The sequence below is a fragment of the Hyalella azteca genome, unplaced genomic scaffold (assembly GCF_000764305.2).
Source record: "Hyalella azteca isolate HAZT.00-mixed unplaced genomic scaffold, Hazt_2.0.2 contig2461, whole genome shotgun sequence".
NCBI lineage: Eukaryota > Metazoa > Arthropoda > Malacostraca > Amphipoda > Hyalellidae > Hyalella > Hyalella azteca.
Window position 1 is genome coordinate 37,889 of NW_025932734.1, and position 118,282 is coordinate 156,170.

Genomic DNA, 118,282 nt, shown 5'->3' on the forward strand with positions numbered 1-118,282 from the left:
TGGTTTTTGTCAGTTTTAGATGCAAATAATAGGTTCATGGAGTAAAAGAAATAGGGGATGGTAAAGGGGAGGGAAAATACTTTCAATTTAAATATGTATGTTGTTGTGTAGGTTATTTCTAGGTCCAACTTATTGCATGGTAGTTTTGGACATTTGTCATACAAGTCTTATTACTTATTAGCTCCCAAAACATTAGCTAATACTTTGTTTCTCTCTACATTTTTTGTTATTTTATTATTATTACCATTCTTTTACTTTTTGTTGCCCTCATTTTCCATGCACCCTCTGGGCTCTGGCCTATAAAAAATGCTAAACCACTATCTATCATGCCGTCATGGCAGTGGTTACCCCTGGGCCTGGTGACAGGCCCACCATCAGCCTGACTTCAGTGACTTGGCGTCACGGCCATCGCCGTCGTTGGCAATGCAGCTTGCAAACTCTGCAGGCCAGGATTGGAATTTTTCTATTTGTTTCTGAAATCTCGCGGCTTCAACATGACGAATTTTCAATACATTTGGAATCTCGCGGCTCGATATCGCACTTTTGTTAACATTTGGATAGGAGGTAATTCATCTGACGGAAATCTCGCGGTTTCAGAAATGGCGGGAAACCTCTAGTTGCGGCCCTAAAGGCAGATGTTTTCAATGCTTGTCTGCAGCTGCACCCTGGCTGAGGCTGGCTCTGTAAGTCTGTTCAACTCTGTTGCAGTCGCACATGAAAGTGAAACAGATATTGATCTTCTTTCATTCCACCTGTATGTTCGTGCATTCACATCCACGAAGCAAAGTGGCAAATGGCAATTGCAAACCACAGATTTTTTAGAATCAGTTCATTTTTAATTTCCTCATTTACCCAAGATTTGAATCAATTTCTTATGTATGATACTGCTGGTATCCAGGATACTTAACTGGTCTACTTATAAGACTCACAAATGAACTTGAGGGAGAGTCTAAAAAACTCTGTGCTAATGTGCTTTGCCACTGTGCCACAAAGTACAAACTGGTAAACAGAAATCCATCAATCCATAGCCTACTTTATCATATGCTCTCTTCACTCAGTCTTCAGGTCTTTATAAACAAGTGATTCTTCAGTGATTTCCTTTGAAAGGTCATCTATAAAACTTAATAATAGTTGTCAGAAGTTTTTTATACATATAATATGCGAAGTAAAACAACCAAACCTAGGTACCACTTACCAGCGTACCACGAATTCTACTTGCGTTGTGCGCAGAACGTACATCACTCTCCAGTCTAATGAAAATTGGAAACCTCTTAGACTTAACTTCACTTAAGTGCCCACTGCCCTGTTTCGTTCATGTTGTCCTCGTCGTCGTAACTCGTAATCCACACTGACTTGACTCTTGACAGGACTCGCAGACGCAGTTACAGTCACAGCCTCACAGGACTGACAGGAGTTACACTTACATGCGATCTAAAGTATACTCCTGAGAGTCCAGACGAGCAGCTACTAGCCGTTCCAGCAGCTTTCCTAGACATGGAAGCAGCGTTGTTGGCCGAGGGCCGGTAAGATGAAGGACAGCGGTACCAGAAAAAAAAACACGACCAACGGCAACTGTGATCGTTTGGTGACAGATCTCGGACCGTCGATGCGGATCCGTGCGTTATCTAATGGTGTTGGGTCTGGAAGCGTTGCCGGGAACAGCAAATTTTGAACATAAATCAGCCTTGGATGCAACACTCATCATCTATCCGAAACGCCACCTTGTTATTTTCGGGGTGTCCTTGCTGGGTTGATTTGAAGCCAGAGGTCAACTTTAGGCATGGCCGTTAGGCCTGGCGTCCGATAGCTTGTGCAGTGTAAAGCCACCAATCAGCCGTACAGTAAACCGGTCCTCGGTAACCGAGCGCGGTAACATATTATGCCTAATATTTCCTATTCATTCTTAATAAGAAAGGCCAAAAAAGCTAATAGTACTAGAGCATTTAGTCTTGGAAGAATAATCAATTCTCATTTTGCACACATCATGATTTAGTCCAAAACAGGTGTCTCTCATATCAGGTTTCCAATTCCAAGCAAAATACAAATAAAATATTATTTCTTCGCTCACAAACCTGCTATCCTTCCTTCTGGTTTTACGGCTTCAGCGTCGTAACCTTTGCAATAATAATGCGATCACTATCAATTTAATAATTAGCAGCACCACCAACACCAAACACAGTCACTAATATCACTATCAATATTCCCACCAATATTACCGGCAACATCCCTAGCAGTATCTATACATTCTCTCCAGCAAAAAAATTAAAAGCTACACCGTCTATTTCACTTAAAATAATTTAAATAAGTATTCAGCATGAAAACTAGTACAAATTCATGTACTTATTAATATTAATTTCTTATTAGGTTAGAGCATTAGACTAACATTGATGCTAAACCGTCAATACTGATAACAATCAATATTTTTGGACTAACTAATAAAATTTCAATTGATGTTGTTTCTTCAAAATTGAATATCTGAATTATGACTAAGTGCAGTTTGAGAACAATATTTTCTTAGAAAGAAACTGTATGAAAATTGTAATTTATAAACATGCATTTTCGGGGCAGTTTTGTTCCCTGAACTACCAGTCGTAATATGCGCAGGCGCGTCAGAGAAATTCTTAGATGATCCAAAATGGAATACAGCCAATCAAAACGTTCTCATTCAATTCATCAAATTCCTGAACCTTTAATCGCAATATTAGCACTCGATTGTTGAACTTTCACCTAGTGAACGAACCAGTTCAAAGTCGGCAACAAAATCTAATGCACTCATCAGCGGCCTCTCAAGTTGCTACTACATATGTACAGGGTGACACAAAAAAAACAGAGCTCATAAAAAGTTGAATAATTTCCACAATACTCAAGTAATCCTGTTATTTGTTTCAGATTCATTAAGAAGACGGATTGATCTAAGAGTCTACCACGTGTGAGCTTCGAGATGCCTTGGACTACAGAGCAAAAGACATTTGCAGTTGAGACATATTTTCACTGTAGAACAAAGAGTTTTTGTGGTATAGAATTGAGATTTTGCAGATGTTGGCTACATAGGTTGTACATAATTCCATAGAATTTTTGTTTCAAACTGAATAAAATTTCAGGAGTTATAAGACTTTTAGTGAGCTCTGTTTTTTTTGTGTCACCCTGTAGATAGGTTGTTCACACTGAACGCTCCAATTACGGAGTATCCCTCGAACATTAAAGTGATTCTCACCAGCAGAGGATAGTTCAATAACATTTGCAAGAAGGCTAGCTAACCCCTGTTCGGCGTGGCGTGGCAAGATATTACACCCACCGCAGTGCTAATATGGTATTTAATAGCCAACTTTGCCTCGTGCAACCCACTCGAAAATATTATCTCGCCTCCTGAGCGCAAATTGCGTCAGTATTATATTCGAAACAATATTATTCATAAGAGAAGAATAAATATCTCTGTTTGAGATTTACTGAGCGTGGTTTATGCATTAAACGAAAGACACATGTCATGTTCGTGATGATTGCTTTACGCATGGGATTTTAATTTATTTTTACTCAGAGCGTTTGTCAAAGGCTGCCCTTTTCCACGATATTAAATTATCCGTTACGGTTTGACCAGTCCGCACAAATTACAATAGGTAGTTTAGGGAACAAGAATGCACAAAAAAATTCATATTTAAATACTATAATCTTCATGCAGTGTTTCTCTGAGAAAATATTGCTTCGAACCACGTACACTTAGTCATAGAGTTTTAGGGATGCAACATCTGTGTGAATCTCCATCAGTTAGCCATAAAAAAATTGGATAACATCAGTCTCTATGAACTGGAGTCAAGTTGTTCCTTGGTTGAGTATGATATAAAAATTCGTATATAAAAAGCAGAAATATTACCACTGGAAGGCTTGTAGGGCGAATTAATACCTTAATTATTGATTTGGAAAACCTGATAGTTAATGGGTTTGTATGCAGTCGAGAAACGGTCGCACAAAGCGTAACGGAAGCCGGTGGCACTGAAATTATTATACTCGAACTTCTTACAAATACATATGGACAATTCGTATGCCTATAATACTTTTATAATTATAAGTTATAATAACTATAAAATGATAGACTTATTTAATATTATGATTTCAGAAATTTGTCGCTGCCGTCCCACAACTACTGAACACAGTGTGTAAGATTGCTGCTTCAGAAAATTATTGTATCCCCAAATAAACTATTCTCGAATTAAGTGATCAAAGTTCATAATTGTTAACTGGATTTCGTATCTTGATACCACAAAATAGATCAGTATAATTGACTATTTCAGATTTGAGGCATCAAGCAAAAAAGAAGCATATTGAAGCCCTGCCTTTGTGTAAAAAATTGGCTGATTACTCCTAGGTCATGATGTTGAATAAGTGAGTGAATTATCTTTTAAGCAGAATTGCCGACATAAAGTATATGAATTCAGCCGGTACAGTTTGATTGTCTCTGTGCTATGCAGGTAGTGAAGGTTTCAGAGGTTGTTCATTTTTACGTGCAGTTACCTCTAGAAATGTACCTCATTGCCTATTTCTCTGTTTATGGTTATAGAATAGAAGTGTCGGCGTTGAAGACATAGGCCCATGGCCTGTTGCCGATTCTTGAACTTTTCGTGACTTGATTCACAAGGGATCCGGCCTTTGGAACCCGATCTTTCCATAACTGACGATTGATTGAGATAGCTGCTGGACTTATTGCCTGCTCCACAAGTCCTCTTCAGTAAATACGCTACTGAAAAAATGATTAAGTACGTTGGCTTTGCCCTCATCAGAGGATATCTTTCGCTGATCTACTTTCAAATCAGAAATACCGTCCTTCATCTTGCACTTCGAGCTAGCGTATAAAAAGAAGGCTTTCGGGTTCTTTTTTGAGTGTGTTGATTTGTGCTGCAGTTTCCGAAAGTTCTCTCTTAAAAACATGTAAATTATTCTTCTTATATATCCTAACACTTAAGATAACAATTTTTCATGGCAATTAATATTCTTGTTTTTGCTGAAGCCCAAAATCACCAAACGTCTTTACACACAAGTTATGCATTTCCCGCTCTTAATTTCATCTCCTCAATTATCGAAAAAATTATGACTTGAACTCTAATTGCTCGTTTGAAAATTTATAGAAAAATTACGCGGATACAATTCAAACAAATTTATTGACTCAAATTTAATGACTAAAATTATACATTTACTAGAAAAACTGCGAAACAAAGTCAAACTGCAGCGGCTAAGTTCATATGCCGGCAATTTTGTTGACACAATGATTTTCTACTGCGGCGATTTAACACGTAGTGTTCAGTAGTATAAAGTCGGCAATGGATACATACCAGGGAAAACGACTTCATAAATGCCGGAATAATTTTTTAAACATTAACCTAGGAGTCAGCACCTTATACATTGATATGGTCTAGCGTCAATATGCTCATGTACTACCTCAGCATTCGCATTTATTCATTCCTTCTGCTGTTGCTGCTAGCCCACCATTATTCTGAATACAAAACTGCACGTCAGTTACCTCACAAGTTTGCGCATATGTTGAAAACATCTGTCGAGAGTTGTTGCCCAACGTCAGCCACTCCCGTGAATAATATTCAGCTCGGTAGAACGAGGTGACTATCCTGACCCTCGTCCCGCGTAAAGAAATTTGGTGCATGATCATAAACTGCTCATCACGCACGATATTTTTAAGCTGTCGAGATCATTTGTGTAGTAATTTAAGTTGGTATTAGATGGCAGGATTTACTTGTTTACACACGTGCGATCGATGATCAGAGAATTCGTTGATTTATATTATCAGTGAGTGGAACTTTTCTTCAGATGACGGTAGATTAAAATTAAAAGGAAAGTTTCAGGAAGTTATTCGTATTTGGTCCCCTGTTACGATGTGACACGTAGTAAAGCAAAAATAAGCACAGTCTCGGCCTCATGATATTGTTGTATGTGCTCTTCTCACATGTCTCGAGGAGATCATTGAAGACGAACAGAGTGAGGGAGTCGCCGCGCCCGCAGTACGTTTCACTCATGCACGCGGATGCAACAGAGGTCGGTGACACTTTGAGCAGGCGAGGCAAGTCTCAGGCTATTCTTCTCTAATTATTTCCTTTGCATTAATGAGAAATTTCGCTCTTCCTGATTTGAGTCGAAACCGTGTCACCCCAACCCAGTAACACTGAGCACACACAACTTCTTCGCGTGGGGTAACTCAGCCAAACGAGCTTATCTCAACATCCCGTTTACAATGTACAAAACAGACCGTAAACACTTTCTAAGTGCAAAAAAATAGATAATATAATACAATGCAATAGAATCATCATATTTTTAATCATTTGGCAAACTAATCACAGTTAAGTCTAGTGTGGAAAAAGATCTCGGAGTTTATGTCGACAAGGAGCTGAAATTTTCTAAGCATGTTGAAACGCAAGCTAACACATTCAATAAACTTCTTGGACTAATCAGACGCTCATACGAGTTCCTAGATGCAGAAGCGATGAAGCAGTTGTTTGTTACTGTCGTTCGCCCGAATCTAGAGTTTGGAAACGTTGTGTGGTCACCGAGATTTGAAAAGGACAGAAATTTAATGGAGAATGTTCAAAGACGTGCAACAAGGATAATTCCAGGCTTGAAGGGCAAGTCCTATGATGAAAGATTGAAGATTATGAAGCTTCCAAGCCTCAGTTATCGACGTCTGCGTGGGGACCTCATTGAAGTATACAAGTATACTCATGGTCTATACAAGGTCCCCGAAGGATTACAAGAATTTTAAATAAGAACCAACACCAGGGGCCACGGCTATAAACTATAAAAATGCGCTGCAACTTCTCCACGCGACAACATTTCTTCTCACTTCGAATCACCGACATGTGGAACAGCCTCCCCGAAGACATCGTTGGCGCTCCAGGTATGAACGTGTTCAAGAACAGACTAGATAAAGCTATGGAAAAATATATGTTCAGACTTGAACTGCCTAGCACCATATCGAACCCGGTGGAAGTCTAGTAGCTATTTCAAACTATCGGCAGTTTTGCAAAGATCCGGTCAAATGACGCGATTTTAGATCTTCTGTGAACAAGGCACGAAAAGTTTAAGAATCGGCGACAGGCCACATCAGGCCTGCGCTTCAGCGCCGACATCACTCTGTTATGTTATGAACTTATGATATGTTATTATTAGCACCCGCGGCCGCGAACCATGATGCCGACATGATCCTCAAAAACGCTACGGGGGGCGTGAGATGGAATTTGACAAGCCCGGCTTACATCATGGAACTTAATCACTACCTACCACCACAAGAACCGATTCACCCAATTCTTAGTTCCATAAAGTCACTACGCATCGCTATTAGTGCGTGATGAATTGAGTGTTCCTCATGTGTCATCATTGTCAGCACAAAAATAAGCTCAACGTGTGACGTCAGCTCTTCGTTGTTTCATCACAATACGTCACTGCCATGGGTGCTGATGCACCAGCTCTTGAGTACATATACATTACCAAATTTGGTACACTATATATGTAGGTATAGCGACGAAAGTAGTTTACGCCTGCAGCTCGCCCAGCTATAAATTTTGAATTATTCAGATGCATTGCCAATTCACGTCGTGTAAAATCACGACATTCCACTGGTAGGTAGTGGAAATATGACGTACGACAACACTCGTTTAATTTAGCATATATATCGGAAAATCCCTCGTCGATATCATTATTATTCTAAGAAGCATTTAACGCGGCGTCTTGCTGGTTCAAACGAACTTCGAGGGCACGTCACACATGAGTCTAACAGCAAGCGAAAAATAAAAGACACGAGAAAGAGTGGGAACGGATGAAATGACTAAGCACTAGATTCATAGGCTCTACGAAATAGCTCCGTCATTAGGCGTAGTAGCTAGAGGTTAGATAGGAGTTTGAGGTTTGTTTCAGCATCCTGCTCAGCAGGAAGCAGAAATTAGGCTTAACAAAGCTGGAGCGAAAGTGATTCGCGCAAACGTTTCTGTCTCCAGCCTAGATAAAACGCGAGGAGACAATGAACACTGAGGTATAAATTGAAGCATGGGATAGAGTAATGTATCCTGCGAGGGGGGAATTAAAATCTCTTATTAGATCAAGCCTTTTTATAATCGATCTATTTAGAATCGAATTTATTAATACAAATTGAATATATATATATAAGGTTACAATAAAGTTTCTGTTTATTCAATTGAATTTCTTAAGGGAGAGCCTGGTTTTGGCTGCCGACGCTTGCAGAATTTGAAACAAAAAATGTATAAATATCAAACTTTATTATTTAAATAACATCGCATCATTTGATAAGTTCGTACCCTGACGAATTATTATTATTATTCGAATTCGCCATATCAAGTTGTTGAGAGAGTAATTTGAATGTTTTTAATTAAAATCCTATTCATTGTCGCATGGTAACATGCCTCCCTTTAACGCGTTTTCCAAGTAGGCTGCTAGTACTGTACATGTACGATGCTCTATTGAACGCTGATACTCTAATTAGGCCTGGTTTTGCCACGCAGCTCCGCTCTTTTATTAGAGATGTGTTATCCGCTAATTGCTACATCCTATTAACTATCACAGCATATAACAACATTAATAAGTCAAACCTTTAATTTATTTTATTTCATCTTTTCCACGCATTCAGAATCGTTTATGACTGATATAAATTTTTACTGAACATAGGACAATGAAATATGGCTAACTCATGTAATTCTTAACAGGCGGCCTGGCCTCCAATTCTTGCTTCTTGCAGCACGTATAATTCCCTCTAAAAAAGCTCATCGTTGCTGCAATATTGGGCACCATACGCAGCATTATATATATTTAATAAGTGCATTCAACGTTCACATAACGCCAATAATTGCATTCAACCACTAGGCAATTGAATTAGTCTGCTATAATGGCCTTCTTCCCGGTTAATTAAAATTATAAAAAATACAGCTTCCATATATATATTTATTCTGCACATAACATATTTCCATGAACTAACGACGGATCCGTCACTTGTTTACATATTTTCCTTGTAGAATTTGTTTGAATAGATTTTTGTTGTGTCTAATATAGCTTTATAAAAATAAAGAGTAGTCATGAAGATGACAGTGACGGTATTGTGACTTCCTTGCTGTGTCTCATTCTCCTGTTTTGACGAGAATGAGGACGACAGCGTGAAAGAAACAAGATATCAACGTTCGATAGGAACTGACGATATCAGTGCTGGGAGGGTGTATAACAGAAGAATTTTTTTATATTTTTCCGCCCTCCAATAACAGTTTCGGTTTGCTCTAGCGTCTAGCGCCTTGTTAAAGGGACGGCAAATTGGATCATTCTCGGAAATTTTTACCTCTAGTTATTGTTTTTCAAGTGTATTGAAGTTCAGTTTTCGTTTGTTTGGGCAATTCACAGTTGAAACTAATTATGCCATTTCCAAATAAATATAAATAAAATGCCATTTCGATGATGAAGTTTCTTGAGTTATCATTAAATCGTTTTCTACTCGTAAATAATGATCTAATGTGGACCTAAAAGTCTACATGTACCGACCAATTAAGATATACAAGAAAAAATTAAATAGATCAGACAGACGCAAGTATAAGCGTATAACTAAAATCCGTAATTTATCAACTTCGGCTTTACCAATATAGCTAGATTGTACAAATTTTCCTCATTTGGTATTGTTTCGTTTTCATTGCTGCAATTATGACCTGTCAGGTTATCAGTTTGATGTCTTTTGTTTCATAAAACCTTGCAGGTCGCAACGATGGCTAAGCGGTATAGAAATTTTCTTTTATCTCCAATAGTTAACATATGAGAACAATGATATTTACTAATTTATCACTCCTCTATCAACTACTCCATCAGGAATATGAAGTTGATCTCAGCCTGAATGGATGGCCAGTAACTACATCGCGAATGAGACAACTGATTCACCAAGTTAACTGCAATTCATTGTCTGTTGCTAAAGGAAATAGCTACAGCACTTTTTCCTTCTGGAATCATATATATTTACCTGGATGAATTAAAAGGCACTACCCCGGATGATATTAGACGATAATAAGCTTTAATAATAAGAAATATCCTGCATATGAGGAAATTGGAAAACAAAACAGCTGACTATCGAAAAAATTGAGAAAGCCTCCTGAAAAATGGATGCCATTTCAGAATAGGAAAGAAATAAATAGGAAAAAGCTATCAAATTTTCCTATTTGGAAATATTATTAAATTTTTTATTAATATTATTAATAAATATCATATTAATAATATTATTAAATTATTAATATTATTATTAAAATATTATTAAAATTTATCAAATATTAATAATTATTTTCCTATTTTCCTATTATTGAAAAGCTATCAAATATTCCTCCAAAGCGAACCAAATTTTCATCTTGTATAAGAAAAACGCATTTTCAGAATTAACATACGTCATAATACATAATTTCCTCCTTCTAATGAATGCTGTTACGTTTGCTGTATTCTAACGTCAAAATAGGTTTAGATCAAATTTTTCATGTTGGCATTCAAAAATTATAAAAATTACTCAGTGGCATCCGTGAGAATGCTTAGGACTATTACAAATTTACCATCTCTGTTTATTTTTTCGTTTTTTTTTTGTCAAGTTTAACCTTATTGTACGCAAAATATTTTAACAATAAACTATTGAGAATACGTTTTCTAAAAGCACCTCCTCAAGGTGACCACATGCCGTGTGGTCACCTTGAAAACCAAAAATTGTGGTCACCAAAATTGAAAAGGACAAAAATGTAGCCGAGAATGTCCAAAGACGTGCAAAAAGGTGAAGCACTAGGTAGCTCGCTCATTTCTTCTCTCTTCGAGTCACCGACATTTGGAACAGTCTCCCTGATGACATCGTTGACGCTCCTAGTTTGAACTCGTTCAAGGTCAAACTAGCCAAGATTATGAAGTCGTTTATGTTCAGTCTGGGAATGCGTAGCTATTTACGCACCATATAATGGTTCAACAGATGTTTCGAACCAGTTTTGAAAAGATCTGGTCAAAAGGCCTGTTGTTAGATCTCCTGTAAACAAGTCACGAAAAGTACACGAATCGGCAGCAAGCCATCGACCTATATCTTAAGCGCCGAAACTAAAGTACTGTAGGTATTATAATAAATTTTACAGAAACTTCTTTTTTTCAAATCAGTGGCTAGCATAGATATTTCACAACGGTGACTTGAAGATGTTGATTTTTCGCCAAACGATTGGCAAAATTTTCAACATTTTTTGAGGGTCGCAAATTTAAAAAGTTTTTCACATTTTGAGCGGAAATTTTGGCAAAGTTGGTTTAAAATATAAATCAAACTGTTGATGAAATCCATCAACAATTTTGATGAATTTCATCAAAATTGGTGATAGTCAGGTGGGGATGATTGTCAAAATTCAGACACTTGACATGAACAGACCGATGAAAAGTCCCACCACCAACATTGCTCGTAACGCCACTGCCATCAACCTAACCATCAATAATTCCACCAAGATCTTCTAATATTACCGCCTACATCCCTACCAGAATTGCCTGAGCATGACCAGCATAACATTAACGTCTCCACCATGTCAATCAGAAACTCCACATGAATCAACAGTGTACATTGGAAACAACCACTCTATAGCCAGCCTTCACCACAGAGTACGTTTGTCTCCTTCTTTGCTGGTTTCGAGGAGTTACCGCTCTCGCCTTAGGCACTCGACGGCTCTGCTGATGTGAGATTTTGCAGTTTGAGGCGCGCAATTTATCAGCAGTGCCTTCATTCGGTGCGCGCTTGGAACGAAATGTTCATCGCTGGCTATAAACACGTTGATTCCGAAGTGATCCATATGCGTACCACGACATGTATTTCTCCAGGACGTAGTGGTACATAATTCAGGGTTGTCAGATGACCTAAAAACTGCCAAGTCCGCGAACAAAAAAGGCCTCCTATAACTCAATATATACTAGTATATTGTAAGTTTCGATGTAAAAATTCCATTTATTTTCAATTAAATTAGGAGGTACCCCTATCAAAATTTCAGCCGGCCAACGCAATTGAAAAAAAAAAAACTAAGTCGCGAAATTTGTCCGGCAGAAGAAGACCGCCTGGCAACCCTGTTTCATAATAGTACTAGAATTGTGAAATATATTGCAATTTTAGCCAACGTATTAACCTATTCCAGTAATTTATGTCGCTTCGCAACGTCAAACATATCGTAAGTATTATAAATATCTGCCATATCAACCACGCGGTTTACCCCATACTAAAGCAAGTATACTGAAAAGTCAAGTATCTTTTTATCTTTAGGGCTGACTTGTGGAGATTCAATCAGATGATACACCATAAAAATTTTCCGACTAAGTGCAGTTCGAGAGCAATGTTTTCTTAGCAAAACACTGTCTGAAGATTATGGTATTTGAGTATGCAATTTATTTTCCCAAAAAACATGTCGTAATTTCTGTGGGCGTGTCAAAAAGAGAAGAACTAGCACCATAGGGAAGGGCAGCCGTTGACGTTTTGACGAACGCTCTGAGTAAGAATAAATAAGAATACTCGGCACAAAGCAAACATCATGAACAATGACATGTCACATGTGTGTTGCGTTTAACGCATAAACCACGCTCAGTAAATATCATACAGAGATTTTCATTCTTCTCTAATGAAAAATATTATTTCGGAAATAATACTGACGCTATTTTAACTCCGGAGGCGAGATAATAAATTTCAAGTTGACTGCATCACTCAATTCTAGCTAGAAGGTATCATATCACCATCTCGGTTGGTGTTATAACTTGCCACTTGCTTGCGAACTTTATTGAACTTTCTTCTGCTGGTGAGAACCGTTCCAGGGATTTTTTGTTATTTACGCGTTCACTGTGAGCCACGTGTCTAGTAATGGACTATCTTCGAGAGGCCGATGATGGGTGAATTAGTTTTTGTTGTTGACTTCAACAATAGAATGTTTATATTGTGATTATATGTTCTGGAGTTTATATTTTGAGTTTAATTTTGAAAAAGGCGCTATTGTGCTCGTGATGTCCGTCCGTCCGTCTGTCCGTCCGTGACTTCACGTTTTCGTCACTCACTCTCTGTCACTCACTGCAGTAAGTACTGAGTTATATTTTGTTGTTGTTGTCAAGCCAAACCGAGAAATGTTCTGAACGCTGCAGCTCTGCTACATTTATAGGAAGTTCAGCTAGAGGCTAAGGGATTAATATTTATTCCTTTCAGACTTCACGACTTTTCATTGACTCTTCACGTGACGAGTTTATTTTTTTTTGGATTTCATTATTCCTATTTTTTCGATGAAAATAATACAAACTTCAGTAAGATGACGTGTCTGTAAAATCTCAATATAATTCGGTTGATTCTCTTTAGGAACAATAAAAGGCAACACAGTTCATTGTCCTCTGCTACTGACTGTTTCCTTTATTATCTCCTTAAACGTTTTTTACAAAGTGTTCGTGATAGGCAGGGGGGTCTATCATGTTTTCAAGCTGTCCTCTGAATTATTTTCTTTCTCCCAATTGTCTAGTTACGACAGTGAGAAGAAGAATTTGGATTTAAACCCCCCTTTCTATATTGATATAATTTAGTCAAAGAAACGTACCTTGTGAGGAAAATAGAGTATTCATGTTCACAACAAATCGTTTGAATACGTTAACCACAGGAGCTTAGCCAAGCAGACGGAACATAATTATTAGAACATAACATAATAGCGGTTTCAGCGTTTATTAGGCCGTAGGCGTGTCGCCGATTCTTATCATCGCAGAACATTCACAGCATTTGCGGTCTCGAACTCGCAACTCACTGCTACAATTCTGCTCTGCTTAAGGGGACCTGCTACCCTAAATTGGAGGTAGCCTATAACTCCTACAGTTATTATCCGATCATCATGAAACTTCACATACATACGTAAAATGTAAAAATAATAACATTTTACTTCTATGAATTTTTCAAAAAAATTGATAGAAAACGTGATATTCATAGAAAACGGACAAATAACGGGTACTATAGAAAATCTATCTCCCCCCACAAATATCGTCCGACAATATCTAGACACATGTCATTAGATTCGTAAAGACCATGCCTATCAACTCTACCATCACTTTTTTCATTTTCCCCATAGCTTTTTTTTATGTGCGTTTTTCTCATTTTTTTCACTTTTTTTACCCCCTCCCCCCCTTCTCCCCCATATATAAGACAAATCATGCACAAATTCAAATAAAGCGATGGCTAGGTCGATAGATATGGTCTTTACGAATCAAATGATATAACTCTCATTGCTGTAGCTTGAAAACTGTAGGAGGAGATAGGTTTTCCGTGACAATAAGTTGAACTTTTCAATGGTACCATTGGAAAGAGCAGAATTCCAGCTTTCAGATGAGCACAAAAACCGAAAAACGCCAAAATTGAAAATTTTAGGGTAGCAGGTCCCCTTAACCGCCCGGCCTCCTTGCCGATTCTGCTGACCAGAAACTGGCGCACAGAGCTGGGATGGAACCCGCACCTCTCTGCGTCAATCTTGGCACTGAACTGTAATAACCACTGGCCACCCTGCCCAGTGATACTTATTGTGCAAGATATTACGTCGGATATAAACTGTCAACTTAATTGGTAAAAATTTGGGCGTTCCGTGTTAAATAGGGTGCATACTGCCATGTTTCGACAATATTATCCGAGAAAATCAGAGTTAACAATAAAAAAGGATGTTGTATTCAGAGGTTTTTCACTGTAATTGGCAGCTTCATTTAAAGTTCAAGCCAGGACGACTACAATTAAATTCGATCACTTAGCCCAATACTGCACCGTTACTCAAGAAAGGAGAATTGGATGAACAAACATATGTTGAATAAACAGCACAAATTTAATACGAACAAGCAAATCCCTAAAGAATTACTAGTAAATAATGTTAAATGAGAGCCCGATAGGACAAGGGACATGGGAAAACAGACATATCGCTTTGTCATGTTGACGTAAACGTGAGACTTTTGATACTGAATGTACGTAATAATTTCCATGCTTTTATTAAAAAGGATCTTTTACTATTTCACTAGCTAGTAAAACCAATCAAAATAGTAAAAAGAAACCACACGCTTTCATAAAAAAAAACCTCTGTCTTACAACGAAAAAAATAATTCCTAACTTTTTCGTTTACTGAATTGCATGTTTAAAAAGGTTCTAATATTTTTTTTTATCTAAACGGTTTGAATATATAAACGGTTCGAATATTTTTTAAGCGCCAGCAATTGTTATGTATGTTGAGAGAGTCTATATTGAGTTCTTAGTATATTTCTGGAGCCAAAATGTCTACGGCTAAAGTTCATGGACTTTAATCCCTTTATTTTACTGCCCTTTTTAGCGCTTTTTCTCATTTATGGAAAAATGCACTATTGTGCTCGTCATGTCCGTCTGTCTGTCTGTCCGTCCGTCTGTCCGTCTGTCCGTGACCTCAAGTTTTCGTCGACGAGAAAATGCGCTCTCTGTCACTCACTGCAGTGAGTACTGAGTTACATTTTTTCTTCATTTCATAGAGTTCACAGTGGGCTTTTCGTAACGACAAATAATTCCAAACATGTTTATTTGACTTTAGAGTAGGTTTGAATAAAATATCAAAAATGAAGCTATAATCTCAAAAAGCATAGTGCATGCGAATATCATTGAAAATTTTAGGCACAATTTGCTTTCCTCTATATTTTTCTTTGACAAACTATGCTTTAGAAAATTAAATTAACATCAAAATAAGAAATGGTAAACTTGAAGTTTAGGTAACCACAACATGAAATAATGAAAAAAATCTTCAATGGAGTTTAGCTCTCCAGTAATGAAGGGGAAGAAAAATGGAAAAGAAACAAAATGGAAAAGAAACATAATTTAAAAGAAGTTGAAAACATGAGAAAATGGTCTTTGGTCAGAAGAAGATAACTGGTCGTTGTTTCTTTTATCTGATGTCTACGTAATATTTCCTGAATGATTATAGAGCAAGTCAGAGGACTTGGTAATATAATGAAACTATATAATGGGTATTCTTTTCAATCTAAATTGACGTGATTATTCATTAAGAGGCTTCTCCTGAAATTGCCTAATTTAGAAATTATTGAAATCACAAACCTGAAATTATCACAGGCACTGCGTAGGTGTGAAATTGTTCACATTTCTCGAGTTTGGTGCTAATCCAAGTTCGTTAGCAGCGGGTATTGAATAATTGCTTTATATAAAAACCACTAAATTAGCATACCTGAAATGTTTACAGCCAAACGCAGCTGTAAAATTAGCGTATTTCTTGAATTTGATAGTTCATTTGTCATAGTTGTCTGTGATGTTCGAAAACTCTATGAAAACATTTTCTAGTTATTTCTTCATAACTTTTGAAGAAATAGACTATATTATTTTGAAATTTTTACGGAAACGCGCGCATTTTGCTGCTGCTCATACACAATAATTTACTAGCTTGTATTGATAAATGTTTATTGCCGGGAAACATAAATCAATAAAATAGAAATAAGCCACACGTATTTTTTCGAAAACAACCTCTGGCTTCCGAAAAAATTGCTCCTTGTGAATTACATTTTTAAAAAGTGCATGACAAAAGGATTCGGCTAGTTTTTTGAACACCGGCTGTTGTTATGCGTGTTGATGGAGTATACATTAGATTCTTAGTCTATTTCTGGAGCCAAAATATCAAGAGGCTACACGACAAATGTCTATAGGCTTTGATTCCATCTTAATTGCTCACTTCTAATCATTTCATAAACTTGACTGTGGGATAGACTGTGATTCCAGCGTAATGTCATACTCCGTCACGGCAGGATGAGATTTCGTGTATAGGAGGCACCATATGTCGTGTATAGAGGCACCATATGCCGTGTATAGGAGGCACCATATCCCTATCGAAATTCGAAGACCTGTCAGCCGCTGGCACACGGACGCCCCAGGTTCTTATGGCCGGGTAAATTAGAAGCTCTATGTCCGCATTAGGTTCCGGTTGCCGTAGCGAAATAAGCGCCGAAATGGAATCTTGTGAAATTACTCGTCGAGCTTGGGGCGATCGTGGGGCTGTCTCTTATACACATCTCGACGTTCGGGACAGACACGGCCGAATATGAAAAATGCTTAAAANGGATTTACATGGTCCATTTAGCCGGAGCTTTTCTTCCAAAATTAGGCAGCCAAGATTTGCGGGAAATTCAAAGGTTGGCGAGTGTTGATGGTCGATGGGTCGAGAGGAGCTGACACGATAAGTCTTCTTATGTCGTAAAAAGGGTCAATTTATCTCGCATTGTGACAATAACTATATAGAATAATGAATACGTCCATTTTGTTAAATGATTTAATTGTATATTTCGAAGGGTAGTGGTTTTATGCAGAGTGTTAGTTCAGATAAATAGGGTTGAGTAGGATCTCTTCGTTGTGGAGCATGTCACGACCAGGACCTTAAATTCATATGATCATCTAATAGAATATTGCCAAGCTCACGGCTAATTATAATTAGATTCAGAAAAATTATTCGAAGCCTCTGTGAGCACAAAATTCAAGAAAAAGAATATGAATGTATAAGATATACTTTTTTGATTTAAAAACTAAAATTAATGATAAAGAGTTCAATATATAACAAAATAAAAAGTTTACTTTCAGTGAGAAAACTGCATATTTTAAGAGCGCAAAGCGAAGTTCGGTCATTATTGGAGTAAATGTGAATCAATGGAATTTAGTCAATCTTGGAGTGACTTTGGCCATTGTTTTGGTGTATTTGATCATTTTTGGAGTGACATTATAGACAATATTAAAGTAAATTCGGTTGATAGTGGAGGAGTAGAGGCTGTCTCTTATACACATCTAGATGTGTATAAGAGACATGTATAGGAGGCACCATATGCCGTGTATAGGAGGCACCATATGCCTTGTATATGAGGCACCATATGCCGTGTATAGGAGGCACCATATGCCGTGTATAGGAGGCACCATATGCCGTGTATAGGAGGCACCATATGCCGTGTATAGGTAGTATCAATTATAATAAGGAAAACATAGGAAAAAAAGCTCATAGAAGTTGTGAGAAGTAGAGTTTTAATGAGTGATGAATAACAGCGAGCTGGTGATGAATGCAAAATGAGATGCGGCTGTTAGTTCAAAAATGGTATGAGATAACTGAAAAATTGGGATTGCATAGTTGAAGGGCAAATATGCCGAATTAGACGAAAATTAAGATTACCGATATAAAATTCTGAAACAAAGCTGTCGAGATACAGTAAAATGACCGTGCAGATATGGTTGACATAATGAGGTATGGCAAGGAATGTATGACAATGGAAAAGTGAAAATAATAACATAATTTATAAATATGAATTGATGACGAGATAGTGAAACGGAGATAAATTGCAATAAAGGTGATGAAAGTGAATGAAACAGTGAGTAAGGGAAGATTAAATCCAAGGAAGATAAAAAAGATGGATAGAGAGACAAAGTGACAAAGACAAATGACAGCTAAACGAAAGAGGAGTGTCGTCTAAAAGAAGATGGGAGGGGAGCGTTGAATTATTACAGGTGAAGGAGGGGGAGGTGGACCATTAAGATGAAGGGCAGATAGCGCACGCCGGGCTTTGGAAGAACGACGCTGAGCGTCACAACCAGACCGCCGAGTGACGGCCCGACAGACAACCGTCTTGCTTCTCCGGGGAGAAGCTCTACATGAGAGCCGCCGGACAACCGTCTTGCTTCTCCGGGGAGAAGCTCTACATGAGAGCCGCCGGACAACCGTCTTGCTTCTCCGGGGCGAAGCTCTACATGAGAGCCGCTGGACAACCGTCTTGCTTCTCCTGGGAGAAGCTGTACATGAGAGTCGCCGGGCAACCGTCTTGCTTCTCCGGGGAGAAGCTCTACATGAGATCCGCCGGACAACCGTCTTGCTTCTCCGGGGAGAAGCTCTACATGAGAGCTGCCGGATAAACAGTTTGCTTCTCATGGGAGAATCTATACGAGAGCCGTCCAATTACCGTCCTGACTTTTCCCACATTAATTATGAAGAGGTGCGCACTGTGCACTCCGGTAGTCAGGCAATCGGTTGCGGTGCATGCCTCGACTCTCAGGTAACGTCTAATCGAGGTGCAGGCCCGACTGTCAGCTGCCGCGATCGCGTTCGCGGGAGTTGTTTGTTGAGAAATGAATTATCGAGCGACAATTTTATGCCAAAAATCACATAAAGAAATTGTTGCCTATGAACTACCATTGTGAAAGGTTTGATGTCAGGCATTTAATTTTGCACATCACTTTCAGGATACATTAACGTTTTTATACTCTTTTAAGAAAGATTGTTGTAATCAACCTTTAAATACTAATTACTGAAGTTTCTTTGGAGGTGTTTTCATTTGAGTTTTTTTACGTTCGACAACCTGAGCCTTGACCCACACAGACTATTCATCAGCTGTTTGATTCGGTCAGGCAAAGCAGTCCTATAGAGCATCAAGGCCTCAGTTACTCGCTCTTATAATAGAGGTTTCAGCGTTAATTAGGCCGAAGGCCTGTCGCTGATTCTTAACATTGCAGAAAGTTGACAGCTTGATGTGGTCTCGAACACACAACTCACTGCTCCAATTCTGCTTTGCTTTAACCGCCCGGCCTCCTTGCCGATTCTGACCAGAAACTGGCGCACAGAGCTGGGATCGAACCCGTCCTCTCTGCTCCAATCTTGGTAGTCTGAACTGTAACCACTGGGCCACCTTGCCACTGAATTCAACTACGCTGAATTCATTAAAGTCCATTTTCTCAAATTAACGGTGCAATAGTTAAACCTATTAGGATTAACTACCTGAACACAACCTTGACCGAATTAGTTCCATTTACCTGACAGATAATTTTAGATCTGAAAAATTATTTGCGAACAAACAAAATATTTAATTAGAAAAAACATGCATCTGCTTAAAAACATGAAAGTGACTGTAGCGTAATCTATTTCACTCTAAAAAGTTAGAGCAATGTAAATTTGTAAACACTGCAATTTTGTGATGGAGTCTAAAGGTAGCTGTAAACATTAGGGACATTTATATCATTATAGTTGGACGAATTAGATGCATGACCAACAAAAAGAAGTTGGTGTCTTGCCGTGAAGGAAAAAGGCCATTAAGGCAGACATTAAAATTTCTGTCGCAGAAAGAGCAGATCATTAAAATAATCCATTATGTTACTTACCCCGGGAACAAAGAAGCGATGACGGGGATTATTGCTTAGTTAAAGTGATTTTTTTTCGATTGTTAAATCAGGGCCGCGGATGAGGAACATAAATAGTTGTCTAAAAGTAATCGATTTAGTTTCACCAGAATCATCAGAAAATCGTTTACTTACAGATAAATTCATGTTCAGGAATTATATCATCTTCGGTCTTTGGTCTAAGTTTCTTACCCAGCGTAGATAATGATAATGATGAAGTAAGTGCGTTAAATATACTGAAATGCGGATAATTACTCTGAACTGCGCAATGCGAAAAACATATATGATTGGTAACGTAGTAATCAACTATATAGTCTGTATGATAAGGAAATTCAAAAAGACATAATACTGTACTCAAAAAATAAACCGCGGTAAGCACTCCATAACTTATGAGAAATGGACAAGTTCATCGTGACTAAACATGAATTCCTTATTCATCATAGTGAGCTACTTCATACCAGCGGCGTCCAGTACAAGACATAAGGTATTTAAAGCCGAAAAATGTTTTTAAGATCCATCATCACAAATGACTTGTTCATGTCATAAATACATGCATTTAGATTTCGAATCGTTAGATATTAACATTTTACTGGTGGGATCAGTAAAGATAGAATACTGCAAGTTTGACCTCAAGTTGAGCTGCTGCAAGGTTATTATCAGCGCTACCAGATAATTAAGGCTACATCATCTGCAAACTCTGCACGGCTGAGCCCAGGAATATAATTAAATAACATAATTATGTTTTCTGGACACATTTCTTCACTTTTCTCAAACATTTTCACTATTGACGTTTAGAAATTGAGATGAGTTTTACACTCATCCCAGTTCGACCCCATGGACACAGAAACAAAATCACGGAACAAAATCGCGGATAAAATTGAAATAAAAGTTTTAATATAAGAGAATGAACTACAGGAAATTTCTGTTAATTAAATTCCTCTTTAATTAAACCTTTGAGAAAAAATGCTTTGATCTAATATTTTTTATACAACGCAGGTAAACAGAATTATTCATAAGCAGCCTTCTTTATATCGCAGTTCCTCGATCAAGGCTTCGGATTATAAGGCTCTGCCGCCAAATTTCCTCATGCATTTTAAGAAAAGATTATTTTTTGAGTTGGAGAAGCCGAGACACGGGTGCTGGAGCGTGTCTCCGCATGGATGGCGTCCGCCGCTGATTACCGCGATTAGGTTTTTTGACGGCGCCTCTGGCGGCCATAACGAGAAGCTGGCCGCGCGGCAGAACCTGGCACGTTGTTTCCTGCATCTTGATTCTCTATAGTATTTATTTTAGTAACGTATGGAAATGATGAATGAAAATATATTGAGGCTTTTAACAATTATCCGACAAGCTGTTCATGCTTGAGTAATATCTCTTATATAGTAAGTTACATAAACTTGAAAGGGCCGCCAAAAAATGTCTTGGTTTGCAAATATCGATCCAAATGACAAGAAAGCTGTCATACCTTCACGTCTGTAATTAATATTAATTACATAATCTATGTATAAATCAATAAATTATGTAATAATTCATGTTAATGGCGTTAATTATTTACAATAGACCTTAATTTATGTTAGAATCAATAAGGTCTAATCTAGATGTCGAGTCGGCACTTCCTGCCTGTAGATATTTGTAGGACGAATAAAATTCTCCCAGTGCGCCTGAGGAATTGTGGAAACTTTTGATATGAGAGAAAGTTTTGCTTGAGAGATGGGAGTGAGTGAAGTGTGACAGTCATATGAATGGTTTAATTACTGCTTACCCCAAATAATATAATTTAATTTTGTAATTAGATTTTCGTTCAATGCACATCTCACACCCCATTGGTGTTTTTTGATTCATTGCCTTGGTTTGTTGGTATATATACCATGCATTCCATTCTTTTATCTCCGTCCGATGTAGCATGTCTTATAGTGGTCGTTAGTTGCTCATTCTCAAATGTGTGCGCATAGAATTCGGTATGCACTTGCTCCGTATTATCATATAAACATAGGAAGCCTTAGGTGTTTCAGCAGGAGGGGTGGAATAGAATTTGACCGCTCAATTCAGGCTTCGCTGTGGTCTTAACATGTATTTCGGTTCATTGAACTCTATTTTCTATTCGAATAAACTCAATTTTTCCAACTTGTGAAATCTCCTTTAGCGGCGTTTGTCATGAAAATGTTTTATATTCTTCCGCAAATGAGGTCGTAAACAAAAATTCGTCTAATCTCAGTCCGATGAGGCATACTGAATGGTTGTTATGGTGGCTCGTTCGAACAGGTGTATCCGCCCGGTGTGGCACGCCTAATGTAGAACTCTGTAAAGCCGTTTACAATTATTGTCTCGTGGCTTTGAACGGTCGGTTGAAATTGAATTCCTTAACGCTTTCAGATATCATTGGAAGATTATAAAAAATATGCGGAACCTCTGAAGTGTAACTACCAGTCAAAAACCTGAACTCATTGCTTTACCTGCCCAAAAGCATTAAACCTGTAGCAGTAAAACTCAAATTCTGACAATGACCTGAAAATAGTTCTTCGGTTTATTAAACTGTATGATAAAAATACGCATTTCATTCACAAATTGATGCCTTATAATTTTCTAATGAATAGCCAGATATAATGTTGGCTTAAATTCTCGGCTTAAATTAAGTCTTCCGAAGCATGTTCCTTGAACATTTTAAAATTTTGTGGGTTAACATTTTGCATTTTAATGGGCGCAAGTCACGCTGCGCTAACGTCAGTGAATATTGCACTCTCCAGCGCCGCGTCAAGCATGTCGGGCAGAACTTCTCCGCTTTGTAACACCGATACCATTGAGGCGTGACGCCGTTTTTCCTCGCGCCGTATACAGAACATTTGACCTGCCCCCTCAAGCGACGAACAATTTTTCCAACCGCGCCATAAAACTAAGACACAAGTTTGGCCAACAAGTCCTATTGTCTGCTGCCCCAGCGGCGTCAGCTGAACACCTTCAAGATAACATCACAGATCAGCAATATCTTGAGGAATCTGAAGCCAGGATCATGATCTTAGACTTTGACGACACATCACTCGAATTTTACATATTGATCGTAATCTTTTGCTTCAGAAATGACACAACTTGGCGAACGCTGTGTGGTATCAAGATAAATACTTGCACTGGTCGCTTCTAAATCTGTCCCAGGGATTACAATTGTGGATGCAATTAGCGCTATGAATTTTTGATGTGTTCTTAGTTCGGCGGTTTTGGATGTACATGGTTGCCTGATTTATAATCTGAATCAGCTCTGCACTGTTGTAGTTTTCTATCGAGTGCGACGAAGTACCGCGTAAAACAAGACTTGGTCGTGTGTACCCTCAAAATGATTCAGAAAAATTCATGCCCGCGACGATTCACCATTTTGTCTTTATTTATATTAAAAAAATTCAAATTGGATATTTTAAATATAACTAAATTAGATCGGATTAACATTTCAAGATTTGAGCCCCACACGTTGTGGGGTTCATTTTATTTTAATTGTCGGAACTTATTATCTCACTACAAATTACTATATTGCGTCATTGAATCTTGAGCTTTAGTACGTGTCAATGAAACTCCAGCCTTATTATTCACTCTAATGATTTCATACATCATTTGCAGGAACATGTTGTTCGAATCCTCCAGAATGTATGCTGCTCAGTATTCATAAAGAGAAATTTTCAACACCTGCGAATGAGCATAGATTATTTTGCTGTGAATTTCCTCAACAACTTAATAGGTAAAATCATTATAAATTCCGGCATTATTTATAACGCCGGAATAATAATAATTTATATTATTAAAAAATATTGACAGATTAAAAAAATATTATACATATAAAGCCATCACATCAAAGATTCTCGTGTCACAAGGGACACTCTGGCATGACAATAATATTTACTTTGGTCGTAGTTGTCGCTTTTGTGAGGCAGGCCCTCGAGCGCCAGAGAGGCCGAGTCAAGAATGAGGTTTGTTGGACATTTCGGTAATCCGCTTAGCAGAGGATCTTCAGCTGGATTTACATGGTCCATTTAGCCGGAGCTTTTCTTCCAAAATTAGGCAGCCAAGATTTGCGGGAAATTCAAAGGTTGGCGAGTGTTGATGGTCGATGGGTCGAGAGGAGCTGACACGATAAGTCTTCTTATGTCGTAAAAAGGGTCAATTTATCTCGCATTGTGACAATAACTATATAGAATAATGAATACGTCCATTTTGTTAAATGATTTAATTGTATATTTCGAAGGGTAGTGGTTTTATGCAGAGTGTTAGTTCAGATAAATAGGGTTGAGTAGGATCTCTTCGTTGTGGAGCATGTCACGACCAGGACCTTAAATTCATATGATCATCTAATAGAATATTGCCAAGCTCACGGCTAATTATAATTAGATTCAGAAAAATTATTCGAAGCCTCTGTGAGCACAAAATTCAAGAAAAAGAATATGAATGTATAAGATATACTTTTTTGATTTAAAAACTAAAATTAATGATAAAGAGTTCAATATATAACAAAATAAAAAGTTTACTTTCAGTGAGAAAACTGCATATTTTAAGAGCGCAAAGCGAAGTTCGGTCATTATTGGAGTAAATGTGAATCAATGGAATTTAGTCAATCTTGGAGTGACTTTGGCCATTGTTTTGGTGTATTTGATCATTTTTGGAGTGACATTATAGACAATATTAAAGTAAATTCGGTTGATAGTGGAGGAGTAGAGGAAAATGAATTAAAAAATTGTATGGGATATAATCACCCCTGTGGCTAAATCAACCCGATTTTCGATACGGGCTCAGCGTGTGTGGCGCTGCATGTTGCTCAGCGCGTGTGGCACTGCATGTTGCTCAGCGTGTGTGGCACTGCATGTTGCTCAGCGTGTGAGGCACTGCATGTTGCTCAGTGTGTGAGGCGCTGCATGTTGCTCAGCGTGTGTGGCACTGCATGTTGCTCAGTGTGTGAGGCGCTGCATGTTGCTCAGTGTGTGAGGCGCTGCATGTTGCTCAGCGTGTGAGACGCTGCATGTTGCCCAGCGTGTGAGGCGCTGCATGTTGCTCAGCGTGTGTGGCGCTGCATGTTGCTCAGCGTGTGTGGCGTTGCATGTTGCTCAGCGTGTGATGCGCTGCATGTTGCTCAGCGTGTGTGGCGCTGCATGTTGCTCAGCGTGTTAGACGCTGCATGTTGCGCACCACGCACAGCAACATGCGTGGCCCTGCGTTGTCTCGCGCGGTGTCGATAGCCGCGCAGTTCCTCAGCATTCTTGTCGCTCTAACAAATGATCTCGCGCTCTTCCCTGAGCCGTGAAATCAATAGCGGTATATTACCGATCCCCTGGAACCTCAACAACGCAGTTTTCTTTAAGGTATCCAGCTGAGATTCTTTCCAATCCCACCGTCGAGGGCTGAGAGACATGCGAAAGAGAAACAAAATAAAATCGGCATTAATATCTCGAAACTGATCGGATAATAAGGATTTAGTTTTCTCTGAGTTTGCTTTTGCTTCTCAGAATTATTGCGATCGACGTAAATTGGTTCCGGTGACTAGCTAAGCACGTAATTATTTTTTTATTTTTGAATGCAGGTTTTTCATGTGTGTGTTTTCAATTTATGTCGAAATTTTTTTATGTCGAAATCAAGTTCATCAATCCGGAAATTTTTTCTTATAATGTGAGATTTTGAATATCGAAAATGTTATATAATTGAAATGGGTGAAAAATTCTTCAAAGTAACGGCTTAGAAAAACATGACGCAAAAGAACATACGCATGAGTTTGAGCATCGCTACGTTGCACTCGCCTCTGCTAATTAGGAAGATTTTGTCCGGCAGAATTTACACCGCAATATCGTTTGCAATTTAATACAGAGGGTAATTTTCGATAAATAACCAACCTTGTTCTTTGAAACGCACACCAATTTTATTTCATGCATATTTTTTTAAATATATATCTAGTAAAATCCGACACAAAATAAGAAAACCGTTGGTGAATTCACGCTTCATTATTTGCCCGCGCTCTGCAGCGCGTTTCGACCCCCCAGAGAAAGTACATGGAGCGCCTCTTTTAATTACCTCAGGGACGAAGAGTAGCTGTGAGTCCTCTTCCCGGGCAAGAATATTGCAGTGTGATTTGTCCTCGGTGCCGTCCGTATGTTGCCTTCTTAAAGCAAAGTGGCTTGCAGAATTTATGGCGCTTTTCTAATTGCTTTCTAGCAAACGTGGCGCGAAACACACAAGCTTAACGGAACGCTTCGGAACTCAATATACCAACGGATATTTATGCTTTCCAATTATACAGTCAAGACGGGGATTTTTTTAAGAAGAACTAACGAAATTGATGTTTTATTTTTGTTGAGCAAGCATCATCACACGATTTAGAGATGTGATCGGAGCCTGAGCCGAACTTATCTGGCCTTCAGATTTGACTATCATAAAATTAACGTTTCTTGCTGTATCATGTGTGTGCATATGCTTGTGTAGTGGGAAATATCGATGCGATGAAAATTATATGCGCTTGTGTGTTACTGTGCATCGAAGATGTTACTGTGCGAAATTTGTTATTAAGGACACGTTTAAAATGCCACACAGCTTCTAACCAGATAATAAAGAAATACCAAAATGTTCACTTTGGATAAAAATTATAATCTTTTCCCTTATTGCACACCAAAGTTTCCAATGTTAGCTAATCTATAGTCTCATCTGCCGGCTTATGAAACGTTTGTCGAACAGGTTGATATTAATAGCACATTCCAAACCAGCAATGAATGATTCCAAGCCAAATGAAATTTAAAACCTTATTCTTTAGAAAATATTTTTAGCAATCACTATTCTCAAGGGCCATGTAGCGTTATTATAAAACGCAAACATTTGAAATTTTCAACCGAATACAAAACCAATAATGCAAAACATATTTTTGGTACCGAAAAAATCGCAGAGAGACACAGAAATTCTCAGAGATAACTCATGAGATTTATTTCCCAGAGTAGCTGCTGCGGTGCGCGCATCCGACACATTCGGTCTCGAGCCGTTAGCGCGAGGCAGAGCGGTGCTTGAGCTCGAGTTCCCATTGACTCCGTTGACCGTATTTTGGGTGTAAATTAGGCATGAGTTATGAGCCAGCGATTTTGATTTTTGTTTATTAACATGTCTTGACTTAAAATTAGCAAATTATATTCATTTTGCTTTTAATTGCTCTTACTGATTTTCCTCGAAGTTCCAATCAAACAGAGCTATGGTCGTGTTGAAATTCCAATCATGTACTCATTAAATTTCTTGCGGAATCTAAGAATTAGTTCTCTTAAGTCTTTTCATAGAATTTCTAGGCACATTTTGGGACACGGCTGTGCGGTGAAGTAGAGGTTTATACTGTTGGACAGCTAACCGTGCACGAGGTTCCTGCCAAAACGCCAAAAGTCGCCCACTAATCCACTACGTAAAATGGCTTCAGCTTTTGTCGGTGACTGATTTGGGATTCGCAGTGCAGACTTGAAGTCAGTCATTTAGTTTTATACAGAAAATTCTGCGTTCTATGTTCAGCATTCAAATTTAAACTACAATTATTCAAGAGAGCCGATAAATTTTCTCGAGTTTTTGTTCACTTTCCTTTGAATTTTAATAGGCAATTAATTAATCGTTTAGGGTGTGCGTGGCTATAGTTACGCTCAGATGTTGAGAACTCATCCCACGAATCCCCCTCAGGTCGCATCTTGTGGCTGGTTCATTCCACTGCTTCGAAAGTTCATGGCGGACTTTTTACAAGACTTCTCTTTAACTTCACTTCTTGCTGTTTAATTGTTTGTCTGTCTGCTACAAATCTCGTAATCGATATTTAACATACTTCTACCTCTCCAATCGATGTGAAATTTTGCACTATTGCGTAAAGTCGAAGGCAATGCATGAATCAATTGACAGAACAAATAATTTTTAAATGTAATATTTTTAAATATTAAAAAATAAAAAATCACATTTTTTAATATTTGAAAATAAAATTAGAATTTCATTCTACATGTGTAACATCAAAGGCACTGGATTCTTTAGGAGTGTTGTCTTTAAAAAGTAATTTTTAAACGCATATTTTATATATACTATTTATTCCCACATATAAGTATTATTATTGAGTCACTTATGATGTCTAGGTCTTCTCCAGTTCTTATCATCGTGGATTGATTTTCCAATTTAGCTAACAGAGTTGAATTAAAATATGAGAGGTTTAAATTGATGTTTTTTAATTTCTCTGTTTATGTCATCCTAATCAATATATTATACATTTTTATTTGTAATCTTACAGTCAGAAAATAACGGTTCATACTGTAAAAACCGGCCAACTTTTCCACCCAAAGCATCAGTAAAGAGCAAAAGTAGCACTGTTTATGTTTGGAAAACTGCGTCAAGATGACATACATTAAGATATAATATGCATCAATTTTTGGACACAATGTTTCGCCCATCATCCTGAGTGTCATTTATAAATACCCATTAGATCGTTATTAGTGACTAAATATAATAGCATTAAACAGTGCAAATTTCCCAACAAGTATCAACACGAACGAAGCAAGTGAAACGCATTTTTTTAACTTCATGTAAATGAAGGTTCAGGAAAAATGTCAAAAATTTTAAACATTTATTAAATAAGAGGACAGGGAGAGAAGAGACGCTATGCCAGCTATGATAGAAGGTATTTTATTTCAATCATAATTCAAACTGCCACCGAACATCCAACTATTGCATGAGGCGGTAGCTGATTAATTATCTACTCGTAACTTTTTATGTGAATTAAAAACGCTTAGCTTGATGGGATCTTTTTGATTACAAGGCAATGTTCGCGTACATAAGGTAATTATGGGTTTAGCAATAAATAAAATGGCATCAATAATCGTATAATCAGTTGCTCTAAGCAATGTACATTATGTCACATAATCGCGCAATCACCGCGTAATTTTTGCAGTCACGATTTCCTAGGGACAACAAAATCTAAAATACTTTAAATTTATTCGTCTTCCGCTCAATTCGCGTTTATTATTTAAATTATTGATCAATTTATTTTTAATGGTTCGTATTTATATTTCTCTCCACGATACTATTGTACGCCAGGGAAGGTTGTTGAAATTAATTTTTTCATCATATCAGCTGGGGAACATGTAATACTATAAAATGTAAGTAAACATTCAACTTTTAATCAATTTAAATAGACAAATGTTCGTCAGAAAGGTATATATAAGTAACGAGCATCCTTCTGATAAATAATGTAAACATTCTCATTGAAGCAATGAGTTAAATTAATCAGATCAAAAAATCACAAAAACAAAATTTTAAATCAAACATTCTTTTTAGTGACTCATCTTAAGATAGCAACTATTCTACTTTATTTGGGACTTCTTTAGAGAAATTCACACAGCAACGTCGACTCGGTGCCTCAAACTCAAAAATTCTTACGTCAATCGTATAGAAGCTACGAAGATACGCGCGTGTAGTTGCAAAGTTTCATTAACATTCTGAATGACGATAGCTTTACACCCCTTATTTATTCAATACTTGCTCCAGATTTTAATTGCGTAATTGAAGTAACTATTTGGAAGAAAACATTTCATGAAAAACGAGGACCGAACTCAATAAAAACTTACGTTCATTGCAGCCTTCATGGTGATGCCAGTTGCAAGTTTCATGTCAGCTACTCTGAAAATTGTATTGTCTAACAGGAAGTATTTGTAATTATTCAACAATTTACGGAAACGAATTGATTTGTTCGAATCAGAACGCTGAAGTAGGGAGAAGTTACAACTTTGAACATCGCCGGTCAAGTCGAGGGCAGAACTTGAGCAATTGTGCTAACTGAAATCCTTCGTCAGATCCTTTCAATTAAATTGAAAAGTTCAGCTTACATCACGAATTGTATATTTAACATAATGAATTTGTAAACGAACTTTAATAATTACGTTTCCTGGAAACTTTTTTATAGAAACAAGCAGAAATACGTCACTTTCAAATACAATGAATTTATGGGAGGAGTAAAATTGCGGCTTTACATGAACAACGCAACAACATCGCGCCGCGTGAAGTTATCGGAATTACTACAACGAATGATAAGAACAATTAACGACCTTGCATTTTATCCTCGGTAAATATGTATTATAGGAGCAAAACGTTCTTCCTATGGGAGAACATTGATGACCAGAGAATGTCGCAACCAACGGAGTCATTCAGTAGCATTTTGAACGAACTATCCGGAATGAACTTATTTCAGACCTGGCGCTGAAATTATTCGTTCAAAGTTTAAACAATGAGTGAGACGACAAATGGCTGAGTTTTTGAATTAATAATGATTTTGTACCAATTATGCAGAATAGATTATCAGGAGACTTAATTCTAGCATCATTGGAAGCACCACAATTAACTCTACCAGCACCAATGCCATCCCTCCATTACAAATATAAAAAGGCGCTTATATAGTTAGTGGAGTACGAGTGTTTTCAAACTAATATATTGTTTGCTCCTCCAGCAAGACGTTAATCAACCATAATTTTTGCCATAGACTGGCTGTCCGATGCAACCCTTTGTATACAATTTTGTATTCGTAGTTTCCAGCTCAATAAAGCTAAAAGTATCACAAATGTAGATATTCTTCAATAACGAAATCATGGATAGACAATTTCATCAATTTCATTGACGGCCGCAAACAAACCAATTAATACCCGATATAATTAACTGGACATTTACAATAAGCATCATTAAACCCTCTTCCAAATTCATTCATCCATTCAGGACCATTCTATACATTCCTACTATACCTATTATTGTTAGCAGTAGGCCTAATGAGGATCCACCAGATCCATCCCAGTCCACTTGACACATTTATTGCTGAGGAGAACTGCGCTGTAGCAAGACATAAAGCAAAGAGTGCAGATATCAAGATCTTTAGAAGCGTCGGGCTAATATAGCCTTATTAATATTATTGAGCTTCAGATGGCGCACACTTATTTACACTCGGGGCCTTAAGTTCTGATGTACACAGCAGGTACGGCAGCAAATATACTGTTGTACACTGTAATTACAGCAGCGAGTATTGTTGCACGCTGTAGGTACAACAGCAAGTGCTGCTGCACACTGTAGGTACAACTGCAAGTGCTGCTGCACACTGTAGGTACAAGAGCAAGCACTGCTGTACAATGGTACAGTACACTGTACACTATAGGTATAGCTGCAAGTAATGCTGCACACTGTCGGTACAACGGCACAGTGTACAAGTACTGTTGTACGTATACACTGTGGCTACGTAACACAAGTAAAACTAGTTCACTTCCTGTACCTATAGATGGGGATTACCTTTGATGGAAGCCATAATCTAAAAAAAAAACTACGTCGCTATTTGTATAAACAATAACAATTTCTTTATAAAATCAATATTGTTAACAGGAGACCATTAATTGTTAAATTAAAATTACTTTGATTTTCATGAAAATTATTTGTTGTGAGATTCTAATCAAACATTTGTGCATACTGAGCTCCGTCGCTGCGTGACCTCGGACCAAATTTTACATTTTTACGTATGAAATTGCTAGATAAAGTTACAACCAACTATTTTTAGATGAAATTTCAATTTATTTGCAAATGATATCGTTTTTAACGTAAGAAAAACGGTTGCCCATGGTGCGACTGAGGCCGAAGAAGACTAGTACAATCTAAGTTGCTAACCCTGTACGCTGCTTGTCCAATATACATTTGGTGTGGACGATTCTATGGATATTCTTCTGCATTTTCCCCCGAGTACTGATAAAGATGTTTTAGTAGTGATCGACGTACGCCTTGATGGAACCATATTTGTTAGTTGAAATTTTTACCGTAACTTTGAAATGCATTTCAAACTTCCACCCGCACTTTATAGTGCTTACTGCAAAATCTAGAAAAATTCTGTTTTGAACGCAACTCTGAAGCAACAACGAAAAACGTTGGAAAGGTATGAAGTAAAACTAATCACAAACACAGAGGAATAATTGAAATCTTTTGTAATACCTTGTAAGGAATAAGCTAGAAGCAGATTATTCAACTAGCCTTTGGCGAGGTGGAGACCGAGTTTGTGATGTTTGTTCTGAAGTTGCGGTCGCGGGAGTTTGTTCAACGCTGGCCAGCAAACAACACTTGTTTCGAGGTCAGGTCTGTGTTTGAACCAACCCTAAAACTTTCATGCATGTCCGGGCGGAATTTGGCTAGTTGTTTCCCAACATTGATACACGCGTGCAATGTTACACCTTGCAACTTTGGACACTTCCGACGATCGAGGTACATTTTCTCCTCTCACACACTTCTTTCAGTGGGGTGCGAGACCAGTTTAAACGAGCGAGTTAATTCTCTCTAAAAGTCCTCTGAACGATATGTCATTAACTCTATTTTCCAATTAAAATCATAGAGTAAGAAAAAGCTTTAGTAGCAAAAAAACAAGCTCAAATAGTTTCTTGTAGAGCCGTTATTGAAGAGTTTACTTAAATATTTCATTTCATTCAAGCACTAAAGTAACTGTTCGATATTTCAGAAGTAACCGGGTATTATTTAACCATATGTTTAAGCCTAATGAGAACACGATAAAAATATTAGTAGATTATTCATACTGAAAGAATGAGCAGAAATAAATCAGAATCATTCAATGCAGGAAACAGTAAAATAATATACGATGCGTGCGAGACATGTTACCTGTTTTACTTCCAAACTGCACTTAAAAAACAATATATTATAACATAACATAGTGATCTCGGCGCTGAGGTGTAGGCCTGATGTGGCCTGTCGCCGATTCTTTTTCTTTTCGTGCCTTGTTCACAGAAGATCTAAAATCGTGTCATTTGACCGGATCTTTTCGTGGGGACCTCATTGAAGTATACAAGTATACTCCAGGTCTATACAAGGTCCCTGAAGGGTTACTAGAATTTGAAACAAGAACCAACACCAGGGGCCACGGCTATAAGCTAAAAAAACTGCGCTGCAACTTCTCCACGCGGCAAAATTTCTTCTCGCTTCGAATCACCGACATGTGGAACAGCCTTCCCGATGACATCGTTGGCGCTCCAAGTATGAACGCGTTCAAGAACAGACTAGATAAAGCTATGGAAAAATATATGTTCAGATTTGAAATGCCTAGCTCCTTATCGAACCCGGTGGAAGTCTAGCAGCTACTTCAAACTATCGCCAGTCATGAAAAGATCCGGTCAAATGACACGAGTTTAGATCTTCTGTGAACAAGGCACGAAAAGGAAATGAATCGGCGACAGGCCACATCAGGCCTACACCTCAGCGCCGACATCACTATGTTATGTTATGTTAAATAGTCAGATAGTTAGATAGAACTCGGAAGGCGTCAGTACTCGCCGGACAACAATAACTACCATCGATGCTAATGATGTAACTGAAATTTCAAGCAGGGAATATCTTGTCAAGAAAAGGGGTCTCGGGAAAATCCCAATTATTCCTCTTTAATCTAGATGCTAAATTACCGGAACTTAAATTACGACGGACCGTAGAGCGCAACTTCGACGGGAAAGTTCATGAACGCAGCTTAGTTTTCATGTGTGATGAAGTGCATTATCTCTGGGTGATGAGGATGAGGACGAGAGTGGTGAATTCGTTCCCCCACCACCGTAGTGGTGGGTGTAGACTCGTCGTGCTGCTGCCACTGCTCCCTGCAATCAAAACATCAAACGTGTTTTAGCTCAGATTAAATTTAACCGACTTAAATACACTATTTCGTCGATTAATAATTATAACCAAAAATCAAATGAATATTTCTATTTTAAAATTTCGAATACTTTCCCTTTCTGAGAAGTTTCCATTAGCAAAAATATTAAATTTTCAGTAATATAATATGAACATAGGCCTCGATGAGTATATGGCATGACCTACAAATTATTAAACCCAGAGGTATGTGATATCAACCATAATTATATGCTATTGCTACTGAAAACTTTATATTGTTTCAACGAGAAACGCGAGAATTTCCATTCAACCTTCATGATTAACAGGCAACAATATCTGCGACCTTATTAAGGGAACGAGTAGTTTCTCCCTGTAATAGGATAACTTTCAGGAATATGATGCAACCTTTGCTATAATTATGGCTGGAGATAAAGTTCTCGGAATTTTTTTATATTGAGTATTCGCATAGCAGGTCTCCTTGTGAAGATCGCTGCTCAATACTTATAATTAATATTAACATATTTTAATAGCAATTAATTTGATGCTGGAAATTCTTGGCCTCTCTAAGCGTATGGACAGGAAAAATTGGAAAATCTGAAAAAATGGCACAGAAAAAATCTCGCGAAATTGCGAAAAAGTGGAAAACCCGCACGTAGTCATGATAGGCGTTAAAATTGCGTACGTTGCGTTTACGCAAAGTGTACGATCGTTGAGTACGCATTTGTGTACCAACTTTTTATATGCATAACACGACACTATACAGTGCACGAATGACGAGTACACGAAGGAACGAATTCAGTCAACTCCACACCAAGCGAGGACGATGCGTGGCTATGCGAACCAATATCATTGTTTACCGGTATAAACTATGATTTTTTTGAAAGATATCTCATCTTAATGCAAACGAGCTCATTTTTACTTGTATAATTGAGGAAAAGAATGAAATTTATTAAAAAAATTTCTGAAAATTACATTTAGAAGTGAGTTCAAATTTAATCGGTAAGATTTCCAGCATGTACATACTTTAATGTATACTGTGACTTAAAGTTTACCTATCTTCCTTGTCAATATTCATGTCCACCGTCTTATTGTAAAGGTACTCAATGCAATCCAGCATAGAGCCCCTCTCTTTCATTTCAGTCCGTTATTGCACTATGTATCTAATTGCCAACCCTTCTTACTTGTCAGTCTGTAATTTAATATATGATCGCGAGTAAATTTTCAGATGGAAGTCTTCGTGACCTGCATAGTCTTGTAAGAATAAGACAACGTATTTGGTTTCTCAGTTTTCTGTTGAATGTTTGCGGAGTAATTTCAGAGACTTCTCTACAGTGGTTAAATTTGATTAGTTGTATTGTAGCCTGACAGTTTATATCACTGTGAAATCGTGTAAGATGTTATGCAAAATTTATAATACTTTTTTAATTTGCTTTCAGAAATTCACTGTTTTGAGTAAACTTACTCAAGGAATGCAATTTCGTAAATGCCGAGATGCCTTTCTAACTCGGACAACGCCTTTTCTGATTTCCGTGTAACGATGCAGGTGTGTTGGGAATGGGAAGGCCTGAAATCAATCTAATAATATTTTAAGCCTTTTTATGAAAGGATTCTAGCAATTCTTTCTGTTTTTGTGATTGACATAGGATGTGTTTCTGTTATTAATACCCTTCCAAGTTGAATGATATTTAACAGGATTTATTCCATGAGGCAAATATCCTTCCGAGATTAACATTTTTTTCTGGTCTTGGGAAGATTTATTTATTTGAGCGCGGGTCCAGCTCTAAATTGAGAGCAGTACTCTCAACCACTATACATTTTTTACTACTATACATTTCCGAAACTCTAAGACACATTGTAAATAAACAAATGATATAAATTGTTTGTCTTTTTAGAGTGTTTAGTCTTCTCAGTTCTCACCTAGTAACTATATAATTTATAATCTTACCAGATGTAAAATGGAGGTTTTTATGGCATCTTCGGTTGGTTTTTGCTCAAGTTCCAGCAACGTTCTTATTGGATCGCGCAGTTCTTGTAGTCCGATTATAATTGTATTTTTACACGTTTGTTGAGTTTTTCAGTCTAACGTTTAATGCAACGAATAAATTTTCTGTTGGAATCACACTTATTAAAAAATTCTCCACGAATGCTGACTTTTTGAAGGGACGCAGAAGGACAGCACCAAATATGGCAGAGTCGCCATCAAACGTGCACATCAAAAGCGCGTTGGGTCGCGCAATACTGCAGGTATTTTGATCCCAGATCGACCCATGCCAAAACGGTCATTTGCTCGGTTCAACGGATCCTTTTTGTGCGTGATTCCAATGTCTGAATATTGACATCGTTTCTTTCGGCCACAAACTCCAAATGCCGTCTAACTCATCACTAAACATTGCACAACTTTCTTTCACCGAAAAAAAAGTTCAAAATACGCTATTTGCTGAAAGAAAAAAGGATTTTTTTATTTGATGACTCAGAATAATGAGGCTAGTGATAGAAAATTTGACCTGATATCAGCTAACAACTTGATGTATAAATGTATGCATATTAACTCGAATTACCTTTTTGTTTCCGAAATTGAAACTGAGATTTATTGATGGATAAATATACCTAGCTGCTGAATCTGTGAGGTGATTCATCGTTTGCTGATGAGTTTAAGATAACATATATGAAACATGATACGTATATGTAATGTAATAAACTTTAATGTGCGTTCATTTACGAGCCCATATATTGTAGCTACAGATTCATAACCACCTCTCTGATATTTTTTGCGGGATTTAATGAAAGAAGATCAAGTTTTTGCGGCCATAGCCAATATGATGAAAAGTGACCAAAAATTGGCAATAAATCAAGAATACTTTGATGTTGTTGCTTTGAAGTCTGGCGCTGGCACTCACTGACAGATTTTTTGCTAGACAGGTTGCTGTAAAAAAAGGTTTTTTAATATGAGGTTTTGAAAAATTCTAAGCAATTTCGTTGCTTACATATCCCGCTAATTTCAATATACGACGTGTGGATTATCTAAAAAATATTCCGTGGTAATCGGGAAAATGTTTATAAATAATTCGTTAATAAAAGGTAGGCTAATACTCGGATTAGCAAATGTTGAGCGAACAGAACGACAATATTGTGAGTCAAGTTTAGGGCTTCTATAGCTGTGTTCCGTTTTCGCTGCTACGAATTCGGATTTTATTCCTTTTAGCGTCTTTAAAAATAAATTATAATTAATTCTAAATAGCGAATAAATAATGAACACATTATTATTTAAACGCCCCAAAAAACTTCTGGCGTTATGCATTTTGAGTTATTGCTAGAAAGAAAATTTTTACTTCTTCCTAAATGAGAATCAAAGGCACTATTATTAGTGTATTATTTTAGATGATCGTAATTTATGTCGCTAAAGAACCTATTTTCCTCCAGGTCCTGCAACATACAAATAAACTTAGAGATCTTGTGTGTGAGAACACAAAATAGAACTGAGTGGCAATGCTGACGATTTCATATGTAATGCGGGAAGGTTTCATGTTGTCATTGCCAGCAGATTAAGTGATCTTGTCAGTCTCTCAAAAATGATACGGAATATTCCTAATAATCACTCCAAATATTTATGTAGCGTTACAAATATCCAGGAACTGACCCGTGAGCTTCTCCCTGCCGTTGAGGGAGCTTGGGTTGGGACTGAGCAGCGCCCTGACATCCACTCTTGTCTCGTTGTAGTAGACGGAGGCGATGGTGGCGGTGCACCTGAAGGACAGCACGCCGTGCTGCATGTGCTCAGGCAGCACCTCGAACTGCAGCCCCAGCGTCGACGTCTCGAGGCCGTGTGGCCCGCGCACAGGCGCGTAGTCCACGAGGAACGCCTGCTCGGCCTGCGTGCCCAAATATGGTCGGGTCATCGGCGGAAAAATTGGTGTTGAAAAATATTGATTTTTTATAATCATACTGGTTTAAAAACCCGAATATGGTCGGGTCAGCGGCGGAAAGATTGGTTTTGAAAAATATTAAATATGCTGGTTTATGTTGGTTTTAAAACCACCTGGTTTAAATATGCAATATGTTGGTTTTAAAACCCAAATATGGTCGGGTCAGCGGCAGAAAGATTGGTGTTGGAAATATTAATTTTAATACTCATGTTGGTTTTAAACTCCAAATATGGTCGTGTCAGCGGCAGAAAGATTGGTGTTGAAAATATTAATTTGAATACTCATGTTGGTTTTAAAACCCAAATATGGTCAAATCATCGGCAGAAAAATTGGTTTTGAAGATAATAATTTTAATTCTCATGTTGGTTTTTAGAAAAATCAGGATCAAAATGGGTGCTTGGATTAAGGAATATTAATGGTCTTTCCACCACTATGCTGCTGGATTTTTCTTAGTAATCATAAAGTATTTTCATTTTTTAATCTCTATATCTCTTGTGTCTGCAAAAGCGACTTAAAACAGAATCGACAAATTTGTGTAGAAGTAAATCTACACAAAAGCTCTAGCTCTCACCTTGTCGTTGATGTACCAGCTGAGGGCGGCAGCTCTCACCTTGACGTTGATGTACCAGCTGAGGGCGGCAGCTCTCACCTTGATGTCGTTGATGTACCAGCTGAGGGCGGCCGCTGGCTTGGACCGCGAGGAGCAGTTGAGGGCGGCCGCGTCGCCCGCGTGGTAGAGACGACGCACGCCCGTCACGCGGGGCGGGGAGGACGGCAGGTCTAAGGACGGAGGGACTGCGTTATTGGAGTAGAATTGATAACTTCGATAAGAGATACAAGGAAAATCTGTAAATATTGTAGTTAAGGCGGTACGTATTCATCAGGGGATTTCCATATTCGTGATGGTATATATTTGATTGCCAATCTGCTTGATCTAAATTGTACATTCAGAAAGCAAACATATTTGGAACAAATTCCGTTCAACTTTATATACGACAATAATCATATATGTTAACTTTAATTAACCTAATATTTTCAGATTCAGTGATAGTCTTCGAATTATTTAAAGCCAGAACTTGAGTGCTACTCTGATTTTAAAATATTGAAAGACCGCCGCAAGTTTTAAAAGTTGATCAAATTGCTTAGTTATCCATAGTTTAATCATTACATTACGATTTATGGTTTAGTTATCGCATCGTTCAATTATCATATCGTTTAGTTATCAAATAATTCTCATCAGATTGTTTATAGTTATTAAAAAATTTTTCATCCAGATCGTCTAGTTATCAAATCATATCTTATAACATTCTTTAGTTATCAAATCATTTCCTATCAGATCGTTTAGTTATCATCGTTAAGGTATCACATCGTTTAAGGGAATATAAGAACGGCACCTCAAGCATTCGAACTCCCGTTCCTCCATGTGCAGTGAATTTTCTTGCATCAGCTTTGGCAGACTCAGGACATTTGTTCATAAACTAGGTGAACAAATATTCATGATTGTTGGAAGCTCAATAAACGTGAACCATAACATATGAAGATATTTACCATGTATATAGTGATTCAGAAATAATAAATCGGACTTTATTTTTATATAGAGTTTCAACACTTTTTCAAGTTTTCTAAAAACTTCCTTTTCTATTACACTTAGGCGTCGAATAATGATTCTGGATAAAAAAGACACGATCGCAGCTCTAAAATAAAAATCCATATATTCTAACGTTTCGGCTATCTACACTTTAGCCATCATCAGAGAAAATAAGATGTTAATTAAGATGTTAAAAATAAGATGGTAAGTTAATAAGATGTTAATAAGATGTTAAATAAGATGTTAATTCCGTCCTAAATTTGTAAACTTCAAATTATACGATGTTGCTGCAGTGAACGAGAAAGCTACTGTGAAGTTCAAAGAAACCTTACTGCAGCGCGAAATTGATAAGAAGAGCTCAGAACTTCACCAGACATCTAAGAACAGCGTGCGTCATACTCTGTTTCTGAAGCAGAGGGTATCTGTTCTGTATTTCTACTCCTGCATCAAGTTGTTGCAAAGGATCTTAGCCCAACATGAGGCAGACATTTTGTTCCATCACAACCGCAAATTACGCCAGTTGTATGGCAATGAAGTTTTCCTCACTGCCAGCCAAAGCTCCATACATAATATTTCCAAGTATGCATTGAGCAAGAGCGAAGAAACATTACTTAATAGAGGACTCAACTTTTGCTTAAGGAAGAAAAGTAATACCATCACTCGCCAGATATCAATGGAAAAACTTTTTATGCGAATTCTGGAATCCAAGCAACAAAATAAAATCACCATAAACAATGTTGATCACCTAAAAACAAAATTGAAGCATTTTGGCATACGCCGCAATCCGGACAGAACCAAAGACCCACTATCTGATGATGAGAAAAAAGCATTACAAGATCTCAAGACCAACGACCAGATTACCATCCAGAGGCCCGACAAGGGTGGAGGTGTAGTAATATTAGACAGAGCAGTCTATATGCAAAAATTATCAGAGCTTCTGAGCGACCCTACCAAATTTTGTTCATGTAGTACTAACCAAACGCAAAAAGTTAAAGATGAGATTAACAACATTGCCAATAACCTGAAGCAAAATCACGCATCGTGGTACTGGAAAATCAAGCGGACTGGAGATTTCAACAACGGACATCTCTACGGGTTGCCAAAAATTCATAAAAATGTAGAAGATCCACCATTACGTCCAATAATAAGCATGTCCGGCACAGTCACGCATGAAATATCTCAGATAATAAATAAGCTCATTCGGCCTTTCATCAATGATTCATTCATCCTAAAAAATGCTGATCAATTACTTCTAGAAACTGGCTCTCTAGTCCTACGTCCAGGCAATCAGTTGGTTTCCCTGGATGTGGAGAGCCTGTTCACGAATGTTCCCGTTGGACCAACTATCGATATTATCATGGAACGATGTTACCACCATCCTGAACTGCCATGTCCGGATCTACCGGCTGCTACCTTGCGTGAATTGCTGCACATCTGCACGACCAAAACTCCTTTTGAATTCAATAATCAAACCTACACGCAACTTGATGGAGTAAGCATGGGATCCCCACTCGGCCCAACCTTTGCAGACTTTTATATGTCCAATTTGGAAACTAAATTACTAAATGAAAATAAAGCCTCCAACCCGCTATTTTACAGACGTTATGTGGATGATATAATAGCCATCTTTGAAAACAAGTCTCATCTGAATTGGTTCAAAATACGCCTGCACCGCAACTCTGTTCTCAAATTTACCCATGAAGCACCGTCCAACAACCAATTTCATTTCTTGGATATCAACTTCAGTATTCAAGACAATGGAAACCTATCCACAGCAGTCTACATCAAACCTACTGACAAGGGTATCTACTCCAGTTTCCAATCCTGTTCACCTCTAAACTATAAAAAGTCAGTCGTGAAAACACTTGTCAATAGAGCATTGAAATATTCATCCGACTGGCCATCGTTTCATTCGGAAATTCAGAGAATTAAACAAGTTTTTGCTAACTGCAACTATCCCCAAGCCATAGTGGAACGAACCGTTAATAATACCCTCGCAAAGTATCAATCAACTAGTAGCAACGACATGGATAAATCAGAAATAAATTATTTTGTAGAATTAACCAACCTTTCGACTTTCAAGCAAGACCAGAAATTACTGCGTAATATTGTAAAAGATCATGTCAAGTCCACAGATGATCACAAATCAGTCTCCGTAACTGGATTCTACAGACCAATTAAACTTTCATCTGCATTCTCTACAAGACCCCGAAAACCAGTTCCACAAGGGCTCGTGTTGTGTATCGTTTCGTGTGCCCCATTGATGGCTGTAATGCCTCATATCTCGGATACACCACTTGTACTTTGGAACGAAGAAGTAAACAGCACCGTTACAGTAGCAGCAGTATCCACAAGCACTTCGTTGAAGACCATAACAGCCCTGTTCCCAACAACATATCCGACTGCTTCTCTATAATTCATTCTTTTTCTGAAGTATTAGACCTTAGAATAGCGGAGGCAATAGCTATTAGACAAAATAATCCGTTCATCAATGTAAAATACCAAGAGATGTCAAATTTCCTCAATTTGTATAGATAAAATCTGATCTGATATTTACTGTATTCTTATCTGAATTTCTATTCTTTCCAGATTAACATCTTATTTTCTCTGATGATGGCTAAAGTGTAGATAGCCGAAACGTTAGAATATATGGATTTTTATTTTAGAACTGCGATCGTGTCTTTTTTATCCAGAATCATTATTCGACGCCTAAGTGTAATAGAAAAGGAAGTTTTTAGAAAACTTGAAAAAGTGTTGAAACTCTATATACATGTATATAGTGAATGAATAGGTACCGTACTTTTCTTTCATAAGAAATCATTCGCTAATGAATAATTAATTAAAATATCTACTTAGATAGTTATTAAATAATCAATTCGGCAGGCCCTAAAGCAGTTGCATGCACCGCAGCTAAGCGAGGGTACAAAAGAGCCTCGAAATTATGTCGAGTCGTTCGAGAAATACTTTCATTTTAATCAAAAATAATTTATTTCACACGAAATACATGACCGTTAAAAATTTAGTACGAGTGATTTTGAACTAAATAAACAGGATTTCATATCATCTTCATTACATTAACTTAAAATTAAAATGGTATAAATGATAAAACTCACCTGACTTTTGATAAATTGGTAAATATCACGCTTTAGAGGTATTTTGGAATTATTTTCCTTCACGTCAGGAAAAAGATAAATTTTACATAATTATCTCGAAAATTACTCACTCTCTCACCACCTCTGCAGGAGCTAATACAGAATGCGATTTCATAATCCATATGGACTTTTTCTCCTTGCCGTTATCAATTGAAGCACGAGTAACTACTTTAATTATTGGTGTTTCGAAGCATCAGGCGCTGTTGCTTCAACTGTTGGTGTTTCGAAACATCAGGCGCCGCAGCTTCAACTGTTGGTGTTTCGAAGCATCAGGCGCATCTGCTTCAACTGTTGGTGTTTCGAAGCATCAGGCGCCGCAGCTTCAACTGTTGTTGTTCTGAAGCATCATGCGCCTCAGCTTCAACTGTTGGTGTTCTGAAGCATCAGGCGCCTCTGCTTCAACTGTTGGTGTTTGAAGCATCAGGCGCCGCAGCTTCAACTGTTGGTGTTCTGAAGCATCAGGCGTGGCAGCTTCAACTGTTGGTGTTCTGAAGCATCAGGCGCAGCTGCTTCAACTGTTTGTGTTTGAAGCATCAGGCGCAGCTGCTTCAACTGTTTCCGTTTGAAGCATCAAGCGCCTCTGCTTCAACTGTTGGTGTTTGAAGCATCAGGCGCATCTGCTTCAACTGTTGGTGTTTGAAGCATCAGGCGCCTCTGCTTCAACTGCTGGTGTTTGAAGCATCAGGCGCCGCAGCTTCAACTGTTGGTGTTTTGAAGCATCAGGCGCCGCAGCTTCAACTGTTGGTGTTTGAAGCATCAGGCGCCGCAGCTTCAACTGTTGGTGTTCTGAAGCATCAGGCGCGGCAGCTTCAACTGTTGGTGTTTTGAAGCATCAGGCGCCGCAGCTTCAACTGTTGGTGTTTGAAGCATCAGGCGCGGCAGCTTCAACTGTTTACCAGTGAGTCGCTCGGCCACATTTTAGCTCGTGCTGCTCGCCCAATTTGTGCAGGGAAATATTCCATAAGTCTCTTTGACGGTGCGGTCGTTGTTTCGAAACAGCGCGTCTTGCTCTTATTTTTAGAGCCTTTTTTCCCTGAAATATTCCCCTCTTTTGCCTTGAAATTTCATCGAGGGGTAATACCAACCACGGCTCCTCTCCCTCTCAACTCGTTCCTCTCTTTTGTTCCCAATGGAAACGATACATTTTTTGTAGGCGTGTATTCCTACCGCACAGAAAAACACCGAAAAATCCGTCCTAGAAGAAGCTTAAAAAATGCAGCGCTTTAAGAATCTCTGTGAAATTACGTTTTCTGTGAGAACTTTTTTGTCTTTGATTTATGAGTGATTATGAGTGAGAACATAAAACAAAATTCCGTATGAATCGAGCACGGAAACTATTAATAGCAGGCAACATTTATTTCATAAATCTATATTTTTTGTGGCTTGTTAAATTAATAAGACAAACAATGTTCACCTTTTGTATACATTACAAGTCAGTCGTGATATTATCCCACAAAAGTGGTGAACAATTCGTTCAAAACAAAGCGTGGATGCAAAAATACGCTAAGTTTTGTTCACGAGTGAAACGTAAGCCGTTCACAAAGTTAAACATTTGCTAAAGCCGTAATGCGTCGTGCGAGAGAGTGCGCATATTGTGAATGAGTGAACTCATTACACGAGAGAGCAGTCACTCATTACACGAGAGAGCAGTCACTCATTACACGAGAGAGCAGTCACTCATTACACGAGAGAGCAGTCACTCATTACACGAGAGAGCAGTCACTCATTACACGAGAGAGCAGTCACTCATTACACGAGAGAGCAGTCACTCATTACACGAGAGAGCAGTCACTCATTACACGAGAGAGCAGACACTCATTACACGAGAGAGCAGTCACTCATTACACGAGAGAGCAGTCACTCATTACACGAGAGAGCAGTCATGCACGTTTCACTGATATTCAATATTTTTCCGTACAAATAAAGGGCTTCACTTCGATATCAAAGAATATTTTGTTCTGTTCATTTGTATTTTCGCAAAAAGGATGCAATAATTCTAATTATTTGATATTATCCTTTTCGATTAGATTTCGCAAATGAAAATTTCTATATTTTACAGTAGACAGAAAGTAATCCAGCAATTTTGGAATGTTTTTTGTGCGACACTACCACACAAATACAACGATTGATAAGAAATATGCTTAATGTTATCTTCCTTCAATTTTTAATAGAGAGGTTTTTCCCTTACTTCGTCTTAATCGTTCACATTTAAATCCCTACTGTTTATATTTTTCCTTCCTTCAATTGAGTATGATGGTAATATCGAATTTTAACCTAATGATTTAGCTTCGCTTTACTCTTAGGATTTCCTCATTGATATTATATGAAGTATTTAATTGCAATGTAAGAAATAATTTTATTTTAATCAAAGTAAAACTTCGCAGCCATGTGTTTTATTGAACAGCATGCATTTTCTTAAAGGGTTGATGACAAGTTCATCACCCTTTAAAAAAAATAAAACATTATTGGTCGGAGCCAAGATATGAGGGCTGGTGATGAGGGGAGTGAAGAGGGTAACGTCCAGTGATGACAGTGACAGCTTCTAATCTCTTTCTCTGTCTCTTATTTTCCAAAACCTTACACCATAAAGCCGAGCCGAAAGTCGGATTCGTGTTTGTGCTTCCACAAGTGACAACACGCCCGAGAAAATCTGGCAATTCGATTGAATGTTCAGAAATTTTGCGAGGATCAACCAAGAAAGCAAGCTTGCTATTGAGCAGGTGTGCTTTACCTTTAGATATCATTGTTTCGCTGCAATACTTATTTAAATAGAATTAGACGAAATTGTATCTTATTTTTGAGCATCTGACAGTGCAGAGCCCCAAACGTCCCCTCAAGGGTGTATATATATAACATGCGATGTTGGACTAATTTTTCGAGCAGATTGATAATATCTTTGGTAACCCGTGGGCGAGCCACACTACATTCAGGTCGCGTATCTTCAGATTAGGAATAGCACTAGCGAGAGGATTTCTCCGTGTCATATTAAAAGTTTTTCATTCTGATTCCATAATATTTCCGTTTTTTGCTTTGCATCAGCTCTTCATTTCTAGTCATAGCAGGGGATCAAGAATTAAAATTACTTCTTTTGGTGATAACATCAGAAAAACGTGTGCTTTTTCTCTGTTATAAAAAATTCATTCAAGTTCCATAATTCATTAATAAATCGCTTACTACTGCAGAGACTGAAAGTTAAGTGTTTTGTCCTGATTTCAAGTTTCTCTCCAGTTATGTTTCTTGAGATTCAAAGAAATTCTGCGTAAATATTCTGTCTGTATGATAAATGAGAAATCATATTCAGTTCAAAACGCTTTTCAAAATGCTAAATTTGACTCATCAGGTTCACGAAACATCCTTTACTTGGATGAAGAACATTTGTCTGCGGTGATTACATCTGACATTTAAGTTTCTCCGGTGAATAGCATACCATAAGACTGTGCACGTTTATATATTCCATAATTAATTTAGATGTCGAATCGATTATGCAGTGCTTTAAACATTGACTTTCCACTGGTTCAATATTAGACTATATAAGGTGTGCACTTTACGTGTTGCTGTATAATTTAGCATACGTTATCATTAAAAAGTCTTCCTAATGCGAAAAAAAATCAGTAAAATTGCAGCATGAATCCAATGACACTTTTTATATCAAACTTGTGCTAGAAGTGGCAAATTGTGAGCTTGCACACATGTAAGTACAAGCAGGCTACAAAACCTGCACACTGTGTCTTCTGCCAGTGCAGGTCTGGAGTCTTGAGTAAAATGGCACTGGTGGCTGGTATTGTGCTAAAATTCATTGCACACTTTATAGGTAGATTAAAAACTAATCCGCGAAAATTTTCATATAGGAAATAATAATTGACTACAGTCTTAAATCTTACGACCACCTCCAGAAATTCCTGCAGTACAGGGCTGGCTCACGGCTGCCGTAAGTTGGGGCGCTAAGCCCCCCAGTCGACCTCGCGACGCGCCGGATTCCCAGGAGATTATGCGCCCCCTCGTCCGGTGACTTCCCCCGCCACTGTCTCTCGCTGGGACATCCGAGTCGCTTTTTTATAAAGGCCCTCCACTGTCTCTGACTAGAAATTTGGATTCCGAGCCCCTCACTGTCTTTAACTCTGGGAGGATGACTTCACTGTCCTCGGGGCCTTGCTCTCAGAGATTCTGACGTCTGAGTCGCTTACCGCTCGTTCGAATAGGCCATATAGAATTGGACCTTTGAGTTTGGTCCTTCATGAGTCTCCCAAAAAGTCAGATGTCAGATTCAAGGATCTAGGTCGATGAGTTATGCTTTATACGCATAGCTCACAGTCCTGAAGACTTCTACTCTGTCCATTAACGCTTCTCCAAGGGACAGAATAAGTGGTAACAGTTGCTTCATGTAAGGATGCATATCGACAACGGAAATATTGGATCTTCAGCTAACTTTGAGTGAGTTCTAGCGTACTGTGTTCGAAATTTTGTTTAAGAAATAAATTACAATACTGATAATAAATGATCTAATACCAGATACTAAATTATAGTCTCATGTATTTAAATCTATTTGAAATACCAGGGCGCGGGGTTATACATCATATACAAGCGTATAGGCATGGGCCACGTGCCTATGGGTCTGCATCACAGAATTCGATTAATTGCCTTGGTAAGAATCACATACCAGATAACTGGGCAAAACAGCATCACGGAACACGAAAAATTTATATGCTAATAAAGATGATTACATTTACTGCATAGCCTCAATTGATGATATTTTCTTACCGACTACAAGGAGCTTGCCGGAGCCGGAGTCGGTATGGAAGCTGGGAGCCTCGGCCGACACCTCGCACTTGTAGAGGCCCGAGCTGAGGGGCGTGACGCTGCTCAGTACCACCTTGTCCATGCTGCTCCTGTCACGCTGTAAATATTGCCAACATAACCAACGTGATGATATGTTGTAATGGCCAACATATTCCAGTATAGCCAACATAAGAATATCTTATAAAAGCCAACATATTAAAACATAGATAATATAATAATTTCATATAGGAGCTGAGTCACTGCAGTCATCACCACAGCACTTCAGTCATCACAACAGCACTGCAGTCATCACCACAGCACTTCAGTCATCACAACAGCACTGCAGTCATCACAACAGCACTGCAGTCATCACAACAGCACCTCATAAGTCACGTAGCCAAGACACGTGCAGGGGTCTCTGCGCTAATAATTGTGGCATTCCATCATCCCCTGACAGCTTCATCTCGCCCCTGCACTCAACATTTAAACATCGCCCCTTAAGAATAAGTACGATAACATTTAACTGGGATCCTCATTGATCAATCAACGACTGTACCAAGATTCTTTTGATTCGATAACAACAATTTTCGCAATAATATTATAGATAATAATATGTATATGTTAAAGGGAAAATAGTAAGTTGGTTTAATTATCTTTTAACTTTAACTCAACAACTTTAAACTTTAACTTAACAACATTAAAATGTTTTCGTCCTGCAATGGATTTGAGTGGCGCGTAAACATGTCACGGGGTAAAACGTTTTTTCTTTTGCCAGACGCGAATTAATACAATATTGAAATCATGATCGCCATTCGTTAATTTCAAAAAAATTCTCTTCTGTCCTCGAATTAAATTTTGACTAAAACGCAACTTTAACAGCCTAGCTAAGTGAACGTTAATTTTTTAATCATTTTGCAAAATGATGAGGCTTAGTCCTTGCGATTGTGGCTAGGAGCTTTAAAGTACTGTAAAAGCTGTGGTGAATAGTGGAGGGGCTGGGAGCTGCATGTGAAGTATAAAAACGAGTAAAAATGTGATCACCTGCAAAAAGTAATTTTTCAAACAAGTAGAAATATGATCAGCTTGCGAAAATTCAGGCATATGTGTTCAGTAGTATCTAACGAGCACGAATATGATGAGCTATGCTTATATAAAATAATTAATTTATTATTATTCGATACCCACACACACGATTCATTCTAAATCTGAGTAGATTATCGAATTATCGACCCAACTGTTTCACATCCACTAGTTCAAAACATTCCCTCGAACTAAAGAGCTACATATTATCTCGAGTTCGGAGCGACAAACTTCCTCAAGCTCGAGAGTTACGTATTCATTCGATCTCTAGCTAGGGCGCACTATTTCTCGAGCTCTAGAGTGCACTATTTATGTTATGAATGCAGCATAGAACGCACAATTTTACGAGCTCTGGTACGCCCATTTTCTCAAGCTCTAGAGCGCACTTTTCCGCGAGCTCTGGAGCGCACTATTCCTCGCGCTCTATAGCCTAATATTTTGAGTTATAGAACGCACTATTCTTCGAATTCTAGAGCCATTACTCACATCGACAACTACTCCTGGCAAGTCAAAGACTTGTTTGGGTGGGGAGTCGGCGGCCACGTATCTGAAGAACTCCTTGACGCCTTTGTACCACTTGACGTTGTAGAGCTGGTCGCCCTCCAGGTCAAAGTCGCAGTGCAGGGAGACGGTGTCACCTGTGCGGCTGTAGCCCGGCACCGACACCTGGCGCAGCTTTAGCGCATGCGCGCCGCTCCAACCTGTCGAGAGACCGACCGTTCAATCTAAAGTAATAAATGTGATAATTATATGAGAGGATGCAGGAGTTTTGTTAATGTTGTGCAGTTTGGAGGAATCTTAACTGTTCAGTTGAACAGGGGACTAATAAAACTATATTGGTTTGAGGAATAATTGCCGCAATGAATGGTGCAAAGATGTACAATTTAAAAATAGGATATTATAGAGCACTATAATTCTGAAGATCGTAGAACATTCACAGCTTGTTGTGGGTCTTAAACACGCAGTTCACGGCGGCCATCTTGCTGATTTGATTGTGTCGCTGGTGGCTGGGATGGAACCCATAGCTCACTGGTCCAATCCTAGGACTCTGAACTGTATCTGAATCAGAGTGTCCTAGTCTCTGAATCACTAGGCAACCCTGCCCAACGCATACAATTGAATTTTTTATATCAGAGTTCACAGGTATTGTGAACTTTGTTCAAGAGCACCAGATATTTTTGTTATTTAAGGCATAAAGAGGAATTCAAAGCAAGTCCTAGGAATGCAATACATCGACACTTACTATGGTGTCGATGATGCTTCATCTAATCCTTATCTTGCTTCGGCAATTCATTTCGAGGTGAATGAACAAAATTATCTCTCTATTATCAAGCATTCTACTCTATTTTCCAGCACTCAACTGCGTGGAGGGAACATTTAATTACTGATAATATCCATGAGTCTGATTAATAACCGCCCTAATTACTGATAATGATCATGAAACTTATTAATAACAGCCTTATAATTATTGATAATAACCATGAGTATAATTAATAACAGCCTTAACCAACTTATTGAAGTTCAACAGTCGCACTTTTAGCGGGCTACTCCCACTCAATTAACTCATCACTTTTTCTCTTTCATCAAGACGCAGAAATATAGCCAAGACACTGGAAAATAATTTCGCTCGGATATTGCCGTAATCAAGATAACTTAATCAATATTGTCGGATATTGTCGTAATCAACATAAATATCGATATTTGTGCAAGAAATTGCCAGATATGGCGATTTGTTAAGGTTGATTAAAATCACGGAGGTGATGAATATGGTTACTTCTATTATCAGTCTGCTTATATCGCAAGTTCAAAAGAAATTCAAAAGCAAAGAAAACGCCAAGAAAATTCACCGTATCGATATCGAAAACGTCTTCTCAGCATATTTAATTTATTCAATATAAGTTTGGTAATAAAACTTATAGAACAAAAGGTTGATTCCCACAACATCGAGAAATAATTAATTTGATATTTTATAGATGGTTCTCGAACCGCTGAGAGACTTTAGAAAATTGCGTATTCGGTAGTACTCCGAAGTGGAAGTTATTCGATAGTGTCATTTGTAGGCAGAATCTATTATTTACTAATATTTAACTTGCAGACATTATTGAAAGTAAGAAATACTCCCAAAAGATCTCGCTTACATTTCAAGCTCACATGACTGAAATTCCGGTGGCCCGGCCTCCCCACCTTCGACTTCTGCTACAGCCTCGTTACAAAGAAACATATTTCGAGCAAAGTTGGAGGAGTGCAAGCAGCAACACACAAACTCTTGCAGAGGTGAAGCCCTTTGGAAGTTTATGCGATTCTTTAGAGGGCGAGCGAGCTAGAACCCCTAGCGGCAGAGGCTGTCGACAATACACTCGACAAATTATGTTCCGGCCAGGAAGTTCATTATGACTTCATCTTGCGCTGGGGCCCTGGAGAGAAACAAGGAGAGGAGACGCAAAAGCTCAAAAATGACCAAAATCTATTAAGTGTGAGAGAAAAGTCGCGCATTTTGCAGCAGATGTTGTTGGTTCCTTGACGCGCTGCTAGGCCGTCAAGGCTCTGAGACAAGAAGCGTGGCGGCATCTCAGACTAAAAATTCTATTTTGAAAAACAAAGTCCTGTCTACTAGTATGGCCTCGTTAAAAATTAATCGGAAAACGTTTTGTAGAAAACGTATTGCAAATTGCATGGAAGAAGTTGGTCAAAACTTCATTTGCGGATTCATAATTATTTCATTGCCGATGTTGCCGAAAGTTTTTCATTAAAACGTTTTGGTTGCCACTTAATATAATGATAGTTACATTAATTAAATTTTGTTCTCTTTAAACACTTTCATTAACCTGACGCAAACAAAAGTTTACCATGAAAACGCAACCTCGCGCGCTCGGAACATTGCAATCATGTATGGATGTTTGACTTAAATATATTATATATATTTACTAAATGTTAAAAATTGCATTATAATTTGTAATTTTTCAACATGATAGGTATAATAATATCACTTAACAACATACTTGACCTGCAATGTATTGAGATTAGTCGTTCAAATTTAATTTAAAGTTTTCGAATTCGGGGATTAGAATGAGAAGTCTTCTAAGAATAATAAAAATATTTAACATACAATTAATAAGATGATATGTTCTTGCGAGGACTATTTTGAATGGTCAATGTAATCCATAAAATACCATAAAAGTACGATAGCAAATGACAAGAAGGAGTGAAGAGAACAATAATTGAGGAAATCGCTGTAGTAGATCAAAAACAGACAGCCGATTAATTTAATAACAAAATAATCAAGTCGTGTAAGTTTCTAGATGAAAGAATCTGCTCAATTGCTGTCGTCTGTAGGCCTTGCTATGGTCTGATTATATGAACAATACTGGCTTCTGGCGACACTTAGGATACCTCAAATAGGTTGCTGCTGAGAGGCCGCCTCATCAATATCACTATATGAGCTCTGATCACAAGGCTACATGCAGAAACTCATAACGAATTTCATACGCTATTTTTAGTTGAAGAAAACTTGGGATTATTTCGAACAATTTCTAATAACTTGAGATTATTACATTAAACATTATTAGTTACTTTTTCGGCCCTCGGCACCCTACAGGAAGTCACACCATTTACCATGTTACAGAGGGTAATATCGATTACTGTCAAAGTTGCTATGCAACAACGAATATCTATAACTCTGAGAGCTGTGATGCATCAACGAATATCTATAACTCTGAGAGCTGTGATGCAGCAACGAATATCTATAACTCTGAGCGTTGTGATGCATCGAATAATATCTATAACTCTGAGAGTTGTGATGCATCGAATAATATCTATAACTCTGAGAGCTGTTCGACATCAACGAAGGGTCGCGGCGCGGTAAGGCGGCACAGAAGATCGTAAATCATTGCAGTCTCCCCTCGCAGCGCCACTTTTGCACTCGCTCTTTTAAAGCCTGCCAAAGCCTTGTATTTATGTTCGAACTTTGTTGCATAAACGCTCCAGTTGACGGGGCTCGTTGTGAACCAGGCAATGGACTGCCAAGCTCCTTGCTAGTGCCGCGGCACTACAGTGACGGGGCTCGTTGTGAACCAGGCAATGGACTGCCAAGCTCCATGCTAGTGCCACGGTACTACAGTGACGGGGCTCGTTGTGAACCAGGCAATGGACTGCCAAGCTCCATGCTAGTACCACGGCACTACAGTGACGGGCTCGTTGTGAACCAGGCAATGGACTGCCAAACTCCACGCTAGTGCCGCGGCACTCGAGTGACGGGGCTCGTTGTGAACCAGGCAATGGACTGCCAAGCTCCATGCTAGTACCACGGCATCAACTACTTCTCAAGCTTCACTTGCAATTCCAAGTCTATCATGAGAACCACAAAATATTTTTTATTCGAAATTGCACTCGTTACTCGACACTCTTTTCTATTTTCAGCTATTATAGAAGTTCGTATTAAAATATATTGTGCTTCTCAACCTTCCGGTTCCTCCACCCTGTTGTCATCGCTCGTTTTATCCAATGAATTTTTCGATTCTAGATTTCAATTGATTGTCGAAATATAGTTCTATATATTTCATTACAAATTCTGGACGCAACCATTATTTGTGAGCAAATTTTGAACATTCGCTTTTATGTCATTTTATCGTACATCTATTTTAACTATCAAACAATCGCAAAGTTCGAAAACTGCTAGGAAGCGTTCAGGACAGGTGTTCGTTACATAGACCTTCAAGAAAATTCAATTCTAATTAATCTAATCAAATTCAATTTTAGGCCTTCAAGAAAATTCATTAGAAATATTCCAGAGAATGGAACCACCAGGCCTGCCAACGCTAATTTCTTGCGGTAATTTAGAAGAAGTCTTTTTTTCTTGAAGTAATACTAAGAAGTCCTGCGTATTTGAGCATCAACTTCTTTCCTGGTCGAATGAATTACTCGGCTCAGTAAGTTTTGCAAATATACACTGGGGCAAAGTTCTACCTAAGGGCGAAAACGCATCCTAAATTTTGAGAGCACTTCATCATGCATTTAACCTGCGCGCTCAACGAGGATTCAGTTTATCTTGGAAGTGTTTTATTCGTTCAATAAGAAGCTCCAAAACAAACACGTTGATGTCATTGCAGTTGATAAGCCAAAGCCGATGTCGCTGAGGCTCAAGTCGCGCTATGAATTTTACTCTCGAACACTAACACCTCGTCAGCGCAGTAGCGCCCCTGCCAGTCGATGTGGCACAATACGAAGGGCATTAAAAATACTATTCAAGCGACAAGTAATATGAATTGGATATTTGCATGTCCATTTCACCCATATTATTTAAAATTCAAATATTTAAAATTCTCTTGCATATATACTGATACCTCAATATTTCAAAAAAATGTGTTTAATAAACTCGGTGCCCCACTGGAAATATTTGAATGAATGGGTGAGCTGGGGCCATCAATATACTCGTACCTTGACATAGAATAAGTTTGAAGTTGATAACAATTATCATAATTTGTTGGCCTCTTTCGTTCAGTCGGTAAGCGATCATCCTGACATTTAGCATCACAAATAAGTTGCTTCCTCACTTGTAGAATTTAATTCTGGAACTCTCAGCTATGCCGCTTACAGGACACCACACCATTCGCTGCATGCCTATACGTAGCATGAATATCTCACACGTTCATAGTGTGCATATCCATCATTATCCCTCATCTAAGCGTGAAGGAATCACACGATTCCTTCACGCTGAGCAACGCCAGATGTGCTATGATTTCACCATATCTCAAAAGTTCTTTCGGTGACCGATATAGCTGTGCATTGCACAACAACACGTAACTCTTCACTCACGTCGTTCATCACACATGTCATAACAAGTCCAAGGGCTGGACCATACCACACCCACACATGCAAGTTTAACACTCCCTCACAGGTTTCACACTTCCACGCAGGTTTTCCTCCTCCATGCAGGTTTTACCCTTCCACACAAGTTTTACACTTCCACACAGGTCTTACACTTCCACACAGGTTTTACACTTCCACACAGGTTTTACACGTCCACACAATCACACACCGCCCACACACAAGCTTCACACATGAGTGCAGCATGAGACCGGCATAGACAAGACACTTCCACACAGGTCTTACATTTCCACACAGGTTTTACACTTCCACACAGGTCTTACACTTCCACACAGGTTTTACACTTCCACACAGGTTTTACACTTCCACACAATCACACACCGCCCACACACACGCTTCACACATGAGTGCGGCATGAGACCGGCATAGCGGGCGCTGGCATTACCATGTATATTGATGCATTTGACGAGCTCGCCTGCGATATGCGTGCCCTCCTCGCCTGCCCCGACCCCACAGTTCATCCCATAACTGAAACTGATGCGTTACGCTGCATAACATTCCAGGGCATATACTTTCAAAAAAGTTGAGAGATCGTAAGTTCATCAGCCAATCATTGATGGCCTTTCAAGCAAAATCCACCAATCACAGACAAGAAAATAGAGCGTAAGTACTTACGTTCACTTAGCGAGTTTGGAAAGTATGGCCCCTGGGTCATCAGGACAACCTGTTACACTTCTCATGTTTCTTATGAGTGAAATGCATTTCAGTGAAAAAATTTATTGCGAGTGAAAATGTATTTCATTGCAATCCGAGTGTAGCGATAACAAATGTAAAAGTTAAAAGCTCAGAGATTGACATATGGACCATATATAGGTCCAAGGTCGGTGAATGGAAAAGGTATGACCAATCAATTAAATGTGGGACCAAATGAGGAAAAATATTTCAGTTTAACCGTGAAAATAATTATACATTAAAAAAAATACTCTTCAATAATTTAGCAAGGTGATCTGAAGCTCATATTACAAATTCACCTACATGAAGGGTTTTACAGTTATGAAAATTATTTACCCTCGAAACAAAATTTCCACAGATTGCCTCGTAACACCGATTTCCTCACTCCAGCAATGTTGTTCAGGAACAGCAACGTTGCAGTCATTGTTTGCTTCTTCTGCACGCTGACCTGAAGGAAGCAATCTTTCCCTGCCTTTTTAAAAGCGCCGCCACCTGCATTTGCCGGCATTCATATCTCGGCAGCAGAGTTTTTGTCTCGGTGATCCAATTTGCGAGAATATTGCTCATATTCTGGCAACTCACTAAGACAATTTTCAGCTGAGGGCTTCGTTGATCCTCACATGCGCAATAAAACTTTTTGGAGCGCAATCCGAGCTTCGCCAAGACCAAACAACTAAAAGCAGCGGCTACTCGCCCAAGAAACTGGCCTAAGAATTGTCTTGAGTTTTAAGTTGCGGCAAGCCACGCTAGAGCCCACGGCAAGTTCAGAGCCGGTGATGCCGCTGGCCGAGGCCTCCATCATATACAGTTCTTGTCAGCTAAAATGATGAGGGGAACAATGGTAGAGTGAGTATGGTGAGGGGAACAATGGTAGAGTGAGTATGGTGAGTGAAACAATGTTAGAGTGAGTATGGTGAGAGGAACAACGTTAGAGTGAGTAAGGTGAGGGGAACAATGTTAGAGCGAGTATGGTGAGGGGAACAACGTTAGAGTGAGTATGGTGAGGGGAACAATGTTAGAGTGAGTATGCATGGTGAGGAGAACAACGTTAGAGTGAGTATGGTGAGGGAATGACGTTATTGTGAGTATTGTGAGGGGAACAATGCTAGAGTGAGTATGGTGAAGGTAACAATGTTAGAGTGAGTATGGCGAGGGGAGCAACGTTAGAGTGAGTATGGTGAGGGTAACAATGTTAGAGTGAATATGGTGAGGGAACAATGTTAGAGTGAATATGGTGAGGGTAATAATGTAAGAGTGAGTATGGTGAGGGGAACAGTGTTAGAGTGAGTATGGTGAGGGGAACAGTGTTAGAGTGAGTATGGTGAGGGGAACAGTGTTAGAGTGAGTATGGTGAGGGGAACAACGTTAGAGTGAGTATGGTGAGGGTAACAATGTAAGAGTGAGTATGGTGAGGGGAACAACGTTAAAGTGAGTATGGTGAGGGGAACAACGTTAAAGTGAGTATGATGAGGGGAACAGTGTTAGAGTGAGTATGATGAGGTGAACAATGTTAGAGTGAGTTTGATGAGGGGAACAATGTTAGAGCGAGTATGGTGAGGGGAACAACGTTAGAGTGAGTATGGTGAGGGGAATGACGTTATTGTGAGTATTGTGAGGGGAACAACGTTAGAGTGAGTATGGTGAGGGGAACAACGTTAAAGAGAGTATGACGAGGGGAACAGTGTTAGAGTGAGTATGGTGAGGAGAACAATGCTAGAGTGAGTATGGTGAGGGGAATAATGCAAGAATGAAGACAATGAGGGTAACATGTTATAGGGAGTATACTTTGAGAAATTTTGCATGGATTAATTTTAATACGTACAAAATAATTCAAAAGTTATGAGTTTCAGTAATTTACTTAATGAATGGCAACAGAACCATGAATCTGTAGTACTTTACCTTCTGGTTTACCTGAAGATCTCGAAATCTTCGTTGTTGCATTCGCTCTCGACGATGTAAACATTTCAGTGTACTAATAACTTGCTTCCAAATATGTTTAAAATAAGTCATGCATTAACCTTACTTCCCGTCGAACATTACGGTATCCAAGTTACAATTCTCCTCGAATACAAAACCGGATGGCTGAATTGAAGGCTTTATATGTAATAGGAATGTAGTTCAATACAAAGTTGAAGCTTTCACTAAATTTTTTGTCCCCGTTCAAATATGCTCTGAATCCTTCAAAGCCCCTGTGCTCCAAATAGCCATCTGAAGTAGTAGGCGAACTTTCATACGATCTCTTATCTCAAAAACCTTATTCGGAAGAATAAATATTTTACTCGGATATCCCAGCGTACGTACTGCAACTATCACACTTGCTATTATAATAGATGGCAATCTGGGAAGTTTGGGCGGTGTGTGGCAGTTGGAGCAGCAGCTTCAGTCCTCGAGAGTTTCAACGGCGGGAAAGTACACTCTCACTCTAATCTAATCAGGACTAAAGACCCTATCAAATTAAGCAGGTATTGCAGACACTCATACGATGCTCCGGCATTTTGCAACCGGTGTTGCGGAGCTTGTCGGTTACAGCGACAAAAATTGAGGATAAATAGACAATAATTGTGGTTTTTGAAAGCCCATTTGGCTGTTCCTGTGCCGCAAACCTGTGAGGTTTACTTAATTCTGATTGAATTATTTCATTAGAAGTAGCATTTAAATCAACGCAAGCATAACAAATGTATTATTTTGAATAACCAAGAAACGATTTTCCTCAAATTATACATTACACTGCAATGGGCATTCTTTTTCATTGGCATTCGAAATCTAATCTCAGACTACTATATTTTCATAGCAGAAACTTTGAATGTTTGTAATCAGGACATACAGTTCAAAAGTAATAGTATCTTATCACGACACTCCGTTTGTTCACAATTGATAAAGAATTAGAAAAGTTTGATGTCTCTTCAATCTAGGCTGAAATTATCACAAGTTTTAGCTCCTGCATTGCAACTAACCTCGTCGGCTGCTCGCTGGCTTGATTCTTAATTGAAACTTCATTTTGTTTTATTTATTGGATCAAAATTGAATACAATCTACAACAATACGGCATTTTACCGCTGTGTTAAAGTTACTGTTTTCTGACTGTGGAGTACAACAAAAACAGCAGCGGGATAGACTCTCGCAGGGAAAGGTGGTTCGCTTCCCCCGTAGACTTGATGCAGCGCAACTAAGTGACAAAGAAACACAGGGACCGGCCACAGCTGCAGTGCAGCTTAATAGTCGTCCATTTTAGGGAACGGCTTCTATCTTGTTTTTGAGTCCATAGTAGTGAGCACAGAGGGAATACCTCTGTCCGCAACTTGAGTGTCGATTGATGGGACTTTCCCGCTAAAAACAATGGCTCTGACAACTCTCCAGCGCATGCATTCTGTGAATAGGATTTTATTGGAAGTTTTTTTTCTATGGCTTCGCATGAATGAGTGTCAAAGAAAAGAATAGATCCAAAAGAAATTGGGAGATTTTATGTGCATCATATTACTTTAATTCCGACGTCTGCTGAATTTCAAATGTCATGAATAATTTTTATGTAAATTTTATTACTGTGAACTTTTAATTTTTTTGCATAAAATGTAACGAACGTTGAAAAGGCAATTACAATGGAAAAATGTCACACAATAGACGTATTATTACAAGGGAACGATGAGGTGCAGGACGGGAGCCAACTCTTTACTATTGTAGTTACGTTGATACGCATTAGGTGCGCAGACGAGTTGTTTTTTCATTTCAGAGATTTAAAAAAAATTCAATTAAACCGCAATAATCATCACAAGGAACTACTCAACAGTTTCACAACCATGGTGTTTCATGATTTAGGTCTTCAAATTATAGTGCCTAAAATTAAAAAAAACATGGCTGCTCAAAACTGAAAGCGTTTAAATTGACAATTGACGATTGCGAATTATTTAACACAACAGATCATAATAATTTGGTGGTATTTAAATTCTGAAATATATTATATTTCCCCAATCCCCATTTTATCCAAGCTGTTGAATATATAAATTTTAGGTTAGCTTTAATTTGAATATATACATATTTCTGCAATACCATTCAGTAACATTTTCAAACTTATATTAATTTAATGTCATCAACTTCCTTCATACTTAGATGCACTATCTCTTCGTCGTTTTCTCCATTTCAGGCTGCGTCCATCCTAAAATTGCTATCTAATCTAGAGAAATCGAGCATTCTACGCTGCAGCTGACAACTGCAGTAAAGTTCGTGGGGTTTCCGTCATGAAAATTAGCGCCAGTCTTCACACTCCCACCATTAGTAACGGTCAACTTTCTATTTACTCTATTCTCACGAAATTTACAGCTTTTAATCATCGTTTCCTATTTATTCAGCATAATACGACGAGCCTCATGCTTATCCGTAAATATATTCATACCGCAAGACACGCAAAAAACCTGGTCCAACGTCCATTTAATTGTGGTGATCCTTCGACCGAGGTGGCCTTTACCTTTATACCAGACGCCCTGAAGGTGCTTAGTCACAGCTAAGCCCTTCCTCCCGTCATCCTTCGACCTGATCAGACGTGGACCGCTGCACTGTTCCGATCACCCGGACAACACGTGTATTTCGGACAGAGTGCACTGGTTGGTGGAATGGCGACATAGGCACAGTTTTTTACGTATTTACAAACTCTGGTAAATTTTGCCTGTAAAACTATCCTCTCAAGCTGTTCCAAAGTAAATTAACAAGATAACAGCTTTGAGTACAAAAAATTTGCAGATTCAATTACTCAATTAGGGTGCTTTTGCAGAAGATTTCTGTAGTGAAGATCCACCAGAATATGCTAATATATAATTCAGTCATAAGCAACTTCACTTTAGCAAATAATAAGCCAATTTTTGCACGCCAAAATAAATATTTGTTTGTATTTCGCTTACTTCCATCTATCGCGATAATCAGGTTCTACAAGTGAACGCTTATAATTCTTTGCTGGGAACATTGTGGGAATCGAACCTATCCTTTCCTTCAGTGGCATGGGCTTCTACCGTGGTGTGAGATTCGTTGGAGAAGCCTGGGTCATAATTATCTTTATTGCGATGCACTATTGCATTCATTGTTTAATAAACCGACCATCGACTTGCCCAATTTGCTCTTAACTATTACAGAGCTAGTCCGCGCGCTCTTAACAGTACGGTTATGACAACCAACAAATCCACGAAACTGTGGCGGAGGAAATGATTCAGTAATGACCATCAGATGCATAAGATATGTAAAACTTCAATGAAATAAAAGTTCTAATTCCAACTAACTTGTCTTTTATTCGAGTTCCAGAACGTAGTAAGTCAACTACCGCTGTCAATTGAGGCATCGCAACCAAATCAGGCACCGCAGTTACGCGAGATACAGCGATTATCCAAGTACCGTAATTAGTTGACGTGACATTTATATGATTATCTGCGGCTAAGAAAGGAACCCCCAGTCATTTGCAGTTCGTCAGCGACGTGAAGCGCAATGGTCATTTGAAATACTCAAATTATAGGAGGTCCCTCAGCTGTTTAAATTACTACGTACAATCACGTAGAGGATCACATTCATTTCAAATGTGACAGTGAAATGAGGTCAAGACGAGGTTATCTGAGGTCACTGGTCACGTGATCTGTTCAGTGATTGGTTGGCACAGCTAGCCAATCTAAGCGATTGCCCTGACGAAGTTCGTTCGTCTCTTGCGTCTTCCCTTTTCTCATTTGTGTCAAAATTGTCGATTTCGTGTCAATTTTTCGAGGTCGGTCCATAAGCTGCAATATTCGGCTGGAAAACGATTTCCCAAGATGAGATGTAATAAAAGACAAAATTCTGACCGGGATCCATGTCGATGGTGCGGATCATGTCGACGATTGCTGCTCCTAGAGATCCCAGAGCTTGATGGCAGCTCCAAATATGAAGTATTTTCTAGGTTACATGGGTCACATTTTTTCTGAAGTCAACTTATGAATTTTTAAAACATTAAAATTTTAGTATGGATTACGTTAAACATTTTTCAGTCGACTTGATTGATGGGAGATAAGAATTGTTCATTATAAGGACAAAAAATCTTGTTTATAATTTTGGGGTAATAATTAAATCTGAAACATAGTACATTTTGTCGTGATATTGCGAGCATTTCATCGAAGGAAAAAACTTACTTTCACTCACTTTTCTGAGGGAATTAAAACCTGGACCGCACGAAAAGAAAACATGCAGCAGGGTCAGTGTCTCACTCCATAACCTTGCCCTGTATTCACCAAGAAATGAACCTAAGCCATGAACCCGCTGCACGGGCCCCAATCTGAAAACAATTGTTATATTTTATTCATCAGATTGCGTTAGCTTCATAAGAATCCTATGCGTAGTACATGAAGATTTGCATCCAAGTTGTACATTCAGAGCACACGTTAAACTTGTGCCGCAAGCTACGCGTCACCATCGTCTGGTGTTGCGAGGCGTCAATCATTTTTCGCTCGCCGAAGTTCGAGAAAAAGAAGGTAAAAGTTCGAGCATTTCTCGCCCTATTTCGACGCGCTGCGCTCGCATCTTTAGCATCCATCTCCCCGATGGTGGAAGCTGCCAAGCATTCAACTCTCTTATGAAGTTCACTTCTGCTTAAACTTATTCAAGATCAGGGATATATTCAATCAGGTAATCTCCATTCCTCTTTGCTTGTTTAGTTGTTTTGCAGCAATCGATTAGTTAAAAAATAATATTGGTCGATTAAGCGTGTAATAAATAGTTGTTTTATAATTAGCCGTAAACGCTAAGTGCGTGGAGAAATTCATTCTGTTCCAAACATTTTATACGATTTGAAATTTAAATTTATAATGAAAATCTTCTAAATGAGCTTCTGCATTCAATGCGGAACTTTTCTATACGTATTTCTTGTGCGTCATGTCTTTCTATTAAGGTGACCTAGACGGAAAAATATTGCGTATTTTTCGCTCTAAAAATGCATAGAAAATGTATTTTACCACTTCAATTCATTGCTACTACTTGTTCTCACGAATTAACAGTCTATACATGAAAATACATTGCTGGCATTGGGACTTTAAATTTTTCGTGTTTTCTTTCCATTTGTGTGATGTTGATTGTATTGTTCTTTTCTAAATGGTTTTACTTAATTATTTCGAGGCTTTCATTTTCATTTTTGCTTCTGTTCCGAGCTAGCCGTTCATGTCGTACGCTCTTTCAGGCAGCAAACTCGTATGGAGTAAAGAAGATGGACGGGGGTCTTCACTTTACTCGTAAACGTTTAAGCTGAAAACAAATTACCTATGAGACAATAATACAAAACAACTATGGAAATTACCTATGAAACACTAATACAAAACATCTATACACAAGAACCAGAAACAACATTAACACGCTTTTACAATGAACACAATTATGGAGAAAACAATAAGTGGAAAGATTTTTAGTTACTATAGGTTACTTAGACTTACATAGTTCGTATAGGAGTACCGGGTAGTAAGTACCAGGTCACAAGTATACTTACTTGGTTAAGAAACGGCGCAGCACCGACGAAGGTATTAGCGCCCGGTCACAAGGATGAATAACGTACGGCCTAACAGGTTCAACAACAGATTGCGTTGGTACTTATTCTTTGTATGGACAGAGACAGAGAGACGGGCGTATGAATGACGCCACAGCTTCGATTAAGAGGTTGTATGCATTTTAATTCTTAAGCGTCTGGATTTAAAAACTAATTTTGTATAACTAAATTCAGTATATTGTGAAGGTCGCTGTAACATTTTTTTAACCTGGATAATTCCAGATTGGCCATTAAATTCCCAAGTGAAATTTTTGCAGCGAACTCGGAAACCTTCCCAACCAGCGTTACGACTGCGCAGATCTGCGTTGAACTTGACGTCAAATTTTTATTATTTTCAGAAAATATTATATATTAATAATGTATAATATTAATATTATTTAAAATAATAATTATTTAAATAATTAAAACAATTATTTAATTTCTTTTAATTTAATTAATAAAAAAATTAATTTATTTAAATTAGTTTAATTAAAATAACTAAGTGTCGGGACAGCTAAGGGAGAGAAGTGGTTCTCAAATATTTTCAGTAATTTGAACATACCTTTAGTAATAACATGGCACTGCTTGGGGTGATAGTAGGAGATGTGAGTCAACCGAGGCTGACTTTCCATTGCGATAATAATTGACTGGAGGATAGTCTCAAGCCAAGCGTTGAAATATTAACCATAATTTTATGAAACTAATGGATATACTAACAAGGGTGTTCTACTTCCATGCGTGTTTCCGAGGTCTTGTTAATAGATTTCATGAAACTGAATTTGATGACATTGACCATAGTTTCAATCAAAGAGTTTATTTTCAATTATTTAGGCCGATTTATCTTTCTGTAACTTTAGCCCCTGAATGTACCTCAGTAAACATTCACGGTTTTATCCCTTATTATGGCGAGGTTGTTTTATTTGTTCATACAATTCAGAGTTAGGTATATAATTGTTAAAAAGTAAGCGTTTGAAGCATAGTCTTTCCATCCGTTATTTTAGAGTAACATGTAAGCCAGTTGATTCAATGATAGGTTCCAAAAATTTTCTCCCAGAATTTTTTTTCTCCATAATTTCTGACTTTCAACGTAGTCGCGAGCACGCGCCGACGATCGTGAACGTTAATCAGCGGAGGGCGTGCGGCAATTATGAGTCATATTGACGCAGTTTCCGACTGCAAACGACCGCCAGGTTCTTTAATGGGCCACTGACGGGCCGTTAAGCGCTCGACTCGTCGGTCTCTGCACTGGCGCTGCCCCAACTGAGATGTGCAGCGAGCTGGTGTGACGCAAGCGAGTGAAAACCCAAACGTCATTCTTGTAGTGGGTGTTAGGGTCTCTGCAGTTGCTAGAGGTTGAGGTGGGTGTAGTGGTACCTGCAGCTGGTAGAGGATAGGCATCGGGTCACTATCCCTCTGTTGAGGTTGAGATTGCGCACTATCAGAGCCACAACCCCGAACAAGTAATTAACGTATGATATATATTAGGGCAAAATGCGTCTCGACCTGCATTTGTACATCTCGACCTGCAGTTGCGTCGAAATATCATGAATACTTTTGAATGACTAATGCATGGATAATCCTAACCATACCTACAGCATCAGAGAATATTTGCCGTCTGCATGATAAAACTCTTCACACACACACAAAAAAAAGAGTTACATTTTGCCTGTAATACCACTGAAATAAACTAATTATCGCACATGCTGCTGAGGGGCATTAATCGCCTCATCGCGCTAATTATGCCAGCATAAAATGAAGGAAGTTGCTATGTGTACATTTCACGTATGATAACGCGTGAATGTCACCATCGACCGATGTGCTTGCCCATCCGAAAAATGAGAGACAATGAAGGCAAAAAAGACCGCCCGACTGACAGTGATTCATTGTAAATTTGGCCTTAAGTTTATTCTGGGTTGAAAGTCAGTATTAGATAGTGAAGATCTATTAAGGGATATACCATCATTATCTCATCGTCATGATTAGAGAGAGTAATATACAATGTATAATATAGCGGTTTCAGTGTTTATTAGGCCGTAGGCCTGTCGCCGATTCTTAACATCGCAGAACATCCACAGCTTATTGCGGGCTTGAACTCGCAACTCACTGCTTCAAATTTTCTTTGCATAACCGCCCGCGGCCTCCACGCCGATCCCGCACCAGAAACAGGCACACAGAGCTGGGATCAAACCCGCGCCTCTCTGCTCCAATCTTGGTACTCTGAACTTGAACCACATTCAACTTTAATACGAGTATCAAAGATTTATTAATTAACTTCTCCTGTTGTATTCTCTCGTGATACACGAATTTGGAGGGCAACCTCAACGAATCCGAATTTTCCTGCAGCAAGTTTTCCGGATAATAAACCAACATGATAAAAAAAATTTCAAACTTAAATTTCACTAAAATTCATTCCCCGCTTCCCAATTGAAATCAAGACCATCACTCTCCCAGATTGCTTTCTCGTCCAATCGCGCGCGCAGCATCTCACTTGCAGAAGATTTCCCAATCGACAAGTTCAGGTTTTGCGGAATCTCAGAATCTCTCGCCACATCCAAGTCTAGATAGCATAATTTCACGCCTTGCATCAAATTAATTTCTTCGTGAAGATATTTTCTAGAATTCATGTGTTGCTACACAGACAGATCGCTGTTTTAGGCCAGCCTATGTAATGGAACACATCACACGGCATGAGGCAATGCCCGTGCATGCAATTGAAGGAAGGAGTTCGTTTACAGTAACTTATACGAATAGTGAATTATTGAAGCTGGACAATGAATACTGAAATATTGTAATGGAACACTTATCACTTATTTACGGTTCATTGCTTTTGGTTCGCGACCGATCTCACAGACTGAGTGAGTGAATTTTTAGTGAAGTGATCATTAGTGCAGCGATAAGTAATCACTTGGTCAAAAAATGGAGTCGAAATTTTCAGCAAAAACATGTCATCCAAATATAATCTTAGCTTCTTGAGTCTCAAAATTCAAGATAGAAATTCATGAACTCCACACCCTTCCTGATGTGTGTCCTGATTTTGTTAAATATAAATAAGATCACACAAAAATTTATCTCAAACAGATTAAATAGATAACAAAAATTATATTAAATTAAGATTAATTAAACTCAAAATGTAATCCAAATGAAAGAATAATACTATTACAATGGCCAATCCATTCAAAGATTCTCATACTAATAAAGTTATTTTAGGTTCACTTTAATATTAATAAACTAGAAAATTATTATAATACTCGAATGTATATTATTCAGATATATAAATTTGATTCCTCAATTCAATATGAGAACTGAAAAAATAAATAGTTGTTTTTCAGATGAAGATAATCTTGTACTGTTGAGCAAACGACACTACGAGAATGAAACAGCACGATCTGATACAGTAATTTTACATCCTACTTAGAAAAAAAGCGTTTAATTAAATACTACATGCATATTCTTATTTGATTAAGCTTTAAGTTTATTATTTCGGAGAATCCCTTTAGAGTTGGGATCAAAGTGTCCCTGAATGTGTTCACTGATCAAGGTTACGGCCATACAACACATTTTCTTTATATAGACATGCTCGGTCTGTGCTAGCCCAGAGACCAAAACGGTTGCGCCGTTATGGCATGATGCGTGAGTTGCGCCGTTGCAGAATGAAGTTTATGCTGCGCCGTTGCGGAGTGATGCTTGTGTTGCCATTGTGCGGAATAATGCTGTGCTGCGACGTTGCGGAATAAGTGTGCTGCGCCAATACGGAATGATGCGTGTGCTGCACAGTTACAAAATGCTGTGTGTGCGGTGACGTTGCGGAATGAAGCTTGTGTTGCATGCACCGTTGTGGAATAATGCTGTGCTACAACGTTGCGGAATGATGCATATGCTGCACAGCTATAAAATGCTGCGCGTGCTGCGTTGTCACGAGCCGCTGCCTCTGCACAAGCAGAAGGCAGCACCTGCAGTGAGCTCATGACTCTTGGGGGAGTCGCAGGGAGCGCCTAACAGGAGATGTTGGTCGGACTGCCCACCAGCGGCAGTCTCACCCAGACCGTGAATTTTTACATACGCTATGTTGTCGTCGGTGGAACGAGAGAAAATGTTCTGGTATGATGGATGGTGTTTTGTGCCGGCAATCATGCCACTGCTGTATTCATAAGAACGATCGTTTTTTTAAGATGCACATTTTCTATCGTTTAAATTTTAATTGCTTTATGTCCTGCAGAGGATAGTTGAAGAGAACCAAATCAGCGTAAAAAAGATGGTCATGCTTCCTTATCGTTTTTCCCCTCCGATAGCGGTGAAAGTTCATTTATCACAAGATATACAGAGTGTGTAATAAAAAATCTCCTGGTTCGTCGTAATAGACGAATACCTGGCCGAAAATAACTGTAAACAAAATAAACAAACTTTAATGCTTGAGGCTAAGGTTCAGTTATTATTATAGCAATGAAAGATTTCAATGATAGCAAATATTCGGACAAGTGATGCAATAACACATCACACACCTCAAAAGAGGTACGTAGCAAATTTACAGGGTCCGCCATATTTATGGCAACGGATGCTTGCTATATAAAAATAAATTGGTTTCTGGGAGACCTTTCTTTTGTAATGAAGCTTAATATCATCTATTAAATCGTCTATGTTATATTGCAGAAGTCTAAGGTGTCTAAATTTACTATTACTTATGGCAGTAGATAGAAATGCAATTGTAACCCTTCATGAAAAGGGCGAGAGTAATTCAGTCATTGCAAAAAAAGCTCCAAATTCGTCGTGAAACTGTGTGGAAGGTGGTAAAAATTTTCAAGGAAACTGGCTAAACATGCAATCGACCTGGTCAAGGAAGGAAACGAAGTGTCCGAACAAAACAATTGGTCAAAAACACGAGGGAGAAGTTGAGGAGAAACCCTCGTCGGTCAGCTGCAAAATTGGCTGCAGAAGCAGGAGTCAGTCAGACATTAATGCGTAGAGTCATCAAAGATGACCTCAAAACCTCCCCTTACAAGATGCAAACAAGGAATGAACTAACAGACCGTCACGAACGAATGAGGCTCGAAAGATGCTAGCACATTCTGGATCTCATTGAGGATGGCACGCTGCCCAACTTGGTGTTCAGTGACGAGAAAAAATTTGACATTGAACAAAGCGTTTGCCGTCAAAACGACAGAGTTTGGAGTCAGGATGGATTTGCGGCAACCAGACCAGCAACACGACGTCAAAATCCCATGTCCGTGATGGTTTGGGCCGCGGTAACCGCCACTGGGAGGACCCCACTCGTTTTTATCCCCTCAGGAGTGAAATTGAACAGTCAGCGATGCATTTCGGACATTTTGGAAGCTGTGTTGTTACCTTGGGCCCGTAAACACTTCAACGGCTCACCATGGAGTTTTCAACAAGACTCTGCCCCATCACATGGCTCAAACATGACCCAAAACTGGATTCAGGGTCATATCCCAGCGTTCATTAGCAGAAATGAATGGCCCTCAAGAAGCCCTGATTTGAATCCTCTCGACTTTTCTGTGTGGGCTATTATAGTGAGTAGGGTCTGCAGAACACCTCATGATTCTTTGGATAGTTTGAAGTCTAAATTGACACGAGAATGGGACTTGATCCCTCAAAAAATGCTGCGTGTCTCATGTGAAGCTTTCCCGCGTAGATTGGAGGCCGTCATTAAAAATAAGGGTGGTCATATTGAATAAATATGTCTGAGAAGTGTTTAGGTAATTCTTGGCTACTAGCTCATCCAATAAATAAATAATGCACCTGTTTGTTTCATTGAGAAATAACAAAAAACATGCGTTGCCATAAATATGGCGAACCCAGTATAGTCACGACCTCATGACTGAAAGGTGGTTGAGCGTCCCCACAAGACTTACAGTTAGTGTAAGTGAACTAAGGTGCTACTGCTTTAATCTTATGCAAATAATTAAGCAAAAAATTATTTTTATCAACCTAAGACTGTATTTCACAGTAACACGATCAGTTTATTTCAACCTATCAAACCCACCTTAAAATCTTTTCCAACTAAGCGGTAGATTCCAAGGCAAATAATAAATTAATAAATTAAGTTTGAAAAAGAACTCGGTTCTTCTTATTAAGGCAGGAATATTTATCAAGGTATTTAATGAAAGTTAATAAGCCAATGGCCAAAGTGGTTACACCACAGCAAAAGGCGAAGCCCAAGTTTAACTCATAGTCAGCATCCTAAGCAAAGAAAGTGGGAACGTGCAAATATAAAATAAACAAAACGAAAACCAAGTGGATCACTGAAACTAAAAAGTAGAATATTAGAAGGTTCGGCGGTAAACAAAGAGGCTGCCGAAGCACGTCCAAGGAAAGTAGCTGGGTTCACCGTTAGGTTCCAATGCCAACAACTCTATCCACAAACCAATACCTATTAATAGGTATGTAGAAAAAGAACTTCTATAATTTAGAGAGAAAAAATCGGGAAATTTCCAGCAAAGAATTAATGCATTACGGAATTACATTTCAACATAAATTTAAACCTAAATAGGAAATGCGAATATGATCTTTTATCTAACCCAGAGATGTCACCACCTTTTTCTAAATTCCGAGGAAAGTCTACAAAAAAAAAAAAAAAAAAAAAAATTCTGAAGTGCTCGCGCCAGCAACACTCTAACATCCCATGTCGACGGTAGGTGCATCATTTCCTTGCCGCCTTACGATAAATTTTTTATAGTTCTTTTCGAGAAAAGCTTTTCAAACTTAAACTTATATCTCCACTCGTATTTAATTCACTTGAAATGCCCAAATATTAACACATGATCGAGATAGTTAGCAAATTTAAAATTATCATTTTCGAAAGGTCCAAGACTTCGGAATTCAATGCACTTTACTTATAATTCCATTTTTCTTTTTTTTCTTGAAGAAAAAGACATAGCTTGCTTGGCCACACAAAATCTAATGCAGCACACGTAGTCGAGCGCATGCACAATGAAGCTCTTTGGGATTAAAAGATCAATCTGTTTAAATAAATACGAAGCTTCGCTGTTGATTGACCTGCAGGCGTTTAATTCTTGCAATTACCGCAGATGACTTTGTCTGCGATATCGTGGCTACGAATTGTCAATACTGCGATGCATCAATCTACTGTTTCGTTACATTACGTCCATTTTAATTTATGTTTAGTTATAATGTCATTTCCAAAGGTGAATTAGAGTTTTATTTTTCAATCACTAAATCAATGCAATTCAGCAGCAGTCAACTGAGACGACCACATAATTTGGCCCGAAACCAACAGTCTTCACAATTAGATATAACCGGAAACATTTACATTCCAGTGAAGACGGAAGTATAGTAAGCTAAAATTCACTATTTTATTAACCAAGGCTCTCACTACTCACAATGGCACAGGAAAAAGTCTGTGGATAAGCAATTTACAAGCCTTAAATTATGTACATATTTTAAACTTTAAAATTATTCATATTCGTTGAGCATGGTGACGGTAGCAGGTGCGTGTGGGCCATCGCACGAGCAGAGACTCGCGACAGTAACATCTTGCCCGGCACCGTAACGCTAGGATCTCTGTCCTCATATCGCAGAGACTCGCGAAAGTAACATCTTAACCGGCACCGTAACGCTAGGATCTCTGTCCTCATATCGCCGCGAGCCAGCGCTTGTTCTTGCCCCCATTTGTCTCGGCGGCGCAGGCAGCAGACTACAAAATTGATGCTTTACAACGCCAACGTTCTGCCTGAGAACTGATCCGGCAATCACCATAACGTGGCCGATTTATATTTAATTTTGAATTAATTCTGAAAAGACACCATGAGTTGAGCTAAGGGCATGGAATAAAAACTAGCATCTGCCGGAAATCTGTAGTTAGGAGCATATAATATCACCTGTAATTGGGAGGATATTTGATTCGTGTATTAAATGTTTAAATAACTCCGTGAAGCAGCTAAAGCTTTATTCCGGTTGATTGAATGTTATGATTTGACCCATGCTTACATAATTATTATATCTTTACGCATGATTTAATAGCAAAGGTAAATATTGAAGTCTCACGACATCCGAAGTTTAAATTCGGCTCTCAACTGCGTATACAAAAACGCATGAGAGACACACAGTGGCGACGGCTTGGAATATACGAAGGACCGACAGTCCTTCGACTCCCTGTGTTAACCATTCGTTTTTCTAAATAATTTTTTAATAAAAATGTTAACAAAATAATTGAAGTAACATATGTAGCCGATGCCAGGGTAATGATCGTATTTTACAATGTTACAGATGGCCAGAAACAATTACTGGGGATGATTCGAAGACATAAAAAGGAATTTTGGGAAAAAGATTCCGCCAGTCATAAGCAACAGTATTACGCACGAAACATTCTCAACCGACCATGATGCTGATTAAAAGCTCCAATGTTATAACAGGAGCTCAAATAAGAAATTTATTATGTAAACGTTTTACAGTGCGGATAATAATGATAATTCATGATTCCTTCATACATTCAGCTCTGGCAGCAGATATAGTGATTTCATAGAATAAAAGAAGTGTTATCAGGTATTACTGCATGCAACGATAACAACATAACCTGCGAAAACATCGGTCCATCGCCACATCGCTACCACGCGTTAATCCGGAGGTCCGCTGATCATGTACGCACCGAGTAGCCATGATAGCACCGATATATGATAGTCGTTTCTTGAGGGTTTGAGAATTTCATCTTCCCTATGACCAAGAAACCAAGGAACGCTGGATTAATTAGCGAGTCGACACGTGTGCCCCACGTAAAATTTGATTGTAAACGGTCTGAAATTGTGTTTTATTTATTTAACTTGCAATAAGTGTCAGCGTAATACTATTTTACGTTGACGCTTACATAATATTTCTGCTTAACAGGATCGACCCTTAGTCGTCAGTTGCCTTAATACTAAAGCTTACCCCATCGCTAAGCAATAGTTTGCTTGCTTATTGATAAAATCTTGAATTGAAGTTTTTGTTATCAATTGCAGTATTTATTGCAAAATTTTATAATTTCAAAGCACGGAAACTTTATTTTTCGAAGTTTATCAATAAAAACTTCGTGAAGGTTGAGTGTTTCACTTAATTGAGCCTCGAGCTGCAAGCATAGTTATAATGAAAACAACCTCAGTAAAGGGTGCATGGGATGTGGGATCAGAAAGAATCAGTGAGCATTGAATGAGTGAAAGACGAAAATGACCATCCCTAATAAATATTATTATATGCTAAAACAATTTTCAATTATTCAAAGCAATCGCTCGTAACATTTTTACTTCCGGCATTTTTTGTCGATTGATTCCCTATTGATGTATTATTATTGACTACGTTGTTATGACTATATCAATATTTTAGACTAAAATAATTGCAAAGGTTATCATTTAAAACATTTAGTGAAAACAGGTCACTGACTTTATAGAACTTATGTCGTAATTGTATGAATGCGAATGAATGTTTTTGAAGCTCAAGGTTTCCTTTGCGTAACTGATATATTATCCTTTTTAATTATCGGTCAGATGTTGCTCAGTTGCCATAACAGTTGGTGTGGCGATTTCCATTGTGCTGGAATTATTTGTCAGCACATCTTCTTATAACACTTGTGTATGTGTTCTATTTTAATCCTGACACTGCTACTGTTGCTTTTGCAAGAGATTCTGCAAGGGATCATGGACACAGTGCAAAGGTTGATGGCTTCACCGCTGTATTGAGTGCGTCAGTTAGTGTTGCCCGTAATTAATTAAGTAACGGTCGGCTAAAGTGACGCTGTTGTCACTGTTGTAACAATAGTAGAGCTTTACTAGCCGACGAAATAGGCGAAGATGTTGTCCATACAATAGTCGTTGGAGTTACTACAACATTGGATGCTGCATTCAAAAGCTCATTGAGTGTCATGGTTCTTCAACAGAGGCCATTAAACTTACCAGTCGTGTGAGGCTAAAATTACTTCAACAAAGGGTGCTGGATTCATCACTTCAGTGAGTTACCTCAATAGAAGACGCAGCATTCATCACCCAAGTGAGGCACAACTCTGTTGCGAGTTATCACAACAGAGGTCGCTGCAGTTACAAGTTCACTGTTGCTAAAGTTACATCAACAGAAAGAGCTGTAGTTATCAGCAGTAAAGTTATAGTTACCTCAACAGAGGGCACTGCAGTTACCAGTTCAGTTAATGCTAGAGTTACCTCAACAGAGGGCGCTGCAGTTACCAGTTCAGTATAGCTAGAGTTACCTCAACAGAGGGCGCTGCAGTTACCAGTTCAGTTATGCTATAGTTACCTCAACAGAGGGCGCTGCAGTTACCAGTTCAGTTAAGCTAGAGTTACCTCAACAGAGGGCGCTGCAGTTACCAGTTCAGTTAAGCTAGAGTTACCTCAACAGAGGGCGCTGCAGTTATCAGTTCAGTAAAGCTAGAGTTACCTCAACAGAGGGCGCTGCAGTTATCATTTCAGTTATGCTACGGTTACCTCCAGCAGTTATCAGTATAGTGGGCGCCATGACACAGAGGTGGTCGTTAATGCTATGTCTTGAGAAGGCTAACACGCTCCAGTGTCGCTCTTATTGCCAGCTCTGAAAGTGTTAGGATTTAGAGGCGCTAAAGGTCCATGTAACGGCGCCGTGTTCCGCGCAACATGCGCTGGACCGAGCGTGTGATACACGTCAAAAGAACCGCTTCAATGGAGCTAGTTTGACCCGCCTATGTAATACAGGAATTGCGGTGTGTTCACTTCATTCCCGGAGTGTAATAATAGATAAATTTTCGTGGGTATTTGTCAGAATGAGGTTGAAAAACTTGATAGAAATTCAGATTCAGACCCGCTCACAGAAGTACAAAAAAATGCATGCTATATTCGCTATCTGATTACAACATCCTGCTCTCGTTTGGCCGACATTAAGTAATTACTACGATTTTTACTCCCCTTGAAATAATTTGCATATGTTAATATAATTGAATTTTTTCATTAATATACCTTTTAAAAACATTTTATTTGATCATTTAGCTGTTTTATTCGTGATGTTCATGATGGTATAAAAATGCATGGGAATACTTACAATGGTTTATACTTTCTTTTGTTGCGCTAAATCTGCCGTAAACCTGTATAAAGTGTGTATTTGAATGTTTTTTAGCCGCCGCTTGCAGGAGAACAACGAAGACTGCTTCGTTTATTTCGAACGTCAATTTCATTCACACTATAAACCAACGTTAGGACGTCAGCGCTCTAAACTTATGGTATCAAATGCTTGCTTTATGATAATAAGTGGGAAATTTATGGCTAGTAATCCAAATTATTCGTATGAGATTATAATATAATTTATTATTGTGTCATGAATATTGATATAAAAAGAAATGGTTGGGACTTTAATCATGCTATAAGTAACATCAACGGTAACGGAAAATTCTACGATTTGGACATGTACTTCGTTATTTTAGTTACTCATATTGTTACAGCGTTGAGAATGTGTGAATGTTTTAAGCGTTGAGTGTTACCAGCTCCTCTAGACATGCCATGACTGGCCAGGTCTTCAGGCTAGTTGGTTCTGGCCTCACGGATTTTCTGTATGTCGACGGATCAACTTTGCCGACAAACGAGTAATAAATGAATATTTTTTCGCTTATTTGAAGCAGTCAAGGAAATCGGTTGTGATCATGATCTCCATGATGGTGAGTATGATCTCCATGATGGTGATCATGATCTTCATGATTGCGATCATAAACTAAATAATCGTGATCATATTCATGATCGTAATTGTGATTTTCATGATCGTGATCATGATCTCCATGATCGTGGTAACAACCAATTTCACGTGATCTTAAAGATTACAATCATGATCTTCAAGCGATGCAGATTTTATTTCACACTGCCATGATGTCGTAGATAAACGTCTCTTGTATCTCTTTTTTCAACCAAGGAGTCTACTTTGCAAAATTATCCACTCACTATACACAAGTTCAAAAATTAAACAATAAAAAAGAGCCTGTAGTTTCCGTTCTCTTTTCTCCATCAGGTTGGGCGTAATTTTTTCATCGTTTCCGCCTGAATTTCTCTGACGTTATTTTTGTTTTCCTATTCTTTGACTTGAAAATCTCGGGACAGTTGCTGCAGGTGCCACCGCTGCTGCGCTGCAGAACCGAAGTTCATTAATAGGGTAACTTTGTACAAACTTGCTCCATAAGTTTCGCTAAGGACAAAATCCCCGCAATTAATGCTAACAACAGCCAAGAGTTACTATAATTATTATTTTATGGACAGGTTCTTCCTTCCAAATAAATTCTCCCTTATTTTCTAAAGCTCCTTAGAAATAATCTTGATTTAATAAACATAAGCTGAATAAATGGACGTATTTAATTATTGCGCTAAATTGTACAACCAACAATTTTCTTATTGCTCATATTGCAGTCTACGAATTAATAAGGACGTGATTTTCTGCAAAATTTTTTTCATTTTCTTCTAGTCAGGAAAGAAATGTACTCCAGCGAATTAGAAAATAGATATCAACATCGCATCATTTTTTATGCAGTTCTTTCTACAAATTCTTCATCCAGAGCAATGTGATTAAAATAACAATCTAGTGCCTCGTACTAATCAAAGCGTCCTATTATAATTGTTACACTTCACTGATGATAAACTTGCAGATTGTCGACTCTTCTTCACCACCATGAAGTATTCAGTGCCAAAAGCTGAAAACATTATAATCAATTCAATTGATCAATCTGCCATCATCGCATATCATAATTTTGGTTTTGCGTGTGACGGACAGCGAGCGTGTGTGTTCATGGATTTTCAAAAAGTTCGTTGAAAAAAAATCAACAAAGAATTAAGAAGCAAATTCAAACTTATATAACCTGACGCTAATATCAGTTTATGGCTCCCGAGAGCTATATATAGACTCAGGGCGATGCAGATTTCAACCGACCTAATCTCGGCAACATCAATGAAGATAATACGAATGACCGTAAACCCGCTTGAATCTCTCCGAGTGAGAGAGAACTCTATGGGACCACGAGGGTCGTAATCTCCACTTAATCTCTTCCCACAAGGTGGGGAGAGGGGAATAATTCCCTGACAGTCGAGCGACTGCAAGAGAAAATTCCCTTAAAAAGAACTGAACTCAGAGACGTTGCGGTTTCCCGGGCAAATTTCTGACGTGAAGAGGGGAGAACAGACTGAGCAACAATGAAGTCTTCATATTAATTAATGGGTGACTCGAGAATGAGGAAAAATGTTCGTATGTAAAGACCGATGAAAATTTGAACGACGGAATGGAAAAGAAATATCATTTGAAATAGAAGGGATCGTCAACATTCCAGATATATTCATCTGAGGAGGGGAGCAGTTCGAATGGCAGTAACAACACATTAGCAATTCTCACTTGTAAATAATAATGTTCACAATTACACGCGTCTCCAAAAGCAAGAGATAACTCTCGATTAAAATACTCGCCGAAAGATCGTAAATAAAAATTATTAACAGTTAAGGGGAGCATCTGCCCCCAAATCGAAAATTTTGACTTTTTCGGTTTTTATACTCATCTTAAAGCTTACATTCTGACGCATCTAACGGTACCAAAACCATCTCTGTACGTTGATTTATGCGTTTACGGCAGAGCGCGAAAGGATTAGGGGTGGTGGAGTTCTTCATCATTAAATATAGGCCTAAATTACCGGTAGCACACTTAAATAGCTAGTCTGAATACGCTGTGCTTAAGTTATCCGTCTGCAGTCGTATGGGATGGTTCTCGTGCCGTCGTTCACACCATCCTTGACAGAAATTGAGCTCAAATATCGTCTAGTCTTGCAACCTTGCACCCTTGAATGTCTTTTTCGAGGCGCGCGCGACTTTGTCGGGCCCTACTGAAAAGTTAACTTATTGTCACTGCAAACCTATCTCCTCCTAAAGTTTTGAAGCTACACCAATGAGACATATACCGTTCGATTTGCAAATAAAATATCTACAACTGGAGGGAGGCTTTTTTCTAATTTCGTTATAGCTCGGATTTTATTTTGCAAAAAGGGGGCCGGGCGGGGTGAAATTGGAAAATTTCGAAACATTTCGGAAAAAATGCCCCCACACTCACAAAAATGAGAAATTCAAAAAACCCTTTCTTCCAGTTGTAGATATGGTCTTTACGCATCGAATGATCTGTGCCTCGATGTTGTAGCTTGAAAATCCTAGGAGGAGATAGATTTCTACAGTACCCCCTTTTTGGCGATTTTCTAGGAATTTCACGTTTTCTTTCATTTTTTCAAAAAAATTCACAGAAGCAAAATAAATACCTTAACTCGTTGCAACTATATAATTTTGCCTTGAAACCAAAACCATTTCTGAAAATCAAAACTCTACACCGCTCCGAATGGACCAACTACTGCCACTGAACCCTGATGAACCCTGCCTGCTCCATATAACCCTGCATGGCGTACCCTGGAGGCTCAACATCGTCGTTCCGCTGCAAGGCGGCGAGGCAGTATACGCAACATCTTGTTCGTCTCTCTGTAGACTTGCTGCGGCTCTCCAGGTAACTTTTGCGCCGGTTTTAGGGTATTTTTTATAGGGCGAAAGCAAAGACAGTGTCGGCGATGGAGCGAATAAAGTAAATCTCGCGTTGGATATACGAGGGCATTCATGTACGCCCAAAACAAACTACGCCAAAAATACTTATGCGTCCCCGGGCTGCTGTGGTCTCGGCTTGGCTAGCAAAATTTCTTTTATTGCGCGATTTATTCGCTTGATATTTTTGTTTGCCTTTCGCGGAACGGAGTTTTGCGCCCCTCACTCCTTTGTGTTTCTTTTAAATGAGTGTAAAAGTTGAACGACCGCATGAAAACTTTGATGCTGTAAAAACTGAAGCCAAAAACATCCCCTTGGTCTGGCAGTCAATGGCTTGAGAGCTGCACTTGCATTTGTTGTGGCGGGAAAACACCGGCCGTTATCCCAAGACATTCCTACTGATTGCCATTTATTTTTATAAATTGAGGCTGTGACCACTTTAAATGAGCGCCATCAATTAGATCTACATGGGGAGCATTTAGGTACTTCGTATAAATTTTGCTCATTTTTGACATCTAAATTTTGAAGGTTTTTATGTTGCACACTTCTACACATCAACGCACGAATGAAATTTAAGTTCTGCATTCGTGCAAACACGTACTTAAATAAACATGAAAATTTTTCCCTTATTGACAGGCGTAAAATAATGGTAAACGGAATACATATTTAGTGTCACTTTGAATATACTATACTTTGAATAAATGCTCTGTATGTGGTCGCAACAACATTATCACTGCATTAGATAACAGAATTTGCTTCTTTATACACGAGTGTTTATTGATTAGATGATTGGATGGCCGGTTGATAGATTGGATGGCCGGTTTAAGGAAGTAATTGTAATTTATTAACGACGATTCAAATGTGACAACATTCATTTGAAAACAACTCCTGTGACACAAACGTCAATATCATAGTAATGTTTATTCAAATGTTTCATCCGTGTTTAAGGTTTAACTACTTTTTCAATAGACTAATACCACATGAAATCTTTTTTCTCGGACGAATGAATTAATATTGCTGCACATCATAACTAAACTCGAACATTGCATATTGGCACATACTGTAGTTCTCCCCCTTAAACCTGATCGCCTTGGACCTCCGCCCAACATAAGCTTGACTAATAGATTTTTAAAAGTCAAAATTTCAAAAAATATAACTTTCCATCGTTTCGACCTCCTATTAACGACGATTTTTGACAATCAAAATATTAAAAATATAAAAATATAAACTTCCATCGTGTCGACCTCATATTTAGAGAAGCCTCGCTGTGAAGACAACAAATTATTCATACAAAAAATTCTATACAAATTTGGATTGAATTACAAATTTTGATTATATTTGATTTTATTTTGATTTAAAAAAGTTCAACACTCACCACATAAAAACTAAAGTTTGGTCCAGATATATAGAATTATTTAGTATTAATCAGAATTTATAATGGACTGAAATATCTGATTATGAGTTAAAATCAACAATAATTGACGAATTGAAAGTGGAATTAATTGTTTCTTGAGGACTCGAATGCTTCTAATTTTTTAATGTCAGAGTGAGTTAATAACTTCAGTCAACTTCAGTAACTTGAAATTACCCACATCTTAACACCCACGTGCCTGTCATGGGACGTCCGATATCCAAGAAAGTTCACGTCTCATTTCGGTGGAATTTTAATTGATCGCGCGCCTGAAAGTTTTTCTTAAACAAATGTTATTTTTCTAGAAAGATATTTATAGAGTCCGTTGAATTGTGAAACCCGGGGGCTGAAATTCGTTTAGATGTAATTATGGCTGTCAATTTTTGTTCAATGCAAAGAATGTATGAAATTCATTCGGGTAAATATATCAAAAGCGCCGAAAAAGTCTTCAAAATTCATACGGTGATCTAAATTTTTAGATTACTTGATAACTAGCGTCTACGCACGAGATCACGAGTCATGATACGAGCTCTGAGTAATAATTATAATCGATACATCTCTCAACGGTAATTTTCTTGGCTACGTCGTTGAGCCAGCGAACCGAGAACAAGATTGAACCCTCCGCAGGCCTCGTGCTGAACCTGTCGCTATTGAATGATATTAAACCTCGAATATTTTGTAGCAGTCGCAACCGAGGGCGACAATGGCGGCTGTAGGATCTGAACCAATGTGGGGCCTGGCTGCTGCTCTGCGTGGTATTGTGTCCCTTATATTTGTTCCGGTTATGAATCCAGAATCCCTTCAGTCAAGTTTTCATTGGGAGAATTAACGTTGGAAAAATGTTTTCCCCGCTGAGGAATTTAGTTCAGAAAATGAATGGTGAACTTTATTCAGGTAGCGACGTATACGATTTTGTGTTTTTTGTCCAGTACAAATAACAAAGTGGTGCTTAACGTGAGCAATTAAGTGCGTGGGAACTAATTAATACATAACACGATTTCTCTGCAGTTTCACGTTCAAATTACGTTCACGAACAATTTTACTAAAGAATGAAACACATGAACGAAAGAACTGGAATTAAATATTAACGTAAATCTAATAATAATAAATTGTACAAGATTTACAGAGCACAAGAGCGGCGGAGATAAGTAATGGCTCGCGGTGGCCTCCCTACAAAGAAATAATTAAAGTTCAATTAAGGTCACATTCCAATGCTGAATCGCGTTTCCCTATTCTTCAATCATCTTGCAGTATACCAGCAACACGGAACATTATTAAGTACAATAGAACACAAATATATTAGAATCATATCTCTGCAAGTGCCGACGTTCGCTACACTGAAGTCTGTCAGTATCCCAGAGCAGAACAGAGTAACGTCGCACGCTGCAATGGGACAAGCAACAGCCTGCTCTACCATTCTAGACCAAATTCTACAGTTCCTTTTCTTTGTCTTCTTCGCTTAAAAAAGAAGTCTTGAGCATCCAAGCTAAATATTCTAATTGCTTCCTACAGTCTTTGACTCTTATTAGTTGCCTCTGTTGCCTCTTATTAGTTGCCTTTTAAAACGCAGTGCGTAATTATGATTAATGTGTATATAACTTCGTTGTATGAGTACTTGTCTGTGTCTATAACTGCTCTGTATGAGTGCTGTCTGTGGCTGTATAAATGCTCTGTATGAGTGCTGTCTGTGGCTGTATAAATGCTCTGTATGAGTGCTTGTCTGCGGCTGTATAACTGCTCTGTATGAATACTTGTCTGTGTCTGTATACTTTGCTTGCAGCTACCCGAGTTAGCGAGGCTCGATGAACTCTTTTGCGCCGCAGCGCCGCGCCAATAAAGAACTTTGCCGCTAATCTGGACCTCTCAACCCACGCGAGACCTTCAAAGCTGCGACGCAAAGACAAGAATTTCGTTCCTCGTGAAAGTGTATAAAGAAAGAGAGTTATTTTGTGACCTTTTAGCAAGATGTTAATGAATGAGAATTTAATAACATTGCAGAGGCAGAGAAATCGTAACAACCGTAATGCCCCTGATGTCTCTCTCGTAAATAAGTAGATGCCTCTGACGTCACTCACGTACAGAGATGCTTCTGACATCCTTCATGCACAGAGATGCCTCTGACATCCATCACGTACAGAGATGCCTCTGACGTCGCTCACGCACAGAGATGCCTTAGACATCCCTCACGCACAGAGATGCCTCTGACGCCACTCACGTACAGAGATGCCTCTGACATCCCTCACGTACAGAGATGCCTCTGACATCCCTCACGTACAGAGATGCCTCTGACATCCCTCATGTACAGAGATGCCTCTGACATCCCTCACGCACAGAGATGCCTCTGACATCCATCACGCACAGAGATGCCTCTGACATCCATCACGCACAGAGATGCCTCTGACATCCATCACGTACAGAGATGCCTCTGACACCACTCACGCGCAGAGATGTCTCTGACGTCGCTCACGCAATATATTGTTTCATTGAAGAACTAACTGAAAAACCTTCTTATGTTGCTTCAATTTTTATATATATCTCATCTCATTTTGATGGTGTAGCGGTACGACACAAATATGTTAAAAAACAGTAACCTCCCACGGTATTATTGAAGAATCCTCAGATCCCGCACTTCGAAAATTGAAATAATCCTTAAATTTTGTTTATAATTAGAATCCTGTAATGCAGACGGCAACGGTTGGCACATGCATGTGAAAATTCAAATGCAATTTGGAAAGTCATGCAATAATATTGTCACTAATTAGTCCGTCTTCATGATCTCTTCCGTCTCTAAATTTACAATGTTAATTAAAGAACGTATCGTCATTTTATCTGGGACTTCGAGGCAGCAGTAAACAGCACCCGAAGCAAAAATAGCAATGGAAACATGAACAGTAACATACATCAGCAACAACAGCACAAACAGTGGCAGTGGCAACAGCAATGGCAACTTGAACGTTCATTATCAGCAACAACGCCAACACTATCAGCAACAACACTATCAGTAGCAGCATGGTCAATAGCAACAAAAACGTGATATTATCAGCAACACTAGCAACAACACCATACCACTATCAGCAATAATAACACCTAGAGTATCAGCAACAACTGTATCAACAGCAATAGCAACAACAGCATCAAGCGCAACATCAACATCAACACCAACAACAACAGCATCACCACTATCAGCAACAACAGCATCAACAGCAACAGCATCAACCGCAGCATCAGCAGCAACAGCAGCATGAGCAAGAAGAAGAGCAGCAGCAGCAGCAACAGCAGCAACAGCAACAGCATCAACCGCAGCATCAGCAGCAACAGCAGCATGAGCAAGAAGAAGAGCAGCAGCAGCAGCTGAGCGCAAGCAGGGCGCAGTTTAATTAAGTGGCCCCCCTAATGAGAAGGCCTTTGATGTCGCTCGCTTATTATCAGAACGGCTGAGCAAACGCAGCGAAAGAGCTCACTCAATTACTTTTATTTTACACGCAAACAAAATGGATTTTCTCACGGCATGTCGGCTTGAGAAAACATGTTCCCGCTCGCCATACTGAGTGAGAGAGAGCAAGTGTTTCACCTCGCAATACTGAGTGAGAGAGAGCAAGTGTTTCACCTCGCAATACTGAGTGAGAGAGAGCAAGTGTTTCACCTCGCAATACTGAATGAGAGAGAGCAAGTGTTTCATCTCGCAATACTGATTGTGAACTCTTCCATAAATCATTGAATGAAGATTAATTGCAAAAAGTGAGACTGATTACAGCCATCCAGGCCACTGACGGCGCATGAGGTAATTAAATCGTGATATTTTTACATAATGTGGTCAATTAGTAGCTTAACTTTTTAGCATTAGTACACTAAACGAGTACACTGGTTATTTTAAATGATGGACCTAATTTTTTAATAAATTCGTGAATATGTAGGTATGTATAAATTTAAAATAAAAAATTTACACACCAATGGAAAGAGAAAGCTTCCCAAAAATTTTAACTTATTCAAACGCGGAATTGGGCATCTCGATGTGCAAAACTTTTTTAATCAGTCACTTAACAAGTGTCGGTTAGGACGCACAGAAATGAAGATCTGGCTCTACACTTCTGGCCACTGAGATCACCGCTGAGACTCGCTGGCAAGAAGACGCGCGGAGAGCTCACCGCTCGCCTACATTGTTTGGTGGCGTCCCGCCGTAAAAACAAGCCTTGATTGGGGCATCAGAATTCTCAGTCGACTTGGCCCATAAAAATTGATCGAGTGTTTGAAGTCTGCATTAAAATTGGCTCGATGAGGGGCTGGCGAACCTCAAGTCCGCGATGCTCTTGAAGTCATGTTTATTCTACGGCATGTTTCTCTCTTGAAGTTACCTCTGCTAAGTAGCGATCATGCCAGGTACAATCAAGAATAATTATATTGTAAGAATAGGAGGAGAAATGAAACTGTATTCTTCTTTTTTGATTCATTATCGATCCTGTAATTAAAGTTTCTCAGGAGTTAAGCAGTTTTCGTCAAACCTATTTTATCAAATTCTAATTTCACTCAGCCACTACATTCATGGATAAGAATAGCAATATTCTCTGGGTGCAATGCGTTGCATTACACCGAAATGAGACACCGAAATTTGCTTAGGTACAACCGTGTTTAAATTGATTCGCAACTTGTCCTTATGTTGCAGTCTTACTTATTTAATAAGAAGAATTGTACAGTGTTCGGACTTATTATACATGTTTATAAATGTTCAATATGTCCCCTTTTGTGCTGCACGACAAACACTGAGGGCACCGTAGCAGTGATACGTTTATTCAGATCAACCAGAGTTACTGGTAGAGGCGGGACGTAGACAGAGTTGCTGGTAGAGGCGGGACGTAGACAGAGTTGCTGGTAGAGGTGGGACGTAAACAGAGTTGCTGGTAGAGGTGGGACGTAAACAGAGTTGCTGGTAGAGGCGGGACGTAAACAGAGTTGCTGGTAGAGTCAGGACGTAAACAGAGTTGCTGGTAGAGGCGGGACGTAAATAGAGTTGCTGGTAGAGGCGGGACGTAAACAGAGTTGCTGGTAGAGGTGGGAAGTAAAAAGCTTCTTTGACGTAACCCCATAAGAAATAGTCACATGGGGTGAGATCAGAGGTCAAACTGGTGGAAGATACAATTCGGGCATTTTTCTACGATATTCAAGCTGCATATCGCTTGTCTCATGTAACCTCTAAATCCACGATTTTAGTTCTATACGATTAGCCATATAATACAAGGTGCAAATTCCTAAGTTTACACCTCGCTAGGTAAATATCATTCATGTCATTTGAATTTAAATAACAAGTGCCATCGGATTCTCTACATGTACTTGAACTTCTGTATTACTGTTTTGCTGGATGCAGATAAGAAGTGATAAATCTACGAAATTATTGCGATGAAAGCGCAAAAAAATAATTCACAAACTTTGTTAGTAAATCGCTAAGGTTAATTGAATGCCAGAGGAAGCAGTCGTCTCCATTCGCTTTGATCTCCCAAGATGATCATTTTTTATCCTAGCAAAACTTCGAATTCGGTAAACAAACAATAGGAAAGTCGCCGAAACAGTCGATTGCTGAAAAAATTGTTAGATCAGTCTTTTTTATTATTTTCTGGATAACTTTTACCATTTCTATGGCTGATATAATCTATTTAATATTATTTCTTAACCAGCTGCGTCTTGAGGTCGAGGATAATGTCTTCCTCTCGACCAAATTCTTGTATGGAATATGAGAGAAGTCTAATATGAGAGAAGTCTAATATGAGAGAAGTCTAATATGAGAGAAGTCTAATTCATAATCAACTGTCCGGACAACCTTCATGACCAATGGCGGATGCCAGAACGAATCATAAATTATCTTCGTATTCTTTACTCAATAAATGAAGAAATTTAAGATAGAAATACCTTATAATTATGGGCGAGATTCAATGATTTTTAAAAGGGCAGTGACCCAACGATTCACTGAAGATGCCCACGCAAAAGCGTTGACAAAGTCAATCAAAATATTACAAAAATTGTCATTGAAAATGCGACGAATCATAACTGATCTTTTGGATGAATATCTGATCAAGAGTGCACTGTAAAAGAAAAAATTTCGTAGTTTAATTGTTTAAATTCTTAATTATCGTTTAATAACTAAATTTAATAACTAATTAAAGCCGAAGTCCATTTCCTTAACTTAGTAATTATGTGTATATAAGGTGAAATTGTTGTTCAAAATGTCCTCATTTATGTTTCCAGGCAATTGTTCCCACAGTTCGAATAGTGGAAGCCTCCGGCAAGCGCATGGAAATAAACCTGATTGCTGCGCTGATTTCACTTCACTTCAATAAATCATATTTCTTCAGTAGTAAGTTGTCTGTTTGCATATCGTGTTCATATAAAATGGATTTAAATTCACAAAAATATATCGAATATTCCACTTATATTATTATAAGTTGCATTGCTTCTATCCCGTTAATGTGCTATTAAGTTGGGTGTCGAGAGTAAGTTAAATATTGGGAGTTTTTCCCGTGGAGTTTATTCTTCTTAATTAACCACCGCTGCACAATACAGCAAATATTATCGACAACAGATTTCAACAAAATTATTTAATCATGTCTCTTATGTGCAACAATTCACATTGAAGATTATCCCCGAGCTTTCGAATAAAGTTTTTAATTTCTACCGTAATTTACGCACTAATTTCAAGCGGAAGTAACGACAATGGCCTTAACTATGCCAAAGCAATGAATATACACGAGACTAAGTAACTTTAATGGTATAAAGCTGATGAGTAACAATATATTCAGCAAGTCTTACCTGCTGCGCAAATCGCGAGGTGTATAAAGAAGATCATCATTTATGTAATCTTTTGAGAACTCTTCAGGAAAGCAGGCCTAATCCTTGTAAAATTTTTAATGCAGAAGCATCTTCTTGAAATCACATTCCGTCACTCTGCACCGTCACGGGAGAACTCAAAAGATTTTAATCAAGTTAATCATCTCTGGAAAATGAATTTTATTTGAATTATCATTAACGACTGGGAGCGGCATATCCGTAATATAAAGTATCTGAAACATACAGTATCTGTATTACAGAGCATCTGTAATGAAAAAGATCTGCAATGTAATGTATCTGTAAATCTATCTACAGTCCAAGCCACGAGGTTCATCCTGAATGAATGACAAAATTTAGGTACAGTTCAAGCCAAAAATTTGCATCTTGAAAGCATGACCGCAACTTAAGATAACGATCAAAATATTGGAGATTGTAGCCTTAGAAATTCGAATTGCTTCATCAAATCAATATTTCGATGGCCAAAAAATTGAGTTTTCTAAAACTGTTTGTTCTTTAAATTGATTCAGAATATCCATCGCGGGTTTACTAGGTTTACAGCGATTGTTATAGTATAATAATTCATTTTAATGAATCCAATTTACTAAAATAATAGAAAAAAGCCAAAACTCGACAAAGGCGTCGGGCAATTTAAATGAAAAATATAAAATTGGTGCAGACTCATGTATATTTATGGCTCGCCATGTTGAAGGGTAACTGAAGGGTTAAATGTCTCCAATTCAATACAACAATGATGAATAATTAAAAATATTAAAATAGTCAGCACCTTAATCAATATTAATTTGATGCTTCTGCCCCTTAAATTTTATTTCGATCAACCGATGCAATGCAAAAAGATGTTTGTACATTGCATTGTTTTTACATTCTTAAACTTCTTTAATGTAAAATTAATATTCGAGCGCAAGTTTTTTATATCGTTTTATCGTAAACCTGAAAATCGATAGAAATTTTATTGAAGCTTATTTCTTGAGAGAAATTTTGATGAGCGTTCTTATTTTTAGAGAACTGAGATTTCTCTTCTGCGGAATGGTTCCTAAGTTGGAGCAGATAAAATAAATATATTTGACCGCAGCTGAACCTTATTTTAGCCTAATGAATTTTGATGGGATTACCTGCACCTGCATTAATTGGAAAAATATTGTTGTGTTAGCTCCAAAATTTATTATACATTACATTTTTTAATTTAAATCAAACTACCAACCACTTGAACCGAACTTAAAATACAAATAAGCTTATTTATAGATCCGACAGGGATTCTAATCAAAGATGATCCTTTAGTCGATTAAATGAATAAATTAGACTATACGTTAGACTATATGTTTATTTTGAATTACATAAATAGAGGGAATGCTAGTCACTATCAACATAAATGCCTCGCTGCACGTCAAGTCAAAGTAGCTGGCCCGACTCTAAAGCATTCAGTCTACGTTTCATCTCAAGCATCAACTTCTGAGCCAACAGAAGTGAGCGACCAATAAATTAGAGCAGTTCTGAAGTATTCCAAAGTTGACTAATAGGAAAGTTCTTGCGAGCACAATGTCAAGTTTGCTCGCTCACTTGCAACTTGATACGGGATTACCATCGCCTTGCTTTTTAGGGCAGCCCAAATTTTATGCACAAGATTTTGATTCAGAGTTGTTGTGTTTGTTTGCCTCAGTGTTGCTGTAGCTATTTACCTCAGTATTATTGTCGATGTTTATGATAGTGTACGTTGCTGATGCTGTTTATCTCAGTGTTGCTGTAGCTATTTACCTCAGTATTAATGTCGTGGTTTATAATAGTGTCGCTGATGCTGTTTAGCTAAGTGTTGCTGTGGATATTTACAACAGTGTTGCAGTGATTGTTTACTTCAGTTATGCTGTGAAATTTTACTACAGTATTGCAGTGATTGTTTACCTCTATCTCGTGAATATTCCCCATAAATATGATATATTTTCCCATATATATAAATCCCAATGAAAAGTCAACGAAGTAACTTGACTTGAAACGAAATGTGCCTGCTGAGCTTGGACATGAAAGTCGGACAATTATTGAAACATTTAAGTTATTATATAAATTACATATTTGATCTTCATAACAAAATATTTTTCTGAAATATCACTTTAAGCGGTGCAATTGTTTGCACTTACAAAAACAATCTTAATGAATGAGCAGGCAAGTTTCAATAGGAAGTTGTTTTCTCAGTCCTGATCTAAACTTAATTGTTTCCTGACTGATTTTTTCGCTCATCTAGCTTATGTAAGTGGATTTTACTTCTTCAAATATTCTTGCATTGATATTTATTGCATAACATCATGCAGCATGATTTCATTTTTTAATATTACTCTCAAACTTGCAAGTTCATAATTTTTTCATCAATGTCCATTTTTTTCTCATGACATAAAGCCAGCATTGTTCTTCTCATCACTTTATACGGAATATTGCGCATACTAGCATGAACTAATTTATTTAACAATTATTAATAAGACGGGAGATCACAGACTAAGTGAGGACGTGGGGGAGCAGCAGCAGCACACACCCTCACGTCACGCTCGTCTCACTCACACTGACGCACGTGGCCGCTGCACCAGCTCGGGACACTCCACGGAAATTACTGCGCGAATTTTGCCTCAGCTGCCGTACCGACAGGAACCATATTTGGCGCAACGCAAATTTGTCGTTCACCTGTACATGACAATTAAATAACGATTATTACTTCAAGCAGATATTCTACACTTGATCAGAAATCGTACACAGATCGTCTAGAGACAATTGTCTCCTGGCAATCAGGACTCATTTAATCAAATGAGTCCTGATTGCCTGGAATAAACAATCCCATGCAGAACTAGAGAGTTTAATTGCTGTCATCAGCTCGATCCATGCTTCCAAGTTCTTGAGTCCAACTTTCCCACTCGATTCTTGCTTCTCCAGACTTTGAGGTAAAAGTTCCCGCTGGATGGCTTCACTTGTGTACAAATCTACCTTCCTGAGGCTATATCTCTGTGCCTGGTCACTAGGCTATACCAAGCACGTTACCACTGCAACGCCCGCGCTTCAACATACGAAATCTTCGAAACATGTGGTTGCTTGTGAAGAAAATTTCCTACACAAGCCACTATTTCCTACACAAACCAATTGCGCGTCTTAGGTAATCGAGGTTTGAGAAGCTGATGGTCGACCCTCAACGTAAGTAATCGCGACCGCGAGGTAAGCCGAGAACTTGTAGAGATCGAGGGACTCGAGTGGCGTGTTGACTCTCCGGCACCAAAACCTGCTAAGATAAATAAATAAATGAATAAAATGTAACTAAAGCAGCTATAATTAATAGTAATTAATTCTTATTGTTCGAGTCTAATTGTGATTTCTTACTTAGCAATATGAACATTTTTTTGTGTGTTCATTCACTTGGATTTGTCTACTTTGAACTAGCATGGAACATCAGAGAGACATGCAGCAATATTGTGTTATTTTTAATTTTTTACTGATCTTGCTTAAGTTGTGTTGGGAACATTTTTACGTAACTTACTAATATCTTATATAAAGAAGGTGATTTATTATTCCTAAAGTTATTTTAGCTTAAGCAGGGGCTTTATTAATAATAAAGTTATGTCAGCATCAAGAATTTGAGGACGAAGAGTACAATGTCGTACAACCTAGGTCATTATTAGCTGAACAAACATTGACGTCTCCTTACAACGGCGTCGTTGTTTACTGCCCTCGACGTCTGGTGTCGATGACCTGATCGTTGATGGTTGTAAGTGCTGCGAGTTAGCATGCATTACAGTTTTTAATTTTATGTGCACAAAGCCTCGAAAAACGACTCCTCATTAGCTTGGACCTCGCAATCTGCGATGATTCGAAATTAACTCGTGAAGGGAAATTGTCTTCCCATTCATTCCCATTGTTTGAAGCTTTCAATCTGAATTACTAAGAAGATATATTCTCAGCGGTATTATATTCACTTCAAGATTGTGAATCATTCGTGTATTCTGGTTTCCATCAACAATTCCGGCATCTTATTTAACTAATTCAAAAAGCATCACTTTATGATTTCAGCCTAAAATTATTAAACAAGGATAGCTGTAATGATGAATAATAATTTGATTGTGGATACATGGGTAATAATTTTTCGATAACGAAGTTTAATGTTAAATTACTATTTCTATTTTTATTTATGCAGTATTTTGTGTCAATTGCTTTTTTGAAATGTCTTTCCAGCTGATAATTTGACGGTATGGGACAGTAGCGATCGTAAGTTTGTCCCGCCATTTTGATAAGCGAAGAATATTAGTGTTAGCTTTATCAGGCTCAATACAATGTTGCATAAGAAACTTACATCATCTCTCTAATGTAGTCATGCGCAAAGCGGAGCAGAGATGAATTCTAAACGTACTGCATTTGGGACTCGTGTCGACTTTTAAGGAGTACAAGTAAAAACATACAAGTGTATTCAAAAGTTCAATTATATTTATTCTTCAGAGAGTATGATATATCATATCACAGTTAGCACTGAAATATAAAAGAAAATCGCAATTTTCTGGAACTAACAGATGTGCTCCATATGCAATGGCCTTCTTGGCTGCCAAATTTATTCAATGGAGCCTCCCCCTCTTCAATAATTTTTACTCGTTACACAAATTTTCATTTCAGGGGTTCTCTTGGCAAATTTACCGATCACGCGTTCCCGCGCTCAGTTTTTAAATTGAAGCTTCCAGTTTGTCGGGACATACGACTCAGAATGACTCGTGTGTGCCATATTGCCAAGAAACAGACAATGAGGAGGTACAAATACGTTATGACGTGTCACCACATCGCTGCGTAGAGCAAGACGAACGGTAGCGTTTCTCCTTGAACAAACAATGCTCAGCGGCACCAGAAAGAAGGTTAAACATTGTGTGTGGAGAGGCAGACGGAGTGTCAGCAGCGCTTCCTGCAGCGGCAAAATATGGGCTCTATTGAAGCAAATAGCTATTGCCGGGCCGAGCTTGTGCCTCTGCATACTGATGAGGCGAGCAGACCTTAGCTCCTTCTTGAACAGCGGCGCGTGGTAGGGGAGTCGGGGCGGGGAGAGGTAGCGGCTGGGGGAAAATGCTGGGGATAGATTGCTCGTGGGGGAAAATGCGCTATTAGGATGTGGTAGACGACTGCACCAGCGAAAGTTACGCTGAAATGTGATGAAACATGCATGCGAGAATAAAACTTGAGTGAAGTATTGATCATTCCGTCGCTTGATTTCAATCTAAATCTCTCCCTTGGGTGTTGATTGTGATAGATTCCATCAGAGCACAATAATAATTAACAATAACCTCAATGAAATAAAAGATAAATTCATATACTTATTTGAACTATTTCTGTGTATAATAAAATTCTAATAATTTGTTTGACGAAAACGAAAACTCAGGCTCCGGAACGGATCTTAATCATTATTTCATTTAACATCACAGTCGTACAATGATCCAGATTCCTTAATTTAAATATGCGGTGCTCCTTCCACCCTAATTTGCAGGTGAGGAAGTAATATCAGTTCGTACTGTGCCGGAACGGGGAACCTGGGTGACTGCCAACAATCGCGCTCAAGTTCTAGTTGGGACTTCAGACAATTAAATATTTGGTGATACAATGCACTGCAATGCATTGAAATCGAAGCCTACAAATATCGATGCTTGTTTAAAACTTTGTTCCGCTCGAAACAAGAAAAATGTTTATAAGAATTCTCATAATCAACAACTTCAAATTTTTTTACCGTCTTAAGTAGGTTTCCGAAGACACAATTGTCATTGCGTCATCGCAGTTCAAACATCAACCTCTGTAGTCTAGCAATTATTATCCATCGAAATAACAATGATAACTATCCTTATCTGATCGTTTTAACGCCTCGTGATAACAATTTGAACAGTTGCCCATCAAAGTTAACTCAGGAACCCTCGAGTCTCCACCGAAATAATCGTCCTGACTGACTTAGGCTGTACGTGCCGCTCGTAATACATAGATCTTATCAAAACTGCACTTCACGATTATCATATTCTTATTTATCACTATTACATGCGTTTAAATATTCAAATTTTAATCATGTAAATAATAATAATAGTTTTATCAACGAATAATACAAACGTCACATAAAATCTCATACAATCTCACTGCAAGTCAATGCACTTGCCCGGAATAGAGCTGCACACAAGGCACGGCCACAAGTCCCTCGAAGAGACACGTCCGCGGGATCGACTTCGTGTTCCGCGACGCCTATTTTCTTGCAGTGCATGCAGCATGCAACGCTCCCGAGCCACAGCTGTCTGCCGGGAATATACAGCAGCTCAATTGCTATCCGTTTCCTTGTCTCCGGAATCCCTGTTCTCTTCTGCGTTTTGTTCGATGGATCCACGACACTCGCCTTGAAAGTCTATGGTGTCAATAACCTGCATTAGTGGTCGCTTTATTATTAAAGGTCTTATTTATTATTGGTATTTATTTATTATTAGTGGTCTTATACCGTTTATACGCTCCCGTTATTATTGAAATTTTTTACTTAAACATGCTTTTTAACATTAATCTGAGATTGTTGAGCATGTTGAGGTCTAATTCGTACATTTGTCACTCAATGAACAGTTCAGGGTCCTCATTGAGGGAAAAATATATTTTGACTTCCATGTTATACGAACTTCAAATTATAAATATATTAAATGTATTAAGTATAAGAATCTGCCATATATACTCAATCTTTATTTTCCGTGCCAAAGCATGTGCCTCGTCTTTGCATCCTCCTACTTTCGCCTTCCATGCTTTTTTTCATCTTCTGAAAATATAGCAATAAAAATTTGTGAAAGGAAAGAATTTCCGTAGCACAATTTCTAATCGGCTAAAGTAAAACTAAATTAAAATTGTTGTGAACTCCAAATGCCTTCATAATTTTGTATTCTACTCTTTGGAACATTTAAGATGTATTAAACTTTTTTCAATGAATATGGAGCCATTTTCTTTCTTCTCCTACTGGACTGCAGCATTTTCTCATAGCACATGAGAAATAATTAAAATTAAATTCAAATATCACTCCATCGACCGCACGTCCGAAAAGCATGTAACCAGTCCAGGTTTTAGAATCTGGAAGCTCAGACCGTATATCTTTCTTCATAACTATCTTTTAATATAAATACAAAGAATCGTCAGTCATGATTTGTAATTTAGAAAATTAATTTTCGCTTAAGTACCACATTAGCCCGAGCTTTCATTTGGATGATCGAGCTAATAATTTGATTCTTGATGCATCCTGTTTATTTTTGAAAGCAACTTCTATTCAAACGGTGATGACATCTCAATGCTTTTGCAAGACAGTGGAGACTTAGTTCGTAGAGGAAAGAGACCCCTGCAGCATATTTTTTATTTTCCTTTAGCGCAATGTACAGGAAATTGATCGAACAATTTCCTGTACCTGAACGAAAAATGGTTGGAGGAAGGAAATTATTTCTCCAGGTTACGATCAAAATTAAAAGAAAAATGTTCCGCTTAGCTCTAGTATCGCATTTCTGATCTATTTATATTTATAACAAGCGAAAGACACTGACGTATTGATCTCCATTGAAAATATATTTGTTTCAGTCCGAAGATATCTAGAGTACTGTAAAGTGTTACTCAAAACTTTTCTTTTATGTTCAGTGAAGTAAATGCAAGGAAAATAAATGGACACTCAGCACTTCAATTGCAAGGCGCCTGCGCAGACCGAGCGAGTTTCAACGAGCTGGAATTTGAAGCGAGTTTTTCATTTGCATGCCCGAACTTCTTCTTAGAAACGCAGCAGCTTCAAGAGTGAAAAAATTTACCCAGTCTGTGCTTAGTCTTATGAAGTCCAAGTGGAAAAGTTCGCCCAGAAAAATGGCCCATCACGAGTCAAATGAAGAGATTAAATGGGCAAAGAGCTTAACTTGATCAATCTTGGACAAAATTAGGAGTTGCAAGCCCTAACGACTCTCATATAAGACGGCCGTCTTGCTCTAAGCGCTAAATTCTCAACTTAAGATGACAATTCTAGAGGCATATTTGCTTCCGTTTGAGCCAGATTTGGGATTAGTTCAGTATTAGAGCTGGGTGGTTATTTGTCTATTATGGATCATGACTTTGCTTGTAAAAATTAATGTTTCCGCTATAATCAAGTTAACTTTTTCGAAAATAGACAATGAGATTCAAGTTCAATTAAAACCGCGTCACAGAACAATAGTTTTTTAAATCATCGCCATTCAAGTTGCATTTACCTTCAAGTTTAAGTTTGAGGCAAAGAACAAAAATGTATTTCAAGTTGAATTTCTAAATTTCTTTGCTCCGAGCTCACTGCTCTAACATAATTTCATTGAGATTAAAACAAGCCTAAATCACCAAGAACTCGATTAGATGCAGTCATTCAAATGATGGAATAATGAGGCTTATAGTTAAAAGTTTCATTAAAATTGAGACCTATAATTATAGTTCTCACATAATTATACTTATAATAATTGTAATAAGCTTCAGACTGAAGCACGCTTCTTTGTCATGTCACTCACTCTGAGCTCGTCATGAGGACAAGGCGGGAATTAAAGCGCTTCCATTCAAGGCTCCTTAGCGGCTGCGTCTTAAGAATCACAAGCGGAAAAATTTCAGCGGCGAGGGAAAGGACGAAATTTCGATTAGCGCGTCGAGCGGCTGAGGATGTTTTTAGGAAGTGCCTAAATGGGATTGTCATTCACACATACAATCTTGCGGCCAGGACCGGTGCAGCAAACCAGCCTGGGAGAGGAGAGCAGAGTGGTTCACTGAGACGATATCCTGAACACTTGTGACCATCTGGCCAAGTGATAAGGATAAGACGTTTGGTAGACGTGGAACTTGTCGGATCTTACTCACTCGTATTTGATGGTCTGAACAGTCCATGATAAAGTTTCAATAAAAGTTATTAAGTAATAATGTCACTTGCTTGCTTCAATCGCAAACTCACCAAAAACTTAAAAGCAAAGAAAACTCCACAAAAATTCATAGTATCTTTAAAGAAAACGTTTCGGAGTCCAGCTCCATCGTCAGTTCGAAAATTCTAGAACACAGATAAATCAGTAATTAGTACAGTCATGATTGCAACAAAAAACCTAAGCTGTAAAACCTATCTATTTACAATTTCCAGCGGACTAAAAGCTAAATTCAAACTAGGCCTCTGTTTAAAAATATACAATGATTCTAAAATGCGCAAATCAGAAACACCGGAACTGGAAGCTAAAACTTTGAAGTCACTGTCAGACACTGGGACATCGCACTGCTCGGCGTGAGCCCGCACAGCTGAATGAGGTTAGTTGTTAGTTAGGCTGAAGTTATTAAAATATATGTAACCGCTGCAGCTTGGTCAGAGCTGTCATTCATCGGATTTTATTAGTTTCCGCTGCGACCAAAATAATCCAAGATGCATTATTAGAGACTTATCTATTAAGCGAGAAATTAAATTTGGTGGACGGATTTTGCAGTGACATAAATTAATGTTTCATGGCGCTGTATGAAAATACAGACAAGATCAAATTTAAGTGCTGGAAATCACAAATCAACGCATTTATAACTTAATTCTGTTGTACGGGTATAATTAAATTTAAATGAACCATCATGCAAGGAAGGCTGCTAGTCGCAGGATATGACTGCGATGTAATAACGTATAAACTAATGTGTTCTTGTACACGCACAGCACTGTAATTCAATTATTTCTATGTGTTTGCATGAGCTGTTATTTGAGCTGCTCTATTTCATATGCTCTAAATTCGAGAGGATGTCTGTATCAACAGCAATAGTTGCAAAAAGTCTGGAGATCGATAGTTTGAAAATTTGTGGAATCAATCGTACAGCATTGACAATAGTCGTTCTTGATTCCGGGTTTAGTATGAAAATTGTCTGTACCTCTTGATTACATTCTAATTTAATTTTTCGGCAAAATTACATAAGTTGGCAATGGGCAAAAAATGAAAAATTTTGAAATATAGAATGATTCTTTGCTAAACCCCCATAATAGGCATGTCTGATGATAGAATCTTACCAGGATTACAATGAAATGAACTTCTTACCCTATGGACTAAAATATAACAGTAAAAACACTCTTCACCACTCACTAAACCTTCTTTTACTCACTTTTCCGGATTATTTTGCCCTTGAATCTTACACAAGCCCGTTCTTTCACTTCTTTACAACACTCACCCTCTCCCTTCCACTCCCTTCAGACTTTCACTTCACCCTACACTCTCAACACACTCACCCTCGACATTCGCCTCTCACATTCGCTATAGTCTCCCTCGGCCTACACACCTTCGGCACTCTCTTCTCACCCTCGCCATACTCACCCTCGACGTCCCCTTCATACCCTAGGCATGAAGGGTATGAAGGGCATCTCCGCCTAGACATCCCCTCTCACCCAAGACCTTCCCCTCTCACCCTCGATGTCCTCTACTCACCCTTGATGTCCTCCTCTCACCCTCGATATCCCCATCTAACCCTCGATGTCCACCTCTCACCCTCGATGTCCTCTACTCACCCTCGATGTCCACCTCTCATTCTCGATGTCCACCTCTCGCCCTCGATGTCCACCTCTCACCCTCAATGTCCACCTCTCACTCTCGATGTCCAACCTCTCACCCTCGATGTCCACCTCTCACCCTCGATGTCCACCTCTCACCCTCGATGTCCACCTATCACCCTCGATGTCCCCCTCTCACCCTCGGCACCCTCACCCTATTTCCCCTCTCACTCTCGCCATGCCCAACTCGTCGGTGCCCGAGGTGCTAATCATGCCTGCCCAGTGCTGGGTATCGCATGAAGGCATTTTTAGAGGGGAACTTTAGAGAGGCCCGAGTGGAACACGCGCAAAAGTTGCGAATTTTTAGGGCCATCATATTTATTAAATTCTTCGTGGCATTCCAGGCGAGCAATTAAAGTGCGTCTGGAGAGCAGGCAAGGCAGTGGCATCTCCGAGCGACTCCCACCCGCCTTCAAGTCCCTCCTCATCAAAAGACTTCCAGCGCCGGCCTTTGGGACGAAATTTTACTTCCACTCGATCACTTCCACTGGTATCTGCTGATAGGCTTAGCAATTGGTATTAATTAAACTAAATATTCATGAATTGGCACAACATTTTTTATTGAAATTGTCCGTTGGTTATCAAATTTTTTAGTTAGTTTATATATCCATGTCACTTTTCTTTTTGAATTTCAATGCTCAATTCCTTTTTTTTACTCAGATTCACAAATGTTGTCACAATTTAACATTTGATTCTCGTAAATTAAAACATTTCTTAATGCAAGTGAGAAGCTGATAAGAAACAATTTTGTGCACTGGCAACTTAATTCTGAATAATTTCTTTGACTTAAAATTCAGTGGCTGATGTATATTTACATTTCGATTGCACGGCAGGTGATACCAATCTGATACGCAGAGTTTCCCATGCATTACACTTGTATCTTTAACCAAGCTTGAAGACGTGCTTCCGGCCCCGAAATAAATTAATCCGAATATTTCGAATCCCCTGAAATAAACGAATAAATCGTTGCGAATCTGATTTCATAAAATGATAGCTGCTTGCTATACGAACTAAATGCCTCAATAATGCACAAATTTTTGTGGTTTTCTTCAAGCACACTATAGTGAACGCCCAATACATTTTTCTTATAGTGAACGCCCAATACATTTTTGCTATAGTGAACGCCCAATACATTTTTGCTATAGTGAACGCCCAATACATTTTTGCTATAGTGAACGCCCAATACATTTTTGGAGGAAATGAACTTCTGACCACAAAATGCTTTTCGTGTTCTAAGTTTCTCACAATGAGAGGCTGTTATAATTGTTCCGCGTGACATAGGTACCAGGTATTGTTTTGACTCCCACAGCACGAAGTATGAAACTATGGTCGACAATCCCGAGAAACATATTATCTGCGCAACAACAGCAGCGGGATCTGTAACTCGCAGGACATACTCGCCATGGTAAGGGACGAATATGACTACCGCATAGACATGCGCCGCGAATCTGAGGTTGGAATATTAAACACACTAGAAAAGATAGGATGTAATGTCACCTCATTTCCGGATAAATGGCAGGTAGGTATTGGTGCCTCATGACCTACCTGGCAGAATATAATTTCAGGAAGCATCGGTCTTTCATTGGAGGCCCTTTATCATCTAGGAAACCTTGCAGTGTGTAGGTGGGCGGCCCTCTGACGCTATACCAGTCACTCTTCAGCAGGGATCCCGCTGTCTGGGCTATTCGCTGCTATCACAGTTTTAATATTTAGAGATTAATATACATATTTTAAATAAATAAATGTACAATTATTTAACTAAATTTTAAGATGACATTTTTGCTCAAGGTTCAAAGCATGTAAAGAGTTTATTTTAGAACCAAGAAACATTCTATAATTATAACTTTCACCTGTATAAATGCAAAGTGATGGTATATTCTGTATCTGGCTAATTTATTTGTAGGAGAACGAAGTGCAAGTTTACTTAGGCTGCAGAAGCTACTCTGCTCACAACAGGCTCCATACGTGTACTTGAACACTTTAGATATGCACTGCTTTACGAGAATACTGTACCAGGCCTCAAAAGTTAATAAGTGGAATAAAAATAATCTGAGGCATCCAAGGAAAATTAATTTGAATTACGTTACATGCAATATAAATGCTGTTCACTAAATAATAATGGATAATGGTCTTTTTTGAGTTAATATTTGTACATTTCGAGTCATCGCCTAATTTCAATCAATAGTAGAAAACAAAAATTTTTATGACATCAAATATTAAGCAGATGCGCCACATATACTACTCGAATACTCCTCATGTCAGTGTAATTTATTTCATAGACAATTAGGCAAAATAATAGAACATTGGTATTCAACTCATATTAGGCTTGATATATTGTATCTTCCACGGGGCATATTTACTAGGCGGTGAGTTCTATCAATGAATGGTTATTATGAATGGTTATTATTATGGTTATTATTCAAGACAGACGGGAAAATTTTCCTCTCCCATCCTGCAACGAACAAAGCTAAGACTCACTTTCTTTACAATTCGAGCTAATTTCGAGCTTGATGTTCGTTGAGCCCTCACTCATTTTTTCAGTTTTAGAACGTCCAATCCCTCGGTGCAGGGAATTTTTTAATCAACCCAATCAATTGATTGCTCTTCTGCCCTGAGCGTTAATTGAATCTCCTTTTAACGAAATTATTACTCAATTATTTGGCATCTTTCTCAGTCATTGCTCATCTGAAATATCAAATCATAGTTCCAGGAGTTCACTAGTTTTCGGTTTGGTATGGCCAGAGAAACTTAAGCATCTCACGTCCAGCAATTGAATCAAGTCATGCAATCTGGCCAATAAAACTATGGCATCTTAGGTCCGGCAAATGAGTCAAGTCATTCGGTGCTGCTGAGGAAATTGTGGCATCTCAAGCCCGGCAAATGAGTCAAGTCATTCAGTGCTGCTGCGGNCCAGCTCTGACGCAGGCGTCGCCAGCTCTGTTGCAGGCGTCGCCAGCTCTGACGCAGTCGTCGCCAGCTCTGACGCAGGCGTCGCCAGCTTTGATGCAGGCGTCGCCAGCTCTGACGCAGGCGTCGCCAGCTCTGACGCAGGCGTCGCCAGCTCTGATGCAGGCGTCGCCAGCTCTGACGCAGTCGTCGCCAGCTCTGATGCGGGCCCCGGCAGGTCGCGCCCTGATTAGCGACTCAATTCGTCGTCAACTGCGGATATTAAGCAAGTTTCCCAACGAACTTCCTGCGCATTTCTCGACGTCGAGTGCTATAGTTGAGCGGCGCCGGCGAGCAGAGACGGGCTGTTGTCTCGACTCGTCGTAGCTTCCCTATGGCAGTGCATAAAGGGTGCAGAGGTTGGTCGCGCTGCTCGACGCTGCACATTGCACTTCGAAAGCTCCAATGATTTTAAGCAGAGCTACAAAACTAATGCCCGACGAGCATCGGTTCATGACTCAACTTGTTGTTGAATCTGGACGTGCAGGCATTCAACGTGCAAGTTTGACGACTCTTCGAATACTAGAAGGCTTTCCTTGTGAGAACGAACGCTGGCACCTACCTGCGATTGTTTTCACCAGCATTACGATGCTATATCGGGCTGGTCACTTAACTCATGCTCTTTCATTATAATTTGATAAGTGAGATATAACTACAACACATTCGTCAAATTTCTATCTGAAGATTATGTATATGTGTCGCCGGTCAGCTGTGACGCTTTAAAAAATCTTTCTCCAGCCGAGAAAGGAAACCGCCAGTTGGAAATTTCTTTTCCCTCTCTACGACCCTGAAAGCGGGCATCAGGCCTTCAGAGTGCAATGTCTCTGAAATGGGAATATGAATATGTCGCTGAAGACGATCTTGTTTCTGCTTTTAGTGCGTTAAGTCTTGCGTCCAGTGGCACCCGCCAAAAGGGAACCATTGAGGTGAGGGCAAGTGAGTGGCAAGCCCAAGCGTTCGATAGTTCAGCAAATTCTGACAATATTTCATAAAGCCATTTATGAAATTCATAGAAATTGAGTCTTCGAGAGGATTCTTGTTGCACATTCCAAGACTTGCGACTGGTATCCTCTTGTACTCACCCATCTGTCCAGTGAACCTTCCGAGGTCCAAGCCTGCCATGACGCGACGTTTAGTGACAACGGATTTGCTGTCTGTTATGTAGTCCGATCGTCATGAATGACTTATCCATGAGAGTATACCTTAAATTTCGTGCTCATGAGTAATAAACTACTTCTCTACATACTGTTCTGTAACATAAAAAAGCAGCGTCTCATAAATGATCGTCAAGACAATTTCTTTCATCGTTTCCGCGGCACGACCAGAAACTTCGTATACCTTTCCACAGAAAATATAACTGCAACGTGGAGACGATTTATGGTTTGTCGGATCTAAGCTTTCTGATGTTTTTTTGTTCTCGGGTCTTGTGCTGAGATCATTTGCTTCTCTCCACATGCAAGTTTCAATAGTTGCACACCAAAATAAATCTAAATCAGATTTCCTGACACGTTTCAAGTAATTAAAAGTAAATTTGCTCTTAAATTTACTCTGTATCTGTTTCACCTCATTTTATCACATTATCTTGGGCAGTGGATTTCCTACGATGGACCACGCCCCATTGCAGAGGGGTGGGAAAAGGAGACATTACGGAGGTACGGTAAGCGTAACGATTTTTTTATTTTACGAACAAGTCGAATAGATTAAACCGAACAATTTTCAACCGATTCTCGATAATTCACACCTCTAAGCACTTCACTCATTCTTCCTAAATTCTCATGTTCAAATTATTGTTACCATTTATGCCTATGGAATTTCACGGAAAATGTAAAAAATCAAATAAATTTCGAAATTCAAAAATTCTACCTTCAGATACATGAATTCACCATTCCACACAAGTGAGGAATTCCACACAAGTGAGGCAATTTATTTATCTGTGTTCAAACATATATAAATGTCTTCATATATGTTCAAATGCCATTCATACCAGTTTAAAACCTTGATTCCTAAAGGATACTCAATTCCATGCTAAGAAACTACGGGAAAACTACGCGAAAACCCGTAAATCATATTTTGATAGCTCATTTCATAAATACTTGAATAGCTGGAAGATATTGTCGAAATTGATGACACGAGCGTTTATTTATTGAATTTGCGCTGAACTTTTGTGTTCATTAATAAATTTAGTGCATGTAATTTCCATATCATAATAAAAGTAATAAAAAGTTAATCGCTCCTCTTGCCATATTCAGTATAGGTCAACAGGTACGTGTAGCTTACCTTTTCCTAATTAATGATCAATGAGATTTTTCTATCAATAATTTTCATAGAACAAACAACAATTGTAGATTCTATTAAAATGTTCACAAATCAACCCATGCTACAGAAGAAACAATATCACTTAAATATTTTTACATTTATTCCGATTCTAGGACTAGTGCTTGACATTCTGGCACCCAAGCTCCAGCATAAGCACGAGCCGCGCAGTTTCCTGCAGTGAATTGTTGCAGGTTCCAATGCCATGGCTCGCGCAACTACAGCGCTTTGTGGAACTTGCGCAGTTGCCGCAGAATGTAAACGATCATTTACTCCGCTCTATGGGACGACCCCAGCCCAACAGGTGCCAAAAGTCGCGGCATGAATCTGAAAAATTAAAGGAAATGCTTTCCAGCTTTGAAGATCCCCAGCCCTGTTCTAAACTTGATCGATTTCAGCACTTCGCATTTAGTTCTCCTAAGTTGGTGATACAAGTTATATTTAGTTGAGGTTTCAATGTCAGGTTTGGTTTAAAATAGATTGCACTGAAATCAATTCTTTGAGGGAACAGAAACGAGTTTTGTCAATATGATGGAACGACGCAGGCACAACGTTGCCATCATCTACTTCTGACCAACATAGGTGACCTGCGCAATAAACTTTTTGGCTTAATGCATGGATTGCTAGTAGAAATCAAATTCGTTTTACTTGGAATTAGTCTTCTCCACCAAACATCTTTTATTATTCAGTTTCAAGTAACGGCGATCACTTGCGATCAGAACCTTCAAAGCAATTTGAAAGTTTTCACTCAATAAAATTTGTCGGCCCAGAAGGTTTACAAAGAAGGGAAGGAGCTGAAGTGAAAACCTATTGTTATTTATCGTAAAAAAGCTGCAAAGAATTAAAGAATCAAAAGGAAATTACTGACGGCATTTTATCCAATAATATTGATACAAATAAAATTGTTACAAATACGAGACCGTGACAGCCTTGGACGATACCATGACTGCATGGGACGATACCGTGACTGCATGGGACGATACCGTGACGGCCTTGGACGATACCGTGACGGCCTTGGACGATACCGTGACGGCCTGGGGCGATACCGTGACGGCCTGGGGCGATACCGTGACTGCATGGGGCGATACCGTGACGGCCTGGGGCGATACCGTGACGGCATGGGGCGATACCGTGACGGCCTGGGGCGATACCGTGACTGAATGGGGCGGGCGATACCGTGGCTGCATGGGACGATACCGTGACTGAATGGGGCGATACCATGACGGCATGGGGCGATACCGTGACTGCATGGGACGATACCGTGACGGCATGGGACGATACCGTGACTGCATGGGACGATACCGTGACTGCATGGGACGATACCGTGACTGCATGGGACGATACCGTGACTGAGCCCGCTGAAGCTGGCTCGAGAGAAGCAGCGTTAGCATCTCAAACAGACGAAGTGACAAGGAGGGACAGGTGAAAAGCAACAGAAACGAAGACACTCGAACAAGAGGTCGCTTACACGGGACGCCGGCCGCCCGCACGAGAGAGACAGTGAAGGGAAATGTAAGGAATCCTGCCTACATAATAACTTGACCCCACAACTGAGACCTGCAGTCAGACACCGCGAGCTCAGCGGTGGGGCGCTCAGGAACAATCCCCCTAGGAGCGCGAAATCCCATAGGACTTCTGACGAACACAGACACCCGTCAGAAGTCCCCCCTGAGGGGGATAAACAGGGTAGCCTTACTATCATTTGGTATAAACGCATTTCTAGGTAGGTCAAGTTTGAAGAATTTAGCCATCAGAAAAATAATCCACGCTTTTAAATTCTATGAATTTCGTTAAAATCTATATCAGAACTTTTTAAATTATTATTCAAAAGTGTCATCCATGTGACGGGTTATCACGCGTACAACGTAGTATAATGGGTGCAAGTTTTGTGACTCTGTATTCAAACAACCCTTCCGTTGTACACTATTTTTTACAAGTGACATCCATACCTGCCGTAAACGACGGAGGGAAGTTGTAATTTATTTTTTGTATAATTTAGTGGCGAAGGCATTTGCGCGCGACGCGGCCCCCTCATAATAAGAGTCCCTGGCACGCAGTTGTGCAAGTGCCATTTTTCACGGCAGACGCCGCGACAGATAAGCTCGCACAGACGGATGATCCAAGCCAAACTTCCTCGCGCTCTCTAATATATTGAAAATCCCGAGAAAAATTCCTGATTCTCTCTTTAATTGCTCTTTTCGGAGTGAACGGTAACATTACGAGATCACCAAGAGGTATTTTACCCTTGTAATGAGTAAGACTCCAAGGCTAATAATTAAGAGTGGTTCTTTCCTAAGAAGAAACATTTTGAAGAACACAGCAAGGTAACTTCCGTTCATGCATGTAATTTATCATGAATATTATTTTCACTTCCCGCATCTTTGTGAACTGGTCGCAAACATAATAATCGTTAATGCCTTTGAAATTCTTTTAATAAATGCATCTTAGGGAAATGCCAGTTCTCTACGACATGATAACAAAATAAGTTACACTTATTATAATGTGATGTATTCACGCAATCGCTGGTAATAAAAATGTATGTTAATTTAATTAGTGTTCAAATCTTATGATGCAAAGCAATTAACAATGCGAGTTTTAATTATTATCAGAGCGGTTTTAATTATTCTTGATATGCAGATTCAATTACTGCTAAAGTCCCAAAATATTCAGTATCAGCAGCCTCACCGCAATCTCCAGGATATGCTTCAGCTCATTTAAAATAGAAAACTTTGCCGGTCCGTATAGCTTGTTAAATAATACGGGGTGATGTCATTGTGACGTGGAACAGAAAAGTTAAGCCGGTGAGTCTCTGGAGCGAGATCACTGGATATTGTAGAATAAATATATTTCATTTAAACACGGTCAGAATTAACGCAGGTTGAATTCTCATATATTAAACACTGAATGTGTTCAATAAACTCAGTGAAGGAAAGTAAAACTAGGGTTTCAATGCTCAGTATGGTGAACATTCTTCGTGGGAAGAATAATTTGTGGGGATTGAGAGAAATAAATTGGATGGGTGGGAAGTTGCACGTGAAAAATAAACAGAATAGTAAAAGGTTTTATTGCCTTTTGAAATTGAGATATAAACTTAATGTCAGGATTTGATATATGATCTTTACAGGTACGGTAAAAAAATACTGCACTTCTTGAGCGAAGAATTGGCCGAATTTATTTAACTAATATTTTGATTTAAGCTTTAAATTTGAACTCAATTACTGTGAGAGTTGTAAGCCTTAATCTAAGCCCAACGTCCCAACAAATTAAACGAATGAATTTAATAGGCAGGGAAAACAAATCAAAACGAAATTTAAACGACATTCACACAACCCAGAGAATAGAGAAAAATGGTTTAAGCAAGATATTAGAAATACTTAAGCGTTGAGGTACAAAAAAGTTGCAGCACTGTTTATGAATGACAATAGCAGGCGACGCGTTTAAGTGCTTTATCACTTGATCTTGATTTATCTTGATTTATCTTTAAGCACCAGTGTTCTTGGACATAGGTGCTTTGTTCAGAACAGGGTGTAATTTTTTACTACAGCTGGTCAATGAAGCCAGCTTTGGACAGGTATGTTACAAGTTTTTCCCCAGGGAACTCATCCCTAAGCAATGTTGCAAGGGTGAAGGGCCATCCCATTTTTCTGCAATGCTGTTCCAGTTGCTGTCTTGAATGTTGTAGCTGAGGACATTTTAGTAGAAGATGAGTGGCAGTCCAAGTTTGGTTACAGGTAGGGCAGCAAGCTGGGTGTTGACCAGTGAAGAGGTGTGCATGGGTAAGCCGTGTCGCTCCCAGGCGTAGGCGAGAAATTGGTACTTGGTGAGATCGCCTCTTCCCACTGTAGTTTCCACAGGAAATGGTATAGTGGGATGTGAGTATGTGCTTGATTTCTTGGTCAGAGAAGGATGGCGTTACTTTTAGTGGCAGATTTAGAGCCTCCCGAGCGAACTTTACCACTGAATGCCAACTTTAAATTGCGTAAAGAATTTGAATGCGGTGTTCACGTGCAGCGAATGTGACTTGAACCTTAATTGTCATCCAAATGTGCATGACTCTCGATACCCGCTATAGAATCGCTGAATTTGAATACCTACTTATTCTACAAATACCTACTTAATCTACAATTACCTACTTATTCTACAAATACTTACTTATTCTACAAATACTCACTATTTCTACATATACCTACTTATTCTACAAACCAAAACAGAAAAATGTATTAAATACAAGTAACATAAAATTTATTCACAAATTTACGGTGAGAAATGAGGAATTTCCCACTATAGACAGGAAGCGCTTTAATAGAAAGTGCAGGTTGTCACCCAATTGACAATGAATAATCGGGAACAGCAGGCACTAAGGAAAACATACATTCCCCAATTAAGATATACAATCAAATAGTTAATCTAAAATTTTTATAATAATATATATTGATGAAATATTTAAAAAATTTCTGTAAACTTTTTTTGCAATGTACACGATAAAATGATTTGAGATAATATTTTTTGTCCTACGAGTCGGGGAAAAAACTGGGGATTATTTAAGTCATAGGGAGTGTCCTTGATCATAAATTGTTAAAAGCTTGGCGTGTATGAAGAAGAGAAAAATTTTTAGTGGTATAGAAATTTTCAATTAATTATTTAATTTCAATAATATAACATCTTTAATTAATAATAATTATTTATAATTATATTAGTTATAACCGATATTACAACATTTCCAATTTGGTGCCCTTGAGGTCCTTGGTATGCACCTGCAGCAGATTTATCAGTAAAGAATTTCCCTATGAATTCCAAAGAAGCGCCATTAATTTTAATATCTGCTCGTGAATTCATCGCATCCATTTTCCCAGTAAACTGAGCTGATTCAGAGCCGCAATAGACAAAATTGAAACGGAATAAAGAAATCCGATGCGGGCGGAGAATGTGATGCCGACTTATTGTCATCATGGAACTCCGAGGGCCGGTAACGCTATGGCAATTGAGGTTCTGAGCTTCGGTATGAGTCATTTAGTTTAGCTTCCGTTATTAGATTCGTGAAGAGGAATGTCTTCTGCAACAACAGTTATGCAAGCGTGGAATTTTTTGCTTTATTTTATTTATCTAAACTAAATAATCCAAATAATCTACTATCTAATAATCCATAATCTACGGGTAAAACAACCAGCGTTTAAGTGCGCAGGTTAGGCCTGCTGTTGTCCGGCACTTCGCTCTCTAAATCATTGAATCTTATTCCAAACAAGGAAAGTTTGACTTTTTTATTCTTACATTAAAGAAACTTATGTGAAAACAAGTTATTCAAATTTATACGTCTGAGGTTGAGTATAAAATGAGCAACCTCATAAACTATTCATTTCTTAAACTACATATCCGTTTTTCTATTCAATATTTAACTTTGTACGATCTCGAAAATTTCTTTTTCAATTTACTAAAAAAAATGAAGAAAATTCGTAAGAATTACGTTCGTAAAGGAAATTGGTTACAACGGTCTTTCATGAATAACTTTTTAGATCATTGTCTTATATTATACGAAAATTGGGCGAATTAATAATTGTTCTCTTGCGATAATTCACTATGGAATGAACAAATAATAAATCAGACGCGGTAAAAGCTATTTTAATGTTTCCAAAACAGTTTAAGAGATTGGAACGTTTTATTTGTTTTGATGCAAGCTCATGTCAGTCATGTAGTCAACGTACAGCACACGGTGTGGCAACGTTCTCTATATTCAACACTAATATGCTAGAAGTTGGCTTAGCCATGACAGCCCCCAGCACCGTACTATATAGGGTTCTACGTTATATCGTCACTCCAGGGCGCTGGCAAGTAGCGAGCGCTGTTGTTTACAGCAGCCTCGAGTGATCTTTGCCGTATAAGATTAAAGGTTCACGGCAGTTTTTTAGCGCATTTTCTCATATATGCACAAAATGCACTATTGTGCTCGCCATGTCCGTCCGTCCGTCTGTCTGTCTGTCCATCTGTCCGTCCGTCTGTCCGTGACCGTCTGTCCGTGACCTCACTGCAGTGAGTACTGAGTTATATTTTTAATCATCTGCGACGTAAGATTGAAAACTTACGGCAGCCTTGAGGCCTTAAGCAGATGAAGCCAATAATTTCCAAAAGTTCATTTGTGCAAGAGTGCATTGGAAAATTGCTCAACTTCTGGGCATACGTGGCTCTACTTTGCAGAATTTTTAGCATATACAAAAGCTTCGTTAAAAATATTCGCAAGTGAATGCGAGATCTAATCAATGCATATATATCTCCACTTTCATATCATTGCTACTCGGCCATTTTCTAACTGTTCTGGTTCATCTTTTTACATTCTGTTCTCGGGATCACATTGATGATTCAGCTTAATCGATGGTAAAATTCGAGCGTTTAATGATATTATTACAATTTAATATTTTTTCATTTACAACTTTGCGTTTTATATCTCATTTGCTAGTTATTGCTACTACTCCAACTTTTCTATTCAATATCTTCGCTATTCAATTGGGTATTCCGCAGAACTATTAAGAATATTCTATATTAGTGATATTTCGCTATATTATTGAAATGTTATTCCGTTTTTATCGTATAACAGAATAGCAATTCAAACGCGATATTATTGAATTGTTATTCTGTTTTTATCGAATAACAGAATAACAAATCTCTGTTATTCTATATTAGTGCAATTTCGCGTAGGTAATAATTGAACTCCTGGTTGACTAAAATCCAGATGAAAAAAAATACTTTAAACTGGATTTTGCAGGAGTTTTGGTGAGCTCGTCGGCGCTACAAAAGCTCGGCCGGTAGCTGGAAACAAGGAACTGCGTCATCGTCGCAGAACAGAGCGGCCGCAACTTGTCGGTCCTTTCGTCCCCTGCACATCACGCGTGAGTTATTCACTATGACTACGAAGAGCCGGCAGGCCCATATTCTCCAGCGACACTCTTTTATCAGCCTTTAAAGGCCATTGAATATTTAATTTCAATTATTTAGTAGGAGATTAGATAACGATAGTGTCGCGCCCACGATGTTATCATATTGATGAGTTAAATTATTCACTGCTATATGTAAGTTTAAATTTATCCCATTGTTTATTTTTTATTCCTCGCACAATGATAATTCCTCTGGCTAGAGACATCTTGAGGTCATATAGCGTTATTCATTTACACGTCATTATTTACTACGTTGTCCTGGTAGACGACTGTGCTCCACTGTATCTCTGTACACTGCAAAGTCACGTGATTTTGAAAGAGTCGTAAACCTCGTAAGTTATTTATTTTGTTGCAAGTGCTTAGATTTGTTGGGAATTTATTTTTGGTCCAACATCCAGCAACCTCAGCCGTTTTGGTATTTCGTACATCGATACGTGTTGAAACTTCGCTTATTTGTTACTTCATTAAATTTTAGGAATTCATATGAAGTTTATTGATTTATTGTCTATAAAAATACATTGCTATATGAGCTCTAATTCTGAATTATTTTTGTAATGTTTCATATTATGTTAGGGTCATGACACCAGATTCTCAAAAAGGAAAACAGGAATTCGGCAATTTACTTTGTTTAACATGCAGGAGTAAACCTGTGGCTAAAATCACTTCAGTGAGTTAATTGATGCCATGAAAATATGTGAAATTAGGTTTGTATATCAGCCCATGTGACCAGCGAGCATTTAGTGTGAACCGAAGACCTGGCGATGTAGTGTGACGTTAAGGGCTAGCATTTTTTTTGAGTGTCCTATTTATACAAAGTTGAAAAATGATCTGTGAAAAGTCGAGAAAGTAAAACAAGTTTCAATGCTACTGATCATTGCGTCGACCAGACACCTCGAGTGAAAATTTAAGAAAGAAGAAACTTCTCGACTCACAATAATTAAATTTATTACGTGTATATTACCGCAATCCTAGGGACCCGTACAGTAAACAAGATTTTTGTTCGTACTGTAAACAGAGTTTTTTACTGTACTCGTCGACATACAGTAAACAAGTGAAAACATATAAATGTATATTTTTCAGTGTTTGAATTTTTCTAAAAAATTGAGGCTCAAGATACTAATTCAATGTTGGATTGTGTTTTTCTGTGTAACTCTTGTTTTTCGTTGAACCAAGTTAATTAGGAACTGTATTAAATAACGCCGTTTTCAAGATTGGCCACTTCCATTCAGAAAACAAGCGCGTCGACATACAATTAATTCCATACCCTATTAATTACCGTGAATGTTTTTTCATACCGATGGTGTAAATTGTTTTAAAATTGTGCTAAATTGAACCACGGACTTGCGATGACATCTGCGAATGTTCCCTTCAGTCTTGAATCTCACGTGCACTTAACTCAGTGATGACAAAGAAGACGTGCAGAAGTTAATAAAAATAATGTTAACCTCAATCATATTCATTTAATAGTGAATTAATGCCTTACAATCTTTCACAATTATTTCAGCAAAGGCAGGCAAAATGATTTTCAAAATAAGATATTGATATTACGGAACAAAAAATATGTGCGCTAGCATCAGCCGGCAGTCGCTCAATATGTTGCCTCCTAATTTCCTGCAAGTCAGCATTGTATTTGTCAAACTCAAGCTGCTAAACTTGGGTCTATGCAAATCAATTAATTAGAACTATTAGAGCCTGAAAGTTGAAACTAGTCTTCCAGAAAAGTAACATCTATTCTGTGACTGGAAAATTAATAATTGAATTGTAGGAGTAAACTCGCACCTCAAAATTGCGTGTTTTTAGCGCATTTTCTTATTTATGGAAAAAATGCACTATTGTGCTCGCCATGTCCGTCTGTCTGTCCGTCCATCTGTCCGTCCGTCCCTGACCTCAAGTTTTCGTCGACGAGAAAATGCGTTCTCTGTCACTTACTGCAGTGAGTACTGAGTTATAATTTTTTTAATAATTGTGCTGCCGCGCGCAGTTATGACCATATATCTTTGCATTGTTATTCAATATTAAATACAAAATAATGAGCACACCAAAACGGCAATCTCGGGCCACTGTTCGGGCAATACCGCCATTTGGTTATTGGCTTGTCGATACGACTATAATTAACAGCATAATGCTGTGCTACAGATCTCTTAATTCTTTCAATAAAAATTTTATAATCTATCCAGAGCGAGGCTGGTAATATTAAGCTGATTGCAGCGTTGCTCGAGATCATATGTTGCGGGGAAACTAATAACTTCAATCCTGACAAAAACTCAGGCAAAAAAGCTGTTAATTGTAGAACTACGGGAGTTTTGTCCGCTTTTCAGCGCTGCTACTGAAACGTAAAAATAAGCGCGGTAAAAACCGTAAAAACCACGCGTCGGTCCCTGTGTGGTGCTATGCTTGTTGCTGAACGTGGTGCTGTGGTGTTGCTGGTGGTTTTGTGGTGCTGTGTGATGGCAGCGCTATGGTGTTTTAAGAATTTTGTGGTAATGGTGTGATGATAGTGATTGTTGACGGTGCTATTGGTGTGATTCTAGCAATGGTGTGGTGTGACGTCGACGGTGATTGGTGGTGGTGCGATGGTGTTAGTAATGATGTGACATAGAGAAAGTGTTAGTTGTTTTGATGCGATCCATTGTTGCCTATTCGTCGATCCCATGACGGTTTCTCACCTCAATGAAGCATAGCTTAATCTTAAGCTTATTTCTCGCGTACAATTGAATCCGAGGTCGCCAAATGATATCAGGAAAGATGGACGATTATCAGAATGCGTCCCATATAGCTTAATCAATAACCGAAAATTCAAAGCTTCCAATCACATTTTATGGAACGCAAATGGAGGATAACCATGCGCATTTGATGTGTTTAATTTAAAAAGATTCGAACATAAGTGTATACTAATAGTTATTAACTAATTATATAATACTTGAAAAGTAGAAAAACAAAATTATTTCTGTACAATATACGGATTAGGAATTAAATCGAGAAAATACCCATTAGTTACTTATTAATTTATCCCTACGCATATGTTAGCGCTGGATGCGCGATCGTACGAGTAGATCCTACTCATCGTTAGTCAAAATATAGCCAATGAGTAATGTCGAACATCAAATAAAGTATACTGAGTAAAACAGATGCCAAACAAATAATAAAGTGTCTCCTCCTGCACTAATTTCGCAATTCCTATATGCCACAACCCTGCAACTCCACAAATATTAAAGCAGGAGAATTCCTTATCCAGTAATACAAATCTTAAATGAGGGCACATCGTAAAAAAGTACAGTATTTATCATTATCAGCGCATTTCCTCATTCATGGAAAAAATGCACTATTGTGCTCGCCATGTCCGTCTGTCTGTCTGTCCGTCCGTCTGTCTGTCCGTCCGTCCGTGACCTTAAGTTTTCGTCGACGAGAAAATGCGCTTTCTGTCACTCACTGCAGTGAGGACTGACCTATATTATTCTTATTTTTTGCTTGGTATCAGATAAATTCCAAACATTGCACAGAATATTTCAAGAAAAGAATTGTCAAGGATGGTTAACTTGTGCTGTGCCGGCGAATTCAATCCTCTGTACCGGGATAGGCGTAAATAAATTGAATTCAATGGTGCCAGGGAGGTAGCATGGTTCCGCAACCTTGGTAGTGGCAGCTCTTGTTCTTGTGAATGGGGCCCTACAAACAATTTTGTATAAATATGGGCCTGATTATTTAGTAGAAATCGGAAAAATTGTTTGAAAAGTTTTAAATAATGAGGCGAAAACAAGGGCCCTACACATGATAAGTTGTCTTGGGCCCAAATTACAGATTATGATTGGCATAGTTTTTTAGTTACGAAGGACATATTTGATCTTTTTCCATATCAGATGATCCAATAATTAGACTTTGATTGCATTTTCTAGTATTTCGAACGAACACAAATTATTACAGCAATTAATCTAAATTTGTTCCTACTGGCAGTGAAATTTGATCTGTTGAACGTGAAATAAGTTAAAAATTAAATAAAATTCTTTGAAAATGTGAAAATATTTATGACTGCCCTTCATAATGACGAAAAATTACATCACATAAAATTGTCATCATGATAGTTATCACCAACGTCAGCAAGCAACTCTCAATGTAACATTCCATAAAAAATACGGAAACGAAGTAGAAAATTTTGTGATATCTGCGATGCTGGCAGTGACTTATTTTAAGTAGGATGCTTTAGCCACATAAGGTATACGTTTCGTTTGGTATCAGGTTCGTAAATTGTCTGCTTATAAACCTTTTGCATTATACGTCATATCACAATATCATTCCAAACTAACATTTAAAATAGATATGGACGACAACGCGATCCTGGTACGAGACGATGCGGGATGATCAACTAAATCGAAGTATTTTCAACGGAAAAATTTTTTTAACTGAAATTAATAAAAACCCGTAATATTTAGTACAAATTATTGGCGTGCATCACGTTGGAAAATTCATGATAACAGTACGTACATAGCACTCGCTGTTCTATTTACTATTGTACACAGTAGCGTATATAGTTGCTAGTTGTACTTTTACGTTGGTTTGATGATCTTCAGCGTGTGTAGTTCATTTGAAAGACGGCTGCCATGTCCCCAGAATGGATCCGTCAGTCCTGGAAGAAGTTTGCTCCGAGGCTCGGGTTCAATTCCTTGCCCCCATATTCTTGAACAATGCAGAAACAAATGTATTGTTGCTTGAAGACGTCTGAGGTCTGAGCATCGCGTCGATAGCTTTATAAACAACATAAAGAGTGAACTCTTTGCTGATTAGTTGCAACTTGTTCTGCTGTTTACTGAGAAAAAGAATGAGTTATACTATTCAAGTATTGACGCACTTTTTGCTCGTAACACCCATACGCTCTTTTCCCAGACAACCCATATTTGACCATTGTTTATAGCTTGTATGATTAACCATAACTGCATTGTTTATGCATCCTATATTTGGCCATTGTTTATAGCTTGTGTGATTGTCAATAACAGCATTGTTTATGCAACCCATATTTGACCATTGTTTATAGATTGTATGATGTGCAACAACTGCATTGTTTCTGCAACCCATACAGTATATGGCTATTGTTCATAGCTTTTGTGACCGAACGCAAGTTTTGAAATTAATTTTTTAGAACATTGTTATGCTTCTGGTTTAACTCAAAGAATTCTACCTTTGTCTGACTGAGTAATGCGCGGACATTTTTTTATTTCGTAATGGAAACAAGGAACCTCCTTTTAATGCGATATCATTTATCGATAGCGTTAAGTTTCAATCGTCTGCTAAGCGTCGTTCGTCGTCTGTTAGCCCCGGCCACGCTTAGACTTATTTCTATGATATTTTATTTGAAAATTGTGACTTGATCCGTGCTTTACTGATTTTAATGTGAAATTATTTTGTCAAATGAATCTGTTTTTATTGTGATAATCGTAACGATTCACTGTTTTGTTCTTAAATTAGCGCTGTCAATATACGGTACTATTGTCTAAGCGAGTACGGGTGCGTCGCCATCTTTGCGTGAACATGCTGGACAACTTCGAGCTATATGTTCAATAAAAAGTCAGCAATAACCATAAACCATGTTGACAAGAGGTTAAACTTTTTATTACTGTGATTCTATTATGTAATATTCCTTCTCGTTGCTCTTTGATAATGTTTTTAGTCAATGTCTCATTTGTTTAGGCGAAGTGCTACAAAGTTCGACTCACACGCTTGCGAGTTTGGAATATTCTATACTTATTAATAATATGTCGACTTTAATCTATCAATATGCGGCCAAGGGATTTAAACATGATTTTACTTTATTATAATATATTATATTATCAATTTTTTCACATAGATGATGTTAATAGCCCATTTCGTGTGCATTGTAAACTCGATATTGCTGTGAAGTTATTTTATCTGAGCTACCCCCGCGGACAAATTTTGTGTGCTCAGTGTGACTAGGTTAGGATCCAAGCTCTTCTACTCGAATTCAGAGAGCTTGGTCTGTGTTATTAAGCTTCTGCTGTAGCTGTAGAGTTATCTCAGCAGCCTAATCGACTGACAGGGCGCATAGATGAACCGGGCGTAAGCAAGAGATCTACTAACTGACTTATTGACCATTGTTTTTAGTTTGTATGATGTGCTATTTGCGGTCCGAATTTCTTCGGCCTCGGTGCAAGTTATTAAGAATATAAACTTATTGTTATGGTAATATATGCACTATCACTACTATGTATTTATTATATTTATTTCTATGATAAAATTTTGTACGCATATCACTATGTCATTACATATTGCAAATGTTTATAGTGGTAATGTGATAGCTGCATTCGTAGAACGGTGCACTTGTATGTTACTTCAGGTATTTCAGATATACCTTCAGAATATCTTATATTCAAACGCATTAATGCTGAACTCCAAGCGAATATGTTCAAGCAAATATTAACATAATTATGTAATAGTCCGATGATGACGAAGAAACAACATATAATGATATTTTTAGCATAAATGAACATGTTTGGTTCCTTTGAAAATCGAAAGAAATAAGGCAAATATTCATAGCAATCCCATTTTTACCAGTCACCCATTTAATACATAATTATGTTCAATATAAGTACATATTTTCAAGCTAGCCCCGGTGCTCTACTACCACGACTCTGGATCAGGCGCCTGTACATCATTAGCAGACTTACTTAAAATTTACCAAAGATGAAGCGTAAAGTTTTTATGCCAAGTCATCGCTCCTCATGTCGAGACAGCACCCAGCACGAGACTTGACGCTCCTGTCGAGACAGCGCCCAGCACGAGACTTGCCGATCCTTTCGAGACAGCGCCCAGCACGAGACTTGACGCTGCGGTCGAGACAGCGCCCAGCACGAGACTTGCCGCTCCTTTCGAGACAGCGCCCAGCACGAGACTTGCCGCTCCTGTCGAGACAGCGCCCAGCACGAGACTTGAGTCGAGACAGCGCTGAGCACGAGACTTGACATTCCGGTCGAGACAGCGCCCAGCACGAGACTTGACGCTGCGGTCGAGACAGCGCCCATCACGAGACTTGACGCTCCTGTCGAGACAGCGCTGAGCACGAGACGTCGCGTGTCCGCAGCCTCTGATCTTATCTCAGACCTACGAAATGCGGCCAAAAATGTTGAATGATATCATTTAATGCATCAAATCTACGACTGGACCAAAAAAATTCTAATATAATTCACGTGGGCTTCTGCTAGTGTAAACTTTTTGCCTCATTTTTAATTTCTATTGTATATATTCTGCGGGTAAAATTTTTTAACGATTTTTTTAGTTCTAAAGTTTATCCGAGTTCTAAAGTTTTTTCCCTTGATTTCACTTAGTGAGATTCAACATCAGATTATCAGTTCACTATCAAGACGAGATTGACGACTGATATCAATGAAAACTTAAAAAATTAAAGGTCAAATCAATGCCGTAGTAAAATTAACAACTGTCTTTATAATGAACAGACTTGCCACGGCATACGTGCATGGTGGCATTGCAGTCGTTTCGAATCTTCTTTGTAACATTAGGGAAAAAACGAATTTTACAGCAGCTAAAAACCAACAGTGTGAAGTGAGAAGTGTAGCAACGAAGGAAAATCTGAAACAGAGCTCTGAAAATGATGGAAAATTTAGCTGTGTGGAAGCTAGTATAAATGATCGTGACGGGAGATGGGATAAATGCAACCATTTAAAACTGGAGGAAAAAATAAAAATCCAGCAGAGAAAATCAACAGTGTTACAGGAGAGTGTTTAAAAGAAGGCCTATGGTAAATACTAGGAATTAAAGACAATGTAAGAGTAGGGGATTATAAACAGTGAAACGGGTGGCCATTAAAAATTGTTAACTGTGCAAAAGCGAGTGAAGGTGAACAGTGTTCCGTGCATGCCTGAAAAGTGGCATATCATTGAGTAAATATCGTTAATTTTTTTAAATAGCGAAGTAATTTTATATGCTAATACAAATTATCTCACGCTTGTTTTCAACACTTTAAATGAATGGAGGTTTTTAATGGTTTGCTGGTGGTGAGGTTACAGTTCGGACTGTTCGGTGGTTCTGTTGATGATAATATGTTGGCAAAATTGAGTGTTGGTGTGGCGGTGATGGTGGCGACTGGCTAGATTATGATGTTGGCGGTAATATAGAAAAATTGGAAAAAAAATATTGACCCAAATTTGTGAACAACTTTTATGGAAAAAAAAATATTGGCCCAACGCGGAAAAGCGCGAGGGAAGGCGCACGAAGCGCTCCATGCAGCGTAGCCTGGAACTGCTACTACGTCCGAAACAAAAGGGCAGTCCCATTTGGTGCAGTTCGCACAAATTAACTGCAGCATCTTCGATTGCCTGGAGCTTTAAAATAGATTCAGGTGCGTTGTTACTTTAATGTAATTTGTTAATGTATTTACATTCCGTCATAGACTCAGAGTCGTAGAAGGGCGCTTCATATTTTGAGGCAAATCATAGGGTTAAATCGAGCCATCAATTTGACTTTGGCTGAGGTAAGCACTTACATTATCAGTCTGCTTATATCGCAAGTTCACAAGGAATTTAAAAGCAAAGAAAACGCCAAGCAAATTCACCATATTGATATTGAAAACGTTTCGGAGTCCAGCCCCATCATTAGTTCGCCAATATAAAAAATGATTAAAATCATTTTATAAGTCAAAATTCTAAGACAGACATAAAACCTAAACAAGGCCTACCATTATATCGAAAAGCAGAACTCGATCGGAACCACTTAGTCCTAGGGGTCACGCAAAGGGTAAAACTTAAGACAAAAACAATAAAACATAAAAGGCTAGCGATTCACTATTTCAAGAGGATATGAACTGAACGGATTATTTAGACATGGTTTTCGTTTGAAGATATGTAGTGACTCCAAAATTCTCAAATAAGCAGCCAGATGTGGAACCTAGTATCCTAAAATCACTCTCAGATACAGCCACGTCGCACTGTTCAGCATGGAGGCGCACGGAAGAATGAGGAGGCTTGCCGAGAAGCTAGTTCGAACGATAGCTCCTGCCGCGGTGTTCAGAAACCCGGATGTAGAAGTTACGCGACGTCATTCCAACGTACGCAGATGCGCAGCGCGCACAACTGTACCTATAGACCTGATGAAATTTCCAGAGCTCCCCAATTGGAAGGAGCCAAATTTTTCACGAGATCTATCCTCCTAATAACATCGCTTAAAGGGATGTCACGTGTCGTCACCAATTTGATTGGGAAGAACAATGGCCTTTGCAGTGTTGGGCTTTGTACGCAATTGCCTGACCGTCATATCATAGAACTGATGAATTTACTTCTTGATGAGCAAGACTGAAATACTGTCATGTTGGTGTTGATAGCCCAAACGCTGGAATTAATCCTGTAAGGTTTTCCAATAGCTTGGTAACTCTGTCATTTCTGTATACTTTTCGTTACCTCTTCAGGCTACTGTTAAACAGTGTAGCCAGGTTTTTTATCGGCGAGAATACCAGATTGCCTAGCAGCCCTAGCTCAAAATACCAGAAATTCTATTGTTCAAAAACAGGCTATTATCTCCAGATTTAATGAAATTATTCGTCAGAAACGTTGGTTATAAAAAAATAATCTTATGTACTGTGCATTTATATAGCTTGACGATAATTAGCCAAATTGAACATGTTATATTATTTCCCTCTATTTGGAACGTTTTGACTCTTTTCTTTTCCTGTGTTTGATTACATTGACACTTTTTCCTTTTTAGCGCATTTTCTCATTTATGAAAAAAATGCACTATAGTGCCCGCCATGTCCGTCCGTCTGTCTGTCCGTCCGTGACTTCACGTTTTCGTCGACGAGAAAATGCGCTCTCTGTAACTCACTGCAGTGAATTCTGAGTTATATTTTTTTATCACAGTGTCGCACTTCTCCCCCTTTGCTCAACATGAGCAAGCCACGGAAACAGGTCATCTTGCTTTTGCTTATTTTCGTACCTGATTGCATATTGCATTTATATAACATTTCGGGTTTGATTACTTGTTGCAGCTGAGCAGATAGCTTTTGGTCTGAATTACGGACTCCAGGACCTTAGTTGAAATTTTATTTCGTTGCTTGTTTTTCACATAAGTGACTTGTGAAAATATTCGCTCCACGAATGCACTGGAGACAGGTCAAAGTTGGCAAGTGATGCAGTAGGCAGCCAGTTCCATGAATGGATGATGATTTCAAGGTCAGTGAAGTATTGAATGGCACCCCAATAAGTGGCACTCTAGAATTCAAAACCACCAAACAAAAATAGTGGAGCTTGCGTCGCAGAGATCGGTTCGACAACCTCATTCGTCCTAGGCCATATCATCACTGATCAGGATCATCACTCTCGTGCTTATATTGTACTAAACACTGTTGTTAAATGTTAACAATTAGATTGGGGTTATTTCATC

At 38.6% G+C, this 118,282-nt stretch overlaps 1 protein-coding gene across 1 annotated transcript; it reads right to left on the minus strand.

Annotated features, from left to right (window-relative positions):
• Positions 1-33,460: 33,460 nt before the first annotated feature.
• On the minus strand, positions 33,461-85,361 carry LOC108674577. Its single transcript, XM_047885574.1, has 6 exons — positions 85,130-85,361; positions 48,823-49,037; positions 47,239-47,374; positions 38,390-38,520; positions 37,455-37,686; positions 33,461-33,804 (listed from the first exon to the last, which is right to left on the minus strand). Exons 1-6 carry the CDS (start codon positions 85,167-85,169, stop codon positions 33,707-33,709), a joined length of 852 nt encoding a protein of 283 aa, XP_047741530.1. The 5' UTR covers positions 85,170-85,361; the 3' UTR covers positions 33,461-33,706.
• Between the last annotated feature and the right edge of the window lie 32,921 nt (positions 85,362-118,282).

Coding starts and splice junctions, on each gene's coding strand:
- LOC108674577 (XM_047885574.1), bottom strand. CDS start 85,169: ATGATGATCTTCTTTATACACCTCGCGATTTGCGCAGCAG. Junction 49,038..85,129: donor CCTCGCGATTTGCGCAGCAG/GTAAGACTTGCT, acceptor GTCTCTCGACAG/GTTGGAGCGGCGCGCATGCG. Junction 33,805..37,454: donor CGGCAGGGAGAAGCTCACGG/GTCAGTTCCTGG, acceptor TTTTGATTGCAG/GGAGCAGTGGCAGCAGCACG.